The sequence below is a fragment of the Meriones unguiculatus genome, chromosome 16 (genome assembly GCF_030254825.1).
Source record: "Meriones unguiculatus strain TT.TT164.6M chromosome 16, Bangor_MerUng_6.1, whole genome shotgun sequence".
Classification (NCBI taxonomy): Eukaryota; Metazoa; Chordata; class Mammalia; order Rodentia; family Muridae; genus Meriones; species Meriones unguiculatus.
The window spans coordinates 64,338,344-64,462,158 of NC_083363.1; the positions used below are offsets into that span (position 1 = coordinate 64,338,344).

Here is a 123,815-nt window from a genome sequence, read left to right on the forward strand (position 1 = left end):
CAGTTGAGGTTTCCTTCTCCCAGGTGACTTGAGTTTGTGTCAAGCTGACATAACACCAGCCAGGACAACTGACCCCTTGTCAACCTGACACACAAACACATCACTTTCCAGCTTGAACATTTCCTTTCTCATTTATCCTCAATATGTTAATATTAATATTGCAGTATAAAACTTATATAAGTTTAAAAGATCCCAGTTTTTACAAATTCAAAACCTTTAAAAGTTGTTTCTGTAAAATATCCAATCTTTTTAAAAATCCAAATCTCTCTAAAAATCCAAAGTCCAAAATAAAACTCTTAAAATCTCTTTAAAATTTCAAAGTCTCTCAACTGTGGGCTCCTGTACAATCAAAATCAATGAAATGCTTTCTTATTCCAAGAGGGAAGAACCAGAGCATGATCACAATCAAGTCAAAACAAAACCAAAATCCAACACTATAAAACTCAATGTCAGGATTCTGAGACTCCTGATCTCAGCTCCAAAGGCTTGCCACAGCAAACAGCTTGTTCTCCTAGGCTCAGGCCAGCCCCATTCCAAAGCTATTGATGTCCTTGGTAGCTGTCCCATGGTTTTGGCATCTCAAAAATTAAACAAAACAAACGAACAAAAAAACAACCTCAAATCCTAGGTTCTCCATGGCATCTGGGCTGCACCTTTACTGACAGCTTTTCTTACACTCTCTTAACGCACTCTGGTCCTGCCAAACGGTGCCACGCTTCAGCCTTTCTCCACGATCCCTTCAGTTCTGGGGTTCTTATCGCTATCAAGGCTGTACCTCCACCAGTGACCTTCCCTGGCCCCTCGTGGTACCAAGTCTCAGCTAGTCTCCATGACGCCTTCATGCCTTCAAACCCAGGACCACCTGGCAGATTTTTGCACTATCAAGTTCAGCTGCCATCATGAGATGCAGCCTCGCCACCTGTGGACCATAGTTTCTGTGCGCTGACTCTGTGGAAACACTTCCCAGAAGATTCTGAAAGAAAAGCTTCCACTATAGTGCTCTGGTCTCTCCCAATTCTTCAGCCCCAGTTGACCAAAGTCATGATTCTTAATTCAAGACATCACATAAATAGCCCTGCTGGAATCTTTGTTTATCTCTAAGATTTCACAAGCCTGGTCTCCATCATCTACATTTCCTTCAGAATTCTCTTCCAAGCACCCAAAGAACAGCCCATTGACCTGTGAACATTCCACATGTTTTCTAATCCATAGTTCAAATGCTACCACAATCCTCCCATACTTGGACAGATCTGTTACACTAATTCCCCATTCTTGGTATCAACTTCTGTCTTAGTTAGAGTTTCTATGACCATAAACAACTTGGGAAGGTTTATTTGTGCTTACAGCTGTCAGGTCACACTCCATTACTCGGGGCAAGAAACTCAAACAGGGCTGGAATATGGAAGCAGGAGCTGACACAAGGTTGGTGGAGAGGGGACACTAGACTGGGCCCTCCCACATCAGTCACTAAGTAAGAAAGTACCCTACAGGCTTGCCTACAGTCTGATCTTGAGACATTTTCTCAGTGAGGTTCATTCCCCTCAGCTGACTCTAGATTGTGTCCAGTTGAGAGAAGGGTATAGCAGGAAAGAATGTGGTCTCTCTCCCTCTTGGCCCTGGCTAGGCTGAACCTCTGGGCTCTGCTGAGCCCACTGGGGTTGTAGAGTTGTGCAGTCATGTGGAGGTGGCACAGTAGAATGAGTAGGCAAGTCCTTATGCACAGTGTCTGTTGACTATGGATGGTGAGATGGAGTGGGGCTTCCCATCCATGCCATCATACATTGGTGTTTTGGCTAAAGGATTGATCGAAGCAATGAAATATTTTTGTACTGTATTGGACCTTGCTAATATTTCTTTTTAAGTACCCCCTAAGTTGCCCCAAACTGACTGGCACTTACTTGTAATAGATGATGGCAGGCCTTCACAGATCCTGCCCACCCCTTTTAAGAAAGGTTTTATTACTGATGGCAAACCTTGAGTGTCTTACAGATTTGAAAAGCATCCCAGAGAGCAGTAAGGCAGTGATTAAAGAGTTTTTAAAGGGCACCCTCCATAGATAGGAATGGGAGGAACCATATGTTATTAGGTAAAAATCCTACTCCAGGAGTGGGCTATTTCCCTGTGAGCTGTTGACCAGGGAGGTCCTTGAGGCCCCACAAACTTAAAAGACATTATCAATTCTGTTGGCTATATGACAGAACTAGATGGTAATTCCCTGGTCCTGAATATGCCACATACTTTAGCTTTAGGATATGAGGAAAGCTGCCTGGGCCTGAGCTAGAAGAGCCCTCCTAACAGCTGCTTTCATAGTGAAGGATGTGCCAGCTGGTCCATTGGTGAAGAATTATCACTAAGATTCCTGCTCAGCTTAGACCATGAATGTTATAGTACCAATATGGCAGACAAGATGGGCCTACATGTACAATACTAGAATGCCTTTTTTGGGTGTGATCATTTGATTTCTTATTAGATTTAAGGGTCTGTCATAGAAGGGACCTCACATCCAGTACTGTAAGCCAGAACAAAAACTCATGGTGAGTGAGTTCACAAAGCCCCAGTGATGAGGCCAGTGCTGCTGTTGTATTAAATGAATGTGATGTGCCTTTAAATAGTTCTGTTTATACTCATAGATTGTTGCAACTATCATCTTCAGTTGGTCATTGTAGGAAACTAAAACATAAGACATATATATCATCCCCTCCAAGGCTCAGGGAACATTGAAGAAGAGATGTTAGAAAGGCTGTAAAAGCAGGAGGAAAGAGTGAAGTTTTGCATAGCAATTTCCTTCAAATTGAAATGTTTTAACCTGGAGGGAGATTCCGTAAGACCCCAAGAGTAAATGGACCTTACAAGGTTCAGGAAATAAACAACCCACAAGTCTGAGGAAGTTTCTGAAATTTAAAAGATTCATAAGACCCTTCTTCAAGGTTATATAAACAAGTAACAATTGTTGGAGAGGACATGGGACTACCCGAAGGTCCTTTGCCTGTAAGGACCCCCAGTGCTGAGGCTCCCATTTTGGGATGGGCATCTGAGCTCAAAGTTGTCCCTCACCCCTATTTCTTTAAGTGACCCCAATAAACCCATTGGTTCACCAAGTTGGCCTTTGGTATTCTGCATTCCACAAGAATGACAATTTATTATACGTATTGTGTGGCTTTTCCTGGGGAACTAGGTACGGTCTGTTCACTCCTGTAATAGCCCATGCCTCAAATCCAGAGGTATCAATTTTTACTAGCACAAATCAAAACATGGAATTATGGAATAGATTGTTTACAGATAAGAAAATAGGTCAACAATTTTCCTGAAATATCAGCAAGTTAAACAAGAAACACAGAATTTCTGCTTCCCAACATGAAGGAATTTCTTATATTGACTGTGGCACTAACAAAAAAATCCATCCCAAGGCAGGAACAAGAGCAGACATCAACACATACAGACTGGACCTGCTGCAGCTTTGGACAAGTATATCTGTTGATTTACACAGGTAACCATTCATTCTCTATCATCTACTCTTTCATTCAGCTGAGGGACAGCATAGCATGACCCAAGGTCTGAGCTCTTTGCTCTGAGTCCCAGATGCCACATGTTGCTCTTCAACTAGGTATGTGCTTTCCTGCATCTCATTTCATTCTCTGTGAAATGCTTGAACTATTTTATTTATTACAAAAGGTTTCCTTAAGAAATAAACTGGCAAGTGTATAAAATGATTAGACCAGTACCTGTCATGTAGGACATTGACCTAAAAATCTTCGATGCTTCGAAAAGAAAAATACCCCTGGTTCTGGCAGAAAGAAGATTCAGGCTAGACCCTTCCACCACCATCTTCAGTACCACTAAATCATAGTGGTAATAAGAATGTCCAGGCTAGACCCTTCCACCACCATCTTCAGCACCACTAGGTCATGATGGGAATAAGAATGCCACACCTCTTCGAAGCCCAGCTCCTCAGAGTGCAGGGACTGAGTACAAGGGCAGGAGTTCAGCTCACCTACCTCAGTGCAGTTGAAGTTAACTGAGACAAATGTACATAAGATTTTAAATAATATTTTGATAGCATGCATGTAAGGTAGCAAGGCTGTTTAAAAACATTAGCATAAGTAGAATGTAAAGTTTATGGGTTTTTCTAATGCGAGGCAAGAAATGAAGATGAGAGGCAATTTCTGTCAATTCATCCTGGTGATAAGAGGTAATGGGAGTATGCCAGGGAGGAGGTGTGCTGCTCTTGGCCTCTGTACATAAACCAGAGAGACTTCTCTACTTCTGTTCCCCAAATGGTATTTCAAATTCAAATAGTAGGAAATTTTTGTGGCTATTAATAAATTAAACTGAAAACTCCTTCTCCTGCAAGAACCTTCCATGTCTGCCCATTTGCTTTACATGCACAGCAGAAACAAATATCATGAAAAGGTTAGCTATTAGTTTGGTTTATTAAGTGTGGGAATGTTATTTGTGTGAGTACTGAAACTATAGCTATTTGTTTTTATTTAAAAATGTCCAATATATTCTGGTCATATTTTTTTCTCCCCAACTCCTCCCAAAACTTCACTATTCTTTACCCACCCAATTTCATGATTTTTTTTTTGAGATTATAATTATTTCTCCCTCCCTCTAAGCTTTCCCATATACCCTTCCTTGCCTTCTTTCAAATTCATGGACTCTTTTTTCACAATTGTCATTACATACATATGTGTCTATAAATGTACATTTCTAAATATAACCTGCTCAGTGTGTATAATAGTATTTCTGTATGTGTTTCCAGGGTTAACTGTTTGGCCCTGGATAAACAATTAATGTGCTCTTCCCTGAGGAAGGCTATTCCTCCCACAGAACTGCATAGTTGATTCATGGCAATTTCTTATCTCTAAAATATCTTTTCCTTCAGCTTGAGATAAGTGAAGCTTAACCATGTGCATATTTTTCTCATGCATCAGTCCACTCCTCTTGGGATTCCACAAGGGCAACTGCTAGGAATGTGTGTGAGATGCTTAGAACTGTGTTCTAGAGTGACCACCTTCTCCAGTCCTGTCAGCTAAGCTTGAGATGCTGCTTTCTGGACCTTATTCCAAACAAGTGAAACCATGTCTACACAAAACTGGTTTATATTCAAGTTTCATAGAAGCTTAGTTCCCAGGTCACACAGGAAGCAACTCAAAACGATCACTGATAGGTGAATAGATACATGAGCTTGCCAAGCCTCCATCATACCGCTACTTACAAATAGAGTGTTCAGCCTTGGCACACTCTTCAGGGCAGGAAGCCTCAAAAATACAGAAAGTGAAAAATTAGCAGACACAGACAACACAAGCCATAAGAAGGAGGCTGGTAATTTGAATGAGAATGCCCCCCCCCCCCACAAGCTCATATATTTGCTTGGTCCCCATTTGGTGGAACTATAGGAAGGATCAGGTGTCTCATTGGAGGAGGTGTGCCATTGGGAATGGGCTTTGAGGCTTCAAAATCTCCACTTCTGATTACCCATCTTTGCCTCCCTCCCACTTGCAAAGAAGGATGGAACCTCTCAGCTGCTGCTCTGGCACCAAGTTTGCCTGTCTGCTCCCCACTGTTATGGTCATGGACTCACCCTCTGAACTATAATTCCCCAGTAAACTCTTCCTTCTATAATTTGCTTAGGTTGTACATTGTTAGAGTAGAAAAAAATAAAGTACCTAAGACAGCTGGGAGTTCATTAAAAAGAGCTCAAACTAGTTGAAAGGATAGAGCTAGAGGGATGGCATGGTGGTTAAAAGCCCTTGCTGCTCTTTCAGAGGCCCCAAGTTTGGTTCTCTGCTCCTGTGTTGGTGGCTCACAACTGCCTATCACTTACAGTTCTAAAGATCCAGCGTCTCATCCAGCCTCTCAGGCAACACACACAAAAAGCACATACTCACAGACACATCACACATAAAAATTAAAAGATGAAGCTTAAGGATAACAGGGACTCTATATCTCAGTGATGACAGTGTTCACACAGGTATGTACTTTGTCAGAACTGACTAATCTTTACAGTTACAGTGGGTATGCTTCATTTTCTAAGAGTAATACTAAAATAAAGTTGACTTTTGAAAAAAGATGAGAAAAGCCAGTCAGAAAGATGCAAAAGCTCTTTGAAGAGTGCTTTGGCTTGGTTCTTTAGTGTTCCCCCCAAAGACCCCTGTGTTAAAGATTTTATTGATAGTTATGGTACTATTGACAGCCAGTGGAACCTTTAAGAGGATATTGGGAGGTATTGTGGGTGTGCCCTCAAAGGGAACTGTGGGGCCCTGGAGTGTGTTCCTCTTTTTTATTTCCCAGGTATGAAGTAATAATACTATGATGTGTTGCCTTGGCTATTGCCTGGAAAACCTGTGTGTAGCCACTGATCTTAGACTAAAAACATTGAAGCCATGGGCCAAAGTAAACTTTCCACTTTTGTAAGCTGATTAAACATGTGTGGATACTCCTAGTAATGGAAGCCAGCCAGGTAGGCTTCCTCTAATACTATTAGGACAATGTGAACATTTAAAGAATAGTCTCTATAAAATAATGAAACAAAAGTCTGATGTACCATAACAAGAGAGAAAGAAGAGACAGAGGAACTTGTCTTTATTTAGGGATCTATATCGAGGAAGCCAACAGGTAGAAAAGATAAAAGAAAATGGAAGCTAGGGAACTTATGGGTGTGGGGGAAGGACTGAGCACACAGTAGGCTCAGGATTTGGGGAAGTGATGATCCCACTGGCATTTTACTTTAGAGCCACTTGTCTGCATGTTGACATATTCCACAGTCAAAAGAGTGGCTTTCATATTTGGAGAAATAGAAAAACCCCAAATAGCTCATTCTAAAATGCCACTTCAACTCACTGCCTCTCTCCAATCAAGCCAATCCAAGCACGTTGCATTTAACAAAGACTAATATACAAACAACTAAAAGCTAGAAGTAAAATATCTGCATAAATGTTATCAAAAAAGCTGTTTTTAACAAATGGATGTTTAAAACTTCTTAAGAGAATCCAAGATGAGAAATACTGAGTTGTCAGACAGACAAAATCCGCCTCTGTAATGAATCCTTCCTCCTCATTCTAGAAGGTTCTGAAAATTCCTCAATCTATGAAATGTCTATTCTTTTTTAAAAATGGAAAGAGAAAGTAAAATACAGAATATCCTTAGTGTGAATTAGCCAGTGGGCTGGCTTGCTCTAGGTCTTTCTCAAAATGTTAAGTTATTGAAAGGAATTTAAGGTCCTGCCTTATTGGCATCTCATGCAGAGGTCAGTGCCAGGACTGACTGTATCAACCCTGTGTTGGGGCTAAAGGATGGGCACCATTTGTTCATATTTGCTTTCTTTCTTTCCTTACATGGTACCTGCCAGTACCTTGATAATAAAAGGCTAGATTATACAACTGGAAAATAACAGGCAGATGCCATCTCTCCTAGCTCAATCTTGGGTGAAAACCCTTTCATCTTTTGGGGATTTTCTTCCTTTTCTTCATTTTAACACATTATTCCACCTTGCCCAGAAAATTGTCTTGGTCTCAAACAACTCTTATTTATTCATTCTTGTGGATGAAAGCAGAAGCCTGGATAATGTAAAATGTTACAAATCCAGAATCCTTTTATATTTGACTTTTAAATGTAGGGTTGTATTTACATTTGATTATGCAAATGTTTAATATTCAAGCAATTCAATCCAGGCAAAATAGCAGAGTCACAGGCTAAGTGCCTACCTGGGAAAGGCCTAAGCTGCTACCCTGGGTCTTTAGTGATGCTCCTTAGCAATATCTACCCCCAGAGGACAGGACAGGACTCATCAGCAGAAGGTATACTGAAGAGCCCCATTAATCATCCCTGTTCACTTTCTTATCCTCTTTCTTAGAGCAACAGGTCTGGTGCTTTCCAAGCCACCCTAGTGCTGTGTTTATCTTACTGTCTTGGCTGCAATGATGACATTTGCTGTCAGTACTGGAAAGGAATTTGTGACACAAAGATCGCTGCTCCCCAATCAAAGGCTGCCTTTTCTAATCCCTGCCCTAGCCAGTGCTGAGGGCCGGCTATTAGCAGAAGTACTACCCACTCTTTAAAAGATTGGCTGCACAGAGAGCTGGCCCTGACAGCATGAGAGCCAGTAACCTGGCCTTGCCCCTTGCCAGCTACAGCATTTGGAAGAGAGAGGGCCCTGTAACTGCCCTGGGCTGCACAGGAGAGCTCACCCTAGTACTGTTAGAGTGTATGAGAGCCAGGCACAAAAACTTGAGGGAAGGAGAGCTGGCCCTGTTCCTCACCTGGGCAATGCTGGAGAGCTGTCAGGCTGAGCAGCTCAGCTGCCACCCAGGCCCTGGAAAGTTCAGGGTAGTAGGCAGGGTTATGCCAGACACACCCTGCAACAGGTAGGGACTGATGGATGCTGGGAGAACCTAAAAGCAGGGCCACTTTGGTATGTTAAGTATGTACCTCAGCTGTTCTTCCCTGGTCTGAACCCCAACTATACTCTGTCCTCGGACTATGTAAGTTACAAAAAGAACAAATCAGTACCTTTATGGTAGATACCACAACAAAGCTTCCTGGGTCTCAGGCCCACCATGGAAACTGCAAAGCCACCATTCATCTCCCCTCTTTATTTTGTAACAAATGTTGTGGGTGTTGTTTGTTTGTTTGTTTTAAATCACAAAGAGGGAACTGAAGAATATTGGTAGGAAATTTGCATGGTTAGTTCTGCACTGAAGAAAGTTCTGTTGTGTTTGGGGTGGAAGCCTAAAAAAACTCACTTCAGAGACAGAAGTTTAAAAATGAAAGCTTTATTTTCTGCCTGCACGGGGATCCTGCCAGTTTGGGATCTGAATCTCATGACTGAAGGTGGATTGGGCAACATTTTTAAAGGTTGGGAACACAAATTGAGGGGGTGCAGGGTAGGCTGTTGCATTGGCAAATAATATTTTGACACAAGGGGTTGAGCAAGGAAGTTAATATTGGTAACTGGGCCTTATCCAGGTTACCTGGTTTCAGGGTTCTTGATTCAGCTTTTGCAGTTAGGTGCCCTTTTGGACTTTGGCCCAGAATTTACACTTATAAGGAAACAAAGGAGTGGGCAAGCTCCACACAGTCAATTAAGTCGAGACAAGGAAACACATTTATGACTTGTGTGCCTTAGTTTAGATGATGGATCCTGGCAACTTCCTTCTTTACATCCTTAACTGATTAACAAACAAACATGAATCTTCTGTAGAAGCAGGATAGGAGTTGGTTCTGGAACCTAGGCAACATGAACTGAATAATGTCCTGACAGTAAGATAGAGGTTGTTCCTGAGATAGCTAGACTCAGGCTGCTGTCTCCTAACAGTTCAAGATTCACACACTGTTAATTAAAGTATGAAGGGAAAGGAGGAAAAGAGAAAGGAAAATGAGACTAAGAAAGGGATAAAGAGAGATAAGGGAAAGGTAAGGACTGGAAGAAAGCAGAGACTGGAGAGAATGAGGAAGGAGAGATGGGGAGAGGAGAGGAAAGAGGAAGGGTGGGAGGGAGAGAGGAAGAAAGGAAAAGAAAGGAAGGAAAGCAGGAAGAAAGGAGAGGAGAGCGCTTGAAGCTGTGCCTATAGGATGGAGCCTCCACCCATCCTGTCCTTTCCTCTAACACTATTAAAGTTTTGGGAGGGGGTGAGCATGGTAGAGGGTCAACCCTTAACCTGAAGCCCACCCATCCTCTCAGCTTCTGGATCCTGCCTTGTCCTCTTTCCTGAAGTTCCTCCAGGCACCTTCAGAGGCCCTGCTTTGTCCTCTGGGTGGGAAATCCTGCTGTTTCTGGGTTTGAAGCATCCTGCGCTCAGGATTCCACCTAGCTCTGGCTGATGTGCAAATGAGTGCATGTCACCTTCACCTTTTCTTACTCCCACCAAGTTGGAAAGAATATTCCTTGCAGGGGCTTAAAATATCTCATTGTCATGTAAACCTGAGTGAAGGCTTCTACCTGTAGGCATTTGCAGCCTCTCTCTCCAGCTCTGTCTGCCACCAACTCAATTCAAGGTGTGACTATATCACCTTGAGAGAGGAAAAATATAGCAGTTTAATATTAGGAAAGCATCCTTGCAGAATTTCTCAGGAAGATCAGTAGGGCTCCAGACAGGAAATAAATTAAACATGGACATGCCTGGAGACAGAGACACCACTGAAGATGCTACACAAACATTCAGACAAACAATTATGGCAGATGAGCTTAAGTGTGACAGAATGAGGAAGGGACCAACGAGGAACTATTTAGATATTAATTTACTATACTAAAGCTTCATTCTTGGCTGTTTGTTCTCCAGGGATACACTGTGTATATGTGTAGTGCAGGAGCAGGAAAAGAGGCAGGAAGGGAGAAGACCAAAAATGAAGAAATGTAGGCCAAGATCAGGCTCTAAGACATCCGGAGTTACGGCTTACTGTGCTGCTCACTGACTTGGGCTGCATCTTCTTAAAGCAGATGCTAAAACAGAACTTAGAGATCAAAATGCTCATTAGACAATTTATAGGCTGAACTCTGTGTGCTCAATATTCCCATGCTCAATCCTTCCTCTCAGGTCCTCTGATGACTGTATTTGGATAGAGAACTGGCAAAGTTACTTAGGTTGAAATGACATCATGTTATGCCCCATTTATGAACCGCAAAAGACCAGGAATAAATAGACTCTGCTGTAAATACATGAGGTTTTTAAAAATTGTACACATGTTTGAACATGGGACACAAATTTCCTGTGGAAACAGGAGAGGAATGTGGCCCTGAGGTCTAGGGGTACAGAGTTTTTAAAGGGGGAAAAAAACCCGCAAACAGGGACTTACATGCTTTGGCATTACATGACTGGCTAAGGGAAATTGACTTTTGAAATGATTGGTCCACTTTAGGCATCAAGATTACAAACAGTTCTGGCCTGGTCATATAGGCCAGTTTCCTACCAACTGTATAATTAGTGGGTGGGGAAAGAATGCAGTAAGGCTAATTCTTCCCTTCAGAGAATTACTGGACATATCTCCATCTAGCTGGCCTTTAAAACAATACCCACTGATTTTTAAGTCTTTGGTCTCTCATTCCCCCCTTCTCATAATCATTTGAAGACCCAATCTTGGGTCTTCTAGATATAACCCCTTGTATCCTACAGATTTACATTTCCACAATGGGATCTGAGTACCATTACTGTATAGCTCCAAACATTTCTTCATGAGAGCCATCAAGCAATTTAAAATACAAGGCTCAAAGGTAAAAATCAAAATGAGAAGGGGTCCCTTCAGGTTGGATATAGGGTAGTAAGCCAAGGAGAACTATTATACCAGGATTTAAACCATCCTCTGGATTCTTTTCTCTCTAGGGTCTCTCCAGGCTTTTAGTCCAGTTGCTACAATACTAGTTCCTATTCCAGCTAAGCAGATCCCCAAAATAATATCTAATGTCAGGGGGCCCCTTTTGATTAACATTTCAGTCTGGTAGTTGGGATTTGGGGCTGACTCATCTCCTGAATCTACTTCAGTTCTGACAATAGGACCATTAACATCAGGGGCTGGGAAGGCTGAAATGCCAGTCAAAGCCTGGGCAATGGGGCAGTCCTCAGAAACATTTGGTTAGTTGATCCAACTAAAGACACAGGGAGCAATCATGTCAGCAAGTCCAGATTTCAGCTCGAAGTCCGTAGCTCATCCTGGAATAGAGTCAACCAGGTGAAAATCTGTCAAGACAAATTCAGAATAGAGACAGAAGTTAAAATTTGTCTATTAAATGGGAAAAGTGAGGAATCCCAAGACTAGGGGAAAAACTCACCCGGGGTCTGTTTGAGCAATTCCAGATCTCATGACTTTTCGGTTTCCTGAAGCTCACATGAATTTTTAGTACACAAAGGGAAATATATATATTAAAAAAACTCAGAAAAGTAACATATCAGCAAATCTATTGTAACAACATTCTGAGAATAACAGGTAAAACTGCATCCAACTGAATGAGTATCAGCTCTTCCTAACTGTTTGTTTTGTAACCTTTATAAACAATTTAAGTGTGTCCACGGTCTGAAACTCTAACACTTTTTCTGTGGGCACAGCTGTTGGTAATCAGCCACCAGTGGAGCTTGGCCACTTTTTGTACACTCAGCATCTACTTTTATCCCCCACCTCCATGTCACACTGAATAATGAAATACATTAATGGTTTTACTGCTAGACCCTGGATGCTTGGACTTTCCTTGACAAAGCAACTAGAAGGAATAGGTTTAGGATATTCCTGTGTCAAAGTCTGCCTCAGAAATGGAAGATATTAAAATACCATAGTAAAAGTTATGGCTTTTGGGTCAGATATACACATTAAACAGATGTTTTTAGCATGATGAGAAGCACCCTTAAGTCTATCTCCAGAAGACAACCAAAGGAAATTAAAATCTTAACCTTGTGACTGAATAATAAGCAGTCAGTGCTCCATCAACTTATCAGAACTCTATTGATCAACATCAAAACCCTAAACTTCTGAAATCTTATAACAACATAAAAGCACAACAATAGCAGAGATGAGGGAAAAATCTAAAATATCTTCCATTTTCAATATACCTTAAATCATTTTTTATATTGTTACAACTCACATTCATATACCTTAAAACACTTACTGAGACTCTCCAATTTTTCTTGCATTTACTAACTTCAAAAATTTTCCTAGACCATCAAACAACATTCTCTAGATTCTCACAACCCAAATTCCTATATCCTCAGACCCTACCTAAACTCCATATTTTCCTGTCCAGCTATTCACCATAAGACACAGGCAACTAACATGAATCCTGTGAGCAAGGCAAACCTGTTTTTCTAAATAAGAGATCTAGTACCTAGTGGTTCTAACTAGCGAATGAACTGACCAATGAGCTAACAGTGGATCTAATTGTCTGATCTTTAGCTGCAAAGCTATCATAAGCTTAGCCTAGCTGTCAATGTGATCAGAGACTTGAGAAGGATAAATTATAAGCTAAATAATGTACCAAGCAAAATGACAGAGATGACAAGTTAGTCCATCACGTAGGCAATGTTCCTGGCTCCTGTGGTCTCATGGCATCATGAACAGAGGCGGTCTGGCCAGGCAGAGAAAATGAGAGACTGCTTCTGTGGAAAAAGGAACACAAGAGATTGGCCTCACCTTGCCTCCTGCAATGTGAAACAGTAACTCTCCAGGTGTCCACAGCTTTTTCCACAGTTTAGGCTGGGCCCTAGCAGTGGGCCAGTTGGGGCAGTCTTGCCCAGTGGTTAGCATACCACAATCCAGAGTAGCAGTCATCTCTCACTATGCCCAAATCTTCTTGGAGACCTTGGGGACCTACTGCACGGATTTTGGGACTCTCTGTCACAATAAGCTTACACATGTTAAAATGCCACATTCATCAGATCTCTGACAAGCTTGAGGGCCAGCATATCTGAGTTACTCTTTGTTTGTCTTTTGTTATCTAAAATTGTATCCTATAAAACAATACTATAATCTCTAATTCTGGCATATTCTTTAGATGCGTGTTTTAGGACTCTATTTCAACCAGATCTACATAGGCAAACTTCATAGTTATTCATCCTAGGCTTAACCTTAAAAACAAACAAAAGAATAGACAAAGCTCGACATTGTAACCAACTGCAGTCGTTAGCATAACTTTAAATATCTTTCCGAACTAAAATCAAAGCAAAACTTTCAATTGAATACAGTTCATAGAGGGGCTAGTAAATCTTGATGATCCTACCACATTGCATTAAAACTAAACAGCAAAAAGCTTAAAGGACAAAAGTTGCACTTAGCACTAAACAGGGAACTGAAAACAGCTGGTAGCCCTAAACAAAGATGGCAGCAAAGATGGCTCCACCCTCTTTATCTCTGAACCAACATGGCAGCTAGCCACATGTTGCTACAGGCTGTGGCCAGCAATTGGTATTGATACCTCCCACAGTATGGCAAGCACTGTGGAACATTTACAATTTCCCATAACCAAAGGTTCTAATATTGTAATTAAATAAGTTTTAGAACCAACTGCATAACAGAACAGTATAGAACCATTTTAAACTGTACCAACTATTCTGGCCACACCAAACCTATCAGCCAGAATTCTTCCCCCTTAAAAGAGCTTAAGAAAACATTTTGCATTGAAGAATCACCAGCCTTTTAAGTGAAGAACAACATATTTTACATTTCTTTCTCAAATCATATTTGCAGGTATGAAGAACCAAAGCAAATACAGTTCATATGTCCTCTGGCTTTCCATACATCTACTGACTTTGCGTAACATTCTATATACCCTCAGGTTAGCTTTTCCTAGATCTGTTCTTCTGGTTTAACCAGACATTATTACTTTAGGCAGGCTATTCTTTTCTTTTATTTATTATCCCAGCCTCTTGCTTTCTTTTTTGCTTTTCAAACAACATAAAAACTCCCATCAAAATCCTTTTCATCCTGACAGAGCCCAGCGTGGGCTTATTCCACAATTAATTTTTTATAGGCAAAGCAAAAACAAGTCACATCAATACAAAAAGAAGTTCTGGAACTGTCAAATTCCCTTTCTAAAATTACTTCCCTGTAGCAGATATGGTCCAAGGTCACATAAACAAGCTTTAAAGAACTTAGAACAAGTTTTAAGGAACTTGGCGAAACTTCTTTTCTGTGTCTCAAGGTAAAGGTCAGGGTGAAAACATGTGTTTTGATAAACAAAGCAGCTTAACAAACAAGCAGCTCTCTACACAATACACTGTAAAAAAAAAAACCAAACCAAAACAAAACAAACAAAAAAAACCCTGCAATTTTCTCAATTGGCTCAAACAGTATGGCTTGGTGTTATTTGATAAATTTAAAAATAAATACCAAAGTCTTTTGTCCTCCCCCAAAGGATTGAGAAACTGTTCCAAGTTCTTTGTTAGACTGCCCAACATCTTTGCTTAAAATGCCTGATAAACTTTAAAATGTTTCATCACCTTAAACATTTAAACATTCTCCAAAACCTGTTTTTGCAATATCAAAAAAAAGTGCCCTATTTTAGGAGTAAAGTCACAAAGCATAATCTTTAAAATCAAATTTTACCACTGCAAACAATCCAATCTCTAAAACCAATACCAATTTAAAATGAGACTTGTTGTGTCAGTCTAAAAGGAAACAAAATTCATTTGGACTAGGAGGTTCTGTAATCAGTCCTTTCCCTGACCACACCACATGGCAATCTCAAGTTGGGGTGTCACATCACATGCATGGGAAGCCACATGGTTGCTTTTTAAACACATGCATTATAGATCTCATAAACACCTAGGCACACATGTATGTTCTAAACAAGAGTTTGAATTTAACCTTTAAACATATCCAATAACTCTTAATCTATAACCAAGACATACAGAGCATATTAACCATTTAATATCCGTCAAAAACAAACATACAATTGTCATACATACATTTAAACAGACAGACAAAACTTTCCTTACTTCCTCCTGCTGTAATTTCAAGCACTCTCTTTTCTTACTTGGCAGTGGCTCCTAGCTAGCCAGAAGCAGTGCCGGACAATTCCATCCCCATCTCCACCCTCTCATTCTTTCCCAACCCAGAGCACACACTGATCAGCCGCTGGTGGAAGTGGGGTGCCTAGGTGGAGTTTGGAGAAACAGGGAAGGGAGAGGAAGTCTGTCCCATAGGGTCTGTCAGTCCAAGTCCCATCCAAAGAAATGAGAACAGTCATCACAGACAGCCATAAACACAAAGACAAAACAATAGACTCCCTCCGCTAGGTAATCAGGTAAAAACCTGAAACCAGTATGTTGGCAGCAGTATGTGGGTCTCTGTGGGAGAGACATACTTTCTAGGCCTATCAAACCCCATGTCCCTCACAATGCTATTGGGGAGCACTGCCCCGCCGGGTTCTGGGACGTCTCCCAAGATCCCCGTGGCCTCAGTCTGCCTGCTCATCAATCGGTGTACAGTGACATGACCGATCCCTGGCCACTCACTGTGTACCACCTTGAGATCTCAGATATACACAGAATGACAGAACAGAGACACAGAACGTAATCAAGACAAAAGTGCTTACCCGGGGTCCCGATCCTCCAGCTTGGGAGTCTTGAGAGGTCTTGGGAGATCTTGGGGATCCCAGACAAGCCCCCAAGTATGTTATGCCTGAATTGCAAGCCCCCAAAAGACTACCACCAGGAGTCCAGTCCATTGCAAAACACATGAGGATCTTTTTATTACAAGCTGCAGCCTGGGCTCACACCCCCACCACTGAAGTGGTGAGAGCAGAGAGCCCCATGCTCAGGTTAGTTGAATGATTTAAAGATTCCGGTCCCTCCTAGCATGCCCAAAGCAAGGGATTCCTGCTTGGCCAGCATCTACTGGTCAAAACACAAAAGAGATGTTGTATTTTGAGCTGATTGAGTATAGGAAGGTCCCTGAACCATTAATGATCTGGTGTCCCCCCTAGGGGGATGGGCTGGTTTCCTAGCAACTGTATCTCTAATGGGCAGGAAAGAATGCAGTAAAGCTAGTTCTCCCCCTCAGGGCATTGAGCCTAGTTCTTCCCTGAAGATGGCTGGACATATCTCCATTTGGCTTGGTTCAAACTGTGCTTTAAACTTTAAAACAATACCCACTGATTTTTAGGTCTTTGGTCTCTCATTGGTAAATTGGAGTCTGAGCTGCTAAGCCTGGGGGCAGCCTCTACCTTGATGCTTGGTTCACCTTGATACAAACAAACTTACAGAAGAAACTTTCATTTTACTCATGTTTCCATTCACTGTGGCAGGGAACATGGTAGAGCGTTTACATTACAGCACACAGAAGCAGAACAAGCAGCCTCAAGATGGAGCCCAGGCAACACAGCCCCCAAGGAGACACCCACACTGATCTGCCACTAACCAGGCCCTACTTTTCATAATTCTGTTGCCTACCAATTCTCCATTCAAAATGGGATTTCTATGATTGTGCTATGCTGGGAAATGAATCTATTCAAGCATGGATCCACCAATGACTTCAAGTATATATTAAGTCAGAGCCCTCCCAGTCTCTGAAAACACGCTCATAGACAGACCCTTGAAGGAGTCTGGTATTTGGAATTCTGTCTCCTAGCCTTGGCAGATTTGGGTCTTATCTAAATTCCATTTCTCAGAGACTGTCCTTGGAGGTCTCTGTAGGTGGGGTGCTCTGAGCCTGAGAAATAGATAGCAAGCTCCCTGCAACCATGGGAACCAGATATCGGACTTTGTGTGACCTTGAGTGAATTCCTGCAGGCCTTGCCAGGTGGCACAGATGTGTTGCTACTGTGAAAAAAGTTGCTTGTGCCCTTTGTTTTATAAGTGTTGTTTGCAGGTTCAGTAACTGAGCCTTGATCAGGGATCTGTACTGTCTCTATTCGTGTCTCTGTCCCCCAATTTCCACTCCCTCTTTCAGGTGGACCCTGTTCGACTAGCCCGAGGGACGGGTCAGACCCTGATATGGGCTTCCTTAATGTCCCGGGCATATTTCAATCTAGTCTTAAGATTAACCTTCATTTTACTAAATAAACATATGATCAAGCTGCTTTCTAAATATTTATGTGTATAAATTCCTCCTTCTCCCAACCTTGGCCAGAGAAGTTTGTTTTCTACAATGAACAGAGGTTAGTACAGCAACTCAAAACTAATCAAAATTTGTAGAACAAGACACTGTGGAGTGTTCATCCCTAAATTGGGCATATTTACAAATTCCCATAAACCTTGGGGAACAGCAGAGGAAAAGTACCGGGGCCAGCCGGGTAGAGTCGAACGGTTCTTGAGTTGGGAGTGAGGATTAAAATTAATAAAATAAACACACAGCACACAGGAAACTTTTTAAAGGTCCAGACTCGACAGTCACAGCAAAAGGCACAGCAAAAGGCAGGCTGCTTCCAGCAAGCAGTGCCAGCAGCAAATCTCCCATCTCTGCCTCCTCCTCTGCCTCCTCGTGCTCTCTCCTCCTCGAGCTCCTCCTCCTTCTTGCCCCTTCCTGTCCTCTGGCTCCTCCCATTGTACAACATTGTATCTAGTTGCTTTACTTGGGTCCTGTTTATACAAGAGTTGAGACAGGATGCTTGGAGCATCATCTTCAGCCTTCTGCAGTAACTGTCAGCCTGTCTTTTTATTGTAGAGTTTCTAAGCCAGAGTAGAAACATCTCAGAACAATAGTTAATCTGCACAAGGAGTCTGAGGAAGAGGTGTAACCCTCACAAGCTATCCCACCTGTTGTCACAAACAAAAGGCGATGGACTTGCAAGTCCTCCTCTGCCATTAGAGAAGGTCCAGTAAAAGCAGTCACTCCACTGAGATTTAAATATCAAAGCAGGCCGTTGAGTCACGGCTCCCGACAGAAAAGGAGTTAGAAAGGCTGTAAGAGGGAAGGGAGGAACAGCACTCTGACGTGCCACCTTCTGGACATAACATAGCAGTTACACTCATGATTTTACTGCAACTATGATTATCTGCACAAGAGGAAGCCAACAAAGATCAGCCAGCATTCTAGAGGGCAGCAAAAATTGGACTCAGAGAAAAAACAGGAACAGACATGAGGGTGAGAAGGTAATGGGTTGGGGTTGGGGTTGGGGTTGGTGGGAGCAAGAGGCTGGGAAGCAAGTTACAGCATATGTATGTACAGAATTTTCAATGAATATTAAAAGATACTTTAAAAATTAACCATTATAGGTGGCCATTTACATGTGGTCACTCCGCTGTCAATGGGGTAGTGAGTGACAAACGCTCATTGCAATAAAATGTTTGAGTCATTTTGCCAATTTGGTTGTTTAATGAGATGACTCTCAGTTAGAAAAGTTTTATTGCCACCTCCTTTCAGGGACATTTACTAATATCGAAAGACGTTTGTCAGAGGCCAGTGTGTCCTGTAACAACACAGAACTCTGATGTTGATTCTGATAATGCACTCTGATGAGTGCATACTGGATGAGACCACATGCTACATTCTTCACCCTTCACAGCCATTTCGATCTACCATGTGACCTGTTGGTCCCTTGAACCTCAAGTTCTTTGTCTTCCAAATTTATTCCTTCTGGGCTCTTAACCTATCAGTAAGCTGTTGACCATTGTTCAGTCTCATGCCATTTTCCGTGTCAGTGACCCAGGATACTCACCAAAGCTCTGGCCTTCAGGAAAGCTTTCTCTTGTCTTTGTCTTTCATATGGTTTATTTTTCCTTTATTATTGTATTCTTTGAGAATTATGTGTATACTTACATATTTTATCCATATATAGGTATATTTTATATGATATATAGTGACATATATAGCGTGTGTGTGAAATATTATATCCCTCTAACTTCCTTTAAATACCCTCTAGACATCCATCCCTTCAAAGCTTCATTTCTCATCCTTCTTTATTTTCAATAACTCACTAAGTCCAATTAATTCTGTTCACATGTATATGGCTGTGGGGCCAGCTACTGGAGCAGGGAAACCTTCTTTGAGAACTCATTCTCAAAGAAGAAAGGTTCTTCCTTCCCTGGCAGCTCTCAGCAGCCAATAGCTCCTCAGCATGGGGTGGGGCCTCCCTGATCTCTCTCAAGGTTATGGTTTAATGTAGTATACTTCCTGTTCATTTGATGTTTTCTTCCTTCATTTACAAACCAAACCAATTCACTTGTAAATTCATCTCCAGGCTTTCTTTTCCTCCTTCTCCTCCTCCTCTTCTCTTCATTCTTCCCCTTGCCCCTTCTCTCCATTCCTCATAGAGCCATGGACATGAGTTGAGATTAGGGGAGCCAGCCCCATGGAGGTAGATGCCACGAAGGGCTGGAATGCTGGTTGTTGCAGTTGTCGGCCCTTGTTGTGCTCAATCCTACATATACCAAGTTCACCAAAGACCTCACACACGCAGTTGCTCCTGAGTCCACTCAATCTTATGATTTTGTAAGTCTGCCAGAACCAGGTGATAACAAGCAGCTGTCTGCCTGGTTACTTGCTTATCTGGTGGTCAGAGGATACAGTTCTTACAGAACCTAATAGGAGGAACAAGCTGGTTTCTTTTAAGCTATGAAATTCTTCACTGAACGCAGTGTCTTAGTCTACTTTGTGTTGCTATTAGCAGAATACCAAAAAATAACCTGCATAATTTTTAATAAGTGAAACTTATTTTGAGGAATTCTAGAGTCTGGGAAGTCAAGGATCATGGAAAGGGGGAAATGAAAGGGTTAGGCTAACTTTGTAACCTATATGTCTTCTAAAGCCTATAGTTTTGAGTTTTAGGTCCAGGTTAAGCTAAAGCCTCTTAGTACCTTTCCAGAGAGTGAAGAAATGTGACCCTATCCGTGAGGACAGATATAAAAAAAGGGCAAGCAAGCAATGACCTTCACTCAGCAAAAGAAAAACCAGACCCTTGTCCTTGAGATAGCGTTTCTTAGCAACAAACCTAGACTTCTTCTGAGTAGCTTTTGACCTCCAGCCAAGAGCCCGCAGCCCTAATTTTCAAGGATGAGCTAACCACCCCCACCTTCAATTGCAGCTGCATCCACACTTGGCAGGACTGGCCAAGCTTGAACACCTAAGACTAACCAATTATTTTACTTTATAGCTTCCTCATCCAATCCTAAATTGCCAAAACTAGAACTTCAAATCTCCCGCAATTTTTCTTTTAAAAACCTAAAGGCCTTTGTCTCCCGGTGCCACTCTTTGCTGACCAGCAAGGGTGACCCCGTTGTACAATGGTTAATAAACCTCTTGCTTTTGCAACGAGTCTTGGTCTGGGGGAGTTTCTGGGAAGGGCGCGATTGAACTCTGAGCTGTGAGACCCCAGGTCTTACAGAACTAGCAACAGAAAAAGGGCTTCTTGCTGTGCCTTGATAGCAGAGAGTGACACATGGATGCAAGAGGTAAATGCCTATCTAGGTAGCCTTCAGACATTACAACAGAGGGCAAAAGAGTTAAAACAATCCTGGAGAAAACTGTATAGGTTTTCCTATGCAGTTATCTATCTACAGATAGAGCAAGTGTGGTAGTTTGTATCTCTTTCTCCTCTTATAAAGTCATGGATCCCGTCATGGGGCCTCATCTTCATCACCTCATCTAACCCTGATGACCTCTTTCATCAGTTACTTTTCTGTTTCTGTGAAAAAACATCACTGATAAAACATCACAACGGAAAGAAAGTTATGGAAGAAAGAGTTTACTCTGGCTTGTGGTCATGGAAGGATAAGTCTATCATGCTGGGGTGGCATGGCAGCAAGCAAGACAAGAAAGTGAGGGATTGCATCTTCAATGGAAAACAGAAAGCAGAGAACAAACTGGAAGTGAGACAAGGCTATAGACTTTCAAAGAGCGCCCCCCCTAGCTGACATATTTCCTTCAGCAAGGTTCCATCACTTAAATTTCAAACACTGCCAGGAACCAGAGACACAAGGGTTCAAATATCAGAGCCTATGGGGAGACATTTCCCATTTAAGCCACCACATGACCAAATACCACCTCCAAATACCGGCAACATATGAATTTGAAGATTAAATTTCTAATATATAAACTTTGGGGAAACATACTAAAATCATAGCAAATAGCATAGATGCTACAGATCTTCAGGGTCCTATGGTACAGCTCTTCATTAGACCTTGTCACAAACTCCATACATCACCTTTTCTTACCACAGATACTCTCAATACCGTAGGATCCAAATGGCATGTGTGCTGACTCAAAAGCCAAGACCCACTGCAAAGTCTTCTCTTGAGAGCCTCACTCAAACATGGGAGACGTCTGTGACGTCTTGGTAATTGTTAGGATTATGGTATGAAATAGGCTACCTCTAAAGAGCAAGGAGGCCCATGTTGCATTGCACTTCTTTCGTCATTGCTAGAAGTCAAGATGGAAAATTTTGTCTTTACTTACAAAAGATATCCTTATCAACAGAAACCCTAGAGACTTTACTGATGTTGACCACTCTTCAGGATCGTCTCCTTTTTTTTTTTTTTTTTTTTGAGAGAGTGTCTTTTTGTATACTCTAGGATGTCCTCAAAATGGCCACCTGCCTACCACATTTTCCCAAGTGCTGAGATTACAGGCACGTATCACCTCACCAGGTTATAGAGGAGGCATTTTTTTCCTGGTACTAATGATTGAACATTTGGTCATACATCAGGATGCCCATTGGTCTAGATGAAGAGATTTGGACCCACTTTAACTCATGAACAGGGGCCTACTATCTCTTTCTGTTTTGAGTTGCTATGAAAGGATAATATATTCTGGGAAATTATAGATAAGTTCATTATATTTTATACATACATGAGGCTGGGAAGCCTAAGATAGTTACCAGACTTATAAAGGCCTTCATGTTGCCATTGTCCCATGGTGGAAGGTACCATATGGCAAAAGAGAGAAAATGAAGACTGAACAACATACCCATTCCCCTGATATGGCGGCCTACTTACCTTCAAGTGGATCAAAGACCTCAACATAAAACCAGACACACTAAATCTATTAGAAGAAAGAGAGGAGAAGAGCCTTCAACTCATTGGCACAAGAGACAACTTCCTGAATAAAACACCAACAGCACAGGCTCTAAGATCAACAATCAATAAATGGGACCTCATAAAACTGAAAAGCTTCTTATTTAAAGCAAAGGACACGGTCAGTAGAACAAACAGACAGCTTTCAGATTGGGAAAAGATCTTTATCCACTGTTATAGTAAAGTAAAAAATGAGTAAACTGTTGGCCTATATGTTTATTATTATCCCTACGATATCACGGTGATATTATTTAATGTACTATCACAAATAATAAAACATAGACACCTGCTAGATTTATAATTGCCTTATTTACCTTGGGCAGGGCGAATATTTCACTTACACTGTCTCAATATCCTCACCATCCATCTCTAAGCCCCCATCCAATGCCATCCATTTTAATCATCCTCATCTGGACTATCTTCCATCCATAATCTTATAAACACTTGCTTTTATTCTTCATCTGTGCCTTTCCACGCCATTATTGGAGTCCTTCCTATTGGCCCATGTTTTTGTTTTGTTTTGTTTTTCTTTTTTCTCATTGTGGCATCCTCCTTCCCCTTCTCTTTCCATCCATCTGTTTCCTATGATTCCCTGTCCTCAAAAACCTAGGAACATTAACCATGTCTACCCCATTCTGCCCTGCCCAGGTATAGGCCATTTAATCAACCAATCAGGCATGTCTTAGGCAGGTTTACAAAACAAGGATAGGTGTAACCAGATCTTGAGGGCCAGTAACATGCATCAGACCAACCTCCAACAATCAAACCTACTACATCCAACAGAGGGCTAATATCCAAAATATAAAAGAACTCAAGAAATTAAACACCAAGTGTTAGTGAGATATTAAGAGATATTGGCTGCTCTTCCAAAGGTTCTGAGTTCAATTCCCAGCAACCACATGGTACCTCACAACCATCTATAATAAGATCTTGTGCCCTCTCATGGCATGCAGGTGTACATGCAAGCAGAATGTTGTATATATAATAATTTTTTTAAAAAAAGAAATTAAACACTGACAAACTAAATAATCCAATTTAAAAGGGGGATACAGAGCTAAACAGAGAATTATCGATAGTGGAATATTGAATGGCAGAGAAACACTTAAAGAAATACTCAGCGTCCTTAGTCATCAGGGAAATGCAAATCAAAACAACTTTGAGACTAAACAGAGAATTCTCAATAGTGGAATATTGAATGGCAGAGAAACACTTAAAGAAATACTCAACATCCTTAGTCATCAGGGAAATGCAAATCAAAACAACTTTGAGATTCCATCTTAGACATATCAGAATGGCTAAGATCAAAAACTCAAGTGATAGCATATGCTAGAGAGGTTGTAGAAAAATAGGAACACTCCATTGCTGGTTGGAGTGCAAACTTCTATAACCACTTTGGAAAGCCATCTGGTGCTTTCTCAGAAAATTGGGAACAGCTCTACTTCAAGACCCAGCTATACCACTCCTGGGCATATACCCAAAAAGATGCCCCATCATTCAACCAGGACACTTACTCAACTATGTTCATAGCAGCTTTAGTTGTAATAGCTAGAATCTGGAAATAACCCAGATGTCCCCCAACCAAAGAATGGATAAAGAAATTGTGGTACATCTACACAATAGAATACCACTCAGCAATTAAAAACAAGGAAATCATGAAATTTTCAGGCAAATGGATGGATCTGGAAAAGATCATTCTCAGTGAGCTATCCCAGAAGCAGAAAGACACACATGGTATATACTCATTATAAGTGGATAAAAGTCATACAACACAGGACAATCATACTACAGACCTAAAGAAGCTAAGTAACAGGGAGCACCTTAAGGAGGATGCTTAATTCTCATTCAGAAGGACAAATAGAATAGACACTGGAAGTGGTTGAAGAGAGGGAACAGGATGGGAACCTACCATAGATGTCCTCTGAAAGACTCCATCAACCAGGGGATTTAATCAGATGCTGAGACTCACAGCCAAATTTTGGGCAAAGCACAGGGAATTGTAGGGAAGAGTTGGGGGATAGAAGGACAAGAAGGTGTCAGGAGCTCCACAAGACCAGCAAAGCAAGACCAGCCCAACAAATCTGAGCCAAGGGCAACTGCGGAGGCTGATGCACCAAACAAGTACTATGCGTGGAGAGGACCTAGGTCTCTTGCTCAGATGTAGCCAATAGGCAGCTCAGTCTCCATGAGTGTTCCCTAATAAGAGGAGCAGGGGCTGTCTTTAACATGGACTCTGTTGACTGCTCCTTGATCACTTCCCTCCTGTGGGGTGACCTTGCCAGGCCACAGAGGAAGAGGACGCAGCCAGTCCTGATGAGATTTGATAGGCTAGGATCAATTGGTAGAGGAGAAAGGCTCTCTCTTTCTGAGGACTACAGTAGGAGGACTAGGGGCAGGGGGCGGGTGAGAGAAAGGGAAGGTAGGACAGGATGAGACAAGGGAGGAGGCTACAATAAGAATGTAAAGTGAATAAATTAAAAAAATAATTAAAAAAAAAACGAAAGAAATCCCAGCTCTCAACACTGTTGTAATTAGGGCTTAGACTTCTAACACATAAGCTTTGGGATAAACCTTCAAGCTATATTCCTTGCTGATAAAGAGTTTATCAGAGGGTAGAATGCAGATGAATTTCTGGGAATGTTCAGAGTGGGAAGGAATCAAGAGTTCTAAGAAGAGTCACTGGAAACATAGTTCTCATAAGTAGATGTGAAGATTGTACCTCCTGCCGCTGTCTGCCAACCATTCCTTCACTTCTACTGTGACAAATTGGTCCTGGGAGAGAAATAGGAGTGATGAAGGGCCAACCCAAAGGGCTTCCTCTCTCGAACTTGCTGCTGGGTACTTTCAACAGCAGTCATTTGAGCCCTTGATACGGCTCCTTTCTCTAGATCAGCAGTTCTCAACCTGCAGCTCAGATATTTACATTATGATTCATTAAAATAGCAAAATTACAGTTATGAAGTAACAATGAAAATAATTTTATGTTTGGGGGTCACCACAACATGAAAAACTGTATTAAAGGGTCGCAGTATTAGGAAGGTTGAGAACCACTGGTCTAGATGAAGGTAAGAGATGGTGGGCAGTTTGCTAGCTTTTGAGAGTTTCATTACACTGACCTCTCACTATAGAGATGGCACCAAGTTGTCTTCAAAAGGAGACATTCATGGGGTGTGATAGTTAATCTTCATTGTCAATACGACTGGATTTTAGAAACACCATGGACACACACATCCGGATATGACCTTGTAGGTGTTTCCAGTAATATTTAACTGAGGAGGGCGGACCCATCCTAAATGTGTGCTGCTCGTTCTGTGGCCTGGGATAAAAAGGGGCATGTGAGCTGAGCACCAGCATCTGTCACCTTGACTGGAGACATGGTGAAATCAATTACCTCAGGCTTCTGCCACCACACCGTTCTTACCGTGATGGATGATACCCTTGAACAGTGAGCAGAAATAACCTTTCCTCCTTACATTACTGCTTACCAGACACTTTTGTCAGAGTAACAAGTAAGTAAGCTAATACATATGGGTTTGAATTTTCCTCTCTTTTCCTTGGTGCTTGGCCAGACTCACAGATTTTGGTTGTGCTTCCTTACTGGTGCCTACAATATGCCTTACATTAACTGTAACCAGAAAACACATTTTGTGACCACAGAAGCTCGTGAACTGGGCTATTACTGCTCCAAGCTCCCTACGCAGGAGAAGCATTAATTAGCAGGATGCTGGAGTAGCGAGCTGGAGGCTCACTTATGGTGGCAGGTGGGAGGTACCATCCTCAAAGCTGTTGATGACTTGATTAAGCACCTGCCTCAAACCAATGGCCAGTGTTTGGTGGTGTCTTCCCAGAAGCCAGATACATGGTCTAGGAAACAAAGAGTTATGCTGGCAATGTCTCTGAGCCCATTACACATAAACAGACACTGGAACAATTTCTTCTTATACTGGGATCTTGGAATCAGTGGTTTGAAAGTGTTAGATTCCACAGCATATTATGTTAGCAGGGAACGTGTTAGATTTTGAGCCTGGACTGTGGCCCTCATACTGCCAAACCAGAATGTCTAGAGAGAATTATCAGAACAAACAGGGATAGCAGTCTAAAAAGTCTGAAAAAGCTTTAGGCTACTGTTATGCAATAGACTTGGGAGATTCTGTTGATACCCCAGTGGACTCGAGCCAGAGGCTTACAAATAGTTCTCACCATACAATATTGCAACCAAATTAAAGCCATCAAAAACTCAAAGCTATCTGGGTCAAAACTTTGTGTTCCACCATGATGCCCACCATCTACACCCCACTTATCAGGTCTCTTTCACTCTGCCTTCTGTATGACAGCATCCTCAGGAGGCTAGAGGTCACCAATCCCACTGCTGTGTCCCCCGGCTAACAATCCTGCCTGGCTGTTCTTGGCAGGAATGCTAAGGGTTCTCTCTCTCTTTGCCTCTTCATGTTTTATTATGATTGAATGTGTCTACAAACTTTCACATGTGGGAAATTTAATTCATGTCCATGAGGTTTTTGAGGAGTTGTTTCAGCCATGAAGGCTCTGGCTGCTCTCATGGCAGTGTGTTATTGCAGAAGGGCTTTGTAGGCGGTCAGCTCTGTCATGCCGTGTGATGCCCACTGCTGTGAGGCGATGCAGCAGGCTTCATCAGATGTGATGAGAAGCTGCACCATCCTCAGGACTCTCAGCCTCAGGACACGTGACAGCCACAGGACAGACTTAGCATCTGCTATCCCATCAGTGTAATGCAAGCTCTGGTCTTCTCTCATTCCATCACAAAGTTACCTTTCAAGAGAAGGTCACTCCCCGTCTCTGACCTCACAGGAAAAAGACAAGACATCTTCCTATTAACAAATTCTCATTTTCCTGATTACAGCAGCCCCAAGTGTGGGCCCCCAAACTGTGAGCCAAATGGAGAGGCCCCTGTAGCAAGCAACAGCTATGACTTACATTTCTCTGAAATTTCCATTTTCTGTAGGAGGAAAAAAAGAAAAAGAGAAGAGAAAACAAACAAACAAACAAACAAAAAACTGTCCACCAAGTTGCCTGAGCAGATGCATGGCTTGTTTCATGTGAGCAGAATGTCATGTTTGTTAATGGCTCTGGTTACACAGTGTGTCCTAGGGTCATTATTTATAATGGGCAGCAACAAAGAGCAGTAACCAAGTGGTGCACAGCGACAGACAGCGTAAAATTTTAATTGAGAGGTATTTTCTGGATTTTGATTTTAAGGGTCCTGTTGTTAAGAGGAAAAGCAGCTTTCTGGAAGATGAGCTTATGGCAGGAGTGCCTGGCATGGTTGCTGGAAACACCAGTGAAAGGGTTTCCCACCATATCTCTTCTCCCTGACACTTACATTGCATTTACCATCAGTGATAACGTCTAATCACACAACCTCTGGGAGCAACTGAGCACTTCTCACATATACAGCAGGAGCAGGTTACTCTTTCTGTTCCAAGATCAATGCTAAAGAACCCATCTGGCACTTGCTCTGTGTTGGGTGTGGGAGATCCCAGGCAGAGACAGTAGCATCTACCTGGGACCCTGCACCACTGTCCAGATGGACCCTTGGTCTGCAGAAGGCAGAATTGGTGCTCTTTCTGGGAAGACAGTAGGATGGAGGTGGGACATACAGAAAGTGGGGGAGATTAGATGAACAAGACAAAAACAGAAAAGTTATTGTAAGGAATCTGCCTGGGTCAGGATTAAGGAGGATCTGAAGCCACACACAAATGTAGAAAATGGCGGCATTATATTACCTGATGGATTGTGGTAACGGAGAGGTCACACAGTGTGTCATCTGCTATACGGATAACTCGGAGCCACCACTTTAGTTCCAATTCACACCTAGAACCAAAGGGCTGATGGACAAAGGACAACAGATAACGGTATCCCAGCTCAAGAAGAACATGAAATTGCTCTCCTCCTCCTCCTATTTGTTTAATATGGAAACTAAATGGATTGGGTGATACCAACTGATCCTGAGGATGCTGAATTTCTTTACCCCATATACTGATTGTAGCAATCTTCAGGAAACACACACACACACACCCACACACACACACACTTTTTTTTAGCTGTCTGGGCATCTCTTAGGCTCATCAAGTTAGCACGTTAGATGAACCACTGCAGAAGCTATATAAGAATATTTGCTGCTTGGATTTCAACTTGTAAATTTTGATCCATTGGCAGACTGTGAAATGAAAGCAGTGTGCTTGGAAAAGTTAACAGTACAACAGAGTACAAAGTATCGGTGGGCAGAGCGTGTGTGTTACGGCCAGTACCCTTTCATCAACATTTGAATACAGCTTACCTAGGTAGACGCTACCTATGTCCTGGCTCACAATGTGTATTCCTCATTGTAGATGACAGTTTAAACAAGAGTGTAAGTCTCTGACTTAAGGTTAACTCACTGTAAACTAGAGGGCCTCTCTACAAGCCTATTATGTGAATCTCCTTTTGCTGAAACAGAAGTCATTAAGTGCTATGGCTGGGAACCAGGAGCCCTTCCCCCTGCTCTGCCACAGAACAGGCACATCCGGTGTGTGATACTGTTAATAATGACCAACACCTATTGATAGCCCATGTTCTAACTCCCCTACGAAGGAGAGCAGGTGGCTTTATTTATAGAGGTAGGCAGGAGGTCACCACTTTCCTAGGGCTGTGGAACACAGAACACCTTGATTTTCAGTAGAGCCCTACCTTCTAATTCAGCTTTTTTACCATGGGCCTTGCTAAGACTTTGAACTCTGTGGTGTAAATTCTCTCCGTTGATATATGTCTATATGTGTTGTTTAGTATCCTTGTTATCTATCACTTCAACTACCCAGATGTCATGGCATTTAAGCAACCTTATTTCACTGTGCTTACAGAGTTGGGGGATCAGGAATTTAGTCACGTTATCAAGGGGTGTCATTCTCCTCTCTACAATGCTGAGAGTCTCACTGGGAAAGGCTCAGCAGTTTGAAAACTGAGCTTACCAGTGGTCTGGAGGCGTCTTCGTTCCCCATCTGGAGCCTAGGCTGAGACACCAGCAAGGCTGAGACTGTTGACCTTGCACGCCTTCATGAGCTCTCATGGATCTGGCTTTGGTTCTGGGGCTGGCATTTCCTTTAGGGCACACTGAGGGCAAGCCAAGTGAGCCACCCGGGCTCCCTGCCTTTTAGAAACTAGCATAGGAATGTCACTTATCAATTTTCCCATTAGTTTCTCTTGGCTGAAAGTCTACCCAGATCACCAAGGAGGCACAAGGGCTTCATGTCTTGATACAAAAGCACTTTCTATGATGTTCTCTGTTTTCTTAGTTTCTGACCGGTGTATGCATGCTTCCTTGTTGTTGGAACAACTGGATTTCCCTTGGTGTGGGAGAGTAAGTGGCTCAAATTCTTCATGATGCATAGGGCACTTTGTGGTTAATAATCTACTGTTCATTATAATGATCTGTAGTCCCTAGAAGAGTAAATGAGCTGGAACCACAGATATATTTACTGCCTTAATTCAGTCACTAGCATTAGCCTTATTTTAAAGTATTTTCTCTCCATTTGGAGGGAATTTCTTTTATCTGAGCTTATCTTCAATGTCAATAAGTTTAGCACTCCTCAACAGCTGGAAGCCCAGATATTATACGTCTCTCCTCCTATTAATCTTCTGTAGGTTGATCTTTATAGCTATCTCAGCCCATTCATCACTGCAAGCTGTCCGCTTACATTTGTATGGTCTTCCATTTAGCTAACTGAACTCCATTTCTTTATCTAGACTAAAGTCCTTTGTCATTTTAATAGTTTATAGAGTTCTCCCTCAGAGCTGCCTGAGTGTCAGACTGTCCACAAAGAACAAACGGATGCTAATAATGCCCCTGGTTATGTGTCCTCTTAACCCATTCCTAAGGCTCCTTGGTAAACTTATCATCAATAACCACAAGATATTCCATGTTCTGTAAGAACACTTACAATTTGGTAGTTTTTCTCTGAAGAGAACCAGACACCACGCTTCATTTATTTATTCCGTCCTATAAAAACTGAGACTTGACTTTATTCACCTATATTTTCATGTATTTGTACAGGCAAAGCACAACACAAGGTTTTAAAAACTCGGTGACATAGGATAGTATGACACAGCAAAGGACAATGGGTTTGAAAGATCCAAGAGGGAAATGGAGGAAGGCCGGTGGGAGGGATATGAAACATCAAAGACAGAACTGGGGGGTGGGGGTTTAGCTCAGGTCTTAAATGCCCACGGGAGGCCCACATGCTGAGGGCATGGTCCTCACCTGACTGCACTGCTCAGAGGTGACAGAACCTTTAAAATGTGGGGTGGAGCGGCAGGAAGCTGGGGGAGTGTCCTGGAAGGAGACACTGTCACCTCGTCCATCTCCTCTCTGCTTCCCAGCCGTCATGAAGTGAGCGGCTTTGCCGCACTGTGAGCTTCCCACCACGATCTGCCTCATCTCTCTGTTGCCCCAAGCAACAGACCACAAGGGACCATTGAGAACCTCCAAACCCTTTCTTTCTCTAAACTGGTTTTCTTAGGGCTTTTCCCCAGTGGTGCAAAGACAGCAGACACAGGACAGCTCTCAACGTAAGAGGTCAGTGAAGTCCTGAGCCCCGCCAGGGCAGAGGGCTACGCTTCTCATTACAGAAGAGAACAGAGACCAACCAGGGGATGGAAAATCCAAACCCGGATGTCGTTATCAAGGTGCTGGATGCCCCAGTTCTAGGGCATACATGCCTCTGTCTCTCTAGGTTCTGTGCCCCCCGCCCCAGATGAAGATGAGCACATGAGCCAAGTTCAAGTCACCCATGACAGCTGCTGGGCTGGCTAAGGACTGGGATTCACACTGCAGGGCCAGCCCTCTTGGGAGGAGGTTTTCGGTTTTTTTTTTTTTTTTTTTTTTGTTTTGTTTTTTCTTGCACAGTCTAGTAGTAGTTTGCATAGCATGGGGTTGGGCAATGGTGAGGCCATCACAAGGAGAGCCAAGACGGAGGATGGACACCAGCTCAATTCATGCACAATCTGGATGCCTGACAGCTGCCACCACAGCTGTGGCATGAGGAGGCTGTTGTGAACAGTCCACACCGAGTCAGGGCCTAGCAGGCCTTCCAGGACTGTTCCCCAGAGTCATGCCATAAGGAGAGCCAGCTCGGGAGAGGTTCCGTGGAGGCCTGGAGGCCAGCACCTGCATCAGCCTCTGCAGGCCTCAGGGAAGAGAAGAGCCATTCTGCTTTCTGTACATTTCAGCTTCTTCTGAAAACAACAACATGGGGCTGGGACTCTTCCCTGCTCTGAAGACATGGCTGCAAGTCGTTTGGAACAGCAGTCTCTCTGGACTTCAGCCATGCGTTGCCATACGGAAAGCCCACAGCTCCTTCTGGACCTTTCTAGGCCAAGCACTCTACATGTGTAAATGCCTCCCAGCAGCCCCAATTGACAAACCCTATCCACATTCCTGGTTTCTCCCGGGGGGGGGGGGGGGGGAATGAGGCTCAGCTGTCAAGTCGTTGGTCCAAGAACACACATGACCAGAGGTGAAGGAAGCCAGGTGGTCTGAGACTAGAGTCTTCATCTTGATCTATTTGCCCAACTACTGCACAGCACTGCTCCCAGAACACCAAAGGGCACCCCCTCTGCTTGGCCAATGGGAGGGATGAGATACAGGAAAGGCCCGGGACCCCTCAGCATGGCCTGAGTCTGTCCTTAGATTGCCGGGTTACTGCGCAGCAGGCAGGGACCAGTCCTGCACCGATCTCATGCTGTGCGTGGTCCCCAGGACTTCAATCCAACCACTGGGGACTCTTGGAGGCTGCCAGGCTCCACCCTCAAGACTCCAGCCTACCTCTGGCTTGTAGCGTGCACTTAGGTTCAGTAAGCTAAGAACTGAACTGAAACCCTTGGAAGTTAAGTCGACATTCTTTTCTGTTTGTTCGTTTTTCTGGAGGGAGAGGCATCAGCCACATTTGGCAGAGTCCGGCACAGCCACAGCAGTTGGGCCCTTAGTGGACTGGCGTTGCTCAGTTCATGGTATACCGGTTCCCACCCAAGCCCTTAGCACAGGCCTGGGGACCAGGAGGCTCCGAAAAAAGCTTTAGCAAGATGACAAGAAGGAATGGAAACTGACTTTGTAATGTTTTTAAGTGGAGTGGGTGAAAAACTGGAAACTTCTGGCACGTCTTGAGGCTGAAGATGGTTTGTTACATGCTTCTCCTCCTTTGACTTACACACAACAGACATCACAAAAAAGTTTTTAAAAAATGAAAAAAAAAAAAATCAAGATCACTCTTGGCACCAAGACTCAAACGGCTGAGTCAGGCCAAGGAGTTACTTTTCCGGGAGAGACGCCCCGTGGGAGACTTGGGCCGGCAGATCTCACCTGCCTAGCTGCTCAACCTTAGTGGTCAGGAGGTACAGGTACTTCTCCAAGTGTTTCACCAAGGCTCCTTCCCCGCCATCCCCTCTCAGGTGGCTCTCCCTTGCCAGTGCCTTCTGGCCCTTAACCTTCAGGTCCGCGGACAGGGTTGGCTGGTCTGGAGCGGAGCTGTGTAGCACGAGGGGAGGTGGGCGCGGGCGGCTGGGAGCCCGGCGGCTGGGGCGGGTTGTCTAGCCTGTTCCCAGGGATGCTGGCGGACGCGGGGGTGGGTGGAGGCGCTCACGGCTGAGGAGGAGCACACAGGCGCACTCACCGCCTTCCTCCTTCCCTCTTCTTCCTCCCACCCCGCCCCTGGGGGGCGGTACCCTTGTCCCTGGGGGAGGTCTGCACCCCCGGAGGGAGGAGGAGGGCCAGGGCTAGGGCCGCTGCGGCGGGTGGCGGACGCCGCCGGCCCTTCCCCCGCGCTCCTTCGCTGCCTCCCCCTGCTCCCCGCCCCTCCTCCTCTCCATCCTCCCTATCCTCCTCCGGGTCCCCGGCAGCCGCAGCTAGGGGAGCAGCCGGCGGCACCCGGGCTTCTCAGCCTTTGTCTCGGGCCGCGGGGCGCGCCGGGCCCAGCGCAGCGTAAGTCACGGGGGCCGGGGCCGGGCCGCGGGGGGCTCGGCGGGGCGGGTCCAGGCGCGGGCGCTGCCCTGGGTGGGGGCGGAAGGGAGGCCGGGCCGGAGGAGCCTCCGCCGCCGCGGTGCTGGGCGGCGCCGGCGCGGGGCCGCAGAAGGGCGCGTGGCCGGCTCGTGGGGCGCCGCAGCCTCGCGCCCGCGGACGTGCGGCGTGGGTGCAAATCCTGTTTCTCCGGGCAGAGGCCACGCGGGGACGGCGGAGGCTGCGAGGACTGGCAGTCATGGAAAAACGGGAAAGGAGCCGGCCCGGCGTCACCACCGTCACCACCATCACCATCACCACCATCACCGACCGTCGCCCATCCCACACCCCGCCTCATCTCCATCTCATCTCCCCGTGCCCTGCCAACTTTGTCAGACCATTTCCTTTGCATCGGGTAACACTTGGACAGAAAGATCGCGAGTGAGCGCGACGTTCTGGGACGTTCATCTAACGGGTCCCTGGGCCGCCTCGGTTTTCCCATCAGGGAAAGGGGCCTGTGGCGGCTCCTTCCGCATAGCCGCTGAGGTGGCTGGTTGTCTGGCTGTTCAATCCTGGTGCTAGAAGGGACAGAGAGACATGTCAATTGTTTACGATGACAGTGACACCAGAGTAGTTTCTTCATCAAACCAGAGGTTTGGAGTTTGAGACTTCATCTCTTTTCTTTTAAGCGTCGAAATATTAATAGCAAATGAAAACGTAGAGAAATGAAACTTTGAACTATTCCGAAAAAGAAGCAAAAGCAGGTATTTTTGTAGGAAAATCACTTCAGTATGCTAAGAGCAGTTCCCTTTGTGTGGAGTGGACAGTGTCCTTTTAAAAGTGCTGTCTTTCTGGTGAAGCTCATTATTTTGCACGCATACCATGTACCCTCGGGAGCTTTCCACCCCACCTGAGGAGTGTCTTAATTACAGCTCAGCACAGAACAGTGAGAACAAACACATGTTCCTAGAATAGGCCTGGGCATCTGCCTCCTTTTGAAAAGATAGTAAGATCCTAAGTCCATTCTTTATTTCCCCTATTGTTGCTGGAAATTTGGGGGAACCCTGCGTTGGTTGCCACGTTTCCAGGGTCAAGGTCAACAGGAGTTGCTTTTTAGTGTCTTTGGTCTTATTAATTAAAAAAAAAAAATTAAGAATGGACCCAGAAGGAAGCACGTGGCCAATTCTGTTTGTTTTACTTGAACCCGGAGCAGGCATGGTATAAATCTCAGCAGTTTCCAGGAGGAGGAAGATGGAGACAGGAGCAAGAGACAGCCCACTACATCAAGGAAGTGGGTTCACAGGGACAGTTTCAGAGAAAAAAGTGAGAAAGCCCAAAATGTTGAAGGCAGTATGTTCAGGCTTTTGGCAAGTATCTGAAAGAAGGAAAAAGTGTGTTTTATTTGTTCTTTTCTTTTGTTTTATTAAGGAAGGGAAAGGGAAAAGTTTTGTTTTTATAGGTAATTCAGAAAATCGAGCAGACTGTAGTAGAGCCACATATCCAGGAGTGTCTAGGAAGGAAAGGCACTTGATCTCAGGAAAGGAGTGATTACTCCGCCCATCTCTGCGTGAGGTAAGATGAATCTGCCTCTCTGAGGGTGGTCCCTTAGGTCAGGTGACCAATGGGCCCAGCTGGGTTAACTCTTATGCTCTGAGGAGCCTTGAACCTTCGGTTTGCATCCAAGGCCAGATGTAGATCCCATTCTTTTGCCCAGGAGGAAATATCTTTTCCTTAATGGCCATTCAGAGCCCTGATGCAGGCTCCTATAATGTTCTCTCCTCTGAAGAGGGAGGCCTAGGCTGTGAGGGTGGCCCTCTTGATGTGGTTTACCGTGTCCTCCATGAAGTAGGGAGAGTGGCATTGATGAACATGACGTGAGAGCGGTCAGCATGCCTGGTGTTCACCCGTGAAATTGTCCTTGAACAGATTTTAACTCATTAAGTAGTAAATCTAAGGCATACCATAATGATAACAGTGAAGACCTCACGGAGCAGTGCTGGGCAGTAGTTGGAGAACTCTCACATGCTGAAGGCTTAACTACACTCCATAGACTCTGACCTCCCCAGTTTATGAAATGGAGTTTCAAAATAGCAAGTTTGTGGAGAGAGCTTTGGAAATGATTAATTGTCTTAAAAAAGTTTCAAGTCCGAATTTTCAGAAAGGTGTGGTCAGTCACACACAGTCACATTTCAGAGCAGAAACTTAAAAGAACTACCTCACTGTGTTTTAAATTCTAGGTCTTTGAGAAATAAGAAAAACAAAAACCCAAAACAAAAACATAGCGTTTTAACGAACTCTCGTGCCTTTGGTTGTGCCTTTTCTGCTGCTGTAGCTAACTACCACAGGCAAGATACTTTATAAACATCAGGTTATTACTCATAGTTGTACACAATCAAGGTGCCAGGTGACCGTCTTTTGAAGGCTTACTCTCGGTTCATAGATGGCACCTCTAGTTAGTCCTTCATGACACAGTGGCCAAAGACGCTCCCTCCAGCGTCTTACAAGGGAAGCACTTCCGTCCCTTAAAGGGAACTCTTAGTAGCTAATCATATCCTATGAGCTTCACCTCTTAATGCAAGGGCCTTGAGGAACAGGGCTCAACATGTGAATTCCGGAGGCTCCCACACACTTGGTCCCCAGCAGGACGTCACGGAGTTCTGTCATACATGCTGTTGTACTTGTTCTAGCTTGTGTGACTTTTTATACCTGACTCGGGGACTATACTACAAATTAGAAGGAGTGCATTTGTTTTGTTATGGAGTTTGGGGTCCTGGGAATGAATCCCAAGACCTCATATACCCTGACCGCACACGCTTATACCGAGCTGCAGCCCCACCGTCTCCTTTTTACAGACAGAACACACAACATGTCACCTGCTGCATTCTTGGTTATGTAGTCCTCCTCGCGCCCCTTCTCGGTCAAGATGCCTTCAGATTAGACTCCGTACTTGACTTTGACCAACACAGAAAAACAGTTCTTTAAAAATAATTTCTAAACACTTTAAGAGACTTATTCTGTTAAGTCTGCCTGGCCCACAATGGTGCTGGCCCTGAGCCCAGGGTTGGGTAGACATGGGCCTTGCTCGGGGGAATAATATGTGGCCTCCAGCACCCAGACTCAGGGTGCAAGGCAGGAAGGAAAGCAGGTTCTGACCGAGTTCTGTGTGGAGGGGAAAGGAGAGGTCTCCCAGAAGCCACAGTGAGTACCAACCAGCTGTAGCACATAGGAGCAAAAGGGAAGGCTGGCCCACGTGGAGGCGCATCTGAAGCCACTGACTCAGGAAAGCAGAGGTGATGGATTTGAGATGAGCGGGGAAATGAACACAGTCTCGTGTTTTGCGGGGAACTTCACGAACGACTCGGCTTTTTTAGGTCTTGGGCAATGAGTTTCTTTGTGACTGCAATAGCAGTCGCACCTGCAGCAAGGGCTGTCCGATAAGTCATTACACCTGTCTGCACGAAATATCAGTTACTTCCCGTGGCCTTTTCCGTGTCCTTTCATTTGGCACTTTCTGGTTCTTCATCAAGGTGGAACAGGGTGCTGTCTGCAGCAGTTACATTGCTCGGTGCTGCACAACGTTAGGCCTTCTTCCTCCGATCTAACTGCATTTTGGAACCTCCTGTCCAGCTTCCCTTCCTCTGATACAGCCCCTCACTTTGTTTGTTTCATACAGTCTCACTATGTAGCCTTGCTTGGCCTGAAACTTGCTACATAACATAGACCATGCTTACCTCAAATTCAGAGATCCACCACCCCAGCCTCCCGAATGCTGAAACAAAAGGTGCGCACCACCATCCCCATCTCATTCTGAGAAAGTGTCTCACTCTGTAATCTAGGCTGGCCTGGAAATCACTGTGGAGCCAATACTGGCCTTGAACTCGGAGCAAGCAAGCTTCTTACAGTTTTCTAAGCACTGGGACCCCAGGCAGAAGCCATCGTATCTGGCACATTTATTTCTGGATGGGCGTAGCTTTGATTGCCAGTTAGCATGTAGGGCATTTGGAAATCATACCTACTTTGATGTCCTCTGAAATGCATAATGATTGAACATATCCTGTGCTAGGCATGCTCTGTCACGTGAGGACCAGCCAGGTAGGAAAGACAGCTCTGGGACTGCTCCCAGAGAAGTATGAGTCACAGGCTCCCAGAGAAGCGGTGGCTCATGGGAGGAGCAGCGGTAGCCTATGTGAAGAGCCACAGAACTGCTAACAGGAAAGGACTGCTAAAGTTTTCTTTTTATTGGAAAGTTTCAAACCTTTTTCTTTGGCGTATTTGAGTTCCTTCCTTCTCTTTTGTATATGACTTGACGGTTGACTCATGTTTTGTCTGCTGATTTTGGAGATTTTGCTGACCTACAGAAGTCCTCCCTTAATGGGGACATGTTGACATCCTACGGCACCTGTGCCACTGACACTGGTTCACCACCTTCAGCCTGGAAACTGAGGACTGAAAATCCCAGACAGAGCATGACCCTGCAGACCAGTGGATCTCAGCTCTAAACTGCAGCCTGAGAAACACCAGGCCCTCAAATTAGCACATCCAGAAGGTGGTGAAGCTGTGTTGGGGATGGATGTCTAAGGATTTAAACTTGTTTGTGTGGCGCAGTTGGAAGTGTGTGTCCTTTGTGCCTCAAGTGCCCCAATTGTACAAGCACAGTGATTGTACTTCTGACAGACGTACGAACGGAAGGCCTCTTAGAAGCTAGGTGTTTTGGGTTTTATTTTCCTTATCCTTTTGTTGTCAGCCTCCCAAGTTTCTTACCTCAGTTGTTAGAAAAAACTGCAGCATGTTGCTTTGCATTGCTGGGCTCAGGGAAACCCGTGGTGAGTGGGGAAGACCTGCAGAGGCATTATTCCTACTGTGGTTGCTGTTCAAAATGAGGTTAGCTGTTTGTGGGGATGCAGTCCCTCGGAAAGGACCAGGACTTTGGATGTAGAGAAGGCACTCGGGCACAGAATGGATGGATGGATAGTGAGTGGGTGACTGGATGATTGGTTGTGCCTGCATGTGTGTGTGCCTTAGCACCGCGGGTGTGTGTGTAAGCTCCCAAGGACACACACACACACACACACACACGGATAGATGCATGGACTGTCAGATGAGTGAATAAATGAATGGATGTGGATGTTTGCAAAGGCAGATGAAACGGAGAGGTGGGTGAATGAGTGGCCGGCTCAGGATAGATGGGTGGCTGGATGGATAAGCCAGCGGGTGGTAGGTTGAAGGATAAATGAATAGAAATGTGGTGTGAGTGTTCTGCCTGCGGAAGGAAAAAGCAGACTTCCTTTAAAAAAATATGATTTCCTCTGAGCAGGGCCCAGTGAAGATGGAAAGTTGTAGAAATGCTGCACACCTAGTGTTCCTTTGGGAATTCTCTGCTGTCCTCCACTCCCTGTGAAAAGGACTGTATCACTTGCTGCTTCATCCATTGTCAGGCCCACGCTGCCTGATGACCACAACTATGTTAAAACTGTAACCTGCTATAGGAATTCATGTTAAACGTGGCTAGATAGTGAATTAGAGCTCGTGATCGCCTTTGACACTCCCATGACTGCACTTCTGCTCTGTCGTGGGACATCCCAGTCATTCTGTGTATGTGAAGGCACTGGCAGGCTTCTTTCTGGGGAAACAACTCCTGTCTGTAGGAGGCAACATAGTGGTCTTTGGAATAACCCTCCTGCATCAGTAGCTCCTCTCCAAGATATCAAGCCTGTGAATCATTCGTTAAGACAATATGAAAATGCACTCAAAATAATTTCAAAATAAATTCCCTTTCTGATACAAAGGGAGATATGACTGATGCTGCAGCCAGATTCAGCTAGCATGGCAGGAAAGGCAGAGGTGGTGGGTACATGAATGATCAACTCTGGGCAAGCTTAAGCTTAATGTTCTAAGAGTGAGGTGTGAAGAAGTGACCTGAAGTTGCTCGCTGCTGCAAGCAAACCCTGTGTGACTTGCTCTCTGGAGCCAGCGAGTGATGTGCTGGGGCCCTGTCAGCTGACATCTGCTGGTGCTGACAAGAGTTGAGACAAGCTTGTGTGTCTGGTCCTGTGGACAGGGCTGCTGCAGGCGCACTGTTCACACTCATTTGGTTTTGCTGTTACCACATCTGCAAATGGACAAGAAGCTTGTTGAGATTTGTTATTGTTTGTCCCACCAGGCTCATATGTACCTAGCATGTTGTTAAAAAAGATCCTGAAAAAGGTGGACGTTAGTGACGATTTCAAGATTGGCGCATCCCTGCCCTCTACCTGTGAGCCTTGTCATGGGCGTTTCTCTTTCTCTCTCTCTTGTTCTCTCTCTCTTTCACTCTCTCTCCCTCACTTCATCCCTGTCTTCCTCTCTCCATTTTGCCTCTCCCACCCCTCGCTGTTCCTGCCCTTGTAAGGCCATTGGTCATGAGCTCCTCTCTAAGTCCTACTCAGACCCCACACCATGGAAGCATCATAACTGTGAGTCATGTAAACATCTTTGATTTTGGGAGCTCTCCATCAGGTATTTTGTCATAGTAACAGAGAATGGGCCAACAGAAGACCTCAGAGCCAAACCAACTCAAGGCAGGCTGATTCGTCCAGTTCCCTCTTCCCATGAAAACTCAGTGAGGAAGGTTTTAGTAAAATGTGCATCATTTCTCAGAACCATCAGCTGTGGATCTTCCCATCTTGCTTCTTTGAAGAATCATCAAATGAGTAAAAATAGGATCAGAGCTGGCATGCTGCTAGCAAATAGCATATAATGTACATATTACCTCAAAGAAAGTGCAGTGTTCACCCCCTCACCCACCCTCACTCTTTCTGTTGATCCTGGCAGAGACTTTGGGCCCTCCTACTCAAGCCTGAGTTGCATGCTTGCTATACCAGTGTGAGCTGCAGCTGAGCTGGTACTCTATTGTATTCATATCTTTCATCAGGGACATCAAACGTGCAGGTTCTCTGGGCGTACTTTTTAAAATCCCTGTAAAACTGAAGCTTTTGAACAAGCTGCAGGAAGACAGTAGCTGCATTCACTTCTAATCAGTATATTCAGTTCTCTTAGAAGCATTAATAGAATGCCTGATGTAATGCAAGGAGCCAAAGAGATAAGGAAGTTTGTTTGCAATTATCTTTTCCCCCCTCTGTGTCCACTTAACCACACACACACACAAAATGAGATGCAAATTAGAAAGAAAAGTGATTTTGAAATGGTAGTGTTCCGAGAGTGTCCTTTCACTTTCATGTTAATTACTAGCAGCAGACAGTCAGGGTCTTGCAGAATGGCATCCCTGCTCTCCAGACTTCTGTGAGATCTTGGTAATAACATAAAAGTCTTCACAGAGCGTGATGCTTAGTTTTGTTTAGGAGATGACAGATCATTTATATCAGGTGATAATACCCCCTAAAGGAGATGTCCAGAGCAGGTGACTCAGGGAGATCACCAGAGTGCTAGAGAAATCATGTTTATGAGTGAGAAGAGTATAGCCCTGCATCTGAGACCACGAGGCCATTATAGATGTTGGTTGTCTCAGATGGAGTAGTTTTTCCCTTTGTGCCTCAGTTTCTTCATCTGCAAAATGGATATTGATTGTTTCCTTTATCAGCTCAGGCTTAATTCCCCTGGGGTTTGTGTTCTTCATGAGTCAGTGGCAACAGTGGGACCCTACAAGCCATCGGGTGGTGGCTACACAGTGGCAACAGTGGGACCCTACAAGCCATCGGGTGGTGGCTACACAGTGGCAACAGTGGGACCCTACAAGCCATCGGGTGGTGGCTACACAGTGGCAACAGTGGGACCCTACAAGCCATCGGGTGGTGGCTACACAGTGGCAACAGTGGGACCCTACAAGCCATCGGGTGGTGGCTACACATTCCCATCAAGCTTTGGCCCCGGATGCACACTGAGGTGCCCCTGAGATGTGTCCTGCTCTTAGCTCCGCATCCATCATCATTACTTGCGTGACCTTTGAATAAGTCCTGACTGCATTCCAGATAAGTAGAGGCAAAACTGGGCCGAGGGAAGCCAAGTCCATGGATGAGTGGTTTCCTTCTTTGTGGACCTTATAACCCCATTTCTCAATGACCTGCTGTGTCTTTCCAAGTGACCACCTGGTCAGAGATAGGCTTCCTCCATCTTTCCAAACTGTCAGAAGCAGGTTCTGCCATGTGTGTCTTGGCCACCTTGGATGGGTCTGAATGGTGAACAGGTAGTGTGTTTTATTGGCAGAGTGAGGAGGAGGAAGAAGAACTGAACCAATCATTCAGAGACTGGACTTCTAAAGTTCAGTAGCAGGGACTGTGGGAAATGAGTCCAGGCTCCTCTCTTCAAGGCTTCAGTCTCTCCTAGAGGAAGAAGGAAGAGAGAAGAGTAAGGGCAGGTCCATGACTTTGCCAGAGATCCATTTAATTTCTGCATTTTAGGTAGAAAGTAGCACATTTAATCCGGATTGCACATTATAGGCTGGAGTATTGTTTCCGGCTGTACTGTGAGGGTGCTGACTCCTCTCCTTAGGGAGGCCTGTGTGCCTTCATTACAACAACCATCATTTATGTCATGCAGAACTACAAACCTAAATATTAGTAAGTCCTTTATCTGATGATCCCAGTATCACTATAGAAATTAAATCTAACAAAGTTAAAGTTGATTTTTCATTTGTATGTACACAAATAGCTTAATGAATAACAAATTAAACAAATTTTGTAACAAAAATTTTTCTTCTTTCTATATCATAGGAATGAAATGAGTATGATAAAAAGTGGTCCTAGCACTAGGGATGTAGCTCAGTGATAGAGTGCTTTCATAGTTCACTTGAGCCACTGGGTCCAATCCTCAGTGATGAAAAAAAAATTCAAGCCTTTTGTTGATGACATTTACATGCTGTGACATGTATAGAAAGTTTTGGCAACATCCTAAGTTCCCAGAACCTATATTCTCTTAAGCTGTTGTTTAGTTCAGCTAACTCAGTGTGTGCAGAGCTTTCTAGAATATTCTGTCTTATGAAGTTTTCCAGAGGCAATGTGGAGGTTTGAAAAGAACACAGAGCAAGAAGGAGGGGCCTGGACGCGGGTCTCTGTGCCTGGCGTCTGTGGGTCACTTGCCCTTTCTGAGTCCTGCTTTCCTCTTTGGTGGAATGAGGCCTCTCAGCTTGGCGAGGCTGACTTCCTGTGCTGTGTCCTTCCGTTCGTATTTTAAGCTCTGAATCCATTAAGTGTGCACTGTTAGCCTAATTTCCCAATCACTGAGCACCACATGATGGAGACGAAAGTCATGACTCTTTATATTAAACTGTTTCATTATTTCAGAGGGAAGGCGGGAGAGAGCTGAATGCATGAGGCTCTAATTACAGTAACATGGTACATTAGATTACGGCTCTCTTTTGCTCTATTTTATTGATGATCATAGCCCAGGAAAGCCAAGATTTTTCTTTCTCTGCTTCCATTGCCCATATTCCACATATCTAAGCAGAGACCAGTACTCATGAATGAAAAACAGACAAACAAACAAAAATAATGAGCCTTGTTTTTTAGAGCAGTGGTGAAGGTCAGGGAGGGTCTATACCCACTTCAGACTCAGCAGTGACAATCACACTTTCATGCTGCATTCCAGAGTCAATGTCTGTAGGGACTTCCCCCCCCCCCAAATCTAGGGATGAACCTCTAAGAGGCTCTACCCTAGACCAAGGGAACAGGAAAGAACGTCTTTATAGAGCAAAAATATTTCTTACAGCCAGAGAGTAAAAGAATGTCTACTTCTAGTGAAAGCTCAAGTCTCTACAAACAGTGATGGTCTTCTCACTGAAAATACCCCAGGATGTTACAGGGAGTAGGCCTGAGTATCTATTTCCTGCCCCCACCCCCACCCCTCTGACTCTGCAAGGATTGAATCTTGAGGCTCCACCCTCTTGATCTCATTATAATCCTCATCACTTCCCACAGGCCTTACTTACCTCTAAGCTCCATGGTTGAGTGGAGCATTACCCTCCTACTAAAAGAACAGGATTAAATTTCAGTCTCTGAAGCCTTGGGGGGCTTATTCAGGTGTCATGCAAACATAGGTCCCGGAGGTCTGCAGCGCATTGAACAAGAAGATCCAAATACTGATCCCAAGCGAAGGGTTCCTCCACATAAAAGGCAGCAAAGAGCAAAAACCTGCCTAGCACAGATGCTACAAATAACAGTATCATCTGAGAAGCCAGCATGGTGTCACTGAACAGTGCTTCGTTCACAGGAAGGAGGCAACACGCTGTAAGGCTGTGTGGTGGGTGCCCTCTTTGATAGCGGAGACCCTCTTGACAGCTGGCACAAAGCATTACACAAAAGAAAAAAAATGTACTTAGAAAAAGAGAGAGAAAACAAAAGAGAAGGGCTAACACAGGAGACTGTCCTAATATCAGTGATTAGATTAAATGTAAATGATCTACATATTCCAGCTGGCAGAATGGATTTTAAAACATCATTTAACTATAGGATGTCTATAGGAATTCTACTTCAGATATAATCATATAGAGTAAAATGATTAAAAGATTACACTATGCTAATACTGATTCTAAAAGGAGAAATTTCTACATTTGTTAGTATCAAATGAAGGTAGCTCAGGTCAAACAAAACAAGACAGATACAGAGAGGGGCAATACATCAAGAAAAGACATGATCATAGCACCAAACATTGGGTACGTGATAGGCAGTGGCAGACCTGAAGAAATTGATAGAAAAATAGATAAACCCACTGTAATTGGAGACGTCATAAAAGTTTATTTTTTAAAGTTATACATCCATATATGTGTCTGTGTATGAGTTTGCATAAGTGCAAGTACTCATGGAGTCCAGAGAGAACACTGGATCCCTGAGAGCTTGGTTATAGGCATCTGTGAGCATCCTAAGGCGGGTGACAGGGACGCAGGTGCTCCACAGGAGCTGGGCGTGCTCGTAAGAACTGAGCTGTCTCTTCAGCCACCGCAGTTGGAGACTTCAATACTATCCCTCAGCAACACAGTAAATAACTAGATGGAAATGAAATAAGAATGTAGGGGCACAGCAACATCACCTTGTCAACATCGACGCCACAGTGCATCAACCACGAGTGCTCACCTGCTCAAGCTCCCAGGGACCACAAGTGGGGATGCACCGTGCCTGTGCCATGAGCTAACCTTACCAAACGTGACAGAACTGAACATTTACATGTATTTTTTTTTTTATAAAAAAAGGAGTCAAACTAGAAAGATGATAATAAAATATTCAAATTCTTATAGGCCAAACCTTACATTTCTAAGTAATTCCTGCATTAAAGAGGGTATCTCAAAGGAAATAAAAATGCATTAAGATGAATCAAGATGAAAATAATACATCAAAATTTATGGAACTAAGTTAATTCTGAAAGGGAAATTTGCACGTGGACAGCTCTCAAGTCAACATTCTAACCCTTTATCTGAAGAAACTAAAAGAAAACAATACAGGTAAAATTAAAAATGTGTGACTTAGGGTGCTGGGAAGATGGCTCCCTGGATAAAGCACTGCTGTGCTGCACAAGGATTGGAGCCATGTCCACGGGTGGGCTAACTAGCTTGGCTAAGTCAGCAAGCTCCATGATGAGAGACGCTGCCCAGGAAGTAAAGTGGAGACTGACTGAAAGAGAGGCCAACGCCAACCTCTGGCCTTCAAAGGGATGCTCATATACAAATGCACACAGACAACCTACGTGTGAGCATGCGCATACACACACACACAACACATACACATGCAATTCTTTAAAGGTTTATTTATTTTGAGTTACACGTAAGTGTGTGTGTGTGTGTGTGTGTGTGTGTGTGTGTGTGTGTTGGGAGTTCTACTTACTCGAATGACGGTGCCTACAGAAACCAGAAGTGATGTATCGCCTGAAGTTGGAATTGCAGATAGTTGATGCTGGGAACCAAACTCAGGTACCTGCAAGAGCACCACACTGCTCCTAACTACTGAGCCACACCTCTCTAGACCCACATGATTTTTTAAAATATTTAGTGAGTGTGTACACTCACATGCAAATGAGTCATTGCATACATGTAGGTGTGAGAGGGCACTCATGTGAGTCAGTTCTCTCCCCCCACCATGGCAGTTCTGGGGATTCAACTCAAGTTCAGGCTTTGGGTCGTCAGCCTTACCAAGTAGAACCTTTACCTGCTGAATCATCTTGCTGTTCCTACTCCAGTTTTGTTTTATTTTTTTTGAATTTAGAAACAAACAAAAAAACTATGAGAAATACAAATAAGTAATTATTCAAACAAAACAATAGAAAGAAACTGACCAATCAACAAGACAGACAAAGAAAGGGCAGAAAATGCTAGTCTCATAGCAAACCAACATACGACAGCTCCTGCAAATGCCAAAAGGAAAACTGGAAAGTGCCAAGGACTACTCTACTCAGGAAAAAGGAAACCTAGATAAAATAGACAAATTCCTGAACAAAAAGAAAAGAGAAAAATACAAGTTACCTCAACTTCCCCTGTGCTGGTTCCTCTTTGTCAGCTTGAAACTTGAAACAAAAGACTTGTCCTAAGTACTGTCATTTTGTTTTCAGACTCTATTTAATCATAGGGGGGAACTAAATTTAAATTCCCAGGTCCTAGGGGAGCTGGGGACTTCCCAATAGCTGAACAGCTTCTGCTATCTTCTGTTGCAGAACATAACGACTGTTCTTAACTACAAAAGAAAAAATGAATTTGATTGATTAGTTGAAAACTGTAAAACCTACGTTCTGTATCAGTTGATGTAGATCAACCACATAAGGAAAGCCCTTATTCCTGATTTGCGGAAAAATATAACAATAACCTGACATAGATGTTTGTGGTTTTCAAGCTTAAATATTCTGTGATATTCTGGCTCGGGGTAGCACTTTAGCTTCCGAGTCTGTTCTGCAGCCACGATTGATCAGTAGCAGCTTGGTTACAATCAATTTTCGTCATCTGCATTGACCTGGTGTTTGAGTGATGCTGGATATAAGCAGAACCCATAACAAAACAAATTATAGCCACCTGGGAAGAAGAAACCCCCACTGAGACATTTCCATCAGGTTGTCCTGTGGGTGTTTCTTGATTAATGATTGACACAAAAGCACCCAGCCTACTGTGGGCGGTGCCACCTCTGGATAGATGGTCCTTGTTCTATAAGAAAGCAAACTGAGCAAGCCATGAAAATTGAGTCAGCAAACATCTTTTCCCCCATGTTCCCTGCCTCTGTTTCTGCCCTAACTTTCTCCAGTAGTGGACTGTAACCTGCAAGCTAAAGAAATTCTTTCCCAGGTTGCTTTTCAACACAGCAACAGAGAGTAACTAGAACCAATATGAAATTGATACTTCAAATAGCTCTATGATTCTTAATCTTTTGAAAGAAGTAGGTATATTGATCCTAATTTAAGTCTATCAAAAGGGAAACCTCAAGTCAGGATGGTTTCACTGAAAATGCTACTGAAATTTTAAAGTAAAATTGACACCAGTTCTACTCAATGACTTCCAGAAAGTACAGGAAAGAACATTTCCATTTTTAACGAGGCTGTTATTTCCTTGATTAACAAACAAACAAACAAAAAAACAGTCTCTTTGGGTATATGCCTAGGAGTGGTATAGCTGGATGTTGAGGAAGCGCTATTCCTAGTTGTCTGAGGAAGCGCCAGATTGATTTCCAGAGTGGTTGTACAAGTTTCCATTCCCACCAGCAATGGAGGAGGGTTCCCCTTTCTCCACATCCTCTCCAGCATGTGTTGTCACTTGAGTTTTTGATCTTAGCCATTCTGATGGGTATAAGATGAAATCTTAGGGTCGTTTTGATTTGCATTTCCCTTATGACTAAGGACATTGAACATTTCTTTAAGTGTTTCTCTGCCATTCAGTATTCCTCTATTGAAAATTCTCTGTTTAGTCCTGTACTCCATTTTTTAACTGGAATACTTGATTTGTTGCTTTTTAAGTTCTTGAGTTCTTTATATATATGTACTGGCAATTAGTCCTCTGTCAGATATAGGGTTGGTGAAGATCCTTTCCCAATCTGTAGGTAGTCATTTTGTTCTGATGACAGTGTCCTTTGCTTTACAGAAGCTTTTCAGTTTCATGAGGTCCCATTTATTGATTGTTGCTCTTAGAGCCTGTGCTGTGGGTGTTCTGTTCATATACCCAAAAGAGACTCAAGTACACAATAAGGATATTTGCTCAACCATATTTGTAGTAGCTTTATTTGTAATAGCCAGAAGCTGGAAACAGCTCAGATGCCCCTCAGTGGAGGAATGGATACAGAAATTGTGGTACATCTACACAATGGAATATTACTCAGCAATAAAAAACAAGGAAATCATGAAATTTGCAGGTAAATGGTGGGATCTGGAAAAGATCATCCTGAGTGAGCTATCCCAGAAGCAGAAAGACGCATATGGTATATACTCACTCATATAGACATATAATATAAGATAAACCTGCTAAAATCTGTACACCTAAAGAAACTAATCAAGAGGGACGACTCTTGCTAAAATGCTCAATCCCTATCCAGAAAGGCAAAGAGGATGGACATCAGAAGAAGAAGAAAACAGGAAACAAACAGGAGCCTCCCACAGAGGGCCTCTGAAAGGGTCTGCCCTGCAGACTATCAAAGCAGATGCTGAGACTTACGGCCAACTGTTGGGCAGAGTGCATGGAATCTTTTGAAAGAAGTAGGAAACAGTAAGATCTAGAGAGGACAGGAACTCCACAAGGAGAGCAACAGAACCAAAAATCTGAGCACAGGGGTCTTTCCTGAGACTGATACTCCATCCAAGGACCATGCATGGAGATAACCTAAGACCCCTGCACAGATGTAGCCCATGGCAGTTCAGGGTCCAAGTGGGTTCCATAGTAATAGGAACAGGGACTGTCTCTGACATGAACTGATTGGCTTGCTCTTTAATTACCTCCCCCTAAGGGGGGAGCAGCATTACCAGGCCACAGAAGAAGACAATGCAGCCACTCCTGATGACACCTAGTTGACTAGGATCAGAAGGAAGGAGAGGAAGACCTCCCCTATCAGTGGACTTGGGGAGGAGCATGTGTGCTGAGGGGGGAGGAAGGGAGGGATTGGGACGGGATAAAGGAGGGAACCATAAGGGGGATACAAAGTGAATAAAGTGTAATTAATAAAGAAAAAAAGAGTTAAAAAAACAGTCAAGAAAAATACAACAAGGAAGACTAAACACCATAATAATATGTAAAATACTGAATTCAGCAATATATGAGAATGTTATACATGCATCATGACTTACTGAGGTTTATTTCAGGTATGCAAGGCTGGTTCAATTTATTAAAACCAATCAAGGAAATATACCATATTTACAGACTAACAATGAAGACTCACATTATATTGTCACTTGATGTAGGAAAAGTATCTGACGTAACCCAGTGCCCATGTATATTCAAAATGATGAGAAAATAAAGAGTATGGTAGGAATTTTCCCAAGGGTCTTAGAGGAAATTTCATGTTGAAAGGCTGTGTGTTTTCCTCCTGTGCTAATTAGTTGTATGTCAACTTGACACAAGCAGGAGTCATTAGGAAAGAGGAAACTTCAACTGAGAAAATCCTCCTAGTAGATTGGCCCGTGGGAAGCCTGTGGTGCATTGCCCTGATTGACAGTTTAGTGGGAGGGCCTAGCTGATGGTGTGCTGGCTCAGGGGCCTAAAAGAAAACAGGCTGAGTAACCTACATGGAGCCAGTAACTGGGCTCTTCCAAGACCTTAGTGTCAGTTTCTGTCTCCCAGTTCCTGCCCCATTTGAGTTTCTGCCCTAACTTCTTTGATGAGGAACTGTGATGCAGAAATATAAGCCAAATAAGCCCTTTTTTCCCTAAGTTGTGTTGGTTATGCTGATTTATCACAGCAATAGAAACCCTAACTAAGAGCCTCTAAAATCGGAGATAAGGAAGTCTGTTCTCCCCTGCTAAGAACACAGCACAGGAAGTTCTTACCTCTGTACAACAGGAGAGGGAGCTGCAAGACTCAGCAACCACAAAGTAAGAATAAAAGAGCCTTTGCAGGTAGCATACTTATGTAAAAAATGTAAAAATCTCCTTAAAATGTTTCTAGAGCTAGAAAATGACATCAAGATGAGAGCTGAAGAGGTGGCATTGGCTGCCAAGCCTGATGACTTGAGCTGGACCCACATGTTGGGAGAAGAGAAATGACGTACTAGCAGCCCCAGGACCTCCACATACATGCCCTAGAAAAACTCTCCCCAACATAAAAAAGGGAAAGAATTCCTAGATACAAGAGTAATGAAGAAAAATGATGAACACTTAGAAATCAAAATTAAAAATGTAAAACCATTTGTAGTCGTGAAAAACATTGAAATACGAGTTGTAATATTTTTAAACAAATATAAAATATTTCTGCAAACTGCAGAAAATTGATGAAAGAAATGAAAGAAACTCTAAGTCAATGGGACACTCAACTGTTTTCATAGATTTGAATAATCAGCCTAACAAAGCTGTCAAATCTCTCGAAATTGACAAATATTTTAATGTAGTTACCTGCCATATTATCATGATAATCTTGTGAATGAAGATAAGATTATGCTAAAATGAATAAGGAAAGGCAAAGAAGTTAGAGTAGTTTAAGCAATTTTTAATTTTAAATTAAAAAAATAATATAATCACAAAATTTCTCCCTTCTCTTTGCTCCATGTAAGTTCTTCCATGTACTCCCTCTTGCTCTTTCCGAATTTAAGACCTTTTATTAAAGTTATTGTTACATGTATGTGCATGCACATTCCTAAATATATAAGTACAATGTTCTCAGTCTGCATAAAACAACATTTTAAAATAAATAAAATGGAAACAGAGCCAGATGAGTCTGTTTAAGTTCTAAGCCAACTTGATCTACAGAGGGTGAAGAGATAGGTTAGAGAAAGCATGTTGTAAGTAGACTTCCTTGGGCCATTGTTGTAAGGGCTCAGACAGCCAGAACATTGATAAGAATGTGACAGTGAAAACCATTCTGATGAAGGGTCCAGTGGAAATGAGAACTCTGTTCAGAACAGATTAAGAGGTCCTGTGTGTACAAAGAACATATGTACACTTTGCCCATACTCTGAGGTTTTATGGGCATGGACATTAAGATGATAGACTGTATTATCTGTATAAGATAGTAAATCCCTCAGGCTGTAGTATGGTTTTTGTAGCAGGGTTCTAGCAAGAATTACTTTGAGAATCAAGATTCTCAAAACAACAGAACAGAAAGACCTGAATTTGCAGTAAGGCCAAATGGAGCACATTTTAAAGTTTTGTTCAAGGATGATATGGAGATTGGCATTATTAAAAAAAAGGAAGTCATTCTGGACATAATAGTATATGCCTGTAATCCCAGCATTAGTGAGTCTTAGGCAGGAGGATTGCCATGAGTTTGAGATCAGCCTGGAGTACATAGCTTGTTCTGGTTCAGTCAGTGCTATATAAGAAGACTCTGTGGCAACAAAACACAACAAAAACAAACAATATACAAAGGCACTTTATTTTAGAACAACAGGAAAATGCTTTGAGGGTACCTTAGGAGTTAGAGGTCTGAGAAGTGTAAAAATGTAAATTCATTGGGGCCTGCAGAGATTGATGAATCAACCAAGGACCATGCATGGAAAGGACCTAGACCCCTTGCTCACATGTAGTCCATGGGCAGCTCAGTCTCCATGGGGGTTCCTAGTAAGGCGAGCAGGAGCTGTCTCTGGCATGAACTTAGTGGCAGGCTCTCTCCTATCATCTGCTCCAGGCGAGGTGCTTTACTGGGCCACAGAGAAAGAGGACCCAGGATCCAGACAGTCCTGATGAGACCTGATAGGCTAGGTTCCGATAGTACAGGAGGAGGACCTCCCCTATCAAGTGAACTAGTAGAGGGACATAGGGGGGAAGAAGGAGGGAGGGGAAGACTGGGAGGAAATGAGGGAGGAGGCCACAGACAAGACACAGAGTGAATAAATTTAATAAATAACAATAAAATGTAAATCCACTTAAAGACTGATTTGAGAAGAAGAGGCAGGACACCCAGTTCACAAAGGATAATCTAGGGAGAGTTTCAGCAGGATTTGTCTTGACATTCAGCTACCCAGGAACTCCCAAGGAAGCTCTCCTAAGCAGGCAAGGCTATTGCCTGAGCTGGTGGCAGAGTATCCACCTGATCCTAGTTTGCAGTCATGTAGAAGAGTTGTGGGGTCATAGATGTCACTGAGCTTCTGAAGGAGTGAGCTTGGGAGGTCAGGAAGTACATAGCAGTTAACCCTGACAGAGTGAGAGCGTATACTGCAGTGGAGACCCCAGCAAGATGCCAGTACCATGGAATAGCTGAAGAGGAAGCCACAGGGAGTGAACAGAGCTTGAGAGAGAACCACATGGTCTACAGCCAACAGAAGGTTGGGACTTCCCGAACTTCCCAAGTTTTCAGAGCCTACCTCATACCACCATGTGCTCTGATTGCAGGACGTGGTGCTGCAGGGTTTAATGTTCTTTCATCAAGGCATTTCTTTCTAAGCCCCTATTCTTCCTTTTGAGAATGAGAAAGTTTAGCCTCTTTCCACCATTGTATATGAGTCTTTAATGTTTTTTTTGTTTGTTGTTTGTCTGTTTTGCTTTGTTTTGACCTAGGCCCCTGTTGGCCTCGGTCACAGGAGAATTTGGACTTGAACCTTTAAGCAGTGCAGGAAATTTTAAGGTTTTAGGAACACTGGGAGATGGGCTAAATGCATGCTAGCTACATCAAGACATGGAAGTGAGTTTCTAGGGCTGCTGTAATGTGGATAATAAATGTCTCCCAGAAGACCACACATTAAATGATTGGTTAGAGCCGTGGCTCTTGGAAGTTGTATAGAATCTTGAGGAGGTTGTCCTCTTGGCATACCGTAGAAGGATATGTTAGACCCGCCCTCTTTCTTTTTCTTTTTTTGCTTTCTGGTTGAAATGAAGTAGGCAAATTTGTTTCATTGCATACTCCCTATGTAATTATCTGCTTCAACTCAAGATCAAAAGCATTGGAGCTAACCAACCACAGGCTGAAAATAATTTTTGCTCCTCCTCCTTCTTCTTTTTAGATTTTTTTGAGGCCAGATATCTCTCTACCTAGCCCTGACTATCCTGGAATTCAGTCTGTTGAGCACGCTAGCCTAGAACTCACCAATATCTGCCTGCTTCTGCCTCAAAAGTCCTGGGATTAAATCATGTGCCACTAAACCTGCTGTAATTTTCCTCTTATATGTTGCTTTCCTCGGTTATTTTTGTCAAAACACAAAGGCAAAAATACAGCTCTTAACACAAGGGAATTAAGAGAGAGTTTATTCTGGAGCCAAATATAAGTGACTATAGCTAGGATCATAGAGTTTGATGACTGTTAATTTTAAAGACTTAGGCAGAAAGACTGACCCATATTTTCATGCCTAAATTAATTGAAGCAAGTTTATTTATTCATGTACATGGGTGGCTTTCCCCTAAAGCACGGTTCAAGATACCATCATTGGACATGAGGAAGACAAGGTTTTTATAAACCTGGGGTAGGAGATTTCCAAATGGGGAATCTGGCAGGCAAAATAGGTGAGGTTACAGCTTCAGGAAATAAGCATAACAAGTTAGTCATAATGACCTCCTGAAACTAAGGCATTGTTGCAGTGTGGGCATAACAAGGTAGTCATAACAAGGTTGAGACAAAGGTAGGTTTGCAAGATGGTTATAAACAACTTTCTGAATTTCGGTTTTCAATGTGCAAGCAATTTCATAAAGGTTTTATAGTAGAACAAAGAAAGTCATAACTCATATTTTAAAAACGCATTTGGGGAAACCTCAGAGAGGCGGGTTACAGCCACATGTAGAAGTCTCAGCTATTGGCCTTAGATGCTGTCTGATTCCATTCTTAACTTTTTCATTGGCGGAGAATGGGGATTTGTTTCAAACATTACAAAGGTTTTTATGTGTTTATCAGGATGTTAGGACTGTCTTTATTTACTAGTTACAGGATATTAGATTCAATACAGGAGAAGACCAGGAATGGCAGTTTAGGGGACTAATGATAGGCCAAGGTGGATTGTCACCAGACATAGTATCTGCAACATTCCAACCTTTTCAAATTGTTGAAATTCTAATTACTCAGCTTTGGAGAGACAGAGTTTTTGCAGGAATTCTCATTTGCAGCCACAATGTTAAGAGCTAATAAACACCATGTACCTGAAGCCCCTTTATTATAAGACTAAATAACATCCTATTATATATGGCCATCTTTCAGCAGCTATAGAGATGGGCTTAAGATAAATCTCTGGATACCAAAATTCAAACATGCTAAGTCCCTTATAAAACACAACACAGTATTAGTATAGAACTTATACTGAGCTTTGTGTACTCTTTAAATCATCTCTAAATTGGTTGAAAAACCCAACACAATGCAAATTCTGCATAAGTAGCTCTTTTACTGTATCATTTAGGAAATAAAGTCTAAATTCAGTATGGGCACAGGATATTTAAAAATGTATTCAATCAGGACTGGAGAGATAGCTCAGAGGTTAAGAACACTGAGTATTCTTCCAAAGGTCCTGAGTTCAATTTCCAGCAACCACATGGTGGCTCACAACCATCTGCGATAAGATCTGGTGCCCTCTTCTGGTGAGCAGGTGTACATGCAGGCAGAACACCGCATAAATAAATAAATATCTAAAAAATGATTTCAATCTTTGGTTGACCAGATGGCTGTGTAACCCGAGGATACAGAGGACTAGCTGAATGTCCTGCATTTTGATTGTTCTCCCATTCCTAAGCACTTGGGTTGTATCCACCATTGGACATTGTACAAAATGGTCTATGAAATGTGAATACATGAATACTTGATAGAAAAACATTCTTTTTTTTTTTAATCCCTTTAGGTTAATGGCCACAGTTAGAATTCTAGAACTACATGATAATTCTGTGTGTTGCTATTTGAGGAACTTCCATACTACCAACAATGTACAAGGGTTACAATTTGGGCACATCCTTGCCAATATTTTTTTGTTTTAAATAATTATCTTCATGAGCGTGAAGTGGTGTCTCATGGTTTTGCCTTGCATCACTTAATAGTCAGTGAGGTTGATTGTCTTTTCTTGTTAGTGTTGGCCATTTGCACAGCTTTCTAATATTGAAATATCTATTTCAGTCCTTTGATCATTTTCTAACAAACATGTTTGCTGTTCTTGAGTTGTGGGAATTCAGAAGTCTTGTAGATACTAATTCCTTGGGAGGCATATACTTTGCAAACATTATTCCTGATTTGTCTTCTCCCTGTTTTGATAGTGTCCTTTGATGCACCAAAGCTTTCAATTCTGATGAAGCACTCCATTTCTCTTTCTTCTGTCTGTGTCATACCTCAAGATCCCTTTGGGCATCATGACAATGTAGATTTAATATCCCTTTCTCCCAAAGGCCCACATTTCTTTGTGGCTCCCACCCTGTGTTCTTTATGAGTCACATTTTATAAACTCTCTTTAGCACTCCTGTGTCCCATGAGATTGGCTGTCTTATTCCCCTGTTAATCCAGAAGCCTTGCAAAGCCCTGGGCAGCACAGAACATGACTGTGTAAATGTGGGTGAGTTAGCAGAGAAGAGATTGAATAAAGGGCCGCGTGCAGGAAGAATTTGCCTCTCAGCAGGGCTGTGGAGCATCAGACCTGGCTGTACACAAAGCTCTCTCTTCTTGTCTTTCTTTATTATCCCAGGAGGTTGATTCTCAGTGGGACCTGGCTTTTATATAATTGTTTGCAGCATAACATCTCTCTTCTATGGCTCTCAGGCAGTGACCTAATTTTCTTCCTTCTTTAATGAAAGGGAGGTGTCTTCTGTGGGAAATCAGTGATCCACTGAGCCATCCAGAACTGCTTCTGTGCTTCATAGATATCCATATAGACATGTTACTTATACAAGAGAAGAGCAAACATGACCAGCTATTTCTGAATAGGAAATTAATTTTATCGCCTCTGGTGTGTCCTGGCTAATTTGGAGGAAGGTTCACCCTGATGTTCCCTGGTAGATGACAGTCCACCTTAAGACATCCAGTCCCAAGAACTTTTAAAGTTGACCTTGTGGAGACTTTTAAAGACTTCCTCGTGAGGCCAGAGACTCTCAAAACACAACTGCAATATGAAATTAACATTAGTAGCATTTATTTTAGGACAAGAGCAAATGTACTGAATGGAGCATGGAGGTTATTAATTATCTTTCCCAAGTTTTCAATTCATTTTTTGGATGGCTGGTTTTGATATCACTATCAGATAAGGGATTATAGTCACTAAAGCTTAGAAAAAATAACAAGAGAAAAGATAAAATTCTTTTAATTAATTTCTTGTGCAAACTGGCAAAAGTCTATTATTATAAGTCATTAACTTGAATGGCAGAACATCCAAACATCTACTTCCCATTCTTTTACTGCCTCATTCTATCCTGCTGGAAAGAATGAGAAGCTATGATGGTTCAGGAGATGAGGGCTTTGAATTCTGCCAACCCTGGGCTCAGATCCATACAGTGGTTCTCCTCTGCAGTTTAACCTTGCCCAAATATGGAACCTGTTTCCACCTCTATTTGCTCACGCCCCAAACCAGGTAAGACGAGTTGCTACAAAATTAAGCAGAACAACAAATGCAAAATGTGCAGCTTGTGCTCAGTCGGCCTCCTTTACATCTGCCATGGACTTGGTAGCTCCCTGAAATCTCACTACTATTGTAGCTCTGGCTGGTCTGGAACTCACGGTGACCATCCTGTCTTTTCCTCCTGTGTGCTGTATCTAAAGGTATGCTCCACCATGCCCAGATCTCTACTTATATCTCTCCATCAAATGTTCACATGAGCTTTGAGAGCTAGATTTCTGGTGGTAAAGATTTAGAATCTGAATCTGTCCCTGGAAGGTTGTCCTATATTATAGTTTGTCATTATCTATCTATCTATCTATCTATCTATCTATCTATCTATCTATCTATCTATGACTATGTGTATAATATAGTCCTAGTGTACTTTCTAGCCATAACTTGTTTCCAAATTGCCCTGGACACTGGTTTGGTTTAACAGGATGTGATGGCTGCCTTGGTCAGTGTCTGGATCTTTCATCCCAGGGAAGCTTCAAGGATGGGGACCGTGGGTTTCACTCATGGCTATATCGCAGGCGCACCTTCAAGAAAGAGACTTCAGTCATCACCATTAGGCACTGACCTTTGACATATCTCATGTAATTTTACTTCTTCTTCCTTGAGATCCCGCATCAGAAAGGAGGCTGAGGTAAGACACAGGATACCTGATGGTGATGTTTTCCCCTTTCATTTCTTTAGAGTGGGAAACAGACAGTGATAATCCCATTGGGTGCTATTTCTGTGCTTCCAGGGAGGACAGACAGGCCACTGGGGTATCCAGTAGGAGTAGTTGTAGGTTTCTGCTTAATCTCACCATGATGGGACATTTCCATTATCTGTTCTTTGAGAAGGCTGAGACAGGACTCATATCTGTATTAGTCCGTGATGAGAAGTTTATTTTGACTGGCGAGACCTAGAAGTTCAAGGCCAACATCAGGCATCCCCTTTCTGAGAGGGCTCTGATGGTAGTGTCACATGATAGTGTGTGCAGTGTACAACTGACTGCTGTCAGATCTTAGCCAAGAAGCAGAATGAGACAGATTGCGTCCTGCCATCCATTTCCATGGCCACAGGAATCCAAGAACCCCCCACAGGCCTCACCTCTTATAGGTCCTTCCCACATCCCAACACTGCCATCCTGTGGGCTGAACCATTACATACAGCCCTTTGGATCACCTTCTCCCAGACAATCGTACTATTGTCTTTTTTTTTTTTTTTTTTTTTTTTTTTTTTTCTGTATTATCCCCTGGCTGGTAAAGCACATCGCCCATATTTGTGATAACCGTAGGTGGTATTCTTGCAGCCAAGAAGTATTCCTCTCCCTGAACTGCCTCACATTCTCCACATCCCACACACTTGCATGTCTCCCTTGCTAGACACAAGTGGTCACTTGGCTTGGCCTTTTTGTACTGATGTCATGCTGCTTCTTTATTGAATGACCACTGGAGACCAAGATTGTCTCCCTTCAATGATCCTCAGAGGTCACATTTATCTTCCCAAGGAGTTGAAGATGTGGGGAGAAGGGTGGGAGAAATAAATGCCACAGGTGTGCTGCCAAGGCTGGTTTTGATGTTCTAGTGTTAGCAATCTCTAGAGGAGAAATGATAGAATTAATATCTTTTGTATTATATATAATATGTTATAAAATTACAAATAAATATATATTACATATAATCTATGAGAGAGACAGAGAGAGAAAGAAAGAAAAAAAAGAAGAAAAAAAAGAGAGCAAGAAAGAAAAAAGAGACAGAAAGAAAGGGGATTTGTTAGCGTGTTACAGTCTGTGGTCAGCTATCCAGCAATGGTAGTCTACCAACAGGAAGTCCAAGAAACCAGTAGTTGTTCAGTGTATGAAGTTGAATGTCTCAGCTGATCCTCAGTATATGCTGGATCATGAAGAAGTAGGGCCTAATGACAGTGATGAAATGGACTTGCTAAGGAGAGCAAGAGCAAGCTGCTCTTTCCATGTCCTTTATGGAGGCTGCCCCTAGAAGGTGTGGTCCAGCCTAAAGGGATCTTCCCACCTCCTAAGACCCGAATTAAAGGTACTTTAAATAATTTAATTTTAAAAAATCCCTCCCCAGTGTGCACAGCTACTTGGGTTTTGGCTAATTCCAGATGTAGGCAAGCTGACAACCAAAAAATAGCCCTGTGCACTGGGGAAGTCGATGCTTTCCAGGACACACTACTTCAAAATATGCACCTGGGCATGTGAGAAAACATGAGAGGCAAGAAAGCCACACCCTTCCCTTTCTTCCATGTAGAGGTCATAAGATTCTCATAGGGAGGTTCCTTCCTTGCACCTGGAGTGGTTCCCAGAGATATGGGTAGAATCTGAGCCAAGAAGGCCTGCTAAGCATCCTGTTTATTTTCATCAGGTTGTACTTCTGTGTCCATTTGTATTTCTCCATGACTGTCCATTATTCACCAACCCTTGCATACAAACACATACTCTTTCTTCAGGTATTCATTTTCTTATGAATGCTTCTGTGCTGTGGAATATTTATTTTGAACACACTTTAAACTTTTTCCTTCTTGGTCTGTCTTTTTTGTTTGTTTGTTTTACATTGGTATTAGCCACAAACATAACATAGGTGAGACAAAATGATGTCTTTTGTTTTGTTTTTAATTTTACCGTGGAAATTCGATGCTATATATAAAAATAGACTAGTAAAGGAAGTAGATTCATTATTAATATATGACCAACTTATTTTATTTATGTTTTCATTGCTTGCTTCTTGCCTGCTGGATTATTTGAATGAATCAGTCCTATGATTTAATTTGTCAGGGATTCAGGATATATCTTTAAAAGAAAAACTACTCTTTTTAAACATACCACAATCTCATTCCTACATCTTCAAAATGTACAATAATTTCATAATGGGATCTGTTCAAGTTTCATTTCTGTTGCTTTGATGAAGTACCCTTGACTAGAAGTGGCATTTGGGAGGAAAGAGTTTGTTCAGTTAGTAATTGCAGGAAGTCAAGGCAAGAACTTGAGGCAGCTACATCCATAGTCAAAAGCAGAGAAGAATAAATGCATCCATGCTCTAAGGAAAATAAGGCAGAGAAGATGACAGTCTCTCACACACAGCTACAAGAAAGTCACAGCTGTTTTTGTAGTTTGACTGGGGACAAAGTGGGTTGTTTTCCATACCCATGTGGATTATTTCTGCAGCTGAAACAGAAAAGTCAGGCTGGCACTAATTAGTTCTTTATTGCTTGGGCTACTGCCCAGTACAGCCTGACTCAAGATATGCTGCTTCCACACTTCTTCTCATCTAACTTTCCCATTTCTTACACTGCCTAGGGAATGGTTCCACCCACAATGGGCTAATTCTTCTTATATGAACAGTCAAGACAATCCTCCACAGCCGTGCTCACAGGCCATCCTGATCTAAACAATTCCTCAGCTAAAGCACTCTGCTCTCCCCAGGTGATTCCAGGTTGTGGAAAGTTGCTATTTAACCATCACAGCATCTAATAATCAGATGGGTTTTGAATTTGCCACATTGCTCAGCAGTATCATTTGGCAGTGGTGTTAAACACTGAGGTTTTTTGTTTTTTTGTTTTTTTTTTTTTTGCATGTTAAATATGTTTATTTGGTAAAAGGCAAAACATACAAATATAATAGTACAAAAGAGCAGGGAAAATAGAAATAGCACAGTGAAGCTTTCTGAAATCCTGATGTTCATTCAATTTGAAGTTAAGCTATGAAAGCCAAATCAGCTGTTAACAAACAAAACTGAAGCATATCAATGATCTAAACACTGAGGTTAAACAATCATATTTAAACATTAGCTGATAGGTCATTTAGGTCAAGTGAAATCAGTTATAGCCCCCAACCTCATGCATCCCTACATGTACTTACATCTTGAGAAGACCAGGTGATGTGTCATCCTGCTTTAAGGATTTCATCTTTGGGAGCATTTGAGCACAGGTCTGTTAAGGTACTCTTCTGGAGGGGGTGGACTGAAAAGAGCTAGATGGCCCAGCAAAAACATTGGGAAAACAAAGGTTGTACTATGACAAGATACTCAGAGTGAGAAGGGGGTGCTCCAAAAGGTCCAAGAAGGATTTTGAAGTGGCTCTGGATGTAAGAGGGATTGGAAGAAAACCATGAAATAGATGAGGAGAAATCCAGTAATAGCCTGCTTTCAGTTACAAGCTGCTTATAGGACAAGTTTGAAGCTGGTTTAGGATGGATGTAAGGGAGGATTTGGACACTGGAAATGATGGATAAAGTACTCCCTTCGTCTTCAGATAGAATCTCGCCGTATACCCCAGACTCATGAGCCTCCTCCAGCCATCTCTTCCCAAGAGCTCGGGTTACCGGTGTGCAGCACCGTGCTGGGCAAATATTACTGCATCAAAGATAACTGAGATCAGCAACATTTAAGAAAGCTTTACCTGATGAGGAAAAGTTTCTACAACTCAAACGTGTGCCCAGAAGACGGCGATTCCAAAGGCCCTGTGCTGCCATAGGTGCAAGAGATATTCATGGCAGGGGAGAGGAAACTTCCTACAGCGACAACCTGACTGGCTGAAATTGACATTAATCTCATGTGGACATGGTCTGATCAGGTGCAACCTGCTATTGGCTGAAGTTCAACTGCTATGTCTGGCTGAGCCCAGGATTCTTCCCTTTAAGATTGTAGGGTTTAGGGGCTTTCTGTTTGTTTTGTTAGCTCTAGAGATCAAACTCAGGGTCTTCTACATGGAGGGAAGTGCTCCATCCCACCTCAGAAGAGTGACATCCCTAGCCCTATTTAAGGTGATTACCTGAAATTTGCTCACATCTGTTCTGGTAGAATGTAGGCACGTAATTATATCTAACTACAGGAAAAATGGAGGGGGGGGTTGTATTAGCTACTGCCATGCTAAGAATCTAGGGTGCTAATGCTAAAGGAAAGAAATCAGGAAAAGAAGAGAAGGAGGGCAATTGTGGGGAGTGGATTAAGTTGTGAGTGAATGTATTTTATGGACACGAGCACAGCCATGCATGTCAAGGGCCACAATGCCTCAAACCACAAGTTAGGTCACATCAATAGCAAGGACTTCCCCCTGCCCCAGTACTGCTGTTAACTAAAACCAGACAGTGCAGAAATTATCAACTTCAGCCTCCTGGTCTCAGGATTTTGATACTGCATGCAAAGTAGCTTGAGTGAGTCAGATGGGGAAGGGTAATCACCTAGAAAGGCATTGGAAGAAAATGCCGATATGAGGTTAAAAGGAGGAAGAAGCCTTCTCTTGGCTCTGCTGCTCTACTCTGCACTTCGGCTGAGTTTAGGAGCAAAAGCAGTTCCTCTGAGAAGGCTGGTTTAAGAAGCAGGCAGATCTGATCACATCAGCAAGCAAGAAAACAGCCGTGGGGAATGACTAATCTGAAGCCACAGTGCATGTTTTGTAGCTTTTCTTGAGGTCTGTAGGTCATCTTCCAGGTGCTTGCTTATCCATGAAGCTTCCTGGGGGACAGCTCCTAACTCTGAGTACTTGTTTGCAAAGGCTGCCAAGTGTTTATGAGCATAATGAATGACTCTTGCGACAGGGAAATGATCCCACTGCTCTTCGGAGAAGGAAGAAGGCAGAGCTGAGCACTCTGTGTTCCCTCAGCGATCCATCACTGTCAAGGCTTCTGCAGAGGCCCTGGTGTCCTACTCCATAACTGAGGCTGCCGATTGCTTCTCAATCCGTCATGGAACTCGAGCTGCATGCCCCTTAGAGACTGTGAAGATCTGACATTTGTGTTCCCTAACTATCCCTAGGTTGAAATCCTTTTCTCCACGTATTAGAATGTGGGGCCTTTGGAAGCTGAGCATGTTCAAAAGGTGAAGGCCTCACAAATAGAATTAGAGTTCTTAACAGGGGATCCCCAAAAACTCATTCTGCTGCATGGAGCCTCAAAACGAACCCTCGTCAGGACTGAGCAGTTCTGGTACCCTGACCTCAGACTTCCTGGCCATGGAACTATAAAGAGTGGACCCCTGTTGTTTTAAACAGTCACTCCACAGTATGCTGTCATCTCAGCCTGACTGATCCAGCCATGTGGCTTCATATGAAGAGGAAACAGAGGGCTTGGAGGTAGCTGGTAAGCTGGAGTGTGGCAGTTTCCTGCGTATCTGCTATATGCTAGCTGCTCCCTGCCTGTCCTTTACTGAAGCTCCTAGGTACTGTCTATAACTTGTTGGAAGCATTAATATGTACATTTTGCTCACTGGGTGTAATACTGCCCAATTGCTTAAGCTATAATTGGTTGAGATTTAACCCAAACCCCAAGTCCAGACCACAGTTCCAGTCAGGAATTCTCAGGCGATGCTGTAATGGCAGACAACACAGGGCAACAAAGGTCATTTGCGGCATGTGTTCTACATTTACTATGGATTCCCAAGACTTTTCCTTCTGTGAACTCCACACATTGGGCAAGTACAAGAAACAGAAGGCTCGACTTACAAGCTAAGAGAAGAGAAATAAGGGCAAGTCTTATTGCTCCCTCCTTTACTGAGACAGGGTTTCTTTGTGTAGCCTTGGTTTTTCTGGACTCACTTGGGAGACCAGGCTGGGCTCAAACTCACAAGAGATCCGCCTGCTTCTACCTCCCCTTATCTACCCTTTTTTTACTTACTGCTCAGAGGTGTGTACCTCACAGAGCAATCTGTCAGTGCAGGCTGTTTGTCAAACTCGACCTCAAGGAAGAGGGGCTGCCTTAGAGCATGGCTGAGAGACCCACAGGACAGACCTCACAGGCTCACAGTCCTACCATTGCCCCTTCTGGTGACCAGAGGAGGTCAGAGGGGCCACTGTGTTGTGGAATCTCCCACTGCCTCCCTGCCAGTCACTTTTGCAGCTTTTCTACTACTACCTTGCTGCTACCTTCAACTGACTGGCTCTAAACAACAAAATTTTAATTTTTCTTCTAATGTAAATGCATGTGTCAGTAAATATTTACAGTCTTCAGACATTAAAAAAAAAAGAAATAAAGAAGAGTTGGAAGTACAGGCATTTGGGTTCTCTATTTTTATTTTATTTTATTTTTAGGAATAGTCTTGTTATATATGCCAAAGTAGCTACTATACAGCCCAAGCTGGGCTTGAGTTGTTACCCTCCTGCCTCAGCATCCTGAGTATGGGTACACACCACCATCCTGAGCTTCCCATACTCTTTATGCTGGTGTTTATTTACCGTACACCATTCTGGAAAGATCGCCTTCCCCCCAAAGTGAATGCAAAGACTTTACGTTACTTTAATCTGAAATAATTTAGAGAGGTACAAGTATTTGTCCCAATTAGTCTTTTGTAAAGTGTGTGTGTGTTGGAAATATTAAACATACAACCTATGACTGCTTAAAAAGTGCAAACACTTCAATACGTACATACTTTCAGCTCATTTCCTGTAACTGTAACAAAATATCCAGGAACCAGATAATTTACCAAAGAGTTCATTTGGATTACCATTCTGGGCGCTGTGGAGTCTAAGGGCATGGTATAACACCTGTATGGTCTGGTCAGGACCTCACGCTGCGTCCTACCTTTGTGCAGGCATCATATGGCAAGGCAAAGCAAGCACAGAATTAGGGTCTTTCTTCTACTTTTTAAAAAAATTATTATTTTTCAAATTTATTATTATTATTATTACCATTTATTCACTTTGTATCTGGCTGTGACCCCTCCCTTGTCTCCTCCCATTCCCATACTCCCTCCCTCTTCTCCCCTTATGCCCCTCCCCTAGTCTGATAGGGGAGGTCTTCCTCCCTTCTCTCTGATCCTTGCCTCTCCGGTCTCATCAGGACTGGCTAGGTTATCTTCCTCTATGGCCTGGCAAGGCTGTACTCCCTGCTCCCCCCCCCCAAGGGTGAGGTGATCAGAGAGCCTGCCATTGAGTCTATACCAGAGACAGCTCCTGCTCCCCTTACTAGGGAACCTACTTCTGAAAGACTCTACTGATCGAGGTATCACAGCAGAGGCTGAGACTCATAGTCAAACTTTGGGCAGAGGGCATGGAATTTTATGAAAGAAGGGGGAGACAGAAAGGACTGGAGGAGATAAGAGCTCCAAAAAGAGACCAACAAAGCCAAAACAAAACAAAACAAAACAAAAAACTGGGCCCCAGTGCCCCTTCGGAGATTGATACTCCAACCAAAGACCACACATGGAGAGGACCTAAAACTCTGGCTCAGATGTAGCCCATAGACGGTTTCTTCTACGTTTTATTAAACCACTAATGCCACCACGGGAGCCCTTTCTTATTACTTCATTTAATCTCAATCATCTCCAAAAGCTTCACCCTGAAATACTGTTAGCATAAATTTGGGGATAAATCTCTGACACATGGTTTGTGCCACAGACTCAAACCACAGAACCCACAGCAGAACCCACATGCCCCTGTAGTGTGGGTCTTTGCGACTACCACAATAGAAGTAGACATGTGACTCTGGGCGTAGGTACTGGCAGGGTTACAGAACTCTGGCATGCTGCCTTATGAACTCTCAAGGCGCAATCCACACGGTTTCAGTGTAAACCACTCAGTTTCTCTTTACTATTGCTAGCCTCCTTAACAACTAAGACCCATCTGCTCTCCAGTTTACATGCTCACTTCATGGCCAAATCAAATGTTTTTCACATCTTCCTCTTCTGCCTTTAACACCTAAGTCTCACTGAAAAACCTGGCTGAAAGCAGCCAAAAATAACCATGCCACAGGCCAACTGCTATGCTGTCTTAAACTATCCTCCACCAAATAAATTATCCCCTTGCTTTTAGAGTTAATCTCAATCAAAATTTAAAGACACTAGCAAAACATATAAAAATCCTTCACTAGTATCTTGAAGGGCTTCTAGCTCAGTTACCAATTCAATGTGTTTCCATTTCAAATCTTATGGTTCTTACCTTACTGCCTACCTTTCTGTTGCATTCTAGTCTTCTAAATTTCACCCTCACCTGAATTGCCCAGACAGTTCCGCTTAGAGCATGCCAGCATTCTAGTCCACATACCCAACTCTTCTAAATCTCTCAATTAAACCAGTTTCAAAGGTGTAAAGTTTAATAACAGCAATGGTTACACTCCTGAGATCAATTTTCTGTATTACTTTCATATTAAGTGATCATAATAGTTGACAAAAATAACTTAAATGGTAACTAGAGAGATGGCTCAACTGTTAAGAATATTGGCCGCCCTTCCAGAGGACCTTGGTTCAACTCCCAGCACCCATCTGAAGCTTCAGTTCAGGGGACACTCAATCCTCTTTTCACCCCTTCACACACAAAGCATGCACTTGGTACACATGCAGACCAATTACCCATAGACATGAAAAACAAAACAAAATAGAAACCAACTCATGGGAGAAAAAGTTCATTTTGGTTCCTGTTTTCAGAGAAGTTCATTCTACAGCTGTCTGACTGGTCCTATGTACTTCAGGATATCATGATGAAGAGAATATATGAGAGATGGCAGCTGTTCATGGAATACAAAAATCAGAGTGCAGGAGAAACAAGGGGGGGCAGATGTTGCCTTCAAAGGCAGTTCTTATTTCTTCTAGCTAGATACCATGTTCTGAAGATCACACAGCCTCCTAAAATATAGCCAAAAGGTAAAGAATTCAAAGCACGAGCCTTTGGGGAACATTTGAGATTGACACTGTCAAGCAATATATGCTAGTGTGAGGACTGGGGTCCCACCTCAGCCTGTGACAGAGAGCTATAGCAAGAAGCATCTTGCAGAGCTCAGTGCGTCGGTAGAGGTCTGACAAGGCAAAATAAGTTTCCTTTAAATCTCGAAGTCATGAGTGGCACCGTAGACAACTGTGGTGCTGAGTGGGGTAGTGACCCCAAGCACCACGGTATTCCTCACTTAGCTTCAGTAACCATCAGAGCTCAGCAGTCTAATGTGCCTCCCGACTGCTGTACTTCAGGTGATCTTGAAGCAAGTCTCAACGTGTCAGTATCTATGAATACTGTAAACATCCCAGTATTTATCTAAAATGTGGTGTGTGTGTGTGTGTGTGTGTGTGTGTGTGTGTGTGTGTTTCTGGGTGTTGTGGGTAGAACTCTGTCCTGTAAAAGATGTGTTGAAAAGACCTGACTGACACAATTGAGCTAAGGTGAGGGTGTGTTGAATTAGGACACATTTAATGTGGAAGGAAAGAAGGAAGTTTGGATACTGAGATTTTTTTATTTTTCAGTCAATGTTCTGTTACTGTAAGAAACACCTGAGATGAGCTACTTGTGAAAGGAAAAAAAAAAGGCTGATCTTGGCTCATCGTTTGGGGGTTTTAGTGGTGGGTGATGGACCACGTTGCTCTGAGGCCTGTTGTGAGTTTGTCTAGACCTAGAGGGCACACAGCAGCAAAACTGCTCACTTCATATCCATATGCCAAAGTGAGAAAGAAGAAGGCCTGGCATCCAGACAGGGCTTAAAGGTGGGTCCCCAGTGCCTGAAGACCTCACTCTAGAGCTTTTCTGTTGAAGGTTGGACCACTTTCTAGTCATGGCTCTCTGAGGCCCAAGCCTTTACTACATGGACTTGTGGAGATACTTAAGATAACGACTGTAGCAGAGACACTGAGATACAAAGAGAGAATGTCAAACTGTGATTGAAAAGAGACTACAGCCAAGGAATACCAAGGATTTCCTGTACCCTCCAAAGCCAAGGGGACAGGAATTGACAGATTTGCACACACAATCTTCAGAAGGAACCTATCTAGATAAAACCTAAACTGTGTGTTTCTTCTGCCCAGAACTGTGGGGGAATAAATTTCTGTTCTCATTAAGTTAAAAATTAGAGTTTTTTTCTTCTTATCCTCAGAATCCTTTAAGACTCAGTCAAATAAAATTATGGCTTGGTACTTAATAAAAATGGACCATCTGTAACAGTGAATCTGTCACTGTAGTTCTTTCTCTTCGTGTGTGTGTGTGTGTGTGTGTGTGTTTGTGTGTGTGTGCACCTCAGCGCCCTGTGTATATCTGTGGCATGTGTGTATGTGGGGTGTACATGTGTCTGTGTGTGTGTGCATGAACAGAACCCAGGTCAGTGTCATGTGTGTTCCTCAATGGCTCTTTGCTTCTAGGACCCAGACAAGAGAACTTAATTGTCAAAGACCCAATTGGAACTGAAAGTTTCAGTAAAGAAAGAGGCATGGTCTTTGGCCTCAAACAGACCACAATTCCATCTCAAAATGGGCAGTGTTAGCTAGGGTGTGTGACTTATGGGGACTTGATTTTTATACTCCAAAAGATTATTATGAGAAATAAATGGAATAGTGCCTGAAACTGCTGGCCCAGTGCCCAGCACATTGAAACATCGTTTCCAGTTTGAGTAACCAAGGCGGGCAGAGCGTCCCATTGCTAAGCCCCATAGCTGCATTTAACTAGTGTCCTTCAAGTGTTGACATAACTGCCAAGTCTGCTCAGAAAGCGGGAGATGCTGCCAACTTCTCAGATATCAGTCAAAAATACTCCAACGAGAGAAGCTGTACCTTGACAGCTCAAGGTCAGAATATGCAGAGCAGTGTAATATAGGGATACTGAACTTGGAGGTTTTGTTTCTCTCTGTGTTTTTAGCATGTACACAATTAACAACTTCTTTTATTTGTGGAATAAAACCCATTTATGGAATTACAACGAAAGCTGACAGAAATCCACACAAATCTTTTCATGAAAGCTGACTCAAATCTTATATTTGGGAAATTATGTTAGTACTGGTAAACTAGGGATATGCTAACTAATAATTTTCTGAAGAAACTTCTATGTAACATTTGCAAAGTAGTGAAAAGTGAGTTATAATCCATCCCACTTTCTCTATTTTTTTCCTTCTATTTAAAGTATGTATTACTTATACAGAATAATGTTTCATTAAGACATTTTCATCTGCTGAGTTAAATTAGGTCTAGCCATGGGAGCATCAGTGAAAGGTTATTTACAGGGGCATGTGCAATTTACCAGTGACTAGACCATTGAAGAGACTGTCTCTCCATCTCCGGTAATCAACAACCTGCCCAATAAACAAACAAACAAAAATCGATAGACTTCCCCTTGGTAGGGTTAGGACCCTATGCTTCCTCACGCTGCGATGAACCTGTGAATCTATCCTTGGGCTGATCGTTTACAGGCGGCATGGATGCCGTGAGTCTATAAATACCGCGGCCACATAAAGTTGCAAGATCATGACCCTGTAAGCTACTGCCTGTGATGCCATTGAACTCAGATGTTTCTCTGAATTAAAAAAGAAAAATTTGGGATGACCCATCTTCTGGTGAGAGTGGAGTATTGAAGTGACATATTACTAATGTGGTCGGGTTAATTTATGACTTTACATGCCAGAGTGTTTGTTTCATGAAATTGGGTGTTTGCAATACCTGTGTTTAGAACTGTAATATCCTCTTGATGGCTTTTTCAATTAAGCAGTATAAAATGACTCTTAAAAGATATCAGCTGGTTAGGTTTGGTTTGAAGTCCATCTTGTCAAATGATAGAATAGGGACACCTGCTATTTCCAAGCTCTGTTTTCTCCACCCACTTTTATTCTTTCACCCTAAGAGAGTAAGTGTCTATTGAAGTGAGATGAGTTTGTGGGAAGCAACAAATTAATGGACCTTTTCTTCTGGTTCAGTCTTCTGGTCTGAGTGCTTTGACTGCAGAATTGAAATCATTTATACTCAATGTTATTGTCGAAAGGTGTGTATTGATTCTTGTCCTATTTATTAATGTTGTAGTGTTTGGTGACTTTCTATTCCTCTCTTGCTTAACTGTTAGTCGAGTGTGGTTTATTATTTTCAGCCGACTCATGCATACCTATTTTCTTTAGTCTCAAGGATTCTAAGTATCATCTAGAGTGTATGCGTAGTAGTCATACATTCCTTTGGCTTTTTTTCTTTTCAATTCTACTGTGACAGATCATTTGGTTGGGTATAGTGAGTTCATGACTGTAGTCTTTCAGAACCCGAAATATATCACTCCTCCCTCCCTCTTAGCACAAGAGAGAGTCCTCAGAAAGAAAGGAGCCTCAATTGAAAAAAATGCCTCCATGAGATCGACCTATAAGGCATTTTCTCAATTAATGATTAATGAGCGAGGGCCCAGCCCATTATGGGTAGCTCCCTGTGTTCTATAAGAAATCAGGCTGAGCAAGCCAGGGGGAGCAAGCCAGAAAGGAGCACCCTTCCATGGTCTCTGCATCAGCTCCTGTCTCTAGGTTCCAGCCTTGCTTGAGTTCCTGTCCTGACTTCCACCAATGATCTGGAAGTGAAAGCTGAATAAATCCTTTCTTCCCCAACTTGATTTTTTTTTTTTTTGTCATGATGTTTTTGACAATAGAAACCACAACTAAGACATTACTCCCAATTCTTAGGGGGTTTGCTGATAATTCTACTATTTTTTTATGGACTTGCCTTTACATGTGACTTCATGCATTTCTCTTGCTGCTTTCAACATACTTTCTTTGTTCCTCACATTTATTAGTTTAACTCTAATAAGATGAGGGAAGGTTATTTTCTGGTCTGGTATTCTAAATGCCTCTTGTATCTAGGTTGGTATTTCTGTCTCTAATTTTGGGAAAATTCTTCTATGACTTTGTGGAAAAGGTTTTCCATACTTTTAGAATGAAATTCTTTTCCTCTCATGCCTGTGACTTTGTCATTTTATCATTTGTCATTTTATGGTGTCTGTAATGCAATGACAAGTTTCTCTTGTATCTTATTAATTTATCTTTGTCCTTGTTGCAATGTTTCTATTGCTTCACCCTGCTTCAACCTCAGATTTTCTGTGCTCTTCTTAATCCATTCTACTGGTGAGGCTCTCCTGGGTGATTTTTATTTGTTTGTCTATTCATTCATTTTAGTTTGGGTTTTCTTCAGCATCTCTAACATTTTGCTGAAATCCTCTTACATACATTTTTTTTTATTTCATCATCTGGATAATGTGTATTCACTTGGAATCATTCATGTGTGTCTTCTTTGACTTCGTTAAGCATGTTTATAATCATTCTTTGGGATTATTTGTCTAGGATTTAATATAGTTCACTCTTTATAGAGGCCATTATTGTGAAATTAGTACTTTGAAAAGTATTGTGTTCTTTGACTTTTCATCTTTCTCATATAACTGCACTAGGATTTATGCTTCTGAGATTATTTTGCTGCAAAATTTTTATCAGCTGTCTTTTTTTCAGCTAAAGTATTTACAATGTGTAAAAGAGTTGAAGTGTTTAGTTCAGAAGTTAGATATGCATTATAAGAGGTCATTCTAGTACTGAGAGTATAGTACCAACCGCAGGAGCAAACAAAACTGTTGAATGCATAACTACACAAATGTCGTACTATTCAGTTGATATCAGTTACCTCTCTGACTTCAGAACCTGCTGAATGATAGGTGAAAAGCACAGGATGTTGTATGCGAGCACTCTGGTTACTACTGCCAAGCAGAAGACTGTGCTTCCATGTGGCAGTTTCACATTGCTGCTATGGCAAACGCACATGAATACAGAGAATAAATGTTCATCCAAGGAGCCACTGATCCTTGAGCATTTATTTCCAGCCTTTCTTCATATGGAATAACATCCTAAAATAGAAAATTCCTCTCCAGCATCCTTTCTATTCATTTGTGTGCCCTCCATTCGTCTCCAAAGCAAATCAAACAACAGCAAAACTTTCTGTATTAAAGTAAATCATTGGAAATTGCTCTAGTTTGGATATGTAAAAGCACCCAAAAGCCTCTGTGCTAAAGGCTTAGCTGCAAGCCAAGCCATCACCTAAAGGTTAATGAAACTTTCAGAATGGCGGCTACTAGGAAGAAGCTAGGGAGGCGGAATGTGCTCTTTTTATTTTATGATTAAATATTTATTTGCTGATGTTTTATATGTTTGTGTTTGCCTCCATGTGTGTACATAATGCACCCAGCGGCCAGAAGATGATGTCTGATCCCCTAGAACTGGAGTTACAGATGATTGTGAGCCACCGTGTGGGTGCTAAGAACTGAACCTGGGTCCTCTGCAAGAGCAGTAAGTGCTCTTAACCTCTGAGCCATTTCTCCGGTCTCTGACCTGTTCTTGAACAGGGCCTAGCCTTTTGCCTTCTCTCTCTGTCTGTCTTACTTTCTGCCTCTTGGCTGGCACGGAGTACACAGTTTTTTCTCACTGTGCTCTAACCACCACAGCTCAAAGCAAGCCAACCAAGGGACTACAGACTGAAATGTCTTGAACCTTGACCTGAAATGAAATTTTCTTCTTTTTAAGTTTACCCTTTTCAGACGTTTTGTTATAGTTATACAGAACTGAATAACATAGCCATTAGGCCAGCGTGGCTCCCTGGATTCCCACGTAGACTACCTCAATTGAACAGTCACATTCTAATACAATCCTGTATTACCTCACAATCACTAGAGACTTTTCCACTGGAGTGATTTAGCCAAGCAAATGTTCTCTTTGCTCTGCTTCCCCACTTCCAGTATATAATGCTTTCCCTCATGCCTCTTCACAGATCCCCAAATGCTGGCCAGCTAGAGCTGCCCTAAATGTAAGGACCACTGTCTGTTCAAACCAACTCTAAAGTTCCAATGCATCTTACTTTGTCTCTGAATATTTTTGTTGGGTTGCTTTCATGTGTGAGTGCCATGAGCATAAGTAGTTCACACCAGCATCTACATTTCTGTGTAATTAAATTATTTTATTACTAAAATTATAGTGGTATTCCATGTAATCAGTTTTCAGATGGCACTGGCCTGCATATAAATGGTGGTCTTGTGAGATTGCAGGGAGCTGAAGAGTTCCTGTTGTGTGGTGATGTAACTGTCATTACAGCACAGCCCAATATGTCCTTTATGTGTGTGTTTGTGTGACTATGAAAGTAAATCTACTGAACTGCCAACAGAGCCTGTAACACAGTCATACATAGTGCTTCATATTTAATAATTGTATTAGTCAGGGTTCTCCAATGGAACATAACTGATAGAATGAATATATATACATGTATTAACTGGAGAGTTTTAGATTGGCTTGCGGGATATGGCCCTGGTAGTCCACTAACGACTGTCTCTCACTGGAGAGGCTGAGAATCTGGCAATTATTTGATCCACGAGGAGGTGCATCTCAGCAGACTCCATTGGCATTGGAGGCTTGGACAATGCCTGGAGAGTTGCTGTTCTCCATCTATGTTGGAATTCCAGAATTTTGTTTCTAATTGGTGAAAGAATCATTCAGCAATAGGATAGATAAACTTGCCAGCAAGAGTGGGGACAAGCGGGCAAAAAGCAAAATGTCCTTCTATACTCCTCTGCATGGGCACTAGCAGGTGCCATCCAGGTTTAGGGCAGGCCTTCCCACTTCCAATAATTGAATCTGGAAAACCCTTCATGGGACTGCCCACAGCTTGTGTTTTAGTTGATTCTAGATGCAGTCTAGTTGACAGTCGAGGCTAGCCATTAGAATAATGTTAATGAACAACCACGATGCTGGTTTATGAGTTACTATGCTATTCTCTCCCCTGCCCCATTATTTTAGCATAAACCCTTCCTTGTCAAAGAATCCATTGTCAGATAACATGCCATGGTATTCTGGCCTCAGCCTCATATCCACTGTTTCTACAGCACTTGTTGATCACACCACGTATTTCAGTGGAGTGGCAACTTAGCCCACCTAGACTGTGTGCTCTGCAATTCTCACACAACTATGAAATCATCTAAGGGCATATTTTTCAGACCACATCTCCATCCTTTTCAATCGACACATGTTCTTAGATCAGGGTGTGCTTGAACCTAACTTGAATCTGATGTTAAACGTAAAAGAATGACTTAGAGAGAAACTAGAGATTGACATGGCAGGCCAAGACCAAAGTTTTCCATGGGGATGAAATAACTGTGGTGGCCACCATTATTGCAAAAACACAGATAGTCCTGCATCTCATGTGACATGAAGGACTTAGAGTGTATCTCAAGTTTGGACTCAGCAGGGTCTCCCTCCACAGGTCATAATTATGCCAGCTATAAGAGTCAAGTTTCTCACACCTTAGTGACCCGTCAAAAGTTCCCTCCCCTCCAGCATTGTGCTTAGGGAGAAGTGAATGTATGTGTGGCTAGATTTTTGTTTTGTTTTCCCTAGCATAGGGTAACTCCTCTTAGTGTCTTCCTGAAGAAACAAGCCTTAGATCATCTTCATGTTTCTTTCTCTGTAGTAAAGTCCCTCCTTTCATTCCAACCTTTTCCATGTCTTCCTATTGGGGGAGTCAACTGGAGATTTCCTTTTATAACCTTTTTCATTCTGGTTGATTTAGCTATTATTGGATCATTTTTATTTCTTTCTAAACTATTCAGACTTAATTACATGTTTTTCTTCTGCCTTTGGCTCAAGTGTGCTAATTAGGTAGTATTTAGTCTGTCTCAAGTTTATTATTAGACTTTTCATTGTACCTCCATTTGCTAAATTGCAGAGAATTTATATTTTTAGGTTTCTTTCCATTCATGGTGCCATTGTTTGAGGAAGCCAAAGAAAGCCTACTTAAAATTAGGCTTGACTCAATATTTCCAATCCTAGGTGTAAAATTCTGCATACCAAACTGAGGCTGTTTAATTCTGTTGTTGCTTGGCCTGTGAGCATCATGTGAGTAAAGCTGGCAAGATTCCAGAACTTTCTCTCACAACAAATGGCTTATAAAGCCATGGGCTGGGATATTACCATGTGGTAGCTCTCCTACCTTCAGTGGGCATCATACTGTCCTCAAGGAAGACCTACTTACCAACTCTTGGCATTCTTCCTTCCACAGCTCACAACTTATTAGAAGCTGCACCACAAAAAATCTTAGATCTTGATTACAGTTGCTAGTGTTCTTACTTGGCTCATTTGCTCAGTCAGTTAACAGATACCTGCTAAAGGCTTTCCTGTATACACCAAGGACAAAACTGTGTAAAGAATTACTTACACAACAGCGGCAGGAAACATACTCTAAATAAAAACACGTCAAAAATATACCTGTACTGGCCCTTCGGATTGTCTCATCATGCTTTGCCATGAGACCTGTCATCTGTCCAGTATAAGCAGAGCACATTTCCCTGCCCCTTGTTGCTGGGCTTGTTCTCTTCAGGGCATGGAACATTGAAGAGCGTGGTTTGAGGGAGGCATGCAGTGTGTTCTTCTGGCATTGCCATGAAAACATGCCCCACAGTGCAGTCCTAGAATAATAATGCACTCATGAAGCCAAGTTGGGCGCAACACACAGTCTATAAATGAGTCCAATAGAGCTGAACCCAGCCTAGACTGGGCCAAATGGCAGGACTGTGAGTAATAAGAATAAAGGCTAGTGGTTTTGAAGGCTGATTTGTCACAAAGCAAATACTCAGGAGTTGCTGGGTAGTAGAAGTGGTGCTCGGTGTGAAACAAAGAGGGAAATAGCAGGGAACAGAGAGAATGTTTTCTTCAGGAAGAGGCACAGTCCCACAGGCTCCCAGGATGGGAGGATGGGAGAGTAGAAAGGTCTAGCACTCTGCTAGCTAAAGCAGTTACTGTGTCAAATGCTGTGCAGCTAACTCGGTTTTGATAGAGGTAATGAGTTAAGGAATTGCTAACAATATTCTTAAGGTAAAGAAATTGAGCCACAGAGAGAGTTTTGTTTTTAATTTCTCCACTTTCATACATTATGAAAGGACAGCTTGGGACTTGTCTTAGTTTCTTTTCCTACTGCTAAAATGATAAATAAAATAAAATGCTCTGGCTAAAGCAATTTAAGAGTAGGCTCCCTTTCGTTTACTGCTCCATCATGGTGGAGCAGGCGCAGGAACGGAAGAAGTCCTGCCGGGAGCAGGGGGCTGGCCAGTCCCATTACATCCACTTCAGGAAGCAGAGGGCGAACAGGAAGCTGTGGCAGGCTCTAAACCCACCCCCAATGACACACTTCCTCCACCTAGATGTTCTACCGCGTTCCTAACCAGTGCCACCAGCTGGCAACCAGCTGTTTAAACACACAAGCCCACGGTGACATTTCACATTCAGACTACAGCAGAACTCTATTCTATATCCCAACTGGGTGTATTACAAATTTACATTTGGCTGTAAGTTCTCTGGGAGCCACATCCCACAAGCTAGCGGGCACACTCCTTAACTGCCTACTGCTACTTCAGATTCAGCTGTAACTGGGGCAGGAAGCAGTATCACCAACATTTCCAAACCACTCCCTAAGTTCAGTTGTAAAAGGAACTTTATTCTCCTCAGGTAATTGCTGTCTCAGAGGCTGACTGCCTCCTTCTGTTAACCTCAGTCTATTCCCGGAATCTTCTAGCCTCCGTACATTCCAACCTAGGCCTAGAATGTTTTCAGCCCTTGAGACTTACTGCTGAATAAACTCACCCTTTCTTGTACTTTCTGAGCTCTGGCTGGCTGGCTCAAACTCTTCTCCCAGCTGACTTATTCAACCTCTTCTCTCTTAGTCCCTGAATTGCTCTGCTTGGCCTAACTCCAGCAAGTTCTCTCTCTCATTGCTCCTGAAGTAGCTTCCTTTTCCTCTATCTTCTTGTGAGAGTTGGGCGTATCCTGTTCTGTCAAATCTTCTCTGATGTGTCACTGTTTCTGCCACTCAATTAAACATCACTTTCAAACATGGCTGCTCCCTTCTACAAACTAACTTTACCTTCATCGTTTGAGATTAAAGGTGTGCACTCACCAGGCCCAGACGTAAGTTTTTCTTTACCTGAAACTTGTTCTACAGCAGGCTGACCTTGAACTCAGATCTGCTAGACAGAGGCTAGCAGATCTGTCTCCTCTGTCTCCTATGTTGAAGGTGTGTCTGTGTTCCAGCCGGCTCACACACACCTAGAAGGTCTCTGGATGTGACCTCTTGCCAGAGCAGCCATGTTCTGAATTAACGCTCCTCTACATCCAGTTTTTCCTACAAACCTTTTAGGTTCTATCTTTCCAGCACAATTCACTGAATTCATAGAAAACTGTTCTTCAGATCCAAGTTCTTTTCTAAAGGACACAAGGATAGTCAGCCAAACAGGAAGGCACAGGGTTAGTGCTGTGGAGCTCAGAGAATCCTGTGCTCTGTGTGACTTCAGGGCACAATCATGTTCCCAGTACACTTTGTGTGTGCTCTCAGGAATTTGCCCTGAAGACCAGTGTCTAGAATTTTTTGTTTTTAAATTTATTGAGATTAAAATATAATTACATTTTCTCTTGCTTTTCTTCCCTCTAAACTCTCTAGGATAGGCCTCCCCACTCTCTCTCAAATTCACAGTCTCTTCTTTCATTAATTAGTATTGCATCAATATATAAATGCATATATATGTATATATATACATATACATATATATATATTCCTAAATAAAACCCATTCTGTATAATGTTACTTAGATGTATGTTTTGTGGTGTCTATTTGGCACTGACAACCAATTGGTGTGCTCTTCCCAGGAGACCTCCTCTCCCACTCCCAGTTTTTCTCCTTGCCTATAGTTTTGTTGTGCAGAGTTGAGGCCTCATGGACTTTTTCCCATTCACTTTGGCACATCCACTGGTGTCAACCTTGTTACGCTCACATTTGGACAGCCATGTTGGTGAGACTTTATAAGTGCAGCTTCTGGTAGTGTTAGGAAGACACAATCTCATAGCAACCTCCCTGACCCACTAGCTCTTAAAATCTTTCCACCCCATCTTCTACAATGTTCCCTAAGCCTTAGATACAGGAGTGTTTTGGAGATTTGTCTGCTTGGGACTGGACTCAACACTCTGCATTTTTATTGATTGTGGTTTTCTATAATGGTCTCCATCTGTTGCAAAGAGAATTTTTTTTTGATGCGGAATGAAAATTACCCTTATATGTGAGCATGAGAACAAAGGTTTATAAACTATTGTTGTGGACTATTTTTCTTTCTCTGTCAATTGTGACCAATATCTTTGTTGGGCATTGTAGTCCGAGCTGATATCTGCAGTCTCTCAGAATCTGTAGAACATTGTACCAGTTCTCCAGAGTCTCCACTGAAAAATCAGGTGTTATTCTAATAGGCCTGCTTTCATATGTTAGTTAGTCTTTTTCTCTTACAGCTTTTAATATTCTTTCTTTGAACTGTACATTTAGTCTGTACAGTTTTAAATATTTTAAATATTGTGTGCTATGGGCAATTTTTTTCTGTAATGGACTCCATTTTGTTACAAAAATAATTTTTCTTTATGAAGAGTGAAAATTACCCTTATGTGTGAGTATAAGAACAAAAATCTAGAGGCTGGAGAGATGGCTCAGAAGTTAAGAGCACTGGCTGCTCTTTCAAAGGTCCTGAGTTCAATTCCCAGAAATCATCCATGTGGTGGCTCATAACCATCTATAATGAGATCTGGTGCCATCTTCTGGCCTGCAGGCACACAGTATAAATAAATGCAGACAGAACACTGTATAAATAACAAAGAACTCTGAAAGAAAGAAAGAAAGAAAGAAAGAAAGAAAGAAAGAAAGAAAGAGAGGTCTATTGGTGTTCTGTATGCTTCAAGTACCTTGATAGGCATCTCCTTATTTAGGTTGGGGAAATTTTCTTCTATTAATGTTGTTAAAGACATTTTCTGTGCCTTTTACCTGGGTTTTTTTCTCCTTCCTTGTTCTTATTATTTGAAGATTTGGTCTTTTCATAGTATCCCAGATTTCTTGGATGTTTCGTGCTTGGATATTTTTTTCTTTTTTAAGATATAATTTTTTTTGGACTGAGGTATCAATTTCTTCTACCTTGTTTTCATCTCCTGAAATGTTTTCTTGCATGTCTTGCAATCTATTGGTGAGGCTTACCCCTTAGGTTTTTATTTGACTTCCTAATCTTTTCATTTTAAGTTCTACCTCAGTTTGGATTTTCTTTAAGAGGAAGAACCCCTGCTAGTCAGCTGTAGTAGAACAATGAATATGTCTAGACAGACAAGGATGAAGATCTAAGGGGATGTGGGTCTGTGCCATGGTGGAGTCTCCCGTGAATAAAGTTGTGGTTGGAGGAGGGGAACTTGTAAGGAGGCTGCTAAAGGCTGGGAGTGAGACTGAGAGATTGTAATGGAGGACAGGAAAGGTACTGAAAATCTCCTACCTGAGTCCCCTCCTAGGGTGGCCACTGGAATTCCTGGTAGAAAGTGTTTCTAGGATCGGCATCTGGCATATAGAAATGGAAACGAGCTAGAAGGGAAGGCTGAAAGGGTCTTCAGGAAAGAGCTCAGCTGGGTCCAGTACCTATAGTTTTCACTGGAGTTAATACATATGCATGATTAGTTGTTAGTCATGTGACTGAAGTTAATCCCCAGTCGCATCTTCTCCAGGGAGGTCAGATGGCTGAAAGTCCAATCTTCTCTATCTTGAAGTATCCAGGCATCAGTTAAATATTTTATTAGTATGGTAGAGATGCCTCTATCATAAATTTCAAGGTCCTTCTAAAGCTCTGGGCTGGGAACATGGAAATGAAAATGCAGTAATCAAAGTTCCTTGAACAGACAGAACAGCAGAATAGACTTAGAAAGAAAAATCTAAAGAGAGAACCCAGAATGCACAAATAGAAAGACAATGAAATGTAAAATAAGAGTGACCAGAAGATACTGAGAACTGCCCCTTACCAGAGGCACCAAGAAAAGCAAATCTTGATTCCTTAATGGTTGTGAATATTTAGAGATAATGGGGGAAATTATAGATTTCTCAATTCTAGAAGCCTAAGTTGAATCGAACAGAATAACACAAAAAAATCCACATTTGAGGAAAACAAACTATAGAATACCAAAAATGAACATCTTCAAAATATTCAGAGAAGGAAACAAAGGCAGGTTATACACAAGGAACTACAAGACTGATTTCTCAAGCAACAATCAAGAAAGGGGACAGTGGACTGATACCCAGCAGAAGACTAAAGCAGTCGACTAAGACCAGAACAGGAAATAAATTGATTGACACTATTAAAACAAGTGGTAATACAAGCTAAAAAGGGATAATTTAAAAAGACATCGGCTGGCTTTGTCACCAGCCAGACTCATGTGTTACAGAGCAGACAACTTTCGGTCAGAGTTAAAAAAGTTTCATGGGGATTACCTTGGCTTTCTGTTGCCAGGAGCTGGTACTTGGATAATGATGGTTAGTTCAAATTCTTTCTTTTTTAATTTTCTTTTTTTATTAATTATTTTTCCAAAATTTATTCATTCTATATTTTGATTGAAGCCCCCTCCCTCACTCCCTCTCGATCCCACCGTACCTCCCTCTTCCCCCCATCCACTTCCCCTAGTCCACTGAAAGGGGGAGTTCTACTCCTCTGTAATATGCCCATAGCTTGTTAAGTCTCATCAGGACTGCCAAGATCCTCTTCTTCCCTGCCCTGGCAAGGCCGCATTGCCAGGGTCAAGTGATCAAAGAGTAGGTAACCGAGTTCATGACAGAGGCAGCCCCTGCTCCCCTCACTCAGAGATCCACGTGGAGACTGAGCTGCCAATTGGCCACATCTGAGCAGGGGGTCTAGATCCTCTCCAAGCATGGTCCTCAGTTGGTGCATCAGTCTCTGCAGGACCTCCGGGGCTCAGATCCTTTAGCTTTGTTGGTCTCCTTGTGGGGCAATGGTGCTGGTCTAACTAGAAGAAAAATGCAAATAGACCCATATCTATCACCCTGCACAAAATTAAAGTCCAAGTGGATCACAGATCTCAATATAAAACCAAACACACTAAATCTGTTGGAAGAAAAAGTGGGGAAGAGCCTCGAACTCATTGGCACAGGAGACAACTTCTTGAACAGATCACCAAAAGCTCAGGCTCTAAGATCTACAATTAATAAATGGGACCTTGTGAAACTGAAAAACTTCTGTAAAGCAAAAGTCACTGTCAACAGAACAAAATGACAGCCTACAGACTGGGAAAAGATCTTCACCAACCCTACATCTGATAGAGGGCTAATATCCAGAATATATAAAGAAGACAAGAAATTAGACACCAACAAACCAAATAGTTCAAATTCTTTTTTTTTTTTTAGTTCAAATTCTTAACACATACAATCTAGCATCACCCAGGAAGAGTTTCTGTAAGGGATTGCCTAGATCAGGTTAGTCTGTGGGGGATTGGATTGATTGCCATATTGATGTGGGAGCCACAGCCTGAGAAGTACTGCACCCTGAGTTTGAGCCCTGGGTTTTATAAGAGCATAGAAGAAGAGGAAAGAAGAAAGGAAGAGAGGAAGGATGAACCGAGTAGTAAGCATGAACTTACTGTTTTCTTCTGCTCTTGCCTGGGATGTGACTAAGCTCTTTCAAATTCCTGCCTCGTTTTTCTCACAAAGCAGAAATTGTGAGCTAAAATAACCTTTTTCTCCCGTAAGTTGGGTTATTTTATCTCAATAGCAGAAGTGGAAACAGGACAAGGATTTTGTTGATGTTGTTGCTGTCATGGCTTCTCACAGATGTAAAACAAAGCCCATGGAACACACACAGCAGCTCATTTAATAACTAGTTTTCAGTAGGCTGAAATAGCTCATCTTTTTTCAACAGAGTTGAAAACAGGCACATGTGGAAGAATTTCCTAAGTCTGAAAATACACCGATAGGAAACTTTTGCCCCAAAGGGTTAAAGCTTTGTGGGTCTTGGCTCTGAGCCTTGTGCCTCAGTTCCAGCAGAACACCCAGGCAAGCCTTTAGACTATGGCAGATGTGTGCATGCTGATTAATTTTTGATGGTTGGCTGACTATTTGTTTAATCTCTGGTTGAGACGTTTGCACTCCAGGCAGAGGGGAAGGCATGAAACGATGCTCTCAGCGCTTCCCCCACTCTGCGCAGGCTACGGAGAACTGGGATTGACAAGGCAAGTGCAGGCATGAATGTGCTAACCTCGTTTCCTTGGGAACAACAGAGTCAGGGGGGCATGTCAGCCACATTTAGCAGCCTGCTCCGTGTAAGGCAATTAGGTCCAGGATTTGTCAGATGACAGTTCTATTTTTGAGCACTTTCTTATCAATTAGGAGAAGAATGCCTGACGTGCAGAGATTTCTCAGCAGTTTGTGCCGCAATGTAGTTTAGAAGCAACACGAAGGGGAGCTCACACTGCCTCCTATGAAGATCATTCTAATTTGTTCTCTCAGAAGAGCATCTTGATGGATTGGCTCCGGGCTGAATACAAGCAAGGGGGAGGGGCTGCTTAGCTCAGTCTCTTCAGAATGAAACAGACTCTGAGGCTGCACACAGCTCTCCAGGAGCTTACACTGGTTATTAACAGCAGCGCAGATCATGAAGTAGTTCTTGTGTGCAATCCTATGGATTTTGGGAAGGCTAGAGCAAAAATAATACAATACATCAGGCTGTGTGACGCACGTGGATATACGCATCTGTGTGTCATCCACTCTCCCCACAAGGCTGAGGATGAGGCTGGGGTGACACAGTGATGCTCATGGTGCCATGAAGATGGCTGTCAGTAAGGTGCTTGCTGTGCAAGCGTGAGGACTCACGTTCAGGTCCCTAACACTCAGGTAAAAAGCCAGGTGTTAGAACACATACCTGTTACCAAACCAGGGAGGCAGGGGTGCCTGGGAGCTTGCTGACCAGCCAAATTGATTCAGTGAGAGACCCTGCCTCAAAAAACAAGGTGCGAGCAATTAAAGACTACTCTCAGCATTTACCTCCAGCTTCTTTTTTTTTTTTCATTTTTTTTTAATTTTTATTTTTCTTTTTAGTTACAATTTGTTAACTCTGTGTCCCAGCTGTATCCCGCTCCCTCATTCCCTCCCCCTCCCCAACTCCCTCCCTGGTCTCCTCCCTGCCCCTTTCCAAGTCCACTGATAGGGGAGGACCTCCTCCCCTTTCATTTGACCCTGTTTTATCAGGTATCTTCAAGGCTGGCTGCAAAGTCCTCCTCTGTGGCCTAACAGGACTGCTCCTCCCCTGGCGCGGGGGGGGGGGGGGAGGTCAAAAAGCCTGCCCTTGAGATCCTGTTAGAAATAGTCCTTGTTCCCCTCACTTTGGGAAACTACTTGGTTACTGAGCTACCACGGGCCACATCCGAGCAGAAGTTCTATGTTATATCCATAGATGGTCCTTGATTGAGTGTCAGTCTCAGAAAAGGCCCTGTGCCCGGAAATATACCTCCAGCTTCTATATAAACATGTACCATATGCTCGCGCACCTGTATGTACATGTGCAACACATATGAACATGCACACACATGTAATAGCTCTCAGTCTAGAGGTTGTGTGTATCTGGGTGACATGATCCACAGATTTATAAGTTAAGAAGTTTCAAGTTAAGAAGACTTGGCTTTGAACATCTTCACGCTGGAGCATTAGCTTGAACCTGATCTGGTCTGCTTGCAAGCCACTGTCAGTCTCCATCACTGGCCCTGCCAAGACAATGATTGAAGTCCATTTGTTAAAATCATGCTTACCTGTAGCGTATGAAGGTTCCCCTGCACAAACAACCCCACCCAGCACTTGCACATGTACGTATTCACCTAGACCCAGAAGAAGGCCCATGATTGTTGCTGTAAGCCCGCAGCCCATTTCCATAGCACCTGCCTGGCAGCCAGCGTCCATGGTCCTCTGCTTCTGTGATATCATTTGATTGGTCCCTGTCACTGAGCCTCTGCTTCTCTGCAATCATTTGTTTGGCCCCTGTCATAGCCTCTTCCACTCCCAAACGATCCAGGCATCCTGCCACATAAACACCCACTCAAGCTCTCTGGGCCCTTCTGCCAGCTCTTGGCTCTAGCCCATGTTTCTAAAGTAAGACCTATGCACCAAACAATTGTTGGATAAACAAGTGTGTAAAAAGCACAGCCCTAAAGGGGCACCAGCACTAACTAGAAGTGGGTAAGCTCAGGGTGAGAATGCCGCTCCTCAGGCATCATGGTCAGGATGTGGCACTCATGACACTTTCCTGGCCCAACGTTCACACAGTTGTGTTAGCATCACTAAGTGAACACCAAGGATGATGGGAGGGAGAGACAACTGGATGGAGGCAGATCAGAAACTTCTGGGCTTGGCGGAATGGAGGGTGGAATGGAAGAAGTTTCTCAGGGAACAAGGGGCTATGTTGTCCAGCCCCTTGTAATGGGTATCTTAAAACAATTCTACTTTTTATTATAACTGTGCAGTGGCCAGTCCAAACAGTGTCCCAGAAAGAAGTCTTAAGTTAGTCTAAGTTCTAAATCTTAGTGCAGGTGTTGCTTAGGTGAAGTATTTCCTGTGAAGTCCTGGGATGAGCAAGGTATATTATTTTCTGTAACAAATGTGGCATCCTCCAGAGAAGTGCCATTTGTACAGGCCAGCCCCTGCACCTGCATTCTCCACTGCTGTTAGTTTGAGAGTACCTCAGAACTGCCACCCTGACTTATTTCAGTTTTTGTTGTTGAATATAAATACTGGTGCATGAAGAGTTCTCTGTCTAGTCTGTTTATTAACTGTTATCAAACACAAGGGCTTTGAACACTTATCATATTGCTTAGGTTACCTTTTCACTCTGTGCATAGTTTCATTCTGCACAAGATTTTAAATTTGCCACAAGCACATTGAGCTACTTTGGCTCTTGTTGTCTGTACCATGGCCAAGCAGTTACTGCCAAATCTAGCATCACCAAGGTGTCCCCATGCTGTCATCTAGGAGTTCTGTGGGTCTCATGCTAAGTCTTTAGGTGGCAGTTATCATATCCCCTTTGGTATTACCTCTATTCTTCTCTGCTCCCCGATGGCTGCCATTAATATGGAAATTGAAGAGCTCTGTAATACACTTGAATCTAATAAACTTGAATCTAACAAACTCTGGCTGTGTTTGTTCACATATAAACCTGTCTGTTAACCTTGGTAGCAGGAACGTAAAAGTAAAGCCATGAAATGTTCTCACAAATAAGTTCTCAGCAAGACAGCACTCCACCAGTGCGTGGCCAGGGCGGCCCTTCTGTTCTACCCAGTTTTGCTCTCCTGCAGTTCACTCTCCTCCGTTAGAGACCCTCCACTCACTCTTGGCTAGTTCTCCTCCAATATTACGATGACTCCTGGAGGTACCGCCACATTGCTGTAACTTACAGTTGTTCCCATCAGGTGCTTGATCATAGGAAAATAGCTCTGAAGCATAGTTAGACATAGTGGCAATTGCTAAGGCTAGGAGCAAGTCTGACCTAGAAACAGCACCTAGTGACCAAGAGCCCATCTTTCACTCGGTGGCTTGGAGTGTTCAGTGTGTTCTTCTGAAAGTCTTTGGTGAGAGAAATAAATTCTTTTTAGTTCAAAGCACCCACTGCCATAAACCGGCTCCATAAAACTCTGCTGTCTACTAGAGATGTCATAGCTTAGGTTCAGTACAAGGACCATTGGTCTCTGCAGTAGAAAAACAGCCTGGTTCTTTTTGCACCTGAACTTTGGGCTCTTTTCCTCCTCACCATCTCCTCTGGCCTGGGCATTTTCATGCAGAGTAGAGATGGTCCTTCTATCCTGGACTAGACATGGTATAGACCTCCGGTCTCTGAGAGTAGGGGTTTGGGGCAAAAGGAAGATGAAGGAGATAGAAGACAACCTGCCTTTCTACCTCAGGGCTCTGGGCTCCGACTCTGAGTCACAGTGTTTGTTGTCCTTGCCCACCAGGACCCATACCAAAAGGCACCCTGCAAGCCTGTAGGAATACACTAGACCATGGCTAAAGAAAACATCACCCTAAGAGTGCCTTAGCCAAGGTGGCACCATCTGGGGATGGCCCTACAGTGCAAACCTGCTACTGTCTTATCTCCATAGGGCAGGCCTGCATCAAGGGCTTTCGCTGCCCCAGAGTTCAGAGGCTGCCCTGGGTCCCTTGGTATTACGTGGAACACTGTGACCTCCATGAACCGGACTTTTTTGTTTATTAAGACTTTTTTCATCTTTATTAGTTCTTTTTAAAAAATTAAACTTTATTATTTAAAAACTTGCAAATACTAACACATCATACACCAAAATTAACAGGTCCCATAGTCTATACAAAGCAATGACCTTCTAAGAAGTTGGAATAGAAATAGAAGCTGTGGAGCTTCCATTAAATTTGAATGTATCAAATAGATTATGTTCTTATCTACCACCAAAGCCAAAAAACTTTTATGGCAGAATTAGAACTTGAAAAACAATTCACCTTACATCTTCTTTCATACGTCATGTCCATTACCTGCATACCCAAGTCTGGTTTTTATTAATTCTTTGAGATTTCTGTGTAATGTGTTTGATCATATTCATCCCTCTGCCAGATCTATTCCCACTTCCCAATCCACCCAGCTGTTGGCCACTTTCCAGTAAAGGCCTCACACCCTAAAGTATACGAGCTACACAAGCTAGATTTGATAGGTGCCTTAGTTAGGGTTTTTTAAAGAGACACCATGACCGTGGCAACTCTTATAAAGGAAAACATGTAATTAGGAATGGCTTACGGTTTAGAGGTTTAGTCCATTACCATCATTGTGGGGAGCACGGGGGCATACAAGCAGACATGGTGCTAGAGAGTAGCTGAGAGTTCTACATTTGAATCCACAGGGATCAAAAAAAAGCAAGTGAGTCAGTGGGCATGACTTGAGCTTCTAAAACCACAAAACCCACCCCCCGTGACACACTTTTCCCAAGGCCACACCTCCTATATACCACTCCCTATGGGCCTATTCAAGCCACCATATATATAGGTTTAAAAATGAGAGAGCAGTATTTTGTTCTCCCGTTCTGGGACAGCTTTCCCAGAAGGCTCTTTATACCTTGAGTTCAGGGCTGCATTTCCCATTCGTCCTTCCACATTAAGTACTCCAAAGGCCCTCAAGAGAAGTAGCCCCTTATGTCCTTCACTTTTTTTGCTTCCTCTATGAATGCTGCCTGGTTTTGCACGCTGCCCAGTACTTGCAGGCAGCCTTCAAGTGAGGGTTAGTGAATGAGTGAGTGGAGGGCATGGTGAGAGCCTGCATGGCCAGCCTGCTGTCCCTGGCTTCGTAGGAACACATGAACACTTTAAACTCACAGTCATGCTATCAACACACACCCTGGGATAACCAGAGAAGTCCCTGCCAGCTTCCTTTCTACCTGGTGACAACAGGCTGTTCACCCTTTATCAGTACATGTGCTACTGGTCTGTTTTTCTGGAGAACTTTAATGACACAGGGCTGAACATTCTACAGTCACCAAGGGTAAAAAGAAACAATGCACAGCTCTTTGCAGATAGATAAGAATATAAATTTCTAGATCCCTGGATGTGTGTAGATGTAAAGATATAGATTTCTTTTAAGTTATTACCTCATGAAATAGCTGGGTTTGCAAGTCTTCAATCTTCAGAACAGGCTAGCAGGCTGGGGACATAGGAATGGGTTGATATCAGGCTGGAGTGGATTATATATAACCTACGAGCCGTTCAACTCCTTCCATATAACCCACCAGCCACTCAACTCCTTTCATATAAGCCACCAGACACTCAACTCCTACTATATAACCCACCAGACACTCCTTCCATATAACCCACCTCAGCCATTCAGCTCCTTCCATATAACCCACCTCAGCCATTCAGCTCCTACCATATAACCCACCTCAGCCATTCAACTCTTTCCATATCACTCACCTCAGCCACTCAGTTCCTTCCATATAACCCACCAGACACTCAACTCCTTCCATATCACTTACCTCAGCCATTCAGCTCCTTCCATATCACTCACCTCAGCCATGCATCTTGATTAGGTATAGCATACTCCATCTTTGCCCACCCCTCACCCAAAGGTAGGAAGAGCCAAATTTCTTAAGGAACACCCCCCAATTGGACCCCTAAACCTTCTTTGAGAGTACAAACTACCTTTTCTTCAAAGCCCCAATGAATCTTTTGTGCCTGTTTTACATGAAACGTTTAGAGAAATGAAAAAAATTCCCTCGCATGGTTTCTATTAGTCTCCTCAAAAGTATGGGTTCGAGTTATTGTGAACAAAGACACTGGGTATTGTGTTTCCATGATCCTGCTGGCCTGGTCTGCCCCTCATTTCCTGCCATCTCCTAGCACATCAGGAAATAGAGAACACCCCACCCTGGGGCTCTGGGCTCACTCACATCAGATAAGTAGATGACTCTAAGGCCATCGGGAAATAATCAGGTGTGCCTTGTCCACTTCTGTAATTATTTCCTCACAGTGACAGGGCCTGAGAACAGCCTCTACCCAGCTAAGGTGTTCATTAGACTCAGAAACTCAAATCATACAGAAAGGGGGAAAATACAATGAAATAAATGCAAAAAGCAGAACTTTGCAAAACTTTTGTGGCTTATAAGAGACGTTCACACCCTTGGTCATGGGCAGTCTGATTTTGCCCTTTATAATCAGGACTACGACCTATTCTGTGGCCTGCAGGTTGTGAGAGTTGCCTGACCTGACTTCTGCCCAAGGCCAGGTAAAGAATACCCCAGCTGTCACACAGAGCAGTGCTCCTTGACTCCTAGCCACTATGGAGATGCCCCAGCTGCCCTCAGCTACAGGCAGCCTGTATTGAGACCCTGTCCAAGAGTAAGACTACCATTCCCAGGAGCCATTGTCATGGTACCTGGCCTTGTTGAAAAGAAGAAAACAATGGCTGTCCCCAAAGTCCTGAGGCAGAAGTGAGAACTGTCCTCCATTTCTTCCTTCTGTCTAAAAACACCTACTCTCAGAGACTTGGATGCCCCATTCTCTTCTCCTTCTGGCCAACATCATTTTATTTTAAAAAAGGATTCATCATGAGATATAAACAACTAATGTTCACTGTATGTTTCTCTCCTGGCTTAGGACCTTAGCAAAGCTCTGTCTGACTTAGGCCCCCCTAGATGACCCCTTGTCATTAAGCTAAAACAATGAAGTTCTGGTTAAACCAGGGAAGGACCATCTATCAAAGAAATTAAGTTAAAAGTGTGAGTGTCAGAGATTTTGTCTATTTTTTATTTGAGGGACAAAAGAATCTCCCTGACTCCACTAGAATATGCCAACTATAATGAGTTTTCCCTGTGAACTGCAGAGGTCGGGAGTCTGCTCTATCTAAAGCCAGGTCAGGAAGGTTGCCATGTTTGTCTCTGTGCAGCCCTGGGTACTGGCCTATGAAGGACCCAAGAGATTCTCTGCTAGTGGGCTCATCTGTTTGCTTACCACAGAGTCACAGAACCCTCTGACCTGGGCTGAGGACCCAGAGGTGTGGAGGCACAGGCCTAATTCCCATTCTGTGAAGCCAGGAGCAGGAAAGTAGACACAAATCAGTAAGTTGCAGGATAGTGAGCATCTGACTGGTAGCAGGTGACCCATCCCTCCATGTGGGTGAAGAAAGGCTGGGGCTTCGTGGTACATGGCAAGCAAAGGTTCCAACGAAAGAGGTAGCCAAGAACTGTGTTTTCAGACATGCCATGTAGCTGGAGACTTCTGAAAATGGGGAGACCTGAGCCTGGGTACTGGCAGATAACAGTGTTTCTTAGTTGTCTTCGCTGCATTCTGCAGTAAGAGATTAATCTTACATTAAACACGGGACACCCAGAGGTATGTAACCATAGTTAGAAACACTGGCCCTGCAATGCACAGAAGATGTTATTTCTCTTCTATTTATTTGGAGGGGCTGTAGTTTGTTTTTATTGCTTGGTGACTTTTGTTTTTCAAGTCCTGGAGCTGGATGCAGTGCCTTAAGCATGCTAGGCAAATGTTCTACCACTAAGCTATATCCCCAACACTGCTTTATTTATTTATTATTTTTTTGACAGATTCTCACATTGTAGAGCATTGACCTTGAACTACCCTTCTCCACTTCAGCTTCAGGAGTGCTGAGATTACAGAATGCACCATCTTGCCCTGCTTTTATTCTGGTTTGCAAGTGTTGGTTATGGTTGATAAACTGAGTTCCTCATCTTCTAATGGGTCTCTCCTCATCTCTCTTTAGAGTCTGAACTTGACCTAGGGAGCACTGATGTGAAAATGGCCTGGCCTCTTTTCTTTCATGGATCAATACTCCAGCTGAGTGAATTGCAATGGTTCTTAGCCTCCCTGGTGCTGTGACCCTTTAATACAGTTTCTTACGTTATGGTGACTCCAACTATAAACTTGTTATTGCTACTTTATAACTATAATTTTGCTACTGTTATGAATTGTAACATAAATATCTGATATGCAGGATATTTGATATGCTACCTTCAAGGGGCCATGACCCACAGGTTGAGAAACATTGGCTTAGAGGGTCACCTGGGGCAGGTTGTGGGTGGCTATAATCCAGTTGAGAAATAAGCTCACCCCAAACATGAGCATTGGCAATTTATGTGGTGAAAAGTGAATCACCTTTTTAGCTTCTTAAGATGAGAAGAGATGACTGGAGTCGTGGAGATGGAATAAGGAGAAAGAATGAAGGTGACTGTAGGATTTTGTCTTAGAAATACGGGTTGCAGCAGAAGAGGCGTGTCCACTGGGATGAATGTGCAGTTCCACTCATGAGCTGATAACCAGAGTCTGAAGCTTAGGAGAAGGGGGCTTACAGAACTGAGAGAGACTAGGCAGCATTCTGGAACACTAGGATAGAAGTAAAGAAGTAATAGCCTGGGAGCCTATATGAGAAATGCAAGCCTGGAGTTCTCCCTCTGTCTCGGGAATGATCTTTGAACCCAAGCAAATGTCAGCTCATTATTGCAACATACCTTCAGATAAGGATGCTTAGAGGTTAATACAGAGCAGGTGTGTATTTCACTTAGTTGTCAAACGTCATCTCTGCTGACCTTTCTGAGTGCCCGTGATGACAAATGACCCTCTTCTGGCTACATTCAGAGGAACCCACATGGGAGTGGGCTGGAGGCTGGTTTTCCCTGTGGCTTGGCTGTGGACTTCAGACGTTTCCATCTTGACTCTTTTTGAACTAAATGTATTCCTCATGCTAAGGCATGTTTGATGTTGTTAGAAGCCTGAACAATTAAAACATGTTGGGAATTATTAGGAACTGAAGCAGCTGGTATTGGACTACTCTAGCCCTAGGTTTAAATTAGTAAGTTGGCTTTCTTGATAAGAAGTGGTATTAGATTCCAGGCCCTGATTTTGCAATGAATTTGGCAGCTGTCCAGAACAGGCTAACACAGCAGGTCACTCTGCCCACCTCTGCTTCTTGCTATCACTATTTTCCACTCTTATCCATCACATTAGAGAAATGCAAACACATAGACAAAGTGCTACTTGTTTTATTTGGCTGCTTTTTTCTCAGTAAAATGTGTTTCATTGGGATAAAAGTAAAATAATTTATCCACTCAACTAAATGGCTACTAAGTTCCAGAAACTGTTAGGTATGCCTGAAATGCAACACATACAGTAAGTGCCAAGAAGGGGTGTGAACTGGTGGAGGGATGGATGCTCACGTCTGCTGCAGATTCTGTGTTAGAGCTTGCTGTGGTCCAGCATGATCATATGAAGTTAGAAATGGCTGAAGCTCACCATATCCATCCAACTCCAGTGTCATCCTGGGAGTCTCATGATGCCCATTTCTAGATGAGAAAAAGACCAGAGAAAGGCTCCCCAGTGACCAGGTCAGTATTCTAGACACCCTGCTCTGTTCCTCAGCACCTTGCTGTAACTGAGTTTAGATGTGTTAACAGCTTTCATCTGTGGAAGCACTGGAATCCCTGTGGCTAACCTTTATCATTACTTGTTTGTATATAGTAGAGTAGATTCCTATAGTACACTTTCCACATCACTCTTTTACTGCAGCAATGAAATAATATTTTTAGCAAATTAAAAAATCATGAACAAAGTGTTCTAGATGCTTAAAAGAACACCCCATAACAATGTCAATGAATTTAGAAGCAGTAATTGCCACTGGTCTCAGGGGCATCTTTGAAGTGAGGCTCCCCCTCCTCACAGTGTGTTCTGAAGACATGTTTGACTCAGAGTTAGTAGACATTTCTCTACAACAGCTCTCTGCTCTGTGTGCCCAGGAGAAGGTTGGTGCCAGTCTTCCACAGTGGATGCTACACCATGCTGGCCCATCAGAAACATTGGTAGGTTCCTAAGTAGCTGTGCTGGAGTAGCATGACATAGTTTTGGAGAAATGGAGGTCTGCTGTCCCCTACAGCTCCCTATCCCAAGGATAAAGGATTGACAGTCTCCCAGAGACCTTCCCAAGGATTGAGTTTAGAAAAGGTCTCTCAGAGACCCTTCCCAAGGATTGACAGTGTTAGAGAAGGTCTCCCAGAGACCCTTCCCAAGCTACTCCTTGACTGTGCACAGGCAAGCTCCACATTCTCTCTCTATGGAGAGATGGACTGAGTGAAAAAAGTTAAATTAGACGGAGAACTATGTGGGTATTTGGCCCAGTTGTGGCTGTTACGAATATCGGTACCATCATAACCAGCTTCATTCAGATTTACCATTTGAACCACCCACCATTTCCTCCTCCTAGGCCTTTGATCCCAGAGTGCAGTCAGGCGTCATTTCCATGAGTGCTTCTGAGAAACGCATCATTGGGTGATATAGGTGCTGCATCAACATTAAAGAGTTCACAGAGACCTACTAGAATAAGGAGGCAGCTCTTCTACTCTTAGCAAGGCCTGGCCTGCCTGGCAATTCTGTAATGGCCTCCGGCCATCGCTGCTGATCTCAGGGGTGGAGACACCAAGAATTCCCTGTGCGCAAACTCTTCGCGCCCAGACAAGAGCAATCGAGTTCATCTTCACGGATCCCTAGATTAGTTACTTTTCTGTTGCTGTAATGAAACACCGTAGCCATGGCAACCTGTAGAAGAGTTTATTTTGACTTGTGGTTCCAGAAGGTTAGAGCCAAAATGGTGGGAACACATGGCAGCGGGTGGCAGGAACAGGGAATTGGGAGCTCACATCCTCTACCACGAGCACAAAGCAGAAAGAGCAAACGGGAAGTAGCTGCAGCTTCTAAATCTCAAAGCCCCAGTGTCATAGTCCTTCCAGCAACGCTGCACCACCCTAAAGCCTCCCCAAACAGTGACACCAACAGGGGATCTGAGATTATGAGGAACCCCATCATTTATTTTTCTTTCTTAAGACAGGGTCCTCAGTATGGTACTTAACCTGGAACTTACTATACAGACCAGGCTGGACTCAAGCTACTAGAGACCCACTTGTATCTGCCTCTGAGTGCTAGGATTGGAGGCATGTGCTACCACGCCTGCTTTCCCTGGCATCTTTCTGCAGTTCACCTCCAGACTCCATTCAGAGACAAACAAGCAAGGTTATAAATCCCTGCAGAGCTCCTCATCCAGTCCCTGGGCCTGCCCACAGCCATTTTTCAGGAAATATTGGTTAATTCAAAAATTAATTTCTCATTTTTGTTAGTGAGACACTCTTTTTTATTTTTATTTTTCTAAATCATTTAAAATGATTCTGTATCATTGCTATGAATGATCAAATTGTCTGATCAAATTTCATCAACATCAAATTGTTCTCTGCATCCAAGTGGAGCTGTCTCAGCTGGGGTTTTTAAGTATTGATCTGTGACTTCAAAGATCTCTTTGAGGCATTCTCTGTCATCTTCGCTGATCTCTCTTCTTCTCTTTGGTAGGTTGCTAACAGCATTGTCAACTTCATAATCTGTCAGCTTTGACAAGCTCTCTTTTATTGACCTATAGTCCTTGAATGCATGATATAATTTCCTCTTGCTTGAATTTGCTGCTTTACATAGGTTTGGCTAATTACCTGGACCAAAGCACTCATGGCTTTTGAGCTTCAAGATCTTCATGTAAGGGAACATGTCTTCCCCAAGCTTCTCTTCAAGGTCTGCTCTGATTGCAGAAAAGCTCCCATCTCTGAGGCAACCCCAGAAAGAATCGAGCCACCTGAGAAACTTTTGTCTATAAAGCATTGCAGTCAAGCAAGAGGCGGTCTCAGCGTATTTGGAAATAAGATGAAACTGTCTGATCATTCGCTTGTCAGAGTCATTGGCTTCTGCTTCTAGATCAAGAATTGCTGACGGGAACTTGGTAGCCAGATGGTTTGCTGCCACATGGCAGCTCCTTTCAAATCTACGGCAGCATCAAGTTCAACAATCATCAGTGGAATGTTGCCAAAGACTGTGACATACATTGTATTGAATCTATTTGTAATTTTTTGAGTTGCCATATGCTGGGACTTCTGAATTGCATGGTGCATAAGGCCAAGGGCCATCTTGTAGACTGGGCTCAGAAGAGTTGGTGTTTGTTTCACTTCTTGGTTGACTGAAGGCAAACGTTGTCCCCCTGAGTTTGGTTCTCTGTCTCTGTCCTCAAGCAAGAATACAGTTTTCTGTTCCATACAGTTCTGGAAGAACAGTGAGAAGGCAAGAAATTGGCAATGACACTGCTCCACCAAGTGTGTTGGACTTTGTCTTCTCAGGGCCACATGGGTTGCTTAGGGCTGCTCTGATCACAGGAGCAGGAGGAGGAAGCGTTCCTTACAGTGGTACGCTGAGGTGGTGGTATTCTGGCTCTACCAGCAGCTGCACCTTCTTATCATCTACCGAGCTAGCCTCCATGCTTCCCTGTCTCTTTGTGAGGTCTGAGTGTCTGTCGATATTACATCTGAGACCTTGTCTTCCAGGTCCACAGTCATGCCTGTCTCCTGGTGAAAGGGCTAATTTCTCATTTAGAATATAAGAAACTTATAACTTAAATCTAACTTTCCTTCTTCCTTTCTAAAAGTAGTGAAATCCTGGACACAGGAGGGTCTGGTCCTCTTTTCGAGAGTGGCACAAGTCCACCCTGGAGACACTTAAGTTTGGGCCAGGCAACCAGGTTGCAGTGTCCACCTGCACTTAGGTGCCAAGGGTGATAACATCAGTGAGACGATGAGCTACCATGAGGTGTTAAGCACCTTGCTTTAAACCAGACTATGTTACTATGTAACCCAATTGGACTCTGAACTGCCCTGGGCTACATCTGTGCAGGGGTTCTAGGTTATCTCCATGAATAGTCCTTGGTTGGAGTATGAGTCTCTGGGAAGTTCCCTATGTTCAAATTTTCTTGTTCTGTTGCTCTCCTTGTGGAGACCCTGTCCTCTCCAGCTCTTACTATTTCCCAGTTCTTACCTAAAATTCCGTTCACCTGCCCAACAGTTGCCCATCAGGCTCAGCATCTGCTTTGATAGTCTGAAGGGCAGAGGCTTTCAGAGGCCCTCTGTGGTAGGTTCCTAGGTTGTTTCCTGTTTTCTTCTTCTTCTGATGTCCATCCTCTTTGCCTTTCTGGATGGGGATTGGACGTTTTAGTTAGGGTCCTCTCTCTTGCTTAGTTTCTTTAGATGCACAGGTTTTAGTGGGTTTGTCCTATGTTGTATGTCTATATGAGTGAGTATATACCATGTGTGTCTTTTTGCTTCTGGGACAACTCACTCAGGATGATCCTTTCCAGATCCCACCATTTACCTGCAAATTTCATGATTTCCTTATTTTTCATTGCTGAGTAATATTGTCACAGTAAATTCTACCGGAGTGGACGCAGGACTAGCCACAGGATTATCAACATGGATTGCTGCAGCCATGAATCATCTGAAGGAATGGGCGGGCATGGGAGTGTTAGCAGGCCTTCTGGTGTTGGTCTCCTTGGTTTGCCTGTGGTATATATGCAAGATTAGAGTCTCACAACAGTGTGATGCAGCCATGATCATTCAGGCCTTTACAGCCATTGAAGCAGGACATTCTCCCCAAGCATGGTTGGATACCATAAAAAGCTAAAATGATACGCTCAGGATGCGAGGCTAAGCACTGCACTCAGGGTCAGCCGCTTTGGACCCAGAGAAGAGCATGTCTGATTGCATGCGGGTTGATGCCCCAGGTCCCGCCTCTGAGAAAAAGGTATCGGACGGATCTGATGCTCTTTGGGTGGATGACACCTAAATGAACATCTGTACAAAGTCCCAATTTATTTCTAATATCAGAGATCAGACCTCTACTCTTGCCTGATGCGTCTAAAACAAAAAGGGGGAACTGTAGAGAGCTGCGGAATGCTATGCCTTAAAGATGGAGCTGGTTTCCGCCTTCCACCTTCCCGATGGTGAGTGCTCTCTGTCATGAACAATTCCACATTTGGCTAAGGCTGAGGATCTGGCTTGCTTCCATGTATGTGGACCTATCTGCATTGCCTCCGTGGCACGCCTGGGTTGGCTACCCAGAGGCTATTTAAGCTGTGGGCTGGCTTTCCCCGGGGTCCGAGGATTGTTCAATGTTCCTGAATAAACTGCATTGAAAAAAAAAAAAAACCAGACTATGTTGAGAAGCATGGCACCTAGGAAGGGTGTAAGACACCATCTCCAAGGAACCACATACCAGCAGCCAGTTCATATTCTCCCCAGCATGCCCACCATATCTGGCATATTGTGTTCCAGGGGCTGTTTTTACATCTGTATTGGTGAAGACCCCTCCCTTGTCTTCTGCTTTGTAGGGGGGACTTTCCAAATGCTTGGTTTAAAGATATATATATATATATATATATATATAGTGTGTATGTAGATATAATATATCTACAAATATATCTATATATATATAATATACAAATATATCTATAATATATATACAAATATATATAATATACAAATATATCTATAATATATCTACATACATATATATACATGTAGATATATACATATATATACATACATGTATATGTAGATAAAATATATAAAAACTACTATGTATTTTATATACATACATATAGATATTTTATATATGTATGTACACTTATATACATATATGTGTGTATATATATATACACACATATATATGGTGGGCACTCCAATTATACAAAAAGAGAAACTGAGGCTCAGCAGGTAGGAGTTTGTTCCAGGTTACAGGATGAGAAGCAGCGCCAGGAACTTGGAACGTGCCTATTCCTGTACTTCATCTATTCACTGGTGGTTGGTATTTTGGTAACTTCAAATGAGGAAATAGTTTAAGCTCTCCTTGCTCCCTATTCTACAAAACCTGGATCATGAATACCAGCACAGAACACAGGCCTTGTATGACCTCAATGGAAATTGTCATTTGGCAGTTCACTTCCATGTATCCCAGGCATAGGAATGGATGTACAGGATGGGAGGAGAGTATTATCAGGCCTGATATTGGAGTCTCTAAGTTCCTAGGTTGTACAATCTCTCTCTCTCTCTCTCTCTCTCTCTCTCTCTCTCTCTCTCTCTTTCTCTCTGTCTTTCTTGAAAATCAGTTGAAAGATCTAAATCAGTCAAGATCTAAATCAGGTGACTGCAAACAGGCATAAAGGATCTTTCAGGGGTAAGAGGAATGTTTTACAAATTGATCACAGTGAGTGACAGAACACTTTGGATGGACACAAAGCATCAATTCATAAACTTACAATGGAAAATGCTGTATTTATAGCATGTGTCCAAAGAGCCATATATGTCTCCTTCCTTAGACTACAAATGGAAAATCACATTTTTAAAAGTTAGACTTAGATGGGTATTTTGGTGTGGTTTTCTTTTTTCTCTAGAATTATGGGATAAAATGTTAGGAAACTCAGAGAAGCATAAAAAGAGTTTAAAATTAGTTTCCGAGAAAACCAGGTAAGAGGAAGAAGGGTGCAGGTGTGATTTGGGAGAAATTCGTTTTTCACAAAGCAGCTCTGGGAAGTTTGAGGTGTCTGTATCTGGTTTGTCTCCAGCGTCAGCCTCAGCTGTCCTCCAAGCCCCTGGGCCAGGCTGCTTGCAATGTCACATGGTCTAGCTGGAGAAACTCAACCTTGGCAGACTTTAAATTTTTTTAGCATCTCGAAAATGTGTTAATTGTCTCAGATTTTGTTAAAATATCAAGTTACATCCATTTTTAAACTAGTACCATATGCTTTGTGCCTGCAGCAGAGTCTTCATACCTGGTTCATGGACTTAAAAACCCCTTCTTACCTATAAGACCTCTAAATGAGTTGAGCCAGGAGTGAAGATGTTGACTTTTAATCACGAAATTCACAGATTCTCAGAGCTCCACTTGAAAACTGATAACTCTTAGGAAGTCATCCGCTGTCTTTCCCCCAAAGGAAGGTGGTAACTGGATGATGCAGAAAATAGATATTGTGTGAATATCCTCCAGGTTAGTTTGGACTTTTTAGAATCCTTAAAGAACTAATGGTTCTTTCTCAGAACCAGAAAAAAGATGGCCCCCATTGATTAATGGGCCACCAGATGAAGCTGTAGAGGCACATTCACCCACGTAAAGAACCACATTTATACTGAGTGGGTACCCTGACTGACGTCTCCCCAGAAGGTCAAAATCAAGGTGTGAAGCTGGACATGGCGGCACATGACTGTAATTCCAGTACTCTAGAGGATAAGGCAGGAGGATCATGAGTTCAAGGCCAGCCTAGGCTACATAGCAAGACCCCATCTCAACAAAGATGTGACTTGATTTCTCTGTCCTCCACAAGTACCATTTAAAAACAACGGTTGTTGTGTTGATCAAAGTTCCACATGTACAAATGGGGATACCAAGACAGCGGACCACCTGTATCTGCAGATTCTGCTTCTCAGGGACAAACACACGTGGACTGAAGACATCCTACATACAGGTTTGTCAGTATATCAGTGCCTCACTCACTCAGTGCCTGCAAGTCTTAGTCCCCAGGACTGCCAAAGAGATACTGTTAAAAATTATCCATACTGACTATTCACATTTTTCTGTTCCCTAAACAATGCTGTATACCACTGCTTACGCAAACTTATATTGCACTCAGTATCTTGAGTAATCCGAGTGTATGGGGGCACATGCAGGCTCTTTGCAAAGATGATGATGCCATTTTATGTAGAGACCTGAATACCCATAGATTTGGGGATTCTTGGACTAGTGCCAGTGGATATCATGGGACAACTGTATGTTGTCAGGGGCTATGGGGAAAAAGTAAGAATGCATTTTTGGAGCATTTTGTCTATTTGAAGGTCTTATAGCAATGTGAGATGTTACTGCCTCTTCTGTGGTCATTAGATTTTGTGTAAGTGGAGATCTGATGAATGGCTTTAGTTGGCAGTTGGGATGGTCACTTAATCTATGGCCTTGGAGCCACATATACATTACTGTTGTGCCTGAGACATCAATCTTATCGACCATGGCACCAGTGTGACATCCTGTGTGGTCAGTGACTTCGTGATGGCGGACCACATAATCTTCTGTATGGTCCTTAATTCAAGGAACATGAAAAAGCACCAAGAGCTGAACAAAGACATGTGACCGCAGTGAATCCCAGCTCCACCCTATGTCTCTCATGGATCCTGCATCAAACCATAGGGTGTTGTTGGTGGTGTTACTTTTTTTATAGCTAGCAGACTTTGCTTTTGGGAGACGACAGGTCTTGTTATAGTTTGGTTCTTAAATGTTCCCCTAAAGACCCATATAGTGATGTTTTAGTCACAAAGTTATGGTGCTTTGGGGAGGTGGTAAAAAATTTCAGAGTTGAGGCCTGGTAGGAAGAAGTTAGGTCATTGGGAGTGGGTCCTTCAAGGGAACATTGTTACCCTAGTTCCTTCCTCTGAGTTGCTTTTCTGTTGCTGTGTTGAAATACCACATGTAAAGACATCATAAGAAAGAAAGTTTTTTTGTTGTTGTTGTTTAGGTTTTGTTTTTGTTTTTTATTTCTGGTTCCAGAGACATAAGGGTTCCTCATGGCAGGGAGGTAGCAAACATGATGGAAGAAACAGGAAACTAAGATCTAATATCTCCAAATACAAGCAAGAAGCATAGAGAAAACTGCAAGTGGCATGAGGCTTTAAATACCCAAAGTCCATTCCCAGCAATTTACTTACTCCAGCAAAGATCCACTTTGTAGAGGTTCCACAATCTTCTCAGACAGTGTCACCAACTAGAGACCAAGTGTTCAAACATCTGATGCTACTGAGGATTGTCTCATTCAAACCACCACATCACACTCCCTGGATCCCATAGGCTCACACTCTATTATAATACAAAATACATTTAGTCCATCTTCAAAAGTGCCTATGGTCTTTCACAGGCACAACACTGTTTGAAAGTTAAAATACAAAATTTCTGCTGAGACTCAAAGCAATCTCTTCATTGCAATTCACTGTAAAATAAAAAATCAAATTACATATTTCTAATGTATAATAGCACAAAATATATATTACCATACCAAAAGGAATGGGAGCATAGTGAGGAAATATACCAAAGCAAGACTGAAAACCAACAGAGTAAACTCCAAATCCTGAAGCTCCATGCCTAATGGAACCACCCTTCCAGCCTTTCAGATTGCATCTCTCTCTTTCTCTCTGTGTCTGTCTGTCTGTGTGTCTTTCTCTCTCTCTTTCTCTCTGTGTATGTTTGTGTCTGTCTGTCTCTCTTTTTCTCTATCTTTGTGTACGTGTGTGTCTCGATTTCTCTCTATCTCTATGTGTGTGTGTCTGTCTGTCTGTCTCTCTCTCACACACATCTCTCTCAATTCCACTCCATACATGCAGTTCTTCTTGGCATATATCCAATGGTTCTGGAATCTCTGGCATCTTGGGGAGGGCTTCAGTTTTATAGCTTCACAAAATGGCCTCTCAGGGGCACACACAGGTGCCCCTTTGCCACTCCGTGGCCTCAGCAGCTCTCTGAAACTGTGGAGGAATAATTCATAGTCCCTTCACCCAGCATGATGTGGATAACACTGTCAATCTTGGCTTCCAGCTTACGATGGAGATTGGCAATCAACAGTATCGTTTCCACTCAGTTTCTTGTTGGGATCAGAACACTCCTTAAACTCTTTGATAAGTTAGAAAATTGTCTGGGTGGATAATCTGGGTGCCCTGAGGGCACCCTCACCTTTATGCCAGTGCTGGACAGGCCTTTCATCCTTGGCACTAAACTCCTTAATTCTTTTAGCTTCTCTTTCAGCACATACTTTGGGTGTAACACAAGTTTCCTAGTGATATGATCCTTTTCTACAAATTATATGTTTTTTCTCTCCACCATTATCTTTTTTCATTGTAGACATGCTCAAGCAGTGTTAGGAATAATCACACCACAGACTCAACATTTCATGGTTTTGAATTTCCCTCACCAAAGAAATTCGTTTGTTATTTCTTATTTTAACCTCAGGTAAGTTCTCAAGGCATGGGCAGAAGACAGCCATGATTCTTTGCCAGAATATCACAGGGAAGACTTCTAGTCACATTACTGCCAAAGTTCTTATTTACCTCTGAGGCTTCTATCTTCCTCATTGCTCTCAGCACTACTGTCTTTCAGGCTTCTCCTAGTATGACATTTTAAGTTCTACTTACAGCATTGAAACTCTTCTAGTCCTTCTTCCACATTCTTCAAATGTCCTACATGATCAGATCAATCACAGAAATAGCAACATCCAGGTACCAACTTCTGTCTTAATTACTTTCAGTTGCTGTGAAGAAAGAGTTCATTTGGGCATATAGTTCCAGAGGGCTGAGTACATTTTGGTGGGGAGGTGTGGTGGGAAGAAGTAGACATGGAAGCAGGAGCAGGGAGATGAATGCTTATAACTTCAAATGCTAGCAAGAAGCAGAAAGCAAACTGGAAGAGGAGGGCAGGTCTAAATCCTCAAAGCCTGCCTTCAATGATGTACTCCTCCAGCAAGGCTCAACTACCTCCCAAACAGCACCACCAGCTGTAATGGTGACCAAGTATTCACATTTCTGAGCCTATGGCAGACAAGCTCATCCAAATCATGATCTCTCCTGTCAGTATTTGCTTCTCAGTGGCTATGACGTTGAGCTGTTTCCTCCTCAAACTCCCAGATGCTGACCCTCGCAGCACTCCTCTACCAGCATCCATGGGGAATGCTTTCAGGACATGCCTCCCCTTGCACAGAATCCCTTGTCTTTTACGTGGAATGGCAAAGTGATTGCATCTCCCATGTACTGCACATCATCTCTAGGTTACTTAAGATACTGTTATAAGCACTGTTCCTGTGTATATCTCAAGGGCATGACAAGGGGAGAAAAATCTGACCATGTTTAGTCAAATACAACTTTTTCCTTAAATGTCTTCAATCTACAGCTGGTTTAACCAGTGAATTCAACTTATACTAAATGTTACCATTAAATAGGAATTCGTGTAAAAAAAAAAGTTAGTGTGAGAGTTAAACAAGAGAAGTTATGTCCAGCATTTCCTTAGAGTTTTCACAGAGAGCACCGGCCTCTGAGAGGACGCATTAAAGACCACCTGGTGCCTCACTTAGAGCATTTGATCTGATAAAGGGCCACAAGAGTGTAACAAGTGCTGAGGGAAGCTAATGCTGCCAATCCAGAGCCAGGCTCCCGAACTGTCCAGCTATGTGAAGGGTGTCACCTTGCATCGGAACTGCACACAAGGAAGTTTAATCACTGCCAAGAAGATTGAACAATAAAAATTTGCTTCATTAAAAACATTCCCAATTCTGCCCTAGTTGAATTCCCCCTCCCAAGAACCTTGCCTGAGTTGAGGACTACAAAATTTCGACTCCTTTCAGCTCACCTTTCTTGGAAATTGAGACACATGCCCCAACACCTGTTTCTAAACACAGCTACTTGATGTATTACCTTTGGCAGCCCTTGCATATTTTTAATTGCCAATAAAGTTATTGAGATTGAAATATTCCATCTGTTTGAGTTTGTATCAAAGAGGCAGGTGACAAGGTTGCAGGTAATGATAGTGTCAAGCTGTTTCCACAGCAAAGGGCTGTTCCTTGCTTTTCCATCTGCCAGAATTGACTTCATTTCCAGATTTGGCATTTGGGAAACAATATGTTCTTATGGAGATGGGATTGAAAAGCCCAGTATTCCAAACGTCAGTGGGTTACATGAAGCAATATTAAATTATACGGAGATATATCCTATCAAATTTCCTGCCTCTTAGCTGATACAAGACTAGAAAGAAGAAAACAAATTTGTGTGTGTGCATGTGTTTACGTGTATGTATGTGTTCAGTGTACCTGGCTTTGTTCCACTTCCAAAATAGTTCCACAAGGTTATAAACACTGGGCTAGTGAAATGGCGCAGTGGATAAAGGTGCTTGCTGGGAAGCCTGATGACTTGAGTTTGTTCGTGGAATCCACATAGTGGAGAAAGAAAGCCAACTCTTGCAGATTGTCCTCTGACCTCCTCAAGTAGGCTGTGCATAAGCATGTACATGCATGTTCTCTCTCTCTCTCTCTCTCTCTCTCTCTCCATTTTAAAGCAAACACATACAGCAAGAGGTGTATGCAGCCTCTTATCGGTGGGTGGTGGCTCTGTCCTATTGGTTATCATCGGTGGGAGAGGAGGCTATCAGAATCTGTCAGAACTGGAAACCTCACTCTAGTAGCGGACACCATACACCAGAGTGCAGCCTTATTCTCCACTGGTCCTGAGCCAAGCAAAGTAGTACAGGGAAACCCAGCAAAGACTCTCAGAGCTGGGGAGATTCACAGTGTCCTTAGCAGCAGCATTGCTCAAATGTGAGACAGCCAAATGCTCATGGGAAGTGATTGTAAGTTATGGAGGACTGGATGGAGTGATGTCTCCTATACATGCCATGATACCCAATAGTGTTCTTTTGATGAAACAATGAATATGAGTGATGAGATCATTTTATGTTCTATTGGACCTTGTCAACTTTTCTTTTTTAGTATCTCCTTGGCCACCTGTGGTGGTCAGAATGACCCCTGTAGACTCATAGGGAGTAGAACTATTGGAAGATATTATTAGGATATTATTAGGAGGTATGGAGTAGGCATGGCCTTCTTGGAGGTAGTTTGTCACTGTGGGGTGGGCTTTGAGATTTCAAAGCTTGAACCAGGCCTAATGGCTCACTCTGTCTTCCTTCTGCCTGTGGGTACAGATGTAGAAGTCTCTGCTCTTTCTCCTGCACCATGTCTGACTAAATGATGCCATGCTCCCACCATGATGACAATGGACTAAACTTCTGAACTGTAAGCCAGTCCCAAATAAATATTTTCCTTTATAAGAATTACTGTGTTCATGGTGTCTATCCCAACAATAAAACCCTAATGAATATACCCAAGACTAGTTGGTCCTTGCTTGGAGCAGACATTGGTGAGCCTTCAGAAATCCTGCCAACTGAGAATAGCAGAAACCTTTTGAAACCTTAAAGCCCTGAGCCAGTGACACAACTCCTTCAAGAAGGCCATACCTCCAAATTCTTCCCAATAGTTCCAGCAGCTAGGGACCAAGCATTCAAATATATGAGCCTACGAAGGCCTTTCTCATTTAAAGTATTACAGTTATATAAGCAATAGTGGTTGCTGGTGATGGTAGATTATATTATCTGAAACAGCTTACAAGTTATGTAGGGTGTTCCAGTGGTGCAGCTTTCACGAGGCAGCATCAAGCTGGGGTAGGCTTTTCAGATATAGTAACTCTGGTCCTCAAGTAACTCCTCACCTATACTCCTATCAGTGACCCAAATAAACTCACAGATTCGCTGAGCTACTCTTGGATGGAATTATTTGGTGTGTTATCAGTGGCCTTTCTGGTTTGAACAATATTTGTTCATTTCTCTCCAGGAAGAGTCATACACCAATACCTATACCCATGGTGGAGAGCAGAAGCCATTCTGGACATGTTTAACCAAAACGGGTTCTAGACCTGGAAAACTGAGAATTGGTTGGATCTAAAAATCTCTATAGTGTCAGCAGGCACTGGCACTTGCAGAGCTTTAAAAGCTCACTGACCTTTTACACTGTTTCTCTCCCCTTCAGTCTGAATCACACAGAGCTTAGAAGGAAAATTTCTTGTGAGCACATGGAGAGATGCAGACTCTTAGTAAGAGTGCCGTGGAATAAGATTTCTGAAGTAAAAGGAGCTGTGGTATGCCCTTGGCATCCCAAGGAACTTCCTACAGAACAAATTTCCTTGAACTCACATGCAGATGAGAGCTGAATGGTGAGACACATGTATGATGGTGGATCACAGTGTATATTACTCACTAAGATCATGTCCATATTAGCATGTGTAATTACATTTTATTATACTTCCAAAATAACACACACTTTGCAATGCCATTTCTCAAAAAGATCCCCATGTTATGAAATGAGTGATCATGTTTTGTCTTGAGTGGAAGACAGAAAAACAAACCAATTCCACTCTCCTATTTAGTTCTTGAAGCCTGTTGGTGACACCTGCAGCTGGTTTCTGTCTATACCAGCAGCTACCACAGCCAATAGAGATTTGTTAGGCAACACGTGTGTGCTTCTCCTTCTTGATTTGATGGCCACGCAGTTCATTTTTGTTCTTAACATCCTTTTTGTTGAAGTTATTATTGTCATCATCACTGTTTTATTTTCTGTGACAAGGAATTATTATATAGCTAAGGTTTGACTTGATCTTATGATTTCCTGCCTCACTCAACCTTCTGAGTGCTGATGTTGTAGTCATGTATGACCATGCCCAACTATTGAAAATAATATACGCATGTTTCTCAGAGGAAAAAAATTATCTAGTTACAATTTATTCAGATTGCTAGCTCATCAGATGCCTGGGTTTATAAATTTCATAATCCTTTCACTAATTTGTAAATGAAGTTGCATTTATTTCTTTTCCTGGTATTGTGATAAAATGCCATGACAAAAGCAACGCAAGTGAGAAGGGTTTATTTACGCTCACAGTTTAAGGGTGTAGCCAATCATGGCAAGAAGATCAAGGTATCAGGATTTGAAGAACCAGCCACATCAGATCCATAAACCAGAAGCAGTATTCCCACATCAGTTAACTAAATCAAGACTGTCTCTCACAGTCTCAGAGGCCAACGTTACTTTAGACAATCCCTAGAAACATGTGTCTGTAGGCCTACCCCCAATATAATTCTAGATCTTCCAAATTGGCAATTAACACTAAATGTCACAAAAATACACATTGAACAATACTTTGTTAATTCAAAGCATTTTGTACCTTAAAGATCTATGGCCAAAACAAATGAAGCTCCTATTTGAACTAAAGATTAGTTTTCAGCTGGCAGGTGTACATACTTACTGTGCCCAGAATCTTAACATCTTCCCTCAGAACCATTTCATAACAACCTTCTCCAAAGACACATTTGTTATCCCCATTTTACAGATGAGGAAACAAAGGCTTAGAGAAATTAAAGACGTCATCAGTTCATAGGAGCCATATTAGTCCAGGGCTGAACTTACAGTGCCTGTTACACACATTGGCTCCTCCTCCTCTCCTCCTGCTTCTCCTCTTCTTCTTTGTTTTCTTCTTCTTCTTCTTCTTCTTCTTCTTCTTCTTCTTCTTCTTCTTCTTCTTCTTCTTCTTCTTCTTCTTTATTTTTATTTTATTTTAATTTTTATTGAAAATAGATTTTTTTCTCATAAAATATAATTTCCCCTCCCTCTGCTCTTCCCCTTCCCTCCCCACTTCCTAATCTATTACCTTTCTATTTTGTTACAAAAGAGCAGGCTTTTAAGAGATAACAACCAATAATGACAAATTAAAATATAGTAAGATGAAACAAAAACCTTCATATTGAAATTGGACACGGCAACCCAAGAGTCCCAAGAGCAGGTAAGAGTCAGAGATCCACTTTCTCTCACAGTCAGAAATCCCATAAACTTTTTAAACGAATAACCATAATATATACACAGAGGACCTAGTGCAGACCCGAAAAGGCCCTGTGCTTTCTGCTTCAGTCTTTGTGAGCTCATATGCACCTTGCTCAGTTGATTAGAGGGTCTCGTTCCCCTGGTAGTCTCCACCCCCTCAGACTTTTACAGTCTTTCTACCTCCTCTTCCTCATGATTCCCTGAGCTCTGAGTGGAGGGATTTGATGGACACCTCTAATTCAGACTCCTTCTCTGCATAATGCCTGACTGTAAGTCTCTACATCTGTTCCCATCTGAGGCTGAAGGAAGCCTCTCTGATGATGACTGGATAAGGCACTGATCTATGAGCATAGCAGAATTTCATTAGGAGAGAAGTCATTTTATTAATTTTTTTATATTTGTCATGTTTTATTTTACTCTAGGTCTCTGGGATATCAAGTCCCTGGTTCTTGGTTACCCAAGACATGTTAGATATGGAATCTTTCTCATTGAATAGGCCTTAAGTCAAATTAGACATTGGTTGGCTACTTGCGCAAGTTATGTGCCACTACTGCCCTGGCATATTTTTCAAACAAGATAGAATGTAGGGCAAAGGTTTTGTGGATGTGTTGTTCACATTTCTTTTTTGGAGGTCTGAAGAGAATCTTCCAGCACCAAAAAGACTAGAACGTAAAGATGAAGGTTCCATAGGCCCCAGCTTGACTTCTCTGTGTTCAATGAGTTGTGTGGGTGTTGTCCTCCACAATGGGACCCCACTGTTAGTTTGCAGCAAGCAACCCTTTGTCTTCAAATCAGCCTGTGTGGTTTGAGAATTTCCATGGGACCCCCTTGGCCAATGGCTACTGAATGCAACCCAGTCCTATCAGTTGGAGTCTTGCCCTGCTACAAGAGATTGCTCACACTGGCACTTCTTAAAGTGGAGTAGTTGAGGTTGATACTGTACTTATATACTTTGTGAACTACTCAACATCTGTTCTAATAGCTGAGGTTGATACTGTACTTATATACTATGTGAAATACTCAACATCTGTTCTAATGAAAAAATCCAGACTTGCTCAAATTGCCGGTTTTTTGTTTTGTTTTGTTTTTGTTCAAATTGCGTTTTTAAAAGAGATATTAGTTTTATCTGAAATTCAAGTGACTGATATTTACCTCTCCTTCCCTAAACTATTTGTAGAGAAATCTTCAGTGATTATATTCCTCTTATTGGAAGGGAAAGCTGACAAGAAAGGAAGCCCTCACCTTGTAGATACTTTTAGGACTCTAGATTAAATGCTAGCTTCTTGTGCCCCTACTGTGTTGCAAAAAGGCTGCTATCATCCTGCCACCCACAGGAAAGCTTGTGGGGAACCTGGCCCATAGAGACTCCCAGGCCCTCAGACATGAAGAATTATCAAGATTTGATAACTGTTGGAAATCTTAAAGAGAAAGACAATGATAAACTATGGGACTCTAAAGGAATCACATAGAATTTAGAAAGAAATGGAACAGAACCTAAAATTAAATATTTCATATTCTCAGAAGCATTTGAGAACAGAGTACAGTCATAAACAGGAATACAATACAGAGAGTACAATGCAATTCACCTAGAGCATAAAGACACTCTTAGATTTTGAAGACTGGTTGTTAAAACCAGACTTAAATAAAGCTGAATGGGCTGGGCATAGTGCCACCTGCCTGTAATCCTAAACTTGGGAGGTAGGTGTAGGAGGGTCAAGGCTTTGAGACTACATAGTAAGGTTGAGGCCCTCATGGGCTACCTGAGACTGAAAAACAAAAAAACAAAAACCAGACTAAACATGAAAGGTTTATAAATCACCACACTGTAGAGGATACAAAAAGGAAAGGGTTTTTAATGGAAAATAGAATTGAGGACCAAATAATGGGCCTGGCATTCAAGCCAGTCTGTGTTCTACCTCAGGGTGAGTGGGAAGACAATACCTAACCTACAAAGGAAGAAATGTTTCCAGAGTCGACATGCGTGTACCTTTGGATTTAAATGACTCAGTGAGAAAATGAACAAATAAATAAATGACTAAATAAATATATAAATGACTCAGTGACTGTCCCACAAAGTAAAAAAAAAAAAAAATGACCCAGATGTACACCTTTCACCAACATTTCCAGAAAAAAAGATTAATAAAACTTGGAGAGAAAAAAAATCTTGCCATCAAAGAAGAAACATTTTGGAAATGACTTTAAACCTAGCATTAGTAATGCCACCTGCTGAAGGGGCAAAGCCTTTTATATCTGGTAGTAAATTCTTGCTGCCTCAGTAGTCAGCCAAATTATCTGTCTGTGAGAAGGCCGAAGAAAGAAGTTTTTCCCTCAGAGACACAAAAGCTTAGAATGCTTTCTTAGCTTGAAGCTTTCCCTAGAACTTTCTTAGCAAGTAATTTATAGACATTTTCCAGAAAAGAGACAGCAGTGGATTTAGGAACAAATGAATCATAAGTATCCATGCTACTGCCCCAGTGGACAGGGCCCAGATCTGGACCAGAGGGAGGGATAGCAAGTATGATCAAAAATACTTGACCAAAGTATGACATGTCAGGGTTAAAAGGAAGTGAAAGAAACTTGAGGGAAACACAAACTTTTGTACATGACAGTCATGGACTATATATGAAATAAACTGTAATTTGTAATTCTTTTAGCTTCAAAGTTTGGTAACTTACAAAAATTAACTTGACTTTTATATTAGGAATGTACTCCTTGTATATCTGGCCCCTGTAGATCATAATGTTGAACCAGTCAGGAAAATGTGATTCTAGCACACTAAATACCCAAATCTGAACACTGTCATAAAAATGTAATTAGCTTTATTGGGAGTTAAATTCTTTTTTGTAATTAACATTTTTTATTTTAATTTTTATTAATTACACTTTATTAACTTTGTATCCTCCCATAAACCCCTCTCTCCTCCACTCCTAATCCCACCTTCCCTCCCCCTTCTCCACCTATGCCCCTCCCCAAGTCCACTGATAGGGGAGGTCTTCCTCTCCTTCCTTCTGATCCTAGTCTACCAGATCTCATCAGGAGTGGCTGTATTGTCATCTTCTGTGGCCTGGTAAGGCTGTTCCCCACTCAGGGGGAGGTGATCAAAGAGCAGGCCAATAAGTTCATGTCAGAGGCAGTCCCTGTTCCCATTACTATGGAACCCACTTGGACACTGAACTGTCATGGGCTACGTTTGTGCAGGGGTTCTAGGTTATCTCCATGCATGGTACTTGGTTGGAGTATGAGTCTCTGGGAAGATCCCTGTGTCTTTTTGGTTCTGTTGCTCTCTTTGTGGAGCTCCTGTCCTCTCCAGATCTTACTATTTCCCACTTCTTTCATAAGATTCCATCCACTCTGCCCAACAGTTGCCCATAAGTGGGAGTTAAATTCTTAAAGACTACTTATTAAAAAAAACACAGATAATTGAGTTAAAGGTGGCAAAGTAACAAGGCAAAAATAAAAAGAGAGCTGATGGTCAAATAGATGTAAAAGAGTGAGAGAGTGTGGATAAAAACAAGAGGTACTTAACTGTGCATCTTACACGGTAGAGACAAAATGGATAGTCCACTCTCAGAGGAGTAACTTCTTATAGTGGTACGTAGGTGACTTCAAAGCACTCATCAGTCATTAGGAGGGGGTTAGTAGTGTTTTATTGCTGTGAGAGACACCATGACCATGGCAACTCTTATGGAGAAAAACATTTAATTGGAGCTGGTTTGCAGTCTCAGTAGTTAGTACATTACTGTCATGGTGGCAGACATGATGCTGGAGAAGGAGCTAACAAGTTCTACAACAAGATCCACAGGCAGCAGGAAGAGAGAGAGAGAGAGAGAGAGAGACAGAGAGAGAGAGAGAGAGACTGGGCCTGGCTGGAGTTTTTGAAACCCCAAAGCCCACCCCTAGTGACACACTTCCTACAACAAACCCACACCCACTCCAACAAGACCACACCTCCAAACAGTGCCACTCCCTATGAGCCTATGGGGGCCATTTTCATTCAAACCATCACAGTGAAGTGATAGAATAAGTTCCACCTAACATCATCTAAACTCAAGCTGGAAAGTGCTACAAGCCACTATCTGAGGGGAGATGGCAAAGATGCAGGAAAGAGATCAGATTAAAAAAAAATGCTAAAGCACCCATTAAAAACAGGTAAAGGAGTAAATGCTAAAAAGGTACATATGGAAATATGACTGGGTTTGAACACATGCATGCACACATGTGAACACACACACACACACTTTCTGCCCATACTATCTGCTCACTCTTAATTTTCTGCTTCTTTGTAACTTCTGTTAGGGTGATCCTTGGCATGGTGCTGAAAATAGACACATAGACGTCAATAGAGAATGAATGAAGAAACTTGGTGGGGAGTTTCTTGTTGAAAGAGCTAGGATAAGGGACCTGAAGGAGGACGGCAGTGAGACAGCAAACACATGGAGAACCTGAGAAGAGGGCCAGGCTATTAGGGCACAGCTGTCACCAGCATCTTGGGCTTTGCAGGAGGATTACAACCACAACCAGGAAGAAGGAAGCAGACAGAGCATACCTCATTCGTCACATGTCTTCATGGAGTAGGACCTATCCTTCCAAGTAGGGTCTAGATGGAGAGGGCAAGGAGTCTGGAGGGAACAAGAGAGCCTCCAGCACATCTTATGGCCTTGTCCACATACTACTTTGTCATTTCTCAGCATCTAGACCTGCTGCAAACTTCTAGTTCCCATTTCTAGCTAAGGGCCTGGAGTTTGCTTCATCATGCACAGGCTCTAGAGTGGACTGCCTGGGGCCAGCAACCTGGTGCAATCAGCTGCAGCTGACATGGTGGGACTTCAAAACACATCGCTATTAAGTCTGTTTCACAGCCAATGTGTGAACATGACTATACTATGTCCATGAAGCAGCAGCCATTGTAACAATGTGATTGGCTTCCCTTGGGTTTAAATTACCACAGTGTCATTTCCAGAAAGCCTTCTGCCACCCAGATGTGCTGACATGACTCTGTGCACACAGATACCTGGTACCTGATGTGTTCTAGGCAATGAGGGAGTCCAGGCAATGGACACACAGAGAAGGATCCATTTTACCCTGCAGAGACAATCTGACCTCGGACCTCAGCTCCTGGACACCATTCCTGCCACATCTCTTAGAAAAGCAATAAAAACTAACACTGATTTTAAGAACTGATCCTCTCTCCTCCTCAATGTTTCTAAGAAGAATCTTATAGCAGCTTTATACTCATTGGAAATGTTGTTGCCAGAGAAACTAGGCTAAGGATATACAGAGGTCACTGTTTTCTTATAAATCCATATGTGTGTGAGTTTGCACCTATCTCAAAATTAAACAAACATACCTAAATTTTTTAGTAAAACACATTTACAATTTTCATTCCTGGAAGATGGATCTCAGTACAGAGGGTAGAAGATCAACTTTTGTGTTGATGGATGTGTTTATGGCCTTGATGGCAGTGACTGTTTCTAGGTGCACAATTGTCCCCAGCACTCTTGAGATATAAAGAGGTACACCTGTTCACATGCCAGTCACAACTCAAGAAGCTTATAGACTTTGGTTCTGATTCATTTTGCGATGTGATTTTCCTTATAATAAAGTTTTTGTAATCTTTACTTTTAACCCTGCAGATAAAAAAATCAGAATAAAGGATAGTCCATAATTTTTTATTTTAAAAGAAGAAATAAAAATTATTAAGGTGACAATATAAAAAACTGCTCATTGCTTCATCAAGGAGCCAGGTGCTGGGGACAAGCAGAACAGAGCAGAGAGATTCCTGCCCTTCTGATGCTGGTTGTTTGCTCAAGGCCTCATTCCATTGATATTCAGAAAATCCATGCCAAACTACATAAATGGTAATTCCAAAGTACCTACAAGGCAGCACTTGCAGGTGCCCAGAGGAGAGCTAGCTGCTTATGTTTCCTGGGCTGCTTGACAAGACTCAACATTGTAAATACAAGCCTTTGTTCTAAGTAAAATAAATGAGTCATTTTTCTCTCTGTTCTCCTGTCCCTGCGAGTTCACAAAGAACCAGTTCCAATGCTCCCTTATAGGCTAACATCTCTGGATTCTCAAGTCCCTTACAGAAGATGGTGAGGGGTTTGCATATTTAACCCATCTCCACGGATGACACACTGTGATGAAAACGGTATGCAAGTAGTTGTATCATTTAGAAAACAGTCACAAAGAAGAATCTGTATATGTTCAGGTTAAATTCTGCTGGAGTTTTCTCAATATTTTCTGGGTTAGTTGGCTGGATGCGTAGACGTGAAACCCTCACACAAGTTAGACCACTGGTTCTTGCAAATTTTAGACCCTGCTCCATTCCACCAGGCTTCCAATATCTGACTCTTCTCTCTCTTTCTGCTTGCTCTAGGCTATAGCATCCTACTAGGGAGCTGTGCAATCACATGGCTGCCACAGCAACAGGACAAGGATGTGACTGATGAATCACAAAAACCAGCTAGCATCTCCAAAGAAAGATTTCTCCTAACGATTCAAGGGACCTAGAGATACTGAAACATCCAATAAAAAGATGCAGCCACCAGACGAAAAATGAAAGCCACCCAAGCACTGGAGGGCGCCCTCGCAGCCGCTTCTCTCCAGGTTCCAAGTTTCCCTTCACAATGGCCTGTAACAGCACATCCGTCGGGGCTTACGAGCATCTGCTGCTGAATGTGAGCAATGCCTCGGACCCAGGGGCCACTCCACTGTCTGCACCGCTCAGGATCTCTCTGGCAATAATGATGCTGATGATGATTGTGGTAGGATTCCTCGGCAACACGGTGGTCTGCATCATCGTGTACCAGAGGCCGGCCATGCGCTCAGCCATCAACCTGCTGCTGGCCACCTTGGCCTTCTCCGACATCATGCTCTCCTTATGCTGCATGCCCTTCACGGCCGTCACCCTCATCACTGTCCGCTGGCACTTCGGGGACCACTTTTGTCGACTTTCAGCTACGCTCTATTGGTTCTTTGTCCTAGAGGGCGTGGCCATCCTGCTCATCATTAGTGTGGACCGGTTTCTCATCATCGTACAGCGCCAGGACAAGCTGAACCCTCGCAGGGCCAAGGTAATCATTGTGGCCTCCTGGGTGCTGTCGTTCTGCATCTCTGCGCCCTCCTTCACCGGCTGGACGTTCATGGAGGTGCCAGCCCGAGCCCCACAGTGCGTGCTGGGCTACACGGAGTTCCCAGCTGAACGCGCCTACGTGGTGACCCTGGTGGTGGCAGTGTTCTTTGCACCCTTTGGCGTCATGCTGTGCTCCTATCTGTGCATTCTCAACACGGTGCGGAAGAACGCTGTGCGCGTGCACAACCAGTCCGACAGCCTGGACCTCAGGCAGCTGTCCAGGGCTGGCCTGAGACGGCTCCGGAGGCAGCAGCAGCAGGTCAGCCTGGACCTGAGCTTCAAAACCAAGGCCTTCACCACCATCCTCATCCTCTTCGTGGGCTTTTCGCTCTGCTGGCTGCCCCACTCAGTCTACAGCCTGCTGTCTGCGTTCAGCCGACGGTTCTATTACAGCACCTCCTTTTACGCCACCAGCACGTGTGTGCTGTGGCTCAGTTACCTCAAGTCCGTCTTCAACCCCATTGTCTACTGCTGGAGGATTAAGAAATTCCGCGAGGCCTGCGTAGAGTTGCTTCCCCAGACTTTCCAAATCCTCCCCAAAGTGCCTGAGCGGATCCAGAGGAGAGTGCAGCCGAGCACCGTCTATGTGTGCAACGAAAACCAATCCGCTGTCTAGGGAGCAGGTTGAGCGGGCCAGTGGACCACTCGGAATGGTCCCGGCCCAGGCTCGGAGCCCTAGCCTTTAGTTGTCTGTGTTTTTCTTGGTGACTACACAAGCACAAAGGTACTTTTTTTGTTACCAGGTGATCTGTGGCTTTCAATTTTCTGATTTCCATAAGATGAATTATTATTATTTGTCTCAGAAATACCGTCTATAGCTCTAATGGGAATTGGGGCTTTCAGAAGTCGGCCAGGAGTGAGAAGGGATGAGGGGAAGCCAAAAGTGAAGCTGCCTGAGGGTGGGGCAAGAGGAGGAGCTGCCAAAAGAGCACATCACGTTCATCCCAGCCCCCACTGCACATGCTCAGGAGAAGCCCCTGGTGGTAGACTGTGGTGCCCTTGTTCATTCTGATGCCAGCACTCTTCAGAGCTGTATCCGCAAGGCTGGGTACGGCACACACATCCTTATGATGTTCAACTGTGTGTTTCTGATCATGCCAAATTATCCTTTTAGAAAGATTTCGGACTGGGAAGCTGTGGGGGTCCCCGGTGTGGCAGGTGGTGCTGGGTCAGTGGCCCAGAGCTCAAAGTGTGCTTTGTGACGGCTTAGCTGAAAAGGGAAGTCCACCTGGATACTCAGGCATGTTCCCACCACTCACACCTCTGGATAGCCTGACAGTCCCTGAACTGCTCCTGTCTCCTCTTTGGCTCCTCTCCAGCGTGCTAAGAACATACCTACTGCCACTTGCCCACTGGCAAGTATCTGTATCGACTTGCTCTCAGAGGCAGAACAGCCAGCTGCTTGGCTTTGTTTACACATCTCCTCTGGACAACAGAGCCTTGGAGGCACCAAATCCACAGTAGCACCAGAATCGCTCGAGGGACAGAACAGACACCCCTCCCCAAAGCTGGGCTTACATCCACCCATCTGTTCCTCCTACCTCACTCATGCCCACTGCTGCTGGCAAACCCTCTTGCCCAGAACCTGATCCTGGGAGTGAAGTTACTCAGAGGAGACATTTTGGTGGCACTCTGTGCTTGGCTGCTATCTCATGCTCACCCGTTATGACAAAGAGCCTCTGGTGTAGGAAGGTGGGTTCTGCAGGTTTGGGACACAGCAGTGGGTCCATTGAGCTCTCTTTACAAAGTCAGATCTGAAGAGAGGAAAAAACTAAGAAAATCTGATATCAGGTCTGACTCTATCAGGGACCAGTCAGTAATCTTTTTTGTTTCATCTTCTTCTGTCAGCCTCAGTTTACCCATTTGTTAAAGGAGGAAACAGGTCTACATGACTTCAGTCCCCTTGATTTTACACTTGATCTTAGCCAAAGGCCAAGAGATGATAAGTCCCCTTGATTCTCGACTGGATGTTTTCTGCCTGGAATAGCCAGATCCCATGCATTCATTTATCCACCCATAAGATGGGCATTTATTAAATGCCTATTGGATGAAATGTGGTGTGCAAGTGATAGTGCCAAAAAAGAAAGAAAAAGAAAAAAGAAAAAAAGGCTGGACTGCACCCAAAACTAGTTGATTTATCTCAGGAGTGTGAAAACTCAGCCCAAGAGCACAGAAGCTCCACTTTGCTTCACTTCTTATTTCTCTCAGAGGCCAGCTCCCAGCTCCCAGCCTCTCTCTGTGGTAGTGGTGATGGAGGCAAGGAAGGAGGGTAGCATGTGAAGAGCATGCAGTTTATGTTAAGGTCAACCCAGGGGAGGGTCTGTCGAGAAGACGGCTGACTCATTTCCATCAGCCAAGAGGGAAAGAGAGAGGACGTGGAACTGGCTGTGTTGTATTAAGGCGGGTGCCACCAGTCTTTTCCTCTCCCTGTGCCCAGCAAGGCTAGGGGTAGCTCAGCTTCCATGGGTCGGGTTCACAGGGTCCAAAGGTGCCCAAGAGAATTGCCAGACGACTGTGAGGAGCAAGCCTATGGACACTTCTCCTCCAGTGGTATTTTAAAGAACTTTTTCAGGAACCTTGAACAAAGAGAAATCACAAAACTGAATGAAAGTACCAAATTTACATCAATATGTGTTATATGATTTATGTTGGATAGTAATATATGTTTCAAAGTAATAATTTTGTATATATTTTAAATAAAGTACTATGGTTCTTTCAGTGTATAAAACTGTGTCCTTGCCAAGTTTTGTTGTTGTTGTTTTTCGTACTAAAACTCCTGTTATAACCCTGGAATCCTCTGCCCAACATCTATTTCTCAGTCTGTTCAGTCTACACCTTTGCCTGTGTAATTACAAGCTAGGCAAATACAAGTTTTATGGTTCTAGAAGCTGGGAAGTCTAAGATCAAGGCACCAATGCCTTTAGCATCTGGAAAGGACCAGCCTCTTGACTCTCAGGAGGTGCCTTGTTATGTCTTCACACAGAAGAAGCAGAAGGGGACATTTTGTTTGTTTTTTTTTTTTTGTTTGTTTGTTTGTTTTTTTTTAATTTTTATTCCTTGAGTAGATCATATGGTTTTTTCTTTTCTTTTTCTTTTTTCCATTTTTTTAAAATTAGTTACAGTTTATTCACTTTGTATCCCAGCTGTAGCCCCCTCCCCCATCCTCTCCCAATCCCACCCTCCCTCCCTCTTCTTCTTCTATACCCCTTCCCCAGTCCAATGATAGGGGAGGTCCTCCTGAAGGGGAGGAAGGGGAGGTTCTTCAAGTGTGTGTGTGTGTGTGTGCATGATTATGTGTATTGACTTGTGTATTCAGGTGTATATGTGTGTGTTGTTTTGTGTACATGATCATGTATGTTGACTTGTGTATGCAGGTGTGTGTGTGTGTGTTCATGTGACTATGAGAGGCTGATATTGGGTATCTTTCTCTATTCTTCACATTTAAAAAATAAAATAAAATAAAGATGCTAATCCTATTCAGGAAATCGGAGTCCTCATGCCCAAATCACTTTCTCACAGCCCCATCTCTTAACACTATCACGCTGGTGTAAAAGTTGGAACATCAGAATTTGGGGAAAGCACTTTATAACTATAGCAATTCCAAAACCACAGTGACCCTTGAGGTGGACAGGCTGTAAGCATCCAGCAAGGCCAGCAGGACCGAAGCAGGGTAGGACACTGAGTTGACAGCTGGAGACTGTTGGAGCCACAGGCATCTGGGTGCAGATGCTATCTTCATAGTTCTGCACTTCTCGCAGAACAGACTGTCTGGGGCTCAGTGCACACCTGTCAGTGTTGCTCAGCTCCCCATGCTCAGGCAATGGGCACCATCATCCTCACTCTCTGTAGCTGGGATGGGGCGTGGCATCCAACACTCTGGCCTGAGTCCTTCAGAAACTTTAGTAATGTGGAGGAAGTGTTCTAGATGAGACAATTTGGATCCTGGGGCTGCTCACTCCCTGTATCATTCTGAATAGTCATAGAACATCCTGACCCTATGGCCATCACATTGGAAATAAAGGGAATCTTCCCAGGCAGAAAGCCTTGGTGAAGAGCAAGCAAAGGTTGAAATGTAGCTTGTAGAATCGTAATTGTCTAGCATTCTCACGGTTTCACCCTCATCTCCACCAACATAAACAAATAGAAATCACATATTTACAGGATAGAGACCGTGGCAGGCACTGGGATTTGGAAGCAGTAATTGCTTCAGATGGACGGGGCACCTGTTTCCTATCAGTTTGTCCTTTTTATGGGCTAGGGTAGAAAATGGTTAGAGAAACAGGCTGCTGAATTTTTCTGAACTAAAATAAAACAGAAACAGTTCTCCAACGAAAGCATCTGGCTTGATTCAGTTTGCTCTGTCTCCCTGAAGGTGACATCAGATTCCACGGGTTGGGCTCAGTCCTTAAGACTAGACAACAATTTCCACACAATTCAAGTAACAGCACAAATAGTAGGCTGCCAACTGAAGTGCATAATAGATTAAAAACCAGAGTTCCCATAATGCCCTGCAAGGTGGGATTAATTTGGTATAGCTGGTCACAGAGCCCATTTTGCTTCTTCCACTTATCCTGTCATTACAGAGGAGACAGGACATTACATCAGGACAGAGACATTAGATCTGCAAATGGTGCAGATGGGCAGGTAGGTGGGAGAAATGAGCAGGATGATGCCTGCATGGAGGAGCACTGTGCTTCCCCACCCTTTCTAAGGTATAACCCTCCAGCAAAACTTCACCAGGCTGCTCCTGGGAGCCCAACTCTACCTCTCCTCTGGGTTTCTATGGAGGTTTCCTTGCACGGCCATGATCAATGACATCACTGGCCATCTGTGATCAATTTGCCTCTTGTGAGGGCTTGGAGTAGGAGAGAAAGGTCCTTTCCTCCAGACTACATTAACTTCCCTGGTAACCGGTGCCACTCGGAAGCAACCTGGCCACACATAGGAGCATACAAAAGAAACAACAGACCTGAGAACCCCAAGGCTTGTATGTCAGAACCAGGGGCAGACCTCGAAATGTATATGTTATGTTACATCATAGTCCTCACCTCACATGGCCTAAGATTTCAGAGCCTTGCTGGACTTAGTGGCACATGGCCTCAGCTGTGCTCCTGCAAGCCAGACTGCAGGGCTGATGGGAAGAGTGGCATCGGCAGGTGTACATCATCTGTACACCTGGACAAAACATCTGCATGTACACACTTGCTCTTCTGGGCCTGTTCTGATATCCACAGCACACCTGGGAAAAGAGAGAAGCAGGAGTGAGAAGGTGAAGGGTAGAGCTAGCAGTCAGCAGCACTAAAATGCTCTTTGGAAACAGACATTAACTATTGAAGGGCTAGGCACACCGGTTGTCATTCAGGCTAGTCCTTTCACCTAGCTTCCCATTATCCTCCTCATGTTCATGGTCTTTGTAGTGTGGGCTGCAGCCACTCTGTGCTCCAGGACATGAGAGTGGGACAAGTATGGAGAAACGTGATAAATCAGTTCTCCACACAGCCTGTTCTCCACTGCCACACAATTGTGGGCAGTCCCAAAGAAAGCTGGGACCTGGAGTGGGGCTATCTACCTCGCTGTAATTTGCTGCCCCCCAGAATAAAAGGGGAGATTTAGTGGACTCCCCACAGCATCTGCCAATGAGCCACACAATCTAAAAATAAACAAGAGATCCTAGAATGCATAGGACTTTTAAAGTCCTAAGCACAAACTTCATAGCCTTTGCTCTTGAAAAATAAACATATCTCTAGTACATCAGTTGAAGAAGGTGAGCTCTCTTTTTGCCCTAACCCCTCAAAAGATATAGTCTTATGTGTAGTGATATAAACTGCATGTATTTATGCCTCAGTGAGAAAAATGATGTCATATTAAGCTTCCCAGTCAATCAATGGGACACATAAAATTTAAAGTGAAAATTTAAAGCTACATAGAGATAAACTTTACTAAACATATCAAGAAAAATACTTAATGCAAACCTGATTGACAGAACTCTATGAATCTGGCCATGCTGAAGAAAAGAGTTCAGCGCTCCCGTTGCTGCGTGGTAGAGACTGGGTGCTACTGACAGAGCGCATGGCAACTAACCAGAACACTATGGTACTTTAAACATTTAAGGCAAGGAAAGGTTGGGGAACCTTGCTGGTGTCTGTCTCTGGATTTTATACAATAAAAGGTAGTGTGGGGCTGGAGAGACGGCTCAGCATTTAAGAGTACTATCTGCTCTTCCAGAGGCTCTGGGTTCAATTTCCCAGCAACCATATGGTGGCTCATAACTGTCTAAACCAGGGAACAAGCGAGGACCACTACATAGCTTCATCAACCCTCATCAGGCTCAAAGGAACATAAAGGGGTTTTTTTTTTTTTTTTTTTTTGAGAAGAGATCAAATCTGATAACAGATGTCATGGTTCATCTTTATTGTCAACAGAACCAGATTCAGAATCACCTGGGAGACATGCTTTGGTGTGTGTGAAAGTGTTTTGAGACAGGATAAACCTAAGACATGAGGACTCTCTCTGAATGTGGATGGCCCGTTCCTGTGGTTCCTGTGGGCTGGGCCCAAGACTCTTTGAGTGTGCACATCTCCTGTCCTGATCTACCCAGATGCTGCCAGCAGACTTGTCTGCCCCAGCAGAGAGCCACTCCCGTCTCTATGCTGTCCCCAGCCTTCCTGCCATGATGGACTACACTCTCAAACCAGGAGCTCAAACAACACCCTGGTCTCTTAAGTTGCTTCTTGTCAGGTGTTTGGTCAGAGTAATGAGAGGTAACTAAAGAAACCTGAGTCTGGCCTCCCCCATGTGTAAATAAACACCTGCAGATCCCCACAACCCACTTAGGAAGAAGGATTACTTCCCCATAGCTTCTGTTCTGACTTCACCCTCCTTGCTGCCTCTGGCATCCACTGTCCATTTGCCAAGCACTCCCTAGGAAAAAAAAACAACTGAGCCCTTTTAGCATTTTTATCGGAAAGGCTTGCTGTTCTTTATGCATGGTCCTTGGGGGAATATATTCCCAGTTTTCTCCCTCATTGAAATGCTGCTGCCATTTCAGGACCTCACAGTGGTATGAGGGAGCCTTTAAATGCTTTATTACACCATGAAGGGAGATCACTGCTCACCATGAAAGACAAGAAAATGCATAACGGAAAGTGGAAAGCTTTAAAAAAAGAAAAGAAAACATCGTTCTCAACAGTGAACAGAATAAAGGGAAAACTTTACCTGAAACTCAAAGCTTCCAGATTGCCTGTGGGATTTGCTGATCCTCCTCTACAAATGCAGCCAGCCTAGGCCACTGGGAATGCACATTCCCCCATGCAGACCTTTAGGGATCCTCTTGAGACTTGCTGGGGGTGAGGAGAGGGGTGGTCACTACTAGTCTTTTTTTTTTTTTTTTTAATCCCATCAGAAGTGTTCCTGGCTGCCTTCTGCATTCCCCAGAAGATTCACCAAATACTTTCTAAATCAGTTACACCCCGTCAGAGTCTTCTGCCTGCATGTCCTTTTCTCAATGTCTCCTTATCTGTTGCTATAACCCAACCACAGACTGTACAATTTACAAGGAAAGAGATGCACTAAGGCTTGCGGTTCTGAAGGCTGGGAAGGATAAAGGCGTTGTTATAAGCACTGGTTTGAGTCCCAGAGGGCACCTGCTAGAATCTGGGGGGAGGGGTGTTTGTTTGTTTTACTTTGCTTTGTTTTGCCTCTCAAAACAAATAATTGCTCACATTTAGAAACAGAAATATATATAGGAAAGGAAAATATTCCATAGAATGGGTTTGTGAGCTTAGAAAGCCATACATTCAAAATCACTGGACCACGAGGCTCATTACTCTTTATATGTCATTTACATAGCATCCATGTTTCTTGTATATTGTAGGACTTGTTGTATCAACCAATACTTTACCACCCTCCATCTCTCCACACACATTCAGTAGTTTTATTAGTACCTTCTCCCTGAGTGATATAATAAGCACCCAAAGGCCACAGTGGACTGGGGACAGCAGACCTCTTCTGTCCATTGTTTACCAAGCTGCACATTTTCCAGTATTTATGTAAACAGAAAATATCTGAAAATGACAACAGTGGGAGCAAATTAAGCTCACACAGGACAGACAGTGCCCTGCCTGCCTTTTGTGTTCACTTGCGTGAAATTACAGTGACGGGACAAAGATAATGATGAGCTTACAGGGTGCTCTCATACTCTGCGTGCTCAGCCTCTATGATTAGATAACCTTTGCTTCTGTCCCTCCCACGGAGATTACCCAGGACACATGCCTGCAAAGCAGCTGTGCAAACGTTCCAGGGAAGTTGCAGTTCCAAACTCTCCATGGCGGCAGAAGAAAGAAACAGGCTGACTTGAACTTACTCAGATACTCTGCCTCAGAAAATGGAAAAATTCCATGGAAAAATGGAATAACAGCTCTTCCCATCCCATCCCAGACCAGATCCCATCACCACCATTTACATTCTTCAAAATGCCAACTTGCTCTTCCAAGAAAATGAGGCAGAGGCATGCCCTGCCCCCATCAAACTGTCAGCACCCCTAGATGTGGAGTGGTGGTGATCCATACAAAGTTGAAAGTGAGGATCATGATATCGTTAGCAATTTTCCAAGGAGGGACACAACCAAGAATCTGAGAATGACACATATCTCCTCTCCCCACAAGACTGGATGGTTGTATGCTGAAAGAGGTTGGGAAACAGCGTTCATTAGGAGACCCGCTTTGAAACACACCCCGACCTGTTTCGTCATACACCAAGACCTAAAGGCACCTGCCCCTATTCTTTCCTGTAAGTGAGTTATTCTGGCTCATGTTTCTGAATAGGTTTTGCACAAACCTTTGTAGACAAGCCAGTGTCACTCCACAGATGGTTGGTGGTGAGTTCTTGTCAAACATCTCATGCTGAGTTTAAACCCACTCTTAAGGCCTACACCAGACCACCAGCTTTGCTTATTGGTGTATTTTAATCACTTTATCCAGACAATAGATGGATGACATTTAAATGGGTTGATAGAGAGTTATATTTTACATGTTCTTCTGGATATAGCAGATAGAAATCCTAATTCTAATACAATCTAATTTCTAATCTAATTCTAATCTAACAATCTGATTTCTAATCTAACATATTCTAATATTAACATAGATACATCTGCACACACACGCACACACTATTGGTAATACACTACTTGTCTTAGTTAGGGTTTCTATTGCTGCAATGAAACACCATGACCAAAAAGCAAATTAGGGAGAAAAGGGTTTATTTAGCTCACACTTCCACATTGTTATTCATCACCAAAGGAAGTCAGGACAAGTACTTAAGTAGGGAAGGGACCTGGAGGCAGGAGCTGATTCAGAGGCCATGGAGAGGGCTATAAAACACCTCTTGCTTGCCCTTGCCCTTATATATTTATTAAAAGCTTCAGGCATTATAGCCAGGCAGATTTTCAGCTATTCTAACCTGAATACTGGCCTGGCCTACTTCCCAGCTGTGTGGCTCATTACCTATCATGTCAGTCTTGCCCTGCCTCTTCTTTATCCATGTCCAATGGTCACTCTGCCCAGTCCCCAAGATGCCCCCCCATCTCTCTCTCTCTCTGGGCTCGGAAGTCCCTCCCTTTCCTCTCCTGACCAGCTACTGGCTGTTCAGCTTTTTATTTGACCAATCAGAAGGAGAACAGTGTTTAGAAAACATGGAGACAGGAGATGCTTCATAAAAATGACAATGCCAAAGCCTGGCCTGAATCAGATCTGCCCAGGCACAAAAATCCGAGTTTGAATAATACAAAGATAATCTTTACACAGTACACAAAGACATCACTCCAAAAGGGTGCTGCCTACAGGCTTACTCAGCCTGCTTTCTTATAAAACCCAGGACCACCAGCCCAGATATGGCACCACCCACAAAAGGCTGGGCCTTTCCCCATTGATCATTAATTGAGAAAAATGCCTTATAGCTGGATCTCATGGAGGCATTTGCTTAACTGAGGCTTCTTTCTCTCTGGTGACTCTAGTTGACACACAAAGCCAGCCAGTAAATTATTTAAAACCATTAAGTAGACGTAGCTTCACTTTTAAAAAGGAAATTGTGATGCATGCATGCTACTACAGGCCAAGTGAATTCAGTTGTGGACAAGAACTGCATGCCTGACGTATTTGAGCCACCTGGCATTGTCAGAATCACAGACACAGGAGGAAGACTGTGGCTGCAGGGTCCCAGGAAGGGGAAATGGGAATTAATTGTATACCACTGAATACAGAATCTCAGGGATCACAGGGCATGGCGTCACACGCCTTTAATCCCAGCAGTCAGGTTGCCTCAAAAGACAAAAGACCAAACCAAACCAAACCAAAAGAAAGAATCTCAAGGATCACGAGAAAGCAGAGATGGATGGTGTCAGTGGTTGTATTACAATATAACTATATTCTTGCCCTGAAAGGTTCATGTAAAGCGGCTGCAGGGGCTGGAGAGATGGCTCTGATGTGAAGAGCCTGACTGCTCTTCTGGAGGGACCAGGGTTCACTTCCCAGCATTCACACAGCAGTTCACAACTGTCTGCACCTCCAGTTCCAAGGAGATTTGGCACCCTGTTCTAGACTTCTTGGTCATGTGCATCTGTAGTGCAGACACACCTACAGGCATGTCTGCAGCTATACACACAGAATAAAAATATCTCAAAAAAAAATCTGTTTTTAAAAAGTGGTTGCAGGGGCCTGGAGAGACGGCGCAGGTGTTAAGGACACTGGCTCTTTTACAGAGGACCAGGGTTCAATTTCCAGCACCACATGGCAGCTCATAAGCATCTGTAATTCCAGTTCCAGGGGTTCTCACGCCCTCTTCTGGCCTCTGTGGGAACTGCTTGAATCTGTTGTTCAGACATACATGCAGGCAAAATACTCACACATAAATTAAAAATATGATGGAAAAAGAAAGTGGTTGGATGGTTGGTACAATAGCTCAGTGGTTGAAAGTGATCGCTGCCAAGCATGCTGATCTGAGTCCAATCCCCAGGACAGATATGATGGAAGGAGAATTGGTTCCCTTGAGTCCTCTGATTTCCAGATGTGTGTGGCTGCAAACCCTGGCCTGCCCCATTTGAGGAAAAAAAAAAACTGTTTGCAATGCACAATTTTATGGGGTGTATGTTTACAGTTTGAAAAAGGAGCACTTTTTAAATGTAGTCACATTTGTAACATACTAACAGTTATTGCTATTCTTTGGGGCATAATACTGATTCTTGACGTGGTTTATTCACATAAATAAATATACTCTGGTAAATTATTTGAAGTCAAAAAAACTGTTTTCAGAGATGTGCA

The 123,815-nt window shown here is 43.1% G+C and overlaps 1 protein-coding gene across 1 annotated transcript; it reads left to right on the forward strand.

Annotated features, from left to right (window-relative positions):
• The first annotated feature begins 33,064 nt into the window (after positions 1-33,064).
• Gpr45 (G protein-coupled receptor 45) lies at positions 33,065-115,214 on the forward strand. The gene is made up of 2 exons (XM_060369972.1): positions 33,065-33,414; positions 111,748-115,214. Exon 2 carries the CDS (start codon positions 111,998-112,000, stop codon positions 113,117-113,119), a length of 1,122 nt encoding a protein of 373 aa, XP_060225955.1. The 5' UTR covers positions 33,065-33,414; positions 111,748-111,997; the 3' UTR covers positions 113,120-115,214.
• Positions 115,215-123,815: the final 8,601 nt, after the last annotated feature.

What these genes read in the sequence shown, in the direction of transcription:
- Gpr45 (XM_060369972.1), top strand. Translation starts at nt 111,998, where the DNA reads ATGGCCTGTAACAGCACATCCGTCGGGGCTTACGAGCATCTGCTGCTG.